Source organism: Aulonocara sp. 'chitande type north' Nkhata Bay, linkage group LG16 (assembly GCF_057382095.1).
Source record: "Aulonocara sp. 'chitande type north' Nkhata Bay isolate Kocher_YH1m ecotype deep benthic linkage group LG16, A_spYH_male_GT1.1, whole genome shotgun sequence".
Taxonomy (NCBI): Eukaryota; Metazoa; Chordata; class Actinopteri; order Cichliformes; family Cichlidae; genus Aulonocara; species Aulonocara sp. 'chitande type north' Nkhata Bay.
The window spans coordinates 38,434,120-38,539,063 of NC_141359.1; the positions used below are offsets into that span (position 1 = coordinate 38,434,120).

A 104,944-nucleotide genomic window follows, 5' to 3' on the forward strand; every position below is an offset into this window, starting at 1 on the left:
AGTAGAGCAGAAGAGCAGGGAGACCCAAAAAATCACAGAGGAAAACAGTCAAATACATTAAGCACATGTACAGACAAGAATTAAAAGAATCCTTTCAAGTAAATCTTTAAGACCTTCTGCAAGAGCAGGGGAGGCACAAGCACAATAAATACTCTAGTTTTTGTGTCCAGTGACTGCATCTAATGCTGACAAACATGCAATGCATGCACAAAGAAGACACAAAACAGTTAAGCTGCCACCAAATTTAGGACATTGGTTGATTGTCCAAAAAAATATAAGTTTTTAATGTTGCATCAATTTCTGATTTGCCCTAAAAATCTGTCTGTGCTACTGGCTTTGTTTTTACAAATGGTAAACATATGCACAGAAATGTTCTATGCATGTATAATCAATAGTGAAAATCTGAGTTCAACTTAAGTTTAAAGACACAAAAATAATTCTGAATATATTCAGTTTCGCTCAACGGTAAGTTTGTTTTCACAAAATACATCACTTTTCTTTTTTTTATAAGGGGGCAGACTGCACAAGAGCACACATTATAGCAATTCACCAATGAGCAGCTCGTGCACATCACAATTCATCCTCCTCTTATACGATGTCATCTTCTGGAAGTAGAAATGAGCCAACAGCAGGTTAGAAACTCCTGTGAATGGTGACATTGGGCTCTATTGTCCTGAAACACAGTGAGAATGCAAATGGAAGCAAAATCTCTTTGTGCAAACATGACAGCGTGATGAGCAAATGTTTGCAGTTTTGAGACGACATTCACTAGCCAAGCACAGCGAGGTACAGTCTAATGCAGGGGTCGGCAACCCTAGGCACGCGTGCCACAGTTGGCACGTGAAGGGTTAAGTGATGGCACGACCATAGCTGGACTGGCCATCGGGGATTTGGTCGGTGGTCCGATGATTTTTTCTTTGTAACGGTATAAACAATGGAAGGTGGTGGATTGGCCAGATGCTGGTCGGTGTGTAAAAATAACTCAGTTGTTTGGTGGTGGCTGTGGCGGTGCTTCCACAGATTCAGTAACATTAGCAAGTGGTGGAGGCCAGCAGGTGGATGAGAGAAAGGGGAGGCAGGAGGAGAGACCCGAGGCGGCCGCTGGTCCGAGTGTCAGGTGAACTGAACTTCAGGTAAGAAGTTATGACCTGCAGTCTATCTGGGTCAGATATAAACCAAGTTTAGGTGGAGTTTATTTTCGTTGTGCTGACTTTTTACAGTCAGTTACAATAACTCGTACTGCTACTAGCATGACGGAGTTTCTATACAGCTGGGTGGGTGCTTTGATGTTGCTGATAGTGAACTTTACTAACTAACCTTATGAATAAAATAGAGTTGCCAACCATCCTGTAAAAAGGCAGAATCGTCCCGCATTCAGAAAAAATATTACGCATTTGGTGTTGAGCTGAGAAGAGACGCAGTTTGCCCCGGACTTCAGCTAGAATGGAAAAAGACACAAAAGTGGATTTATTCTGTTACACTGCACAGCTGCCTCTTCTTCTCTCATTCTCTCCCCTCTCTCTCCTGTTTCTACTTCAATCATGAAACTGATCAATGATCAGCTGATCGGCTTTTCTCTGTTGTTTGTTTATCGCCCATTTTGTGCCAGAAAGAGGAAACCAGCGGATGTCGCGCTAAACAAGAGCAGCACGTTTAAGCTTGATCAGCTGTTGTTAGAATTTATTTAATATTTCTTTCTATGATGTTTGCTGATGTTAGCTGATGTTTGCTGGAGCCACAGCTGTAAAGCTGCTGGTCATGATGTCGGTTTGGATATGTGGTGAGAGGGAAACATGAAGATGAAACCAGGAGATGTCCTTACTGAATCATCAGAGCTGTGATGGAGAAACAGGTTTACCTTTTAGGTGACATGAATGAGTTGAAGGGTTGGGTTGAATAATAACAAACATGCCATATTGGCCCAGTTTATTTCTCTTATCATTGTTGTGAGGAGACCATAAATAGCAGTTGTATTTTCTGTTGTACAGTTCATTTGCTGTCATGGAGTTCTTGTTATGGATAAAAAGTGTCTTTTTTTTTCGCTATTCGCTGACAGCTGCCAACATCTGCGAGCAAATATAATTCTATAAAGTGGTTCTATATAGTGTGTAACTGTTCATATAGAGCGTTATTACATTTATTGCTAATGCAATCATATGGCACTCGTCATCAGAAAGGTTGCCTACCCCTGGTCTAATGCAATGAGGAGAAAAGGCTGAGTATATTATTAGCATGAGGCATTCAGCCTCTCATTTTCCAGGTGTCGCCGAGTCCCAGGATCCTTTTCTGTCAGCTGTAAGTAAAGTAAGCAGGATTTAAGTTACGAGTCATCTTCCATCCTCTAAGAGGCTTCTGAGTGAAAAGCACATGTCCATAATTCACCAATAGAGTGTACTTTTTATCGTGTGCTGCCTTCTCATGTGTGAAATTGTTTAAAAAATATGTTTTAACAGCACGTATCATTTGTTCAGGGAACACTGGATAGATCGTTGTGTCGCTGCTCATTATACGCCTCTACTTGAATGCACATGAGCTACAACTGCAAGTATTTATAAAGATAATTGGAAGTGGCAAAATGAAAAATAGCTGTAATAATCATCCTGACATAATTCAGAGTTTGTCTGCTCAGATTTGGACTCATTCATCATTCCTGCTGAATTTGATGGCTACAGGTATGTCAGAAATTACACAGAAAGTATACTGCATTTCACAGACTGTCCAAGTCTTTCCACTCAGCAGCCACAGGGCCAACACACGTGTGGGCAGTTATTTTTAATCCCCTATCTAAATGAATATGGACAGAGCCATAACCTCACATTCTTCTTTTCCTGGCCACCGGGACAAAACCCGGATCACTTCCCAATCCCGATTTGAATCTTACTTTGGCCAAAGTCAGCAAGACTTTTTTTTCACTATTTATGCTTTTATACAACTTTGCACTCACATGATCAGTCTGTCCAGTCCTTTCAAGACCAACTACATTTGGCTGCAAGCAGATTTCTGTACCGTCTGCAGGACAGACTGCTGGTGACCACTGCTCTACAGCTGGGAGCGCTCTGACACTGCTGTTACTGTGCGGCATGCTGGCTGTACAGTAGCTGACAGGGAAAACTGCAGAGGTGATGAGGTCAGCTGAAAAGACCATAGGATGTCCTTTAACCTCTTTGGATGAGACTCAAAGCTCTTGATGTCCCTCCAGAGCAAAGAGAATCATCCTGGGCACCACTTGTTCAGCCAACTGCCCTCTGGAAGGAGGAACATTAAAAGCAGAACAACATTAGGAAAGAGCTTCTTTCCATGGGCGGTAAAGACTTTAAATACACTTAAACTTAACGCTGCCAACACTGAGCTTACATCTCAGGTGTAAAAGCTGGTTTGTGAGTGATTGTAGTAACATGTTTCCTCCTTCCTCTTTTCATGATGTCTGTTTTCATCTTGTCTTTATGCACCTTCAAATGTAGTGCTCTGAAATTTCATTGTTTACTATCTGTACAATGACAGTAAAGATTAATCTTATCTACATAAATGTAAGAAAAATGGAAGTAGGCCCTGAGTTCTGTTAATGTTTCCTCATGAGCTAATCGACTCTGTCACTCACATTCACAGTGGGTAAAAAGTGACGCTGATTTTGTAAATTTTGGTGGTTTAAGGATTAGCCAGGGATTGGCTAAGAACGAGCCGATGAGCGTGCAGCCAGGCAGATCAACTCCTTCATCACATCACATCGTGTTTCAAAACAACAAGATGGTGAAAACACTGGATAACAAGACTTCACAAACCAGTGAGCGATGCCATAGCAGCTTTGTCCTTCCACCTGTTACACTGTCCATGGACACCTCACAGCTAAAACTGTGGCGGAGATGTGAGTTGGTAAAAAGCTCAGTCAAACTTACTGTATTTTGACACATCAGCATGAGGTAGATGAAAGAAAAAACGATTCAAGGTCATGTATAAGATGCATACAAGCTGACGTGTATGATACTTGAAACATACAGTTTTTGAGACTTCTACATCATCAGTGTGTTGTTGCCCCCAAAAAACTCATATATGCAAATTAGTATTCAAGCTTTTAAAAATGTGTTGATATAGCAACAAACCCAAGCTCTAAACCCAAGTAGGGTAAAATATTTGTTTTCTCAAAAAAACAAACAAAAATGAAATTATGCCAGAGATGACAAAAACGCTGTATTTAGTTATATACATTCTTTTTAAACATGCGTCAGTTTGAGGTAGAGAAAAGACTAATGCTGAACTCAGACAAGTGATTCCAAGCATAGTTATAGCTTTAGCTGGCAGGTGTGCATGTCTGTGACCTCACGCATTTCTGCAGCTGCTGTTTTTACACTTGCAGGAAAATAGAGCCCATTGTCTGTTCGATGAAGCTTGTAGCGATTTAAAGAAAACATCTACTGTATGATCAAATTGAGAGAACATGTCTGCTAGAACCAAGATTCACCAGTGCTCAGTTTGCTTTGAGATTATGGGTTTTTTATCCCTCGTTAGCTATCATGCTGCTCATGCTGTGTTTTCACCTCACCATCCAATCCGTAACGTCTATTTTTGCGTTGCTGTGCGAGTCTAGCTTGGATGTGGCACTCATGTGATATACTGTACAATCAAGGTGATGGCTGGAAAAGATGCTGAAATTTCCATAACGTCAGACGACCGCTGTTAAACATGCTACAGTGTGTTTCCAAGCTAACCTCCAGTGGCTGTGATGCAATAGAGGGCACTGTGGTGTTGCCCTCCCTGAGGAAAAAACTTGTTTTATTTTTTACTTAATTATTTTAGTCCTTTTTTAAACTAGGTGCTCAAAAGCTTTTCACCTCCTGTCATTTGGAAATGTCTGAAGGTAATAAGCCACTATCAGATAAAGGGTCTGGAGTAGCAGCAGTGTTGCCAACTTGTAGCACTTATCAGCCAGCCTGCTTACGCTCCAACAAATGATGTTCGTAAGTAAACAGTCTGCCATCAACAGCTTTTGCTGAAAGTGCCGGCTGTACTGTGATGTGTGGGGCTGTGACTCTGGCTCAGTGTTCATTTTTCACCGTGACCTGTGTGCGCTGTTAAAGGCTCTGTGTGTAGAAGTTTAAAAGTCAGCATTTTGGTGATCGTTGGCAGCAAAAACAGTATAGCAATGACAACAGTTAACATTTCTTCACAATTTACAGTACTGTATAAAAAGTTCACGTTAGTTCTTCTTCTTATGAATGTCCGGGACATTTTTTCCTCTTCTTGTCTGCAGAGTGACACTTTTGGTTTGTCTTTGCATCCCTCTTCAGAGTTTGAATAACACAGGAGTAAACGGTCTGATGTCTGCTACAGCGTTTCCTCCTCCTCATCAGCCGTTCCGCTCATATTTAGAACAGGCAGATTTTCCCTCAGTGAGATATCATCCACCCGCTTGGGACCGCTGTCCTCAGGCTCCTCGGGTATGGATGGATCCGAGTTACTGATTACGTATCCTGGCAGGGTGGCACGCATGCTGATCGCGGTTGGACCTGTGCTCCGGTAAACGCGGCTGGAAACGAGCGTGGTGGAGCGTGTGGACGGCCCAGCACCAGCCAGGTGGGACTGGCTGCTGGTGCTGTTGTTGTTCAGACCTACGACCACAGATCCATAACGGTAGCGGCCGCACACAACTGGACCCTCCCACTCAAAGGAAAGATTCCACCGTGTCCATGTTTTCTTTATCTCTGTCTGAACCTGTGGGGGTGTGGGGAAAAAAGCCAGTAAATACACAAAGCTGAGTTGTTTTTTGCAAAGATCAGAGTGCAGAAGAAATATTTTGAGGTGCAGAATACTTTTCTAACCAGTGGTTCCTTGTTCCTGTTTCATTTTGTTTAAAATATCAGAGCAGCCAGACTGCATGCACATCCCCGCTTCAGATCTTATTGTTGCTTACATCCCTGTGTGGAAATTACATATTTTACCACAGTTTTCTGCAGGTAGTCCTGCAAAGACATGCTCTTTAGTTTAACTGGTGATTGCAAATAAGGTGCAGGTGTGAGTGTCAATGTGGCAAGCTGCCTCTCTGTGACCGTCAAGCAAACTGTTGAGGAGGCAAGAGGCATCTCGCTCAGCGCCAGCTGGGATAATCTGTGCAACCCTAACCTGAACAAGCAGCTAATTTAATCATTTAATTGTGTCACTTCCTCCTATATACACCATTTGCAAACACAGAAACCGACTTTTCCCACTCATGAAGGTATTTTGAAAGGATTGATGTCCAGTAAAACTGTGTGACCCTCGCACAGTTGGCACAGGGACACACTTTGTAAAGAAAGCAAAGCCTGAAAAGACAACATTATTTTTATCTCTGATAAGGAAGTTATGTTTTTGCGAGCACTGGCAGACATGTTTTCTGTCTGTAATGATAACATTTGAACAAATTCTGATAAAACTTTGTGAGGGTGTAGACACGTGTGGTGTGTATTGTCAACATATAAAAAGCACTGTAAGAAGTTTTAAAATGTCGTGTCATATTTGACCCTTGACCTTTCCTTCAAGGCCAATAGACCATCTAAAGATCAAAGTGATATCAGTATACAGGGAATGATATATGTTGATTCTAAATATGACAATATTTCATCATGACATTTATGTGCATGCAGTAATGAGCTTTAAGCCTTTGAATACATGAACAATGCTCCTGAATAAGGTTTAATGAATGCTACACACGCACTTTAGCCATGTCAATGAAAATAATAATAATTGTGCATCAATTACATACAAAACAAAACTGACTCGCTTTGTTTTTGGGGGGGTTTGCCCTATAACAAACAAAACAAATTCTCCAATCCTAATTACGAGGAAAATAAACTTCTTCCTTGATGCATTCCTAATCGCCATGTCTAATAAGTTGTAGTACGAATGCTATGCACCAAATACAGAAGTGATGAAACAGGCGAGTGTCTGCACCCAGGCATGGCTGAGAATCGTAGTGGAAATGAAGCCCGAGCACATGTATAAAATTTCATGATGACTTCAAAAAGAGGACCCGGCGTACACGTGAGTTTATAAATCTGATGACCAGAGCGTGTATGCAGATCTCTGCCTTCCTACATGTGAATTTACTGTTTTATGGTATCAAACATTTGAGATTGTTTGCTGGACACGGCAGCCTACACTTTCCTATATGCAAGTGGATGAAAAAGATTCAACTGTGCACGCAGCGCGTGGGCTGAATGACTAAAACAGAGCATTAGGAGCAGCTTAAAGCTCCACGGAGCAGCAGAGTAGGGTGTTAATTCCTAGTGTTGGCTGAGACCCTTTTACCTTACATGAGTCATTTGGCTCAGTGTTAATAACAAAATAACAAATTGCTTTATGGCGCTTTTATTCAACAGAATACAAAAACCTTCAGTTTAATTTGGCGTTGTTTGGTTTTCGGTGACTCTGAAAGGCTCCGGAGAATAAAAAGGAGAGCTCCGCAGGATAATGAGGATCACGAAGGGAAAGTGAACGACAGCATAAAAAAAAGAGAGAAGTTTTGTGTAAAGATCAGAGTGTCAGAAATGGAAACTTTAATTCAGCGCTCAGCACTCTCCGTGCAGAATGAGATAATAAGAGTCAGATAATATGGCAGCACAGATGAAGGGAGAAAAACACGCTTCATCAGCCTGACCACAGATTACATGTACCACCGGAGTAATTAAACCCTTTGTAGGAGATATCAGCAGCTGCATCAGCGCGGCTGGAATTGTTTTCATGTTGTCAGTCTGTTTGCGTGTCTCTTAGTGTGTCATCACGGCAAAAAGTGATCCCAACACCAGCTGTGGGAGGAACTACAACAAAGGCAGCTTTGAGGACTTAGACAGGCGTACAAAAACCTGACACTCTGTGTGTGGACACAACAGTGTGTTGTGAAAGACGCAGACACACAACTCTGCAGCTGTGTTGTTGTGATCGAAATAAAAACTTCAAGTCAGACCCATTAGTACTGAGTGCCCATGTAATTATACAATGACGTAGTAAAAACTGAGTATATCTGAAGCATCAACAACATGTTGACAGGCACAGCAGCCATGCTCTCTAGTTATACTGTCAAAGCACTTCTATCAAGTGTGAATAAATCACTGCCTACTCACCTCTCCATTGCAGTAGCAATAGATAATTGACACAAAGAAGCCCTGAAAAGAAAAATTGAAATACAAGTTATGAACCGTTTCAGACATTTAGTGCGATCATCACATTCTTTACCACTTTGATCTACATGCAATACAAAGAATGGCTATTAAGATGATAGTGATGCTGCAGGTAACCAGTTAATATCACTTTGCTTTAAATACATTTAAAAAATTAAAGTTTTCCACGTAATTTTATGGGATACCTAAAGTGTAAATTGTTTAATTTAATGAAATTGTCACGATAGTGACTGCGACCCAGTGTTTTGCATGTTTTAGTTTTATTCTTTGATTATTGTTATTTTCTCAGTGTTTCCTGGTTTATTTTGAAAGAGTGTTGTGTGTCACTGTGTTTAGTTTGACTTCCCCTGTGACGTCATTGTGCTAATTCTAGTCAGCTGTTTCCTGATCACCTCCTGTGTGTATTTATCAGAATCAGAATCAGAATACTTTATTGATCCCTGGGGGAAATTATTTAAGTCCCCTGTCTTCCGTTGTTCATTGTCAGGTCGTCTGTTTTCCTTCTACGTCGCATCGTAGTCGTTTCATTCTACAGTCTTGTCACAGTTTTTTAGTTTTTCCCAGTTTAGGTTTCTGTTTAGTTGTCGCTCCTACATGTTTACCAGCCTTAATAAAGCCTCGCTTTTGGTTTAAAAATGCAGTCCCTCGCTCCAGCGTCTGCTTTTGGGTGCATTAATAAACGTCCCTGACATACTCCGCCATGACAGGAATCTGGTCACATTAAATGTACTTGAGTAATTGGGATAGATCCAGTTTACACCAAGCACTTGAATAAACAGACATTTGATTTTATATATTTCAGCTCAAAATTATGGCTTCAATTTTATCGAGGATGTAGAAGATTTTTCTTATTGTAGTGTCTAATTAAAATAAAGAAAGTGTGTCTCTGGCTCCTTCTGTTCTTGTGTTCACTGAACCAGAAAGTTTTTAACGCAGTTATGAATTATGAAGGTGTCTACAGACCATCTGTGTTTGCATGCTCATGTGTGTGTTTGTGTGCACGTTGCGATGCACAACTAGTGAGAGACATCTTGGTAGTAAATCTCTGAAAAGCCAAAACAAACCAAAGTTCTCTGGAGAGATTTTTAGTTTCTGATTTTACTAAACATTTCATCATGACAGTAACTGAAGAAGAATATACTCTGCCAAGCTGTTGAAAAACAGAAACGTTAATAATGTACAGACACCAGCGTCTCTAATTCTGATTTTGGCAGCTTGGATCTGTTCTATAAGAAAACCAGCAGCTCAGCATTGTTTCTGTCAGGTTGACAACGTCTCATTTAAGAAATATTCCCTTGTGGCTCATACTGTAGCAAATCCTCTTAATATGAAAAATTACTCATTTAATCTCTTTACACAATCATTGCCCCTAAAATCAGTATCCAAGGTTACCTATTTCACAGTCTTTGTTCATAAAAATGTTACCAAAGAGTAAAGAGATATATATTCTACAATGATGAGATTCAGGTCCTGCATTTCAAAAATAGCAGAGAAGATAATTACTTGATTTAAAAAAAAAAAAAAAGGATTCAGAGAATCAGAGACATTTATCCAATATCAAAAGAAGAAAGAAGCACGTACTTATAACAGAATGGATTGGATTTATATAGTGCTTTTCAAGGCACCCAAAGCGCTTTACAATGCCACTTTTCATTCACTCTCACATTCACACACTGGTGGAGGCAGCTACAGTTGTAGCCACAGCTGCCCTGGGGCAGACTGACAGAAGCGAGGCTGCCATATCGCACCATCGGCCCCTCTGGCCAACACCAGTAGGCAGTAGGGTAAAGTGTCTTGCCCAAGGACACAACAACCAGGACAGAGAGCCTGGGGATCGAACCGGCGACCTTCCGGTTACAGATACGCTTCCCAACCCCCTGAGCCATGGTCGCTTAATAGTTCCAGAAGTGGAAATATTAAGCCAGAAAATAATATAGTGCAGCTAATAGTGTTACTACACTGCACTGCAAGACCCTGACACAACAATGAGTGAGAGCATCTGCTATTTCAGTGTAAAATCTGCTGTGCTGACATACAAATGCAGGAATAACTTGGAGGAATGGGAATAAAGTTTCCATAGGTGCCCAGTTTGAATCGACTGACTGGCTGAGGCTTGTGTAGTCTCCTCCCACACTCCAGAGACATGCATGTTAGGTTAATTGGTGATTGTAAATCAGGCTTAGGTGTGAACGGTCATCTGTCTGTCTGACAGACGGTCCATGATGTTCCCTATGACAACCCAAACGGATGGATGGATGTCCATCTACTGTTTTTTTTGTTTGTTTTTTTGCAGGTGTGTACTGCCCATAAGTTTTACATGTACTTAACGTAATATTAAGGAAATGTGACGCTACAGGAGATCTGTTGATGTTGTCTCAAAATGAACCTGGGGGTAATATCGATAATGTCAAGGAGAATGACTGAAGATACGTGCCTACAGGTGTGGTTGTAGGACGTTGTATCAGTTTCATAAATGCTCTTCTACCAAAACCTTCCTGACAGACTGCATGGACTAAAGCAGCGCGCCACCTATGCAATGCACTGCTACTCTGCCATAGAAGCCGATACCATGAAGCTCCTGGTGGACAGTGTTTGTGCTAATGTTAATGCCAGAGAAGGAACATTGATATTTGTAAGAGTTGTTGAAACAGTGAATGGGCTGGTAAATGGACTGGTTCTTATATAGCGCTTTTCTACTCTCACTGAGCACCCAGTGCGTTATACAACTTGTGCATTCACCCAATCACACAAGCACTTTATGTAAGGTTTTTTAGTGCTTCTATCTAATATTCACTCGCATTCATGCTCCGATGGATGCATCGGAGCGTGGGGATAATAAAGATATTTGGCATGCAGACTAGAGCAGACTGGGATCAAACCACCAACCTTCCGGTAAGTAGGTCACCCACTCTACCACCTGAGCTACAGCCAACAGCGGCATCCCATTACAGCACAGCTTCAATTCAATGAGCTCTTTAGAACAATGTTTGCAAAGGCAGACAGCATGGCTAGGTGCTTGATTTTATACACTTGTAGGAATGAGACTGAAAACACCTGAAATCAAAGATTAAGAGCTTTACTTGTAATTAAATATCTAAAAGCAGGTGGGGTGTCCTTGTTACCTTTCGTAAAGCCAGAAAGCTCAGCACTATCAGCAAACAGAGGTCATCATACTCTCCTTACTGTGACTAAACTTTTCCCAGGCCTTCTGATCCAGTGACACCTCACAAGGGCAATGGGTTAACTCCAAAAAATCCATTACACTTCAGGCCTTTATCACTACACTAATGTGCTTGAGTGCATCTTTGTAAATGCATTTTTTAAATTAATTGTCACTTGCAAAACCAATCATACCAAACCTGGAGTCTGGGAGCACTCATCCATGCAAAAGAGAATTGGAGGAACTGAGGTGAGTAAGAGCTTGGCAGATAACTTCCACCCCAGGTTAATCTAGCCCTGTGGGTTGCTTAGCACCTGTCCAGACATCACTTCCATACAAATGATACTTAGCATCTGTCCTTACATCTGCATGTAGCTTAACTTTATTTTTTATCTAAGGGTTTACTTTTTTTTTTAGAGTATTTACATGGATAAATGCAATAACAAGTAATGTTTTCGAGTGAATGTGTTTAATTTACACATTCAGAGCAATTTTTGTCTCCATGATAATATTGTGGCTTCAAATAAATGCGCTCGTGCTGCGGTGGATGCTGAGGTGGATGCTGAGGTGGATGGAGTGATGCAGCTGAGGGTTATTTGGCTCATCGGGGGGCAGTGCGTAATTTTTGTTCTCATTTTGGCAGAAAATTGTGTTTTTGTTGCATCTTTAGATCCCATCACAAATTCAAGCATGGTGTTTGTTTGTTTTTGGCTTCAGCTGGCATAGGTGCACACATCAGCCTAATTAAAAAAAAGAAATTATTAAAATGTCTTGGTTATACTGGTTGGTTGAATATGGCCCCCTACTATTTAAGGATGTAGCTGCACATTATCAAACATGGATCAGAGCTTTTGGGGTCCATTTATTAGTAAGGTAGAACAATGTTCCCACAGGCAGCTGATACAATGTTCCACACGCTTCCTTTCTCTTTACCCTTTAAAACCTGCTCTACACACATATCCTTTATTCTGTAAATTAGAAATGCCGCATTGCGTTTGAATGACTCTGCCAACCACTGAAGTTGCAGTCAAATTCAATTTTAACCATGTCATCCTGGAGGCCAAGTCAAAGTTTGTGCCAAATGCTAAGAAATTCCCCAAAGGCATTCCTGAGATATTGTATCCACAAGCCTGGGATGGGCAAACAGACGACCTGAAAGCCTATTGCGTCTAATCGCAGCCACCGCCAGCCATGAAAAGGTTACGAAACTACAAAGTAAACAAAGTTAAAGAGTCATGCTTCCTGTTTGTGAAGCCTCTGTGCTCTGAAGTTACTGTCACAGTTTTGTGAACTTGCTATATATTCCTATTTTTGAATAATGACTCTGAAACCACGATTGTTAAACTTACTCCTTGCACAGTCACGTCTACCTAAGCTTGACTTTGGCACTGAGACTGGCTCCCTTTTGCTTACCCTGCACCTACGCTGACTATGCACCTTTAAAAGACACAGAATTATTCATGAGTGTCTTCTGGGTTTATTTTTTTAATAAATATAAAACAATGTGGTGTTACGTGAAGGAAAGTACTTATTATAGGAATGACAGTATTTTGTTCTGCTGGTAAATCAGAGTAACATTAAAGCTGACATTTACATCATCTATTTAGGTTTTTTGCTTACAAATTTATTTAATTTTTCCTTTCAAGTTGTGTAAAATGTTAATAAAAAACAAAATGATTTACGTATCTTTAACCTCGATATTTAACTGTCAGGTTTTTTTTAAACTACAGGATCATTTTTAATCTGATGACAGCAACATTTCACATTAAGACGGCATCATGTTCACTCTGTCAGCTGTTATTTTCTTTCGTTCTTGTTAATTGCACATTGTGTCTGCTATATAACTTCCTGTGACACTGCTCAGCAATCAGTGGCCTCAGAGAGAAGACCGAGCACCTTTACCACAAAGACCTTTTATTACACGACTTTCAGAAGTTCTCGAGTGTTGAATGTTCATCGTATTAAATGCTTGACTGGTTAATAAAAAACTTAAGTAAATGTGCCTGAAGGTCAGTTATTATAAAATACTTAAAAGACAGTGGATAATTTGCAGAACACTTAAGTGTAAACTTAATTGAAACTGGTTCAAAGAAACTACGAATTATGAAAACGACATCATCTCAGCGCAGGCGACCAGCGAAAACCAAATGTAGGAAAATACCGTAAATTTTGTATAGTGACCTTTAAAACCATGTTTTCCTTTCTGTACTTACTTTTAGAGTACATATGACTAAAATGAACTCAGGCAGTAAAAATTACACAAGGTTTCGTGCATTTTTATTTTTTTCAATGAAAGGCCTCATTTATTCATTATTATTTATTTATTTATTTATTTATTTATTTATTAATTATGCTGAAGCATAACGTTTCAGCTTTTTCAAACAGTAGCTTACGCATGTATGGCATAAACATTTTGGTAACATGTTCGCTGATTATTCATGCCAAGCTGAAAATAAACTCTGTTCATGTATGTTAGTTAATCTAGTTCACACCCAGTACAGGGCTCAACCCCACTTACATATAATTATGGTAAATGGTAAATGGCCTGTATTTATATAGCGCTTTTCTAGTCCCTAAGGACCCCAAAGCGCTTTACACAACCTGTCATCCACCCATTCACACACACATTCACACACTGGTGATGGCAAGCTACATTGTAACCACAGCCACCCTGGGGCGCACTGACAGAGGCGAGGCTGCCGGACACTGGCGCCACCGGGCCCTCTGACCACCACCAGTAGGCAACGGGTGAAGTGTCTTGCCCAAGGACACAACGACCGAGACTGTCCAAGCCGGGGCTCGAACCGGCAGCCTTCCGATTACAAGGCGAACTCCCAACTCTTGAGCCACGATCGCCCCATATAACTGCTCATTTAAATTTAGGCAGCACTCAGAGTCATTATGAAGGCACTTCACTGACAGTCACCCAGAGGCATTTAGAGAAGATAATTGTGGGCCATCCCAATCCATGACATGAAAAATGTAATAATTGAGCTGACTAGTTGACGTGTAAGTGATAAAATATCCACGACTCAGTCACTTTCAGAAAAGTAACTGAAGGATGCAAGAATGCATCTAAAAGCTGCAGGACGGAAGCTCTCGAGGACTGGGATCGGGCACCCCTGATCTAGAAGATGCTCAGTAAGTTATTGTTACTCAGATTACATCCAAGACATGAACACGGCAGTTCGATTACACTTTATTTACACTAGCAGAGGCAAATAAGATGAATTCCCTTTTGAATATTCTTTGGCGTGTCAGCAAGCTTAAAGAAATCTACTCTTCTGTGTGTGTGTAACAGTGCTTATTTTTATTTGGCCGGAGAAAAATCTATAATGATCTGCTTTTAAATGCTACTACAGTGCGACAGCAGTAATTAAAGGCTTTTCTAAATGCTAAATCTTTAGAGCTGCTGTGGCCGTACAAGCCTCTTGGTTCAGGGAGCACTGTAAAATCTCTACAATCCCTGTCACTCACATCGTTACTGCCGAGACACGTCTAACAGTACTGTAATTAAAAATGCAGGAGCACTGGTGTTACTGTTAATTGATTGGTTTCTATGGATTTGTGGCGAGTCGTTTGAAATGGTCAGTACCCAAGACACCTGCTGATTTGGCTTGGAAAGAGTGGAATCATTATTAAAAGCTGCCAAACTGGATAAGCTCATGAGTAAAGTCGCTTGCTTGATGCTTTCACTACTCGCTGTGCAATTGTGGTTTTACACGTGTTTATTTAGGCAGCAGATGGAACAGATGCCTGTGACCTTGGAATAGATATAAAGAGCTTGTGTGTACCAGTGTAAATAAACGATGTTCATTGTAGGCCCCCTCTAGCTGTCGGCAACTGCACAGTTTTAAATAGTCTCTCATTAACTTGCCAAATAATGCTTGGACTGACCGGCTGAAAGTTTCCACAAACAAAAGAAAAGTGCAAAAGTTAGGAAAACAAAATGTTTTTGTTTTTTAGTTAAAGTGGCCAAAATATTATGGAGCAGGTCCAATGCTAAGCAAGTCCAAGCGACCAGGAAAAATGCATTTGCTCTGTGCACCAAAATTGCATTCCCTTCATGGATCGCCAAAGGTCTGAGCAAAATGACCTGGTGCAGGTGTGTTTGCTGCTCGGTGCATTTTTCACAGGAAGAAGCGGATGCGAAGCGCTCATAACATGTTGTGTAACACAGAAAGTACCTGAAATGAGTTGAAAAACAGCTCACAGTACATTCGGATTTCCCAGCTTGGTCCCTGATATGTATGAGGCATCCCAACGAAGATGATGTAGTGGATGCCGAACACCAGCACGAGCACAAGAGTGGACTTTGCCAGTTTCCTGCGAGGACACACACAAGACAGAGGTTCTAGTTTTCATATCGAAGTGACTGAAAGCAGCCATCGTTACAGTGTACGGCTTAACTAGCGGCAAATTAGTTTGATGTTTGCCAGGTTAATACTTTCTCTGGATGCAGAATTGGCAGTGATTTTTTTTTAAATTGCCAAGCATCTATTCTTCACACAAGCTAAGCTAATTCTCCTGGCTCGAATACAAAAGTACAGGACAGGTTTTCAAACTTGTTGCTCGGGGAATGTTAATTAAGCAAGGTAACTAGACTGCAGAACTAAAGTATACTTTTTCAGTTTATCATTTAGGCTCAGTCTTGGGAGAACGTGCAAAATAAATGATTTTAAGCAAACTCTGGGACTCCGTTTCCCAGAGCATATAACAAGCTTCAGTCTCCACTTCTGGCTTCAGTGAGAATCCCGTTAGTTACCGTTCGTCTAAATCAAAAAGTGACAGATGTTTGAATGCATCAGATAAAATTACTTCTGTTCTGTTGGGTTTATTTCCTGGTGGGCATGTATTTGACCTGTTGTTTTTGAGCTCACTGACTAGAAATCAAACTGACAGCTTTATGAATGCTTTATAAAAGCGGGAAGTACCTCATAGTCTTAGCAATATGAACAAATACACGTTCCAGTCACTGCAGACGGCTAACTGCAGTCCATCATCAGCTCATCAACAACGGCACTGAAGTGTGCACAGTTTCACTCTCAAGCATTTAATAAAGTAAATGAACATCAAAACAAATACTGTGTTAAAGTTGACTTATGCCAGCAAGCTGAAACACATGTGCACACACAAATGTAGTGCCAGTGCACACGCTCATTAAACAGTACAGACCTCCAAGGAATATACTGCTCAGGGATCAGTTCCATGCTTTTAATTTATGAGACCATCTGACTTGTTTTGGATTGTACTGCCTTTGGTCTGAAAAACACACTGAAATGTCTAAACTGCCTTTAAGCTCAGATGAGAACTTCATGTAATGACTCATCCTGGAAAGTGAGGAGCAAGTTTGCAGCCTATTAGATTTCTGTTGTCCCTTGTACACCCCCGGGGGAAAATGGGCACAACAACTCCAGCAAAAGATTGCTACAGTCTGCAACAGAGGAGCAGTTTGAACGTCACAGTAAATTAGATCATGCGATGAATTTAAAACTTTCTGACAAGATGCATAAAAGGCTGGAAATACAGGAGAAATCCTTGAGCTTTGAGGATTTCTCCTAATGTGCTGTAGTGTGTTGGTGTGGCTCGTGCCAGGATCTGTGACAGAAATATTATGCAGTAGTCGAAGTTGTCACATGCACATCATTTTGAATTTCCTGTACGAAAAAACAACAACAAAACAAAAAGCAAAAGCTAGCAAGCTAAGAGCAGCTAACATCCCTGCAGAACGAAAGTGGGTGTTCCCATATTATCCTGTAATTAATGGGGCTTAGAGGTGGTTTTTAAAATATGTTCCTGTTTCTTAATTCCAAGCATAAGGTTGTGTTTTCAGGATAACATTGGCTGTTAAAAGCCAGAGTTCAAAAGCACTCCAACGACTGTTTTCACATGACTTACACGGTGAACGTTTGCTTTGCACTTCGTGTGCATGCATCATAACAGCAGACAGTCGTTTCCTTTAATGTGACCAAAGAATAGAAATGGTTGGACCAAATGTAATTACTAAAGAGCTGAATGAATACTGATGCTCCGTCTCTGAAGAACGTTTTACTGTGAATGTTTTAAAATTACCCTTTAAAAATCAACTTGTTAGTGTTTCTTAAATTTCCAATTTCGCTGCATAAATTGAAATCAAAACTTTAATTTGACTAAGGCACAAGGCTAAACATGCGTATGCATTTAAATCAAATGAAAAACAAATCTCACAATATTCTGCATGAAAACATCGATGCACCGGACATGTGAAAACAAAGAATGAACCTTCATTCATGGAGGTAAAAAGGCAGATTTGGCGTGATCAAAGACATCATCTGCAGCCAGTTTAATGTTTTTTTAGCAACAACTTTGTGACCTTAGAGAAAAAAAATGAAACAGATTTTTTTTTTTTTCATGTTTCATCTCATTAGTCCACCCACAGCATTCACAGGAAGACACTGCAGGCTTTTGCTCAAAATTCATCAGCACATATTTGGCATGGTTTGTTCCAGTCAAATAAACTGATTCATTCCACGTGCAGCCTCATAGCCATCCTTTGAAGTTCTGCAATTATGGTCACCAAACGTATTTATTCAACCTTATAATCTACAGTTAGACTGCACTAACACAGATACAGACAGATGGAACTGTTTCACTCGCCTTGTCAGTTCCTCAGATCTCGTCTGTATGAATAACTGAAGGGACTGTGCATTACCATGGGGGCACATACGACCCTGGCTGTGGTATGTGTTCACTGACTGATGTAAAGTGCCTTTCAGAGCCATCAGTTACATCAGAGTTGTACCAACCTAAACAACTGATGATCAGATCATGTTTCTGGTCTGCTGAGCCAGTCTTTAGTGATACTGCCACAGCAGAGTGTGGAAATAAAGAAAAAAAACCTTGATTTTCCACAGATTATGTTGCTGTGACGAGAGCGCTGAGCCTGAACGCAAAGGTGTTAATTTACTGGTCGATATAGACTCTGTTCCTGTTCTCAACTGCGGTCATGAGAATCACATCGCGGATACAAGCACTGGAAAAGGGCTTCCTCTGAAGGGTGCCTCGACTAAACTTTGGAGTGAGCGTTGCTGCTACTCCACACTGAAAGGAGCCATTTGAGGCGGTCTGGGCATCTGACTTGAATTCCTCCTGGACCCCTCCTACATGACGTGTTTCAGGCACTTTCTACTGAGAGGAGGCGTCGTGATGGATCCAGGACCTGCTGGAGAGATTATATCTCTCAGTTGGATTGGGAATACCTCGCTGTCCTGGACAAGCAGAGGGAGGCATGGAAAAATTAGCTCACTTAATTTAAAGCAGAGGAAACCAGTGCACAGCTTGGTTCTAATTAGTTATAATGTTACTGTTGATCTCAGTATGTGAATCTCTCATCAGATCCCTTTTGCATTTCCATTTTCGTAACTGCTGGAACAGATTAGCAGAAAGATGACTAAGACAAAGTTTAATGGACGTGTTTGTGTCAAAATCTAAGAATCAAATCAGTTTTTTACTTGATTCTTCGATTTTGGCCGTGTGGGTTCTCATCTCCTCTTTTTTTGGAGCTGGAAAAATAAGGTGTAAACAATTTTTCCTGCTGAAAGATGAACTCCTTGTGGTCCATTAGCTTTTTTTTTATCTCAGTGATTTTGTCTGAGTGTGTAAATGGTCTGATTCCGAGAAATAAGCTAATTGAAAGAAATCTACCAAAAGGATTAAAAAGGGAAAATTAATGGGAAAAGGGAAGAAACGGGGAAACTTAGAGAAAATAGCGAGAATGAAACAAAGATAAAGGTGAGGAGGACGAGAGAAAATGGAAACCGGAAGATGGAAGGGTAATTTGATTGCTTTATAGCACAGAAAGTAAGGAAAACATTTCTTCAGTTGAGAGTAATTGACTTTTTGATTAGTTTGTTTTTTGTCAAAACTCAAGAAGTGGTACATTTTAGATTGTGTTTTGCTTGTGTTTTCTTTCACAACATTAGAAGTGATTTTAATTTTTTTCTGCAGGTTTTTTTGTTTTGTTTTTTTACCTTTTTGGTGACTGGGATACAATGATAAGGAAAACATAAAATACAAAAGGAAAACTACAAACATAAACTGACTGGAACCTAAAGTGGCAAAAATACTGAGGCCGGAAAACACTGAGAAACACGAAGGGAACTTCAATAACTTCAGGTTCCAACAAGGGACAAAGGGAGAATGAGACAATATGGGAAGGTGATTAGGACAAGTGGAGACAGCTGGAGACACAGCAGAGACAAATCAGGAGTAACGAGACAGGGGAAGCAAAACAAAATCAAAATAAACACTGAGACAAAAACACACAAACTTCACTAAGACAAAAAGGTAAACAAACAGAGACATGGCTGACTTCACAAGACAAGACAAAACCCGTGGAAGAGACAAAGGGAACAGGATAGGCAATAACTAAATGGAAAGATAACAAACAAACACATGAATAGACTAAATACAAGGATCTGACAGAGGAGGAAGGAGACACGGTGAAATTTTAAACTCAACACACAGAAAGGGAAACAACAACACAAAGACAAAACTGACTTCAAAAAGGTGGGACGCTACACAGAGACAGAGTGGACATGAAAGGGAATCAAATTACTGAGAACTGAGAAATATGAATAAACTAGCAAACAGCGGAAATACTAAACTAGGAGACTAAACATTAAAAAGTAGACTATAACTATAATAATGACTCAGATCTAGATAAACTAGATAAGAAACTCTGAATGGAGGAAAAACACTTGACCACAGGATGTAAGGGAGTTGTTTTAATGTTGATTTGTGTTCTCATGTTTGCATTGTTCAGTTTAAAAGTTTTAAAAACTCAAATAAAACAAATGTGTATGACGTGTATTCAGCTTCCAGTTTACTGGATCATTATCATCTTTTCTGACAAATCGTCTGTTCATCTACACAGAACGACCTCGCCAGCGGCATTCAGAGCTACGCTCCTGTCAGATAATACACTGTAATTATACGGTTTTTATCTGACACATTGACGCCAGCACCAGCAGGGGGGGAAATGGTGATAATTGCAAATGTGGAAGAGTGTGTGTGTGTGTGTGTGTGTGTGTGTGTGTGTGTGTGTGTGTGTGTGTGTGTGTGTGTATAATTTTGTGGAGACACTTCAGTTCTCACAACCCGAATAATTATATTCCAGTATCACATCTTTGCTAAAGGTTAAGGTGGGGGCTTGCGTTGGGCATATAGTGCTTATGTTAGTGTGTTTACTTATCTGAGCCTGAGACAGACCAATCCCTTTGTGGACACGGGAGTACCCCAACCCCATCTATAACAGCCCCTGGCCCCACATTAAGCACTATCGCCTTCTTTTCCATGAAGATCAGCAGCCAAGGCAGTCCCCACGTTTTTATGGTTTCGGGATCAATTTTTATTGCACTGTAATTATATCTTCATTGCAAGAATAGTTTTTTTCTGGTAAGCGGTTGCCGCGTTATTGCAGACCCACGCTTATCAAGCTAAGTGAGCTTGTGTTTGTTTAGCTGTTTGCTAGTGGTTGAAGCTGAGCATTGGTGGTTATCAGAGGAACAGTAAGGTTAGGAACACCAAGTCTAGCCCTTACCCAGCTGCTAATGGATTGACCGTGTTGGAGAAAAGTGGTCAAACTTTGTTAAACACGAGTGTTGGAATCCCCCTGACAGCCACCAGGATGAGGAGTACAGCTGATGGCTAGAATCAAGTTACTGTTACATATTTTGCACAGAAATCTTACAATTTCTGTCACTTTTCTCCACATTTCCTCGTCGCTTTATAAAAAATTAATTTGAACCAAACAGCTCCAGCTGTCTTCACAACAGCATCTGTTACTTCCTGTGAGGCTGTGGGAGTGTGTGGGCGTGGTGTTGTCCTCTCCTCCTCCTTCTTTATTGCCCCTCCCCTGTCTCTCTCTGCCCCTGCCTTCTCCTTTTAGGACACACCTGCTGCTCATCTGCCCTCGTTTACCACCAATTATAAGCTGGTGATATAAGCTGGAGAAGAGCAGTGTGGCTGTGGGAGAGGCTTTTGGTGGAGTTCCTCTGTGCTGGCCAGTGTGTGAGGCTGGTCTAGGTGTGGAAAAGGCCTGCTGTGTGTGACCAGCCCCACCGTGTGTGGCTCTTTGAGTAGTTCTTAACTGAGCAGTGGTTTTCCTTAAGGGACGGTGGCCTCCATTATTTTGTGTGGCCTGCCTGGTTATTGTTAATAGCAGCGTTGCTGTCTTTTTCTGTTGGAGCCTTATAGTTGTTTTCTTTGTTTAAGTGGTCGCCATCTCTTTGGGTTGACCTGTCTGATCTACCATTAGAGCAGCGGTGCTGTGTCCTTCTGTTGTTACTATTTATGTGATTGAGTTAATTGATTATAATAAAGATATTTTGTGTTAACTACCTCTGCCTGGTGTTCTTTTCATTTCAACCCGGATCCAACTGTTACTGTCCCCCACCCTCTTCGCCTAGCTTTCATGTGGGGACGTAACAGCATCAATAAGCTTGTTGATTTTTGTCTTTATTTACATCACATGGTGTGAATTTCTGTGAGTTCACCTCATTTCATAGACTTTGTACATAATTCTGCGAACCCACTATTAAAATAATCGAGATGATAGCGCATTAAAGTGAGAACTAAATCTAAATGTTTTTGGTTAACAGAAGTTTTTTTTGGGGGTTTGTTTGCAGTTTTTTTAGATGAAAGAAATAAAACCAAATGAGCTTAAGGATGTGAGGTTCAAAATTCAAAGATTTTAGCAGATGACTTGATATTGTCAAGGAGAGACCAGTTTGACGTCTTTAGTCAAACTTTTTACGGGACTGAGAGGCAGGAAATTCAGGGTAATACTAATGAAATATTCACTGAGGTAAGGGAGATTTTTGAAGTTATTAGGTCTAAACAGAAAAGCACAGCTGCATGTATAACCGTATAAAAATGTCATTATTCATTTTCACTACTGCTCTGGTCTTGATGGAAACCAAACTGGAACTTGTCAGATATTCTTGTCAACTGGCTGGCGAGCCTGATGAGAAATGGTTTCCTCAAGAATTTCAGAAATGAAGGGAAGTTTGAACATGCACTGTAATTATGTAAAACAGCCGTATCTGTGAGAGGGAGGACACTAGCTGTCTTGAAGCAATCATTTAATGCACCTGGATAAAAGAGACAGATCGCTAACTGAGAGCAGCATGGGGGGGAAAGTGACAGGCAGAACTTTTATATGAAATTTGTCAGGATTCATTTTAGTTAGAGAAGAGACAGATGAGAAACTATGTCCAGGAGATCAGAGAAAACTCAGATGATAAAGACTTGAATTTTGATCTGAAAGAATTGAGCTTGCCAGCAAAGATATTTAGAACTTTTTTTACAGCCATCAGTAGAAAAGATTCTATAAGTTGATCAGCTGTGGGTCAAAGCATAGACTAGAACTTCTTCTAAATAGAAGGTTTGTGGTCTGAACCACCCTTACTTCAGCCTCGAGTCTGTTAGAAAGCTACTGAACAATGCATTTCCCCTAATGTAGATAAAGCATCATATTCATTCATTCATTCATTCATTCATTCATTCATTCATTCACAGAGCGCTCTATACAACCCATCTGTCTCATACCTGTGGCCAATCATCATAAACTAATGTGCTCATCTTTGGTCTGTGGGAGTCTGTAATATTTTGGCACACTGAGAATTAAACTCAGTAAATAGTTGATGCTGCATCAGTGGATCCTTCACTTGTTGCTCTGTTGAGCTGGGGTTAAGAGTTGTGCTCAGATTCACATCATTATAAGAGAATCTAGTTCCGTAGAGACCTAACATTATGCACTCCACACTGTATATAAATGCCACTTGTTTTGCACATATTCAACTCTGTATATTTTTTTATTATTATTATTATTATTATTATTATTATTATTATTATTATTATTATATTTTATTTTTTTACTATTTAATTTGTAAAAATGTGTACACACACACACACACACACACACACACACACACACACACACACACAGGAAAATATTTAGTATACACATCCAGAAATGCATACACTATTATATATTGTACATATATTTATTAGTTTCAGGTTGGCCATTCTTGTATTTTGCTCGTTTGTGTTGTTGTGTTTGCACATCTCTGTTGCTTGTGGGGCTCGCACACAAGAATTTCACTCGCATGTGCTGTGCCAGTGTGCCTGCACATGTGATGTGACAATAAAAAGTGATTTGATTTGATTTGATACTGCAAATCAGTAAATATTGTCTGTCTGCAAAATTTTCAAAGCTTTCATCCTCACGTCCTAAGAGCTGCAATCAGAAGGCTATCAAAAAAGAAAAAAGGCATTTTTTTTCCCCATTTAATTTCATGTCATACACACTGTAGTCTTACACTAGAGTAGTCCAGCCCTTGTATCTGACCATTTTCTAATATATTTCTAACTCTGGGGATGAACCAGTGGACCAGTGTTGTGTCGACACACAGCAGGCAACTTGGAGCCACTTGTAAATTGTACATTTAGGCTCTTTGTCACTAGCAGCCTGTTGCAAAGATGCATAAATTGTTTGCATTTCTTTAGCTGATTCCATGAGAAATACAAAAGATAACACAGTTTGACAGCCGTAAAATTATATCTTTGACCAATTAAGTGATTTCCAAAGAGCTAGTAACTGAGAACTCCGTTATATCCATATCTCACCATGGTGTGCAGTTTCCTTAAAAGAAATGAGAAAACTGGACAAATGGAGGACAAATGAAAAAGTGGCAGGCCTAAAGTAATAACAATCTAAAGCAAACTGACAGTATCTGAACCTTATGTCCTTAAGAAACAAGACAGAAGCCTGACACAGCACCTGACTGATGCATCTGGGGAGTGAAACGGTGAGTTATCAGCACATCAGCATTCACGAGTAGTGACATACAGAGGCATTTAGAGCAAACTGCAACCCTGAGCACAGGATGAATGAGTGGCGTTACAGAAAAAGTCATTTCAAACCTGTACTGTTTCCTGGTGTCGTATCGCCCTGCGTTCGTCTCTCGTATTTTAGTGGCCAGAACTCGCACGATGTTCACAAACAAAATAAAGTTGAGCTGGAACAGAAGAAAAGCAAAGACTCTTCATATTTTGACATGCTGAAACTGTATCATATACATAAAATAAATGAAACCTTTTACAGTGGTGATTAATTCTGATCAGGACACAAAGACTTGACGGCCGTGTGGGCTGGACGTGCAGAACGTCAGCCAGAATCACGATTTGATTCGCTGTCTTTCGGTACACTGCACGAGTGTGTTTCTAATAATCCTTGTTCACCTGTACACTTGTTACAGAACTTGATTTTGTATATCATAAGGTACGGTGTGGAAGCAGGTCTATTAATCATAGCAAAATACCTTTTAGAGGCTTACTAACTTCTCCTTTGGAACTTTTGTCATTTCCTCTACGAGACTTTAATGAGACTTGAGCAAAGTAATTTAAAACATGCAAATTGAGGCTTATGTTTTATGCCACCAATGACTTAGTAATACTTTCAGTCTGACACTATGCACCACCTGAATGAGCCTGAATAAGCTTCAGAATCCATATAAAACACTTTGAGACCAGCATCGCTGCACACGTAGACATAATCCAGACATTAAACAGTGAGCCAAAGCACTTTACTTAAACCCACACCTCCTGTGAGTTCATACATTTTACAGTGTTTGTGTTCACTCTTTATCTTCTGCATATTTCCTTTTTAGTATCATAAACACATTACACAGACAAACTGATACAAATGTGACTGTGCTAATTGTAATTGTTGAACATGTGCCAAGGTTTAACCCAGAAAATGAGACCATGTGATGAATTTCAGCTCTAAAACAACAAACAGCCATATTATCACATTTCCAGAAACAGTCAAAGGAGCTTGCAAAGAAAAGCGTCTGGACTTTAAGTTACTTGAAGACGTTTCACCTTTCATCCGAGAAGGTGGAGGGAACTCAAAACTGGATTAGAAGAGCCACCTCCACAGGACAAGACTCAGCTGTCCATCTTAAGGTCAAAGGTCACTCTTTCGAGGATGCCAATGTTCACATTTTGGACAGAGAGGACAGATGGTTTGAAAGAGGAGTGAAAGAAGCATCTATGTCCACTGTGAGCGACCATCTTTGAACAGAGGCGGGGGTTTACGACACCAACTCTCTGCCATCTATAATCCAGTTTTGAGATCCTTCCCAGACGCCTTAACGCCCACTCACATCCTGGCCCATCTGATCTCAGGAATTCACATGATAAGGTGGGGCCAGGTTTCACAATGAGCTCACCCGAAACTCTGGCTGATTGGGACCCACACCCAGTTTCACACCTTGGCTCAGGCGATTAGAGGATCATCAGGGGGTCCTTTTGTCCCTCTGTGGGGGGAAACTCCCACTAGGTTTAAATCTGGGACTCCCCCCCCATTTGACTTTAGAACTGAAGAAGCTTCTTGGATGAGAGGTGAAACGTCTTCAAGCAACTTAAAGAAGTCCAGACGCTTTTCTTTGCAAGCTCCTTTGACTACGATGACCTGGATGACTGAGAACCTTCACAGACATTTCCAGAAATACTGATTGACTGTGCTAACTATGAATGCTATCATCTGTGCACTATAAGCAATGAAAAACACTGAGATGAGATGTCTCTTCTCTTTGTGCTGGGTGTCCTTTTTACACCAACTGTATGCAATCTACTATAACTGCCTGTGTGTGTCTGTAAGCATACTCGTTTACTTATAAACTTACCAAAAAACATAAAAAATAATGTTGTATATCAATTATGTGTCCAACATTTTCAGTAAATAATTAGCTGACTGTATCATTGCAAGCTGTGTAAATATGAGGCTGCATTTTAACAGCACAGTAGTCCTGCAGACACTAGACTCATTTTCTGTTCTGCCAGTTCAGATATGAACGTTTGTGTTTAGCAGCTCATTAAACAGAGGAATTAAACGTTTTTGTTGTAACCAGAGAAAAAGCATAGTTGAAATTAGAGACCATTTTGTTATGCAGTCGTAGTGTTCAAAAGTAACCCAGTGTCGAACAAGCACAGATCTGTAAAATTTTGTAACTATAGTTTCCACTGACATAACCAGCAGGTACTATAATAATCAAATCTGTGTGCAGACAGACAGACAATACTCAAAATCCCCAAAGTACCAAACATTGTTGGCTGAGCTGTTAGTAACAATCAGACTTTTACCATTAATCACTTAATATAACAACATGGCCTCAACTCTGTAAACACACAATGGACATTTCATTAGGTACACCTGTGCAGCCAACTGCTAACACAAACATCCAATCACATGGAAGCTGGCAACAGTGATTCAAAAAAAAAAAAAAACAATCATTACAACCAGTTTGCAGAAGAGCATCTCTGAACCTTGAAGCAGATGGTCTGCAGCAGCAGACCACACCAGGTGTCAGCTGAGAACAGGAAACTGAAGCTACAGTTCATGTGGATCACCCTAAGTGGACAACAGAAGATTGAACAAACACTTCCAGGTCTGATGAGTTTCTGTTCCTGCTGTGTCATTCAGAAGGCAGTGTCAGAACGTGAAAGCGTAGATTTATCCTGCTCTGTATCAGCCATTCAGGCTGCAGGTGGCCTGAATATTCTGAGGAATGTTTCCAGCACTTTGCTGAATCTGTGCCACAAAGAATTAGGGAAAGAAAAGTTGGTCCAACAAATGTACACACATTAAGTCTTCATTCAGTAATTTTCTATAACCAGCAGTGAATTTGTCCTGATGAAACAACGCTGCCTCTGATTAGAGTCTGTAGGTGATTTTACCAGTGGGAGCCTGGTGTAAACTCACAGCACGCACAGACAGACACAACTCGGAAGATGTCTTTGAACAAACGTGCAGTTTTAAGTAGCTTGTTCATTAATTCAGAGGTTTTGCATAAGTGCCACTCACAGAAAAACACTGCATGAATAGACTCACTCTTCTTTTTGTTAAATTGTGATGTTAAAGCAAGTTTGATATTAAAAAGCCCTCAGTCCAGAGGAGTGATATTCCACGAAATTGATATTCAGTTTTCTATTGGAGAACTATAATCCTGTCATGAATCGCTGTGCGGCAGGCAGGAGTTGGACCCAAAATGCAGGACTCACAGACTCAGGGAGGTGAACTCAAAACTCAGCTTTATTTGCTGGCAGGGAAAAAACATACAAACTAATCTAAACTGGGAACTTAGAAAACTCACAGAGAGACACAGGTAGATCCACACAGCATGAGGGACGACGCGACACTGACTCAGAGAAACACAGGGTTTAAATACACTGGGAAGTAACGAGGGGAATGAGACAGAGAAGGAGGGCACAGCTGGGAGAAATCAGGACTGACGAGACAAGCAAAGCAGGACGCATTCACATGAGACACGGACCATCAAAGTAAAACAGGAAGTATCACACAGAGACGCGAACTTGACACAGTGGAGACAGCAACTAAGAAATACAGAGACATAAACCATAAGGCAGAGGTCTAAGAACCAAAATACACAGGGAAATACTCAGCTGGGAACACAAGAGACTAGACTAGAGAGAGTAACAAAAGACCAACCATGAGAACATAATGCACAATGCAGAGTGACAGAAAACAAGAAACTCAAACATGCAAAGACACAGACTTACACAGAACAGAGGGGACACAGAGAGACATGACGGGCAAGGGATCAAAACTAGAAGCCATAGAATAAATCACACACAAGTACAATAATACAAAAATCACAAAGAACTAAAAACGCTGGGTCAGGAGACCCAGGACCGTGACAAATCCAAAAGTAATTCCAAGTATTTACTACTAAATATTGAATACAGGGTGCGTGTATTACCTGCACATGTAGTTTATGTGAAACATGGAGCACTACATCATTACCAGTGTGAGACGGGGAAAGTTGGAGCCTTTTTAATGATTTGTAGACCTTGGCCTTCTCAGTGCCTTTATAAAAATATCACAGCTCTGATTATCTATGCAGGTTTTTCTTTTTAGAAACACGGAGAGTTCATTAAAACCGTCCTGAGGTCATTTTCTCTTGGGGTTAATTGTGCTCAGATGTATCTGCCTGAGATTCTTATGCCCTGAGAAATTCATGCACACACACACCTACGTGCGCATGTGCGGCATAGTTTTATCTCCTGTGGAATCTATTATTTGTACATCAGCGGTATCATCGTTGTAAGAAGTTTCCTATTCGGTGATCTAAATTTGAGGGATGGTCAGCCCGTTCTCATCAGTGCATCGGTTAGAAAAACGACCCAACGTTGCTTTTTCTCTCTACAGCATTTTAAAGGACACGAGGAACCAGAGGATACCAAGAACACCTGTTCTTCATCCGAACAAACAGTCTGTACAGCAGTCAGTTTCACGCACGAGTATTTAAAGGAACAAACACAACCTGATTTCACTGGATTGTAGGATGAGCATGTAACAAATGTGGGGCTGTTCTCATCCAGTGATTTATTCATTTATCAGTGACCAAAATATTTCCCCCCTTTATTTTAATTTAGCATTTTAGCCCCTAGTAAGGTCTTTAGTGTACAGTGTAAACTAGCTCGCTGCACGCTGGCCTTACATGTAACCCCAGAAAACTTTCTCACTGCAGTGTTTTGAGCTTTTCATAGCCTTACATCACAATCATAACCCACCACATGTTAAAATAATGAAAAGGGGATTGTGTTACTTTGATGTCCAAATATAGAAACTATTTGTCACAGTCGTGGGTCTGTGGCCCAGTGTGTTGAGTAGTTTATTATTTATTTGTTGCATTATTGCTGTCTGTGTTTTGGTCCCCTTGCCCCTCGTGTTACTCTGTGCTCCCTCTGTTTCTGTGTCATCCCTGCCTGTGTGTTCCCTCTGTTCTAGGTTAGTCAGGTCTCTGCATCTGTGCCTTTGCATGTGTGTTGAGTTTCCTGTCTTATTGTGAAGGTCCGTGTCTTATGTCAGTGTATTCAGTTTGCATCCTCCCTGTCTCGTCATGTCGATTAGCTTCAGCCACGTCTCCCTCCTGTGTGCAGTTTCCTCATTTCCCTATGTGTATTTATAGTGTTTGTTCTCTTGTACTCGTCACTGGTCCGTCTGTGTTACCTCCCTGTGTTATTCTGTCTCACCCTAGCATTATCCTGAACATCATCCCGCGAGTCATGCTTTCAGGTTTCTTTAGTTAGTTCCTCCCAGTTTGGTTATTTCTCAGTTCCTGTCCTCACCACCTCTGTGTCACTCTGTATTTCAGAACTTATATTCAGAACTCTGCTGCTCGAGTCCTCACTAAGACCAAAAAGGTGGACCACATCAGTCCAGCTCTGAGGTCTTTACACTGGCTGCCTGTCCGTCAGAGGATAGACTTTAAAGTTCTGATGCTGGACTATAAAGCTCTGAATGGTTTAGGACCAAAATACATCAGTGACCTCCTGACCCAGTATGAACCTTCCAGATCCCTCAGGTCATCTGGATCCGGTCTTTTATCAGTTCCCAGAGTCAGAACCAGACACGGAGAAGCTGCATTCAGCTTTTATGCTCCTTATATCTGGAACAAACTCCCAGAAAGCCTCAGATCAGCTGAAACACTCAGTTTATTTAAATCCAGGTTGAAGACTCACCTGTTCTCAGCTGCATTTGAATAAAGCACCAAATCCACACTTTTAAGCTTAAATTTCAAAACTAACATTTTAACTACTGATTTTATCTGTTTTGATTTTATATACTGTTTTGTTTGTTTGTTTGCTTGTTTTAATCAATTTTAAATCTTGTTTTTGTTTCTAATGTCTCTGTAAAGCACTTTGAATCACCTTGTTGTTGAATTGTGCTATACAAATAAACTTGCCTTGCCTATTTTCACCCCATGTCAATAAAGATCACTCTTCTCATCTAAGTCATTGCCTGCATCTTTGGGTCCTTCTCTTACTCCACACGGCTTGTCTTGTTAGCCGTGATACTATTACAGAAGTTCAGAATTACACAAAAGGGGATTGATGCAAGGAACACCTAAAACCTTAGTTAAGCTTTGTATTTAACCTCTCAGGAAACAGATGTAGCTGTCCATTTGTTTTGACTTCTTTTAAAATTGCTCAGTAGATGCACATTTACACAGGCTGGTTATGGGGTGCTGGCACAGATGCGCTCAGTCAGACGGAACAACTTTCACATTTGTTCACAAGAGCCAGCTCACTGTAATCCACTAGAAAACAAAGGAATCTGCTTTTGGAATGACCTACAGCATAGAGACAGTGTGGAATAACAAGTTTAAACTCCTTCACCTCTATCCATTACATCCAAACAGTACCCACTGTTAGGGTAATCACATGAGACACGCTATTCCTCTTACAGATAATTCTTTTGGGAGAGAGAGAAGAATAATTGCTATTTCTTACCAAGGAGGACAAAGACGACTAAACCTATTGACCAGAAGCACAGTGAGCCAGCTCTCAAGTCTTTTTTTAGCACCCTTGACTTTTCCTTTGAGATAACGGGAATACACCGAGGTCTTGTACTGCCTCCCTAATTAGATAATAAGCTTCCAGGATGGCCTTGAGGCCCTGAGGAAACACCAGGGGCCCGTTCTTCGTACGTCGCTTACTACATCCAAGATCAAATGACACATCCAAGATCAAATCATCGCGCTAACCGTGAGCTCGCTAATCCGGTTCCCCGAACACACCTGCTGTTGACGATTACTACAGCTGGACGCAGTAATGTGACATCACTGGGTGTCGTAAAAGGGGCTACGCATCGATAGTAGAAACATTGATCGGCAACCCCCTGATTGGTCGGCGAAAATGTCGACGGAGCGCGCTCGGCTCGGTATTTTTCGGCAGCAGAGCAAGAACTCTTGAGTGAGGGATTTCAGGAGTTTCAGAGTTTAATCAGAACGCAAGGGAACACTGCAAAGGCTGCAAAAGCAAGGAGCGAGGGCTGGCAGGAAGTTGCTGACAAATTAAACTCGTAAGTAATTTAATAATAACAATAATAATGGAGTGGATTGATATAGCGCTTTTCAAGGCACCCAAAGCACTGTACAATGCCACTATTCAGTCACTCTCACATTCACACACTGGGGGAGGCAGCTACAGTTGTAGCCACAGCTGCCCTGGGGCAGACTGACAGAAGCCAGGCTGCCATATTGCGCCATCGGCCCCTCTGGCCAACACCAGTAGGCGGTAGGGTAGATTTATTATATTACACTATATTATCCAATATTATATTACATTATATTATAATATGTTATATTTTATCCTCTGTCACATTAGAGCCACGACAGGACCCACTAGAACATGGGAACAGGTAAAAGTGAAATATAAGAATATTCTACAGAATGGTAATATTTATCACTTATATTGCTTTTAGTCTCTTGAACAGAGACCCTGTAATAATCTGTTTGTTTATAACAGCAACCAAGAAAAGGGCAGAGCAACAAAAGACAGGTGGTGGTCCTGCACCCCCTCGTCAACAAGTTGGTTAAGTAAATAATACCCTCACGGGAATATCGATATCTCTCTATGAGCACACTGTCGCGCTGAGCTAAAGGATCCTGTCTGTCCCGCAATATACGCTGAATTCTGAAAACTCTCCTTATCAATCTTGCACCTTCCGCAATGGGTTGCTCGCGTATACGGACAGGACATGGCTGCGACAGGCTTCCCAAATCCACCTTCGCTTTTATAGCCGTGGTCTCTCATCTTGATTACACGAAGTAATTTACAATTGCTACTCTGAAATATGAATTAAATCTGTAATAATCACATACATGTAATAGAATGTTAATAGTACATTTCCCTTTTTTAGGAAATGACCTGTGTGAAATCAATAAATGGATCAGGTGCTGCATTGTCTTTAGTTACATTGATGTTATTTATTTATGGTGAAACAGTGGTGGAATATCGCTGTTGCTTTCGTATGAATGACGCGGACATACCTGCGTGGCCGCGATCTAATCCTGTTTACATAAAGTAAGCCTGCTCCCGAGCAGGTTTACGCTTACGGCTCTGTTGCTATGACAGCAAGTCCCGGATGAGCTTCGGGGAACCGACTGATCCAGGATCACGCGAAATCGTCAACAATCTAATCCGGCTAACCTACTTAGCGAGGTACGAAGAACGGGCCCCAGGTAGGAGGCATAGGAGCAAAGATTTAAGATCACCCACAGAGTCAGAAAGGTTTGTGTATGACCTCTGGAGACCTGTCCATGAAGAAATGCTTCATGGCCGCACGGAAGAGAACGGAAAATCCTTTCCTATTTCCTTCAGTAGTGCATTTTTTATATTTTATAAATAAGACCAGTTGTTTTGTTTGTTTGTTTTGCTTCCTCTCGTGGGTACGGCTGAGCTGAAGCAGTTCAGAGGAAAATAAATAAGTAAATCAAACTTCCTGCTGAGCGCTGCGCTGCGTTGCAGCTACCAGGTGCACCTGTTTGAGGTTATTGCTGCCAGGCACCACTTACTAAATCCAAGGATTTACTTATTTTCCCCCCCAGCACACGTTTTCTTTTACATGTTCAACAAAAACTGAAAATATTCTATTTACACATTGCTAATTTAATTTAACATTCTGACCATTATTATCTTAACTGGCTCATTACGCCTAACCAGGCTTTTACCTGCTGTAACAATTTGCCATGCTGATAAATCATAATGACTCCAAATTATATAATGTGTCTCTGCTGGGATAATAACAATAACAATTGCTTAATAATTAGAATTAGATGGAAGATATTTTATTTATTATTCTATTTAAAATAAATAAATAAATAAATAAATATTGGAATTACAAAAACGGCCCACATACTCTATTCTTCTTTGTTTCACAGAGAGCAGCCCACCAGCCCACGGATACTTCACCACCTCCAACCCATCGACTTACACCAGCCCTCAGGACCACCACTTGTAAGTATAATGAATCGATACTCAGCTGCTGTACAACTAATGCTGAGCTATTTTAAAAGCAAGTGAAAGATTTGTCACCAGCGAGCCCCCGCTGTGAGGATACCCCGACAGATTCAGACCACAATGGAGTGCTGTCAGCGCTTCATGATGGATTTCTAACTCAATCTGATTGTATGAGCAGATTCCGCCTGCTTTAATTACAGTAAACCCTTGTTTTTCTTCTAGTTGAGGTTAATAAATACCTGGCAGCAATTTAAGGAAATATGGCACACACGAGCCAGGCATCGGTGCTTGGATGTCTCTCCTGGCTGCAGCCCATTAAGTGTAACCTGGCACGTATTTGTGAGAAAAATGTAGACTAAGCATCTGATCTCACTGGCAGTGTTTTAACTTTGTGCTGGCAGAGTCTGCTTTCTATACAGATCCTATGGCAATCACCACTGACAGCCTGACAAGTCGCTGAGCACAAAAACGCCCCGAGCACGCACAGAGTGAGGTCACAGGTGCCGACCGGGCAAAAAAAAGAGCTGTCTGTGGACACAGATAAGAAGAAGCTTCTTCCAGGTGCTCCCTCATTCATCAGAGGTTAGCTTCGCTCGTGGTTCTGCATACTCGATTCAGCAGATTCTTGCGCCGGATGACCTTCCTGTTGCAATCCCAGAGGAATTTATGTCTCCTCCTGGTCTCAAACCTTCAAGTGTTCAGTGATTGTGCAAACCACTGCATCACGGAGCCACACTGTCTGTGGACAAAGGTCCTCAACCTTATCCCACACAGTGACTCATTCTTCTCTGTGCCTCACTGAAACTCACTAGCTCTGCATGTAACTAAAATGATAAACAGACTGCCTGATATGGTGTTTTTTGTAGTCTGAGGACTCAAAGCTTTTTGCACTGCAGGCCACATTCACACACTCATTTATACAAATTTCACTCGATTATTTTTAAAAGTTTCTGACCTATCACAAACAATCCTGTATTTGTGATGGGGGCAATTTGGGATTCAGGGTCTTTGACATGCAGAGTGGACCAGTCAGGGACTGAAAATGAGTGTTGGTTTTGGATATTAGCAGACAGTTTAGTTTGAATAATGCTCTGATCAGACGAAAACTAAAGAAGCCACCCTCACTATGCGTCACATTTTTTTGATCGGTAGTACCCGCTGTTACAGGTGCATCGCCTAAAGTAATTATTTAAAATGCACAAGTCACCCTTTGCTCATTTTTACACCTAGTTATTTGCTTTCTGTTCCAGTTTCGATGTGCCGATGAGCTTATTGTGTGATAACTTTAATCAAAGGAGAACGACAGGATTGCAACAACTCAGTGTGCAGCGTGATCTGGATAATTGCTGCTCTTCCTTTGTGTTATTTTGCCTCTTCGTGCTCCCCATTGTTTTGGTTAGCCTTGTGGTTTAGCTGCTTGACTTGTCGTCTTTGTGCCTGCATCGTTAAGTCAACCGAGTTGTTTGTTTGTTTGTTTGTTTGGTGTACAATTCCCAGGAGGCTTTGGTATCTTTTCCTAATTCTTCCTTTAACTCTTTCATTCCTGCATCATAATTGATATGTAAGTTTTTCAGGCTTGTGCATATTTTTTTACCCCTGAATAAACCTAAATAGATCACCAAACATTTTAAGTGATATAATAAAAATTAAAGTTCATAAAAAATATTTAATATTTAATTCATGATCAGAAGGTTCAGTAAACATTTTCAAAAATGTGAATATTTTGGTAATTTTTTCATGGTTCAGGCATTAAAAGGTTAAAAGCAGGACGTGTCATGATCCTGGGCTCCAGCGTTTTCTGGGACTCTGTTTTCTGTTTGATAGTTTCCGCTTAACTTTGTTGCACTTTTCAGTTTAGTTATAACCTTTGCTTTGGTTAAGTTTGTATTCTGATTTTGTGTTCATCATTTTCTCTGTTATTCTCAGGTTTTTCCGGCTCTTCTATGTTCCCCACGTCTAGTATCTGTTTCCATCATATTTTCTGTTGTTAGGCAGTTTTGTCTTTGTTTACATCATTCTGTCAATTTCATGTGTTTTAGTCTCAGTCAGGTTATTTTTGTGATAGTCTCTTCAGTTCAGTTTGCTTCCCTCGTGCTCGTTAACTGATTCGGTTCACCTGAGCCTTGTTGTCCTCAGCTGTGTCGCTTTCCCTGATTATCTCATGTCTATTTAAGTCCTCAGTTTCTCTCTGTTCTTTATCATGTCGTTGCCCCTCCCTCCTCAATTGTGCCCAGTTTGTTCTGTTATGAAATAAGTTCTAGTTTTTTGTTTCGGTCGCGTTTCTTGTTGTTTTCCATTTTGTTTCCCGGGCTGCAACAATAAAGCTGTTTAAGTTCTGTTTAGCCCGTCTGACAAGCCCTCTCTCTGCCTACCACACAAACAGCACACAACATTGCATGCACTTTACTACATCGCATTCATATGGTATAAAGGTAGTAAATGGCTTTTCCAGCCTGAGACCAATTTTCTGTGAACAACTGGTAAAAGAACAAATCCTTCTGAGTGAACTCTATTTAAATTCCATAGGTGGTGTTTGGCTTCCCGACACATGAGGGGAATAAGTGTGGAAATTGTAAGCAAAAACAAGTTAGCATTGTCCAAATGAAAGAGGATTGCTGTACACCTTCAGCCTGTTTTCCAGCTGTGGTTGGTGAGCATGCCTGTGTGCTCCTTCAGATTTATTCCTTAGATTCAACATGTTTCAGATCCAACATATCTCCCATCAGCCACCACCGCTCCGTCTGTCCAATAACAAACACGCACCACTAAAAGTTAAGTGCAAGTGCGAAACCACAACATAAACAGTCAGAGTCACAAGTCAGAGCTGCATGATTGTTAAATATGAAGCACAGAGAAGGTGTTAGAGTGAAGGACACGCGGTGGATCCACCAATCAGAAGGTCACAGGTTGAGTTCTTCATGTGCCAGAACGGTGTGTTTGATATTATTCATGTGTGAATGGGTGAAACTGGCTCATGAAAGCACTTCAGTGGTTGATAAAACTCAACTTAAAGTATTGCAATATCACTCTATTTACTGTTTTTCATACTCCGGCACACTGAAGCCTCGAGAGAGAATAAAACGCTGCTTGCAGTTTGTATTTTTAGATTGCTCCCTGCCAAACTTTCAATCAAATCTTTATTTATTTCTGATCTGTAAAGGATACTGAGTGCACACTGCTGCTGAACTGGTTACCAGCAAGATCTTAACGTGAATAGGGAACAGAGATTTTGAAAGATTTAGTTAATATTTATAATATTATTTCTCTTATGTTACAAAACTGCTAATTTTATTGGCTTTAATTGGAGAATTTCATCTTGTAGTAACAGCATCCAAAGCATAAAATCATAACTCGCGTTTAATAACTTTAAATAACCAAATATTAGAAATTCAGAGGTTATGAGAGAAAACTCTGCATTTCAGAAGACAGTCATATAGAATGAGCCACCGATGCTTCATCGTGCTCAGCAACAAGTTGTTTGTGTTCATGGAAGGAAACTTCAAACCTTTCAGGTTACAAGCAAGAAATTCAAAAGCCTGAAGTGAAATTATAGAGGACTGCCCCTTTTTACAAAAGTGTATCCTTGTGAATTTTCAAGCTGCATTTATAGGCAGCAACAAATGTAGCACTCTTACCCCAATCGCTGTCAAGATGGGAACCTGGTAGATCCATTTGATGTTCCCAGCGCTCAACTCCCAGCACCTGCAGGTGACACAGATGCAGAGGAAGGAAGAAGATTCTCAGTGAGAGAGGCAGAAGCAAAAGGTGATGGTGTCATTCAGAAAAGCAGACTGAGTAGAGAAGTGGAACTGTGTAGAGAAACTCTGAAATGCTCGAGACTGCAGTGATGGTGTGATGATCCTAGTGTTTCTATTATTTTTTCCTGTGACAATAACTGAATATGAGCTTCTTTTGGAGGTTTTCACATCTTTAAGTTATATTTTCTGGATTTAAGATGGCACTGATTTATTTTCTGTGCCATCTTTGAGTTAATGTAGGAATGAATTTCAATTATTGTTTGTCTTTGTTTCATATAACAGTAGCCTGAGGTCCCTCAGTGCTATTGCATCTGTTCCTCTCTTTAAGTATTCGCATCCTCTATTGTTCCCTGTTTTCTTGTTTCGTGCGTCCTTCAGGTTAGCTTTGGTTTTACTTCCTGTCTCCGTCTTCCCCTGGCTCTTCTAACCTGTTCCGACCTGTCTCTTGTTGTCTAATCAGCCCTTTGTGTATAAATAGTCCTGTCTCCCTTTTGTGCTTTGTCGAAGCATCTGTTTCCCTGTGTGGTGCTCTCAGTGGTCTCCTGTGACTTCTCTTGGTTTCTAGACTTTATTTATGGCCTAAATGCAGGTTTCTGTTATTTAACTCTGCCTCTGGTTTCCTACATTTGGGTCCAAAGCTCTACGCTCAATGCTTTTAGACACACAGAGCAAATAAAAAGGTGTATGAATAAAGTCAGAAACAGGCAGAGGTGTGACCTACTTTAGATACTGCTAAAGAAGAACAGCAAAGGAAAATTAGATATTTTCCATTTAACTTGTTAATACATTTTAAATTCAAAGGAGAATGTTAGTTTTTTCATTTTTGATTATAATTTTTTTTAATTTACTGTTTGTTTGTTTTTTTAATCTGGGGTTGTTTTTATTATTTTGGGTTTAATTTAATTTCCCAATTCTAGTTTAGGTCATATCACATTATCTAAATATTTTGATTAAGGATTTTAAAATGCCAAAACGTCAGCTTGTATTTCTTGCAGTAGTTTGTGGTGAATATTGTCATGTTGCACAAACCAGGATATTGACCGACTGCCTGCATTTGTTGTTCCCGTTTTGACTTATAATTCCTGTGGTCTCTCATGTTTAACTCTCTAACAACTCTTTTCATTATCCAGATTTTGCCTTGTGTACTTCAAACATTGGCAACGTCTGAAGGTGCTTGATTTGGTATCAAGCACTCCAAATCAAGCATTCTTTGCATATCAAATCCTGTATTTCACTGATTCAAATGTCACCACAATTAAGCAGTGATTACAACGTCCCGCCTCTCTTCTTATTCATTTTGAAGGACGTCTTACACCTCGCAGGGATAATCTCGTTAGAGTCTGAGTCCTCTCTCTCTTACCTTGCATCTGCCACTGTTGCCCTGACGATCGCCCACACTGCCACAAAAACAGCTGGAACACCTGAAATTAGACATAATGCAAAATGAGATGTTTTGCAGGTGATGTCATATGTGCTGTTTACCTGATTTATTTCCCAGACTGCACTTCACATTGTTTGTCGCTGTATCTCTGACACATCACAATACAGAAGGAGAACCAAGCTGAGGTGATCGTTACAATTTAAAAGCAGCCTGTTTGCTTTATTGACAAAAGTGTAAAACTGTTATTTTAAAATAATATTCAGTCACGACAGAGTGGATCCTGGTGAAAGGTGTTGTATTGGTGTTGTAAAAGGTCACATTACTCAAAGGTCACAAAGTAGGAGAAATAAAACCCGACACGGGCATGTTAGCTAATGCAGGCATCACACACAGAACATGACGTGAATGTAAACATCAGAGTAATCCCACATGCTGGTGACATACAGACACACTTAATTACACATTCATACTTCATGATATAACGCCCTCCGACCCAGCAGCTTTGATTCATGGCGAGTCTCAGAGCAGCACATTCAGCCTCTCCTGTCAGGCGTAATTCTTCTGTCTCTAAAGAGCTTTTGTGTGTTTTCTTATGTGTACACAAACACACATACAGGGACTTCCTAAAGAAACTTCCAACTGCACTGTTACTTTGTTCAAACTGTGTGGGTTGTTATTGATTTCCCTTCCACTCCACAGTTTCTAAACCATTTAAAAACACTTAAATGTACCAGTGTAAAAACAAGAGTAAATGCATTAACTATTCGACTAAGATTTGGTACCTTTGGGGAGTAATATGTTTAAACCTAAAGAGTGGTTTTGTAGATTAAGTTACACCACATTCTCATTCCCAGAGTGTTAAAGTCAGTTGTTTAGTCATAAATCCACAAGGACTCCTTTTGACTTCAGTGACTACAAGGTTTAAAGTTTCATCCTCCCGTGAATCTCTGGAGCACTTTAAGCTCAGCTGTTACTTCAAGATCGCTCCTTAAAATGCTTGCAGAGGGCAATTTTACCACGGCCTTCGACTTGGACAGAGTAAACATCAGCTTCTTTCAAACCTTCAGATGAAGTATCATGGTGGTTATTGTGCAGCTGGTGCTGAGAACTGGGTCTCCATCTATGGCTTAGTAGTTTTAAACTAGAAGTATGCTTGTTGTTCATTTCAACATTCCCAGGGCAGTGCACCATTTATGTCAACTGGAGTCAAACCGTACCATGGCGAGGTGGCTGAGAGGGAATATTCAGTAACATAACCGGAACCATGGCCAAACTTCACAGTAGTGTTCTTGTGCATCTGAATGGGTGCTACTTCAAAATCACTCCCTTTAAGCATGTTTGCAAGTCTGCAGTTTCACTACTGTCCTCAAACTTGTTTCAGTCTTGTATGTTGACTGTCATAGTTGGAGCCTGAGCACTAAAAGTCCAAATGCTCTATTGCACAGGTGTCCAAGTCCAGGCCTCGAGGGCTGGTGTCCTGCAGGTTTTAGATGTGTCCTTGATCTAACACAGCTGATTTAAATGGCTAAATTACCTCCTCAACATGTCTTGAAGTTCTCCAGAGGCTGGTAATGAACTGATCACTTGATTCAGGTGTGTTGACCCAGGGTGAGATCTAAAACCTGCAGGACACCGGCCCTCGAGGCCTGGAGTTCGACACCCCTGCTCTATTGTATCTGCTCTGTTTACTAATTCGTCAAATGAATTAGCTTTTTGGAGGCCTTAACATGCAACAGCTAAATCACAGAATTTAGCACACACATCAGGTCTGGTAAACATAATTTCCTTAGAGATTAATAAAGTATTCTGATTCCAATTCTGGAAGAAAAAAAATTACATGTTTATTGGTTTGGGGTTTTCAAAATGCCACCTTTGCAGGTTATAAATAAGTATTATGGACACACAGTTTGAGGTACATGAATGAAATTTGGTACATATGTGTAACATGCAAAGACGGACAACAAAGTCTATGGCCTCCCTGACCCAACAGGAAGTCTGCCATATTGAACTGAAAATGGCTTTTTCAAACTCCACGTAGAGATTTTATCGAATAAAACTCATATTCAGTCAGTTTAAACTACAGACTTGGGCAATATTAAACTGCTGAACTTGCATTACACGCACATTGTCTAATCTCGACCCAACTTTTCAGGTATGATAAGGATTTACCCCTGAACACATTTTAATTGTAATACTTAATAGCTGTCATAGTGCCAGGAACAGGACATGCAATGATTTCTGCTCCCAGGTTGACCAAATCCATCTCAAAAGTGGTCAGAATCAACATCAGATAGTGATGATGCTTCAGTGTGAAACTGTAAGCAAAAAAATAGTGCGCTTGATATACGAGTCTCAAATTTGGCAGCCTTACGTAATACCTCAAGATGTAGAGAAAAATCTCTTGGAGCCATGTCCCAAAGCCAGCAGGAAGTCAGCCATACTGAATTTAAGAATTTATTGATATGTACTTTAACAAACCCCACCAAAACATTTCGTCAGATCAACATGAACAATGGTGATCTGACAAAGTGCAAACTGAATTCCTTGGTGATATTAAACTGCGAAGATTTTGAGTTTTCATGAAAGGTCATGGTGGCATGACAGAGTTCAATTATTCATCACAGGACGCACCTTGTCCAGTCTGTCCCTAACTTCACGTGCTGGATAGGACACGCCTACGTGCTAATATTAGGTCACACAGTAGGTAATAATCATCATTTAATCTACCGTGGCTCAGGGAGTTGGGAATCGCATCTGTCACCGGAAGGTCGCCGGTTCAATCCCCGGGCTCTCTGTCCTGGTCGTTGTGTCCTTGAGCAAGACACTTTACCCTACTTGCCTACTGGTGTTGGCCAGAGGGCCCAATGGCAGCCTTGCTTCTGTCAGCCTGCCCCAGGGCAGCTGTGGCTACAACCGTAGCTTGCCTCCACCAGTGTGTGAATGTGAGAGTGAATGAATAGTGGTATTGTAAAGCGCTTTGGGTGCCTTGAAAAGCGCTATATAAATCCAATCCATTATTATTATTACGTGAAATTTAAATTGTTTGTTCCACACCTGATCTACATTAGTGTGATATACGGTTAGACAACTGACAAACAGTGGGCACAGAAGGTGTTCAGTAAGTAAGTGACGCAGCACCCAATTAGCTTCCTAAACTGAAAACAGCCACATGTCCGTGTGAGTCTAGTCAACCGCAGCATGCCCGAGATGTAGCTCAGCTCGACCTCAGCACGGGTCGGCTGAAGCTGGCCTGGACGTGTGGCAGGGTGCGAGGGCCCTCTCGTCGCTTTTTGCAGCTTTAATTGGTCATTAAATCTGAGTCTCCATGTATGTCTGATTCTGAATTTTTAGCAAGTTTCAATTAAAGAGTCCAGTTTCCAACCCAGAAAGCAATGAACTGGGTCAGAAATGCAATCAGCAGCATACGTGTCCTGTTTATTCCCACATTCAGAGTTTTCCACTGCGAATTAATCCAAACGCTATCCCCGATGCCTGAGAAAGCACATGTGGGGTAAAAGATTTCAACTCTGGTTTCTGCCATCAACCCACAGTGCTGTCATTCTGCACGCACAAAACGGGGATTTCATTTTTTCTGATGGTTTGCAACTTTTTGCACTTTCACACAGTGAAAAAGGTGTTGAATGATTGCTGTGCTGACACACTAGCAGAGATCCAGTGAACATCGCAGGGGCACCTGTGCAATTTGACAAAATGGGACTTCCAGTGAGCCACTAAAAACAGCCAGACTGGAAGCCATTTGAACATGACCTTAAAGGACCCCTCTGATTCATTAGATAAGCATCAGGGTTCCCAACCCTACCCATAATTCTGGTGCCTAAGCTAACCAGAGTGAATGCTGATGTAAAAAGCCAATGTTGCTTTTCTTCTCAAAACCTTGAGCCACTGCATCAAGGCGCCAACGTCAAATGTGTGACAGAATTTCACTTTTTGATGCTGTGGCGATGATAATATTTTAAATTGCTCCACCAGAGACCATAACTATCTGAGAAGCACAGATACTAGCAAATATTACTCTGAGGCAGGAAAGGAAACAACCCACACTGTCACTGTGTGAGAAGCTAAGACGACGATGTGAGATCCACTTTTGCAAAAAGAGAAATTAAATGTGACAGAACCATTTTTTCTTCCTCTGACATCATTAACAGCAGCATTTATAATGCACGTATTCTATTGCCACTGCCACTTAACTCATTAAGCAACTCCTCAAATCTGTCACACGCTCTAAATTGTATTTGGATGCATGTGGAATTACTGATGGTGTCTCCTGTTCATGCGGCTTCACAAACAGACGTGATAAGATTGTGACTGTCGTTGGCCGAGATCAGCTCCTCATACCTCTTCCCTCTATCATCACTATAAACCCCTTCTCTAAATGCAACAGCTTCAATATTGTTAGCATAATTAATCACTGGAACTTTAATCGGGTGATAAGTGGTCCCCGTCCTTCAGTATGTATATTCTGCAGACCAGACATTTGAAATGAATTCTGTATCTTATCTGCAGCTCCAAAGACAAAATGAAGAAAGAGAGAGAGAGGTTGGCAGAGCTTAAAGGGAGTGTGGGAGCAGAGAAAAGAGCAGGGATGTAATCATGATCTTGTGTTAGTCACCGAGTTTCTTCACTGGGAAAGCTAATGGCTTATAGATATTTTGCAGCGAGTGCTTGACGATAACTGCAGATGGAAACAAAACACCGTGTTGTTAAAGGAACCGTTGGGCTTTCATCTAAAACATGACAAATTAAAAATGTGCTAAAAGTGTGTGTTTAGGGCAACTTTACCAATAAGACAACTTAAAAATGGTTGATAGTGAACTCTAACAGATATATCTGCAAAGTGTTTTACCCTGCTGGGGAATGCTTCCCCCTCTTATCTCTTGCTGGTGTCATGCTGTCGAGCCAAAGCAGCTCAAAAATGTGTGCTGAAAAAATAATTAGTTCAAAAGAAGGCAGGGAGTGGCGGCATCATTATGTGGATTCATCCCCTCCTGTGAATGAACACATGGATTCATAAAAGACAAACCACAAGCCAAAGAATGGCTGTAAATTATGCAAATATACAAATCAGCTTAAGAAAATGCATCGCATTCCCTTTATATTCCTCAGTCATAAATTTTAATAGTATTATTTGGTATATGGAGGAATTTTACAGTAACTTTTTGAGAATGTTTTAACATGTCTGTAAAGCAAATTTCAGTTAATGAATCAGGCGACCCCAAAGACTTGAGCAGAAAGGCTATTTATTTTACAGAAATAGTGCTTTAATGATTTAAAAAGTAAATGAAATTATTGCTGTTTTAGAGCAGCGGTGCTTCAAAGGATAGCTGCAGATTTCTGTCAGAATCTGCAGATTATACAGTACAAAGAAAATGTTCACGTTGTCTTCCCAACAGTTTCACACACTTGCAAGTAATCAATTAAGTGCATCTGATTAGCAGCACCTGGCTGCTGCACAACCTCTTAATTCCTATAGAACCAGTAATGGTGCACATAGTTTTCACAGGACTGCATTTGATCACATTTGAACTTTCAACGCAGTTTGATGGAGGAGTCAATAAAAGGTCTATTATTATTTTATATTTTAGTATTTTATTACAGCTGATGTAATCCAACATTAGTGACTTAAAGTAACTACAAGTAAAGAAAACCAGAGGAGACGGAAAAGTAATGTGAATGCTCTTTGCTCTTTGCTTGTTCATGCGGCTTCAAAGAAACAAACGAAAAATACGTTGTGGGGAAAAAACCCTTTCATCTACTTTTCTTAAAAATGTGACACACTCCTTTGCAAGGACAGAACAAAAACTTGAACAAAAACACAAGACAAATCTGTTCTGTTTCAGATGAAACAACATAATTTTATTCCAAAAGTCTTTTTTGCTGCTTTTGATGTGATGAATTACACAACTGCCATCAAAACAACAATAAACTGCAGATATAAAACTGACTTCTGTTAATCACTCACTTAACTCTGCTCGAAAGGTTTGGAAATTCCCCTACACAGCAGACATAAACTATATTAATGAGTCTCTTCTCTGAAGCATGTTGGAAAACATTAAGCGCTGTTTTACATATGGTGTCATATTGTAGTTGCAATGAAGCCATAAACTTCAGAACTGATGCTTTCGTCACGTTTTGTCCTCCTTCATAACTGCGTTATGTGTAATGTAATCTTTTAGTGCTTACCCCATCCGATGAGTATCAAACCCCAGAGGTATTTGGAATCTGATCGGAAGGCCATGAAGATGAGACTGTGGAGGTAAAGGCCTTCTACCAGAATCCAGTAGTAATTGGTAGCCAGAAAGTAGATGAAGAGCAGCACAGTCACCTTGCAGCCAATCTGAAAGCATTAACAGTTTTATCAGATCCTATTTGAAACTAGTATTATGCAGCTTATTATGCTGTTATTTTGCATGTCTGTGTGTTGACACACGCGATGATCACAGTACTTCAAAGTATTCAAACACCACAGGTGATGATAAGAGAGGAAATGATCTCATTACAATCAGAAGCAGCTTGCTGTATAAATTTGCACAAAGATGTTATTAACTAGAACATAAACACAGAGTAAAGCAGCTTCTGCTAACTATGTCATTGTTTGTGTATGATTCCAAGATTAGTGACATGTACAGGCTATGCCCACTAAATTTTATACTGTAAAGGTTTCAGACGTAACCTGGATTGTTTTCTTTGTCATTTTTCATCTCTGAAAATCAAAATCGTATGATAGAAGTCTGCTAAACTCACTACTCAGTTGTTACAATAGAACTGACACTATATACAGTGGGGCAAAAAAGTATTTAGTCAGCCACCGATTGTGCAAGTTCCCCCACCTAAAATGATGACAGAGGTCAGTAATTTGCACCAGAGGTACACTTCAACTGTGAGAGACAGAATGTGAAAAAAAATCCATGAATCCACATGGTAGGATTTGTAAAGAATTTATTTGTAAATCAGGGTGGAAAATAAGTATTTGGTCAATAACAAAAATACAACTCAATACTTTGTAACATAACCTTTGTTGGCAATAACAGAGGTCAAACGTTTACTATAGGTCTTTACCAGGTTTGCACACACAGTAGCTGGTATTTTGGCCCATTCCTCCATGCAGATCTTCTCGAGAGCAGTGATGTTTTGGGGCTGTCGCCGAGCAACACGGACTTTCAACTCCCGCCACAGATTTTCTATGGGGTTGAGGTCTGGAGACTGGCTAGGCCACTCCAGGACTTTCAAATGCTTCTTACGGAGCCACTCCTTTGTTGCCCGGGCGGTGTGTTTTGGATCATTGTCATGTTGGAAGACCCAGCCTCGTTTCATCTTCAAAGTTCTCACTGATGGAAGGAGGTTTTGGCTCAAAATCTCACGATACATGGCCCCATTCATTCTGTCCTTAACACGGATCAGTCGTCCTGTCCCCTTGGCAGAAAAACAGCTCCATAGCATGATGTTTCCACCCCCATGCTTCACAGTAGGTATGGTGTTCTTGGGATGCAACTCAGTATTCTTCTTCCTCCAAACACGACGAGTTGAGTTTATACCAAAAAGTTCTACTTTGGTTTCATCTGACCACATGACATTCTCCCAATCCTCTGCTGTATCATCCATGTGCTCTCTGGCAAACTTCAGACGGGCCTGGACATGCACTGGCTTCAGCAGCGGAACACGTCTGGCACTGCGGGATTTGATTCCCTGCCGTTGTAGTGTGTTACTGATGGTGACCTTTGTTACTTTGGTCCCAGCTCTCTGCAGGTCATTCACCAGGTCCCCCCGTGTGGTTCTGGGATCTTTGCTCACCGTTCTCATGATCATTTTGACCCCACGGGATGAGATCTTGCGTGGAGCCCCAGATCGAGGGAGATTATCAGTGGTCTTGTATGTCTTCCATTTTCTGATGATTGCGCCCACAGTTGATTTTTTCACACCAAGCTGCTTGCCTATTGTAGATTCACTCTTCCCAGTCTGGTGCAGGTCTACAATACTTTTCCTGGTGTCCTTCGAAAGCTCTTTGGTCTTGGCCATGGCGGAGTTTGGAGTCTGACTGTTTGAGGCTGTGGACAGGTGTCTTTTATACAGATGATGAGTTCAAACAGGTGCCATTTGTTAGATTTGTATTGTTGATTGTAGAGGAAGAACATTATATATATATATATATATATATATATATATATAATATATATATACACACACACACTGGGTGAATGTGCAGTAGTAGCAGCTAGCAGGTGAATTCTGTACATTAATATGAATAGACATCTGACTATTTTACAGGATAGACAATATAAACATATTTAAAGTTAAAGGAATTGAAATGTACATTGTGCCTTGGTTTAGTGTCTGGAAGAGTCCTGTCTCAGTCAATTATAGATGATGTGAGCGGGCAGGTGTGTGTGTTTAGGGCACGGGTGGCTTGGGGATAGAAGCTCCTCTTGAGTCTTTCTGTCCTTGCCCGGAAGATGCGGAACCTTCTACCAGATTGCAGAAGTTGGAACAGTTTGTTGCCAGGATGGGACGGGTCCTTCAGTATCTGCGCTGCTCTAGTCCGGCATCTCCTGGTGTAGGTGTCCTGAAGCGGGGGGAGAGCAATCCTGCAGCAGCGTTCTGCTGTACGGATCACTCTCTGGAGAGCTTTTTGGTCCTTCACACAGCTGTTCCCAAACCACGATGTCATGTTCTGTGTGAGGATGCTCTCCACAGCGCCTGTATAGAAAATCCTGAGGATCTTTGGAGAGACCCTGAACTTCCTCAGTTGTCGTAGGTGATACAGGCGCTGCCTAGCCTTTTGGTCTGGACCTGAATGTGGGCAGCCCATGTCAGGTCTGAGGAGATGTGAACACCAAGATACTTGAAGGACTGCACCCTCTCCACTGGAGCTCCATTGATGATAATGGGCTTGTAGTCTCTGTGCTGACCCCTTCTGAAGTCCACCACCAGCTCCTTGGTCTTGCTGACGTTCAGCTGGAGGTGGTTGTCCTGGCACCACGATGCCAGATTCTTCACTCAGTCCTGCTACAGTCCAGCCTGTGCATTCACTCGGGGACCAAACAACTCCTAAGTGTGCCACATATATGATTTGTTTACCTCCACTGTGTGGAGAATAGTTTGACGCTAGAAGTCTGCTCTCACATTCAGTGGGGAAACCTTCTCACAGGGAAGAGTCACACACTGAATTAATGTTTAAAGGAAAAAGCAGTGAGACTTCTCCTGCAATGCAGTCATTGCAGGAGAAGTCTCACTTAAAACGTTACTGCCTCTTATTTTCAGTCTGGGATGTGAAAATAGGACATTTTCTGTGGAAGTGTCCTGCCAAAGGTGAGAATGTGTTTCCACCCATTTCCATATATATACACAATCTTGCAGAACTCATGCAAGTAGATGCTTTATTATACATCACAGGCAGTATGTGATGGTATAGGTTGTGGCTCCGACTGTCTCAGACTCAAAGGCTGAGTCATTCAAGTATTCAAGTGATTATCTCAGTTTCCTGGAGCAAATATGCTCCAGCTACAGGTAAGTGGACTCTAAACGAAAGGTTTCACCTTCAAACATGTTGCTCATCAATGAATATTCATTGTATTTCCTTCTGGAACTTTACGTTTTCTTACCAGATCACCTTATTTAATCATTTAAATTAACAATAACTGATAATTTATGGGACAGGGGTGGGATTAAATAAGTGTATACTTCTTCCCACTCCCTTTCAACATGTAAATTAATCAGAATGTTTTTTTGTATGTAATTTGTATAGTATATTTTTTTTCTCTCATTTCTTTTCTAAATGTACTTGTATATTGTTCACATGTTGAAATAAATTACCAATCAATCAAAAAAAAAAAAAAAACAAGCTTATGAGGGTGGAATTGCTCCTCTGAATAATATGAATACATTTAAATAACTAAATCAGCTGGTACAGTAAGTGCAAACCGAATAACTAATACTAACAATGCTGCTTACAAGACTCTAAGCTTTAAACAGGAAAAACAAGCTCTGCTCTTGTTTGCTACAGCAAGACAAATGAAATTTAAATACCAAATACAAGGGGTCTGTAGCTGGGATAATAATGTAGTCTAAAACTGGTGACTTACACAAATTAAATACACACAAATGGAAGAAAACCCAGAATAAACAAACAAATCTAAAGTGAATGCCATTTCTCGTTGCTTATGTGTTCATGTGGCTTCAAAGAAAGGAAGAAAAAAAATCGGGACAAAAACCTTTCATCTGCTCACTTTAACAATGTCTCATCCTTCTTTTCAAGGACAGAAAAACCTGTAACACAGCCAGCAGTTCTGTTTCATGTCATCATGTTATCGGTACACATAAACACCCAAGTCACCTGTTATTAACATCATAATTAGGACTAATAGAGCTGTTTACAACATTCAAATTAACCTACGAGGGATCAACCAAAAAAAAATGGATAAATAAATAGAATTGTTAACCCATCCTCTGAACGTCACACAGGTTGAATGCATCTGCAGTACGGTCAAACCATTAGAAGTTTTGGCGTCACTGTCTACGTCAAGCTGCTCGGGGTTATAACTGAATCAGACTCCATTTTATTAGACATTTCTCTCTGTTTTTGTTTCATAGAAAATTCTCTAAAAACATCCCATCGTTGTGTTCACTGTGTACTGTTCCGCTTCTTCATATTCAGATCCACATCTCCTGCGACATTCAGTTCATGATTATTTTGTGGGGATTTTTCATTAACGTTTTTGTTGTTATGGTGTCCACCTGTGCTCTGTGGTGCTCTCTGTCGTGTTTTATTTTGAAAGTGTCTTGTTCTGCTTCCTTTGTCTGGTTGGTTCAGTCTCAAACATCAACCCAGTGATCCAAAAAAACACAAAACCCTTGCTGACTTCAGTGACATCACCTGATTGGTCAGCAGCAGAGCTTTGACGTCAACATGTTTAAAGACTTCCTGTCTGATGTTAAGGACCTCACTTTGAATCGTGGGACTTTTGCTCAATGTTTTGGGTTTTTTGGTCTCGAGTTCTGTTTGTTTCTTTGTTTCATCTTTGTGTTTTTCTTCTTAGTTTGTTCTTATTTTATTCTCAGTTGTGATTCGGGGGGGGGGGGTTAGCTTAATCTTGTCTTGGGTCTAAATCCTGGCTGCTGCACAGCCGTGACATTGACATTGTCAAATAACCTGTTACTCATTTTTTTAATTCTTCTGATTTTATTTAAAGTTTGGGGTGGTTGCTTTGCCCAAAGATTTTCTGTTCTTAACTTTTTTTTCTGTACTGGATTTCTTCTGAGGCAACCCATGTTTAATGTCCCAGCACTGTATTGTGTGAGTAATTCCCTCAGGCCACTCTGCAGACGTTTGGACTTGGAGAAAGTTTGTACGAAGGCTCAAAATATCCACCAAAGGGTCCTCGCGCACTTGACAAATTGACCGTGGGACACCCCTAAGCCCTCACAGACTTAGCTGGATGATGCTTCAAGTGTGTGAGGGTGGACACTGAGATTAGGTCTGATCCTCATCAGCCAATCAGCCCTGTGTGCATATTTATTCATGTGTTGCCGTCTGTTTTTGTTAGCTTGTTTGTTTACGAGCGCTTCAGCAGTTCTCACTGCTTTCCTTCCTTTGGCACGCTTTCTGATGTTTGAGTTTGTCATTTCTCTTGGATTCATTTTACCCTACTGTGCTTTTTTTGAGGATTTTTATAATTCAATCAATACTGTTTTTTTATTTGCATCTGAAAAATCAGGTTCAATTCAAAAAATAAATGCTGCAAATTCATCCTGTGAAATTATATGGTTGGTGTGAACGGCTGCATTAAGATCTGAAGTATATTAATGTGCAAAATATTTGCATGAATTTTATATGTCCAGTGAGTAAAATCTATTATTCTTAGAAATACACAGAAACAAAATCTGGCTTTGTTGTGTAATGACACCTGATGATCCTGATTAAAGTCACTCATTCCAACAAACACTGTACCACATCTCTAATTTGGATCTTATTTAATGTGCATGGTACTTACATACTGCGACTTGTCCAGTGATGCTATGCTAACAGTTTTTAAGCTGTCGAGCAGAGCAGAGTCCAAGTCCTGCAATCCCGCCCTGGAATACACAACTTTGTCCTTCACGAAGATGCTGACTGCTCGTAGCATGAAGGAAACAAAGAGGTGCATGTGGATGTAGTTTCTGGTGCAGTGAAGACGCCTGCCACACAAGCAAAGACAAAGTTATAAAAACTGCAAAGCATTTCTCATAAATGATGAAATGAGTCCAAGGCTACCCTTGTGGCACTGTTGAGCAGAAATGCAAAAAAGTATAAAAACATGATCTCATGACCACAAACACCAGTAAAGCCGGAGAGTTTAAACGATCTTCTTCCCTCCTGTGTCATCTCTGTAATGTCAGCTATAGGAGTTGAATGTGTATATGTGTGTTCCATTTAACAGAAAATAATCCACCAGTTTTATGCAACATTCAGCCTCAACAGGAAGAGGAGCTGGTGAATAGTAGATAAACAGAGCTGACAGAGGGGACGAATCCTCAGCGATCCTGTCTATTTCTGTCAGAGGAGTGAAACTGTCGATGCAGCACATGCCTGCCCTGTAAATCATCGACGTACAGAGCACCGTGACACACAGGTGTACTGAGTTTTTCCACCGTATGGCCGGTAAAGAAACTGTCAAGGATTTTCAAACTGTCTCATTGTAAGCACGGGTCTCTGGCTATATAACTGTGCAAGGATAAGAGTACGCCTCTGTTAAAGCCAGCGCAGCACTTCTATATCTCTGTTCTGTTTTGCTGCAGTAAACACAGAGAGCATTAAAAACTGTAAAGCCTTGCAAACAAATATTCACTATTTAAGTATTAGTGTTGCTGTCACTGCTCCTGTTGTTCCTGCATATAATTACCATGAGCAGTACAGGAACATGAGGCAGAGAGAGGGGGGGGGGAACAAATCCTTGCAAACTCCTGTTAAACGAGTGGCCAAGTCATTGTCTTCAGGGTTGAAGATGATGCAACTGTTTGGTGTATTTTACTCAACAGTTGGGGTTTGTTCAAACGTGTGACTGAAGCTCAGCTTATGTGTTTTATTCTTCCTTAATTGGATTTTAAGAAGTGGTAAACTGTGGTAGAGAACACCGAGGCAGCTGCGCTCCGACGGACCTTTCAAACATGTGTAGTGTTTATATTTCATGCCTTCACAGTATGATGAATTCATAATGTCTCCACCTAATTTTCAACTGCAAATGTATAAAGTAAGTTTAAATAACCAGATGTTTTTTCCATAATTTATTTTCAAGACAGCAGGGAGGAGGTTGTTGTTGTTGTTGTTGTTGTGTTTGTGTTTTGTTTTGTTGTTTGTTTGTTTGTTTGTTTTGGGGGGGGGGGGATTAAGACACTTTTTGATGACCATTATCTTGTCCTGTTTTACCCAAATATGACAACACAACAGCCATACAAACATTATTTATTATTTATTTTAATGAAAGTGTAAATGACAATTTATATAACCATGTTTAACCCTTACATCAGTTAAACACTGTCCTCACTCCTATATACTGCCATCTATAATTGGCAGTATTATTTCATCATCATCACTCAGACCACAAAACGTTAAAAATAATGACTGCAGACTCGTCTCTGCATTCAAACTGCTGTCAAACATCAAAACTGACTTGAAGTTTCTGATACTTCAAAACAATTAATCCCTGTGTGTTTTTGTTTTTTCCTACTCTGGAAAACACTGCACTGCTCAGCACAGCTGACTGTGGCTTGCATAGGGTTAATGTACTGCAGCTCTTTAAAGGGCGCTTTACATTTTCTAACACACATTGTGTACATTATCACTAGAGACAAAAACTGAGGCAGACAGCAGCGGGAGCTTTGAGGGCTGATAAAGAATCAGAATCAGAGATTTGTCGGCACTTTAAGAAGTCAGAAACACTGGATTTAAGGCCTGTATTTGTCAAACGGAGCCTTGATGGCTCTTTGAAATTTCAGCTGCAAATGATCCAGAAAATGTGCTCTGTTTGAAGTTTCCCTTTTTAAACATGCATCTCTGATCACCTCGGGCACGTTAGCATCTGAAGAGTAAGAGGATGTTTACTCAACTTTCAGCTTCCATCTCTCGCAATCAAATCCAGCAACCCAGTCAAAACTTGGTGTTAAAATCAGGAGGAAGTTTACCTACACACAGGATACCCATCAGTGGTGGCACAGAGCTCATTGTTCTGGATTATTTTTATGCAGAAGGCAGGAGAGGTGCTTCTAAATGGGAACGTGTAACACTGGTGTTGCATAAATGACCAGTTCTTACACTCAGGTTTTAAATCTTAAGAAATGCCGTCTTCAGTTACCGGTAAGTGGGTTTTTGTGTGATATACAATTTCAGGTGGGCAGGGATTTCGAAAAGGTTTTTGAAGTGTTGATGGGATTATTACACCTACCGTAACACGCCATAATAAATCTGGAGAGCCCTGCCAGTGGAACTGCAAAATCAAAGGCAGTTTGAAATGATCGCCTCCTGTTTACTTGCATCTCTCTCAGGTCCATGTGAAACGAGGTTTTCATCTACATCAAAGCTTTTATTTTCATAATTTAAAATATTTCTTTACACTTGTTTGAATCCTCTTATGTAAGGAAGCAAGCTGTTACAGTAAGTCACATAATTTGCAGAGTCTTTTTCAGATGAATGTGGTTGGCTGCTCCGTCTCCAGTTACCGGATCATTAGAGGTATCTTCCTGTTGCTTGGATATAACCTGCCTTCAAAAATACTAAAAATAACTGAGCCCATGATTCTGCAGTTTCCTTTTCAAGGTTACTTAAAATAACATCATTCAGAAGCTGTTATTCGTTAGAACTAATCAATTTAAATCGAACCAGTTAAGAAATTAATTTACCCTAATCAGTGATGGACATTGATAACTTTGATGGCCATTGATGGTGATTTTGAAGATCAGATTCTGTATCCATTCCTTTACTGGTTTCCACAGATGTTCAGCAAACCACTTTTATTCCCAGAGTGCAGAAGCACAGCAGGAAAAAGTCCTTCATGTGGTCCAGGTGAAAAGCTCCACTGGCACCACTTTCAACATTAATAGTGTGAATACCGTGACTGAGATCCTGTTTCTCTGTAAACTTTAATCTTCTACTTTATTCTAGTTGCTCCGTTTCTTTGCCGCTTAACTACTCCCTCAGTTTTCATTCGATTTTCACCATTCAAATTTTAAGCTCTTCTGCTCATTCTGCTAATGCCAGCTATATCTTTTGGTGCTGATAACTTTTATACTTTTTGAAATATTAAGCTTTCTATGTCATTTTTGACTCATTTGAATGAATGGGACCACATTAGCAGTGTGATCACCAGGTTAGCTTGCCGGGCTGAGCTGTGTTTTAGCTCAGTGAGATGAGCAGCCGTTTTCAGAGCAGGAGGGTTCGAATCCCGCAACATTTTTTTCAGTAAACACTTTAACTTTTTTAACACTTTTCAGAACAAATTTCAGCTTCTACACCCTTTTCAGCAGAAATTTTAGCTTTTTCACCTCTTTTCAGCACAAATTCCAGGTTGTTCAGTGGTTTTCTTCACCTATTTTCAGCAGAAACTTCAAGTTCCGCTCTTTTCAATTTCAATTCAATTTCAGCCTCTTCTGCTCTTTCAGCAGAATTTCAGCCTTTTTGCCTGTTTTGAGTATACAGTTCTGCTTCTTCACCTCTTTTCAGCACGATTCAGCTTCTTCGGGACCCTGCACATTTTTTCTCTCACCATATCTGTCTTTGGGACAAGAACTAGTTTGGCTCAGTGAGATGAGCAGCTGCCGTGAGACCTGGTGGTGCAGGTTCAAATCCTACCTGTGGCTGTTGTCACACGTCTTCTCTGCTTGCACTCAGTGTGCTTTATTGATATTGTTCAGTGTACCCTTTCAAATACAACGGTTTTCAGCAAAGACTTCAGTTTCTACAAAGTATTTTCAGCAGATAGTTCTCCTTCTGCTGTTTTCAGATTCCACTACACGGCATTCACACTGCATTTTCGCAGGAAATGCAACTTTTTCTAGATTAATTTCTTAATTTAAAAAAAGAAGAAGCTTGGAAACATATCCAAATAAAAACTACTACAAAACCACTATTTACAATTTCTTTTGGATGACATCTTTCTTATGTATTTGTGTTTTATCTACAAGGCCGTTTATTTTTCTTTATTTGGATCACAAATGTAAAAACCTGTAGCAGTCATGGATAAATGCCGGGGTTCTGGTCAGAGTCAGTCTGACACATATTTTGTTAAAGCTAGCCATCGGTCCGATCCCTTTTTCAAGAAGAAGGCACAAGTCGATGTTTACAGTGTATTTACAACTTCAACAGTACACCGTATCAACAGAGAGATTGCCCCTTTCACACTCAGTCCCACCAAAATCTAATTCTCAGTCTTTCCAGCCAGGCTGTTTGCAACAGTTGGCATGGTATTGACTGCTTACCAGGATCCAAGCTCTGTGCAGATGGCGATGCAGGGAATGACGAACTGGAGGGGAAGTGTGCACGACTTTGTTTTGAATTCTTGGATCTGGTAATTAGGGATGTGTTTGCATGACACTACACAGGATGTGACTTGTATGCTAACCTTATAGCCAGATAAGAATGGCTCCCTGTGTCCTTGTGTATATTGTTTAGTATGTTCTCATATTTCTGGTATTTTCTGATTGATTTCTTAATGTTCTTAGTTTGTTTATGATTGTCCAGTTTTTTATTCCTGGTTTATAATAAGTGTCAGTTCCTATTTTGAGTTTTTCTTGCACCGTTCCTGTTGAGGAACACAGGATGTCTTTGTGAGTTTCATTTACCTTTGCAAAGGGGTCAAACAACATGCCAGTAGCCTGCATTTTGACCAAGAGGGACTGCAAGCCTAGAATATTTATACAGACAAGCTATCTTTCTGCCATGGTCCGAGCGCTGTGTAATAAAAGATAACTCGTACATCAACACGTGGTATTTCTGAAAGATTACATGGAGACAGAATATGACAGCATGTCAGAGCCTTTCATTCGGCACGGTCAGCTTGACCCGGAGAAGCAGGGGTCTTAAATTTTCCATTATGTTCCTTCAATCTTTCGTTCTTTGTCGTTTGTCCCTCTCATTTCCCAACGCTTATACATTTGCCCTCTCTGTTCGCCCGTGCCTCTTAATGTTTCAGTATCTGTGTCTAGTAGTTTTCTATTTCCTCTTTTATTTTCCAGCCTGATTTCCCTTCATGGCATTGATTAGTTTTACTTCCACTTTGTGTTTATCATGATTGAGCTCACCTGTGTAATCCCCCTCACCTGTTCCTTGTGTGTATTTATAGTATTTGTCTTCTTGCAGCCTCCCTGCATGTTTCCCTCTCTGCTCTTCTTGGCTTTAGTTACTTTGCATTTTGGACTCTGTTCTCTTTTGGATTTGTTATTTTTGGGCTTTGATGAGACACGGCTCACATTTTTGTTCTGTCCATTCTGCCTCTGAAAGCTGCGTTCTGGGTACTCATATCTACGCTCCAATACGACAGGACAAAGTAAAAAATTTACATCAACTGTCGAAACTTTCAAAAATGTGGCTGTGGTTCTAAAATAATTGCTAAGGGAAAATCTTGGCTCCTGAAGGTCAGTTTTGCTACATCTACTGCTGCACTGCCGCTGAACGTCAACACTGCACATAAAATGATCTCTACTTGTCTCATGTGGACATACAGATGAGTCATTATTTATTCTGCTAATCTCTAACATGTCCAGTAGAGTGGATGTGTTTTAGTTTAGATCTGTAATGAGCACATCTTACATTTCCATATGCAGATGTGTGAGACGGCAGCGTCCCCATCACCACACTCTAAATTAGACTAATTAGCATTCTGCCATTTGAAGTATACTCAACTCTGCATCCTCTAGATGTGGTTCGAAACGGTACATGAGGCAACAGGACACAAATATTCCAGCTGACAAGGGAGCTGACAGAGGCATCACAAGAATATAAATATCCCGGCTGCTGGGGAATTTTCATAACCTGTAAAGTTCAAGTCAGTAAGGCATTAAATGTTGCTGTTATTTTTAAGTTCCTGCCACCGCTGATTTTCAGAATCCAAAGCAGGATGTGCAGCAGGAGTCCGGCTCCCACTGATGTGTTTTCTATCTGCAGAAGCTCAGATTTGACAAACTGCAGTTTATGATTTAAGCAAAAACAAAAACTGCTCTCTTACCGGAAGTATCCAATGATCATGATGGCCACTAGCAGAGAGCTGAAGGACACGGCATAGCCAATGGTATACATGACGTACAGCCGCTCAAAGAAGTCTTGCTGTGACAAGAAAGAGAGACATTTCCTATTTAGTCAACTTCTGAACAAGACTGGTACAATTTACACAATCATGACTCACAATGGTATGGTGGAAAAAACGGGGCTGCAATGAGAACATGGAAGCCCAGCACGAATGGAGTTTAATTAAAACAGAAAAATGAGTCAGCATTACATCCCTAATCTTTGATAGAGTAGAAATTACTTCAGGAGTTTTAGCAGCAAATGTAATCTCTACGAGGAGTGGTTAGGCTCAAAGCAGCCAGAAGATCCAGCTGATACCAAAAACAAAAGATGGCTATAAGTCTCTCTTCCTGGTAATGTTTTATTTTCAGAGCAGATGACATCCCCAGGGTAGTGTGGTTGCTTAGATGAATAGGTTGAATATGAAAAGCTGTGTGGAGTGAAATTAAAAGGCTAATTTTATAAGAGAATTATTAATTTTCTTGACAAGATTTTAATTCTTTGTAAAGAAAAATGATGATGGAGGGAAATTAAGGCTGAGCTGATCCATCATTTATAAAGCGACAGACCTGGAAGTCTTTTTGTTAAACACGCTTCAAACTAAATTTGAGATATTAAGCACATGTTAGGCTTATCGTTAAAAAGCTGTACCAGTCGCTCAAAGTCAGTTGTGATTTCACAAAAGCTGCAATCGAGCCAAGTTGGATGAAGGACTCGGAGGCTTGTAGATTTGATTCTTCTATCTAAAGCAAGTTTGTGGAGAGCTTTTAGCAGGTTGGAGAGGAAAACTTTTTTATTTATAAAGTTACTTTTTTTTTTTGTTTTCATGGAAACAGCCCAACTTTCTATAATTCAACACTGAATGGAAGCTTGTTATCTGTTATCACTCGGCTGCAATTTGTCACTCCTCCAAACTCAAGTGTCTCAGTAAAGCAAAGTCTCTGCAGCAGCACGTCGACTACTTTTTGTTTCCTACTACAGTACACCCACTCCTGACATGAGGCATCCAAAGCTGGCAATTAGCCGGTGAACACAGCAGCAGTTAGCAGCTAAAAAGTCAAAATATTTCCCCCTGGAGCTGTTAGAGACGCACACAAAAGACCTAAGAAAACACATGGTAACGAGTCCAAATACTAATGATGCTCCATTTATCTGTCTGCTGTGTGAATATGTGTGTGAATACACTTACAAATGCTGCTTTAAAAGGTGACGTGAAGACATATTAATGTCACTAATGTAGTGTCAGGTTGGATAATCCATTTATTATTCATCTCTGTCTCTCTTCCACAGCATGTTTTTATCCTGTCTTCCTTCTCTCACCCCACCCAGTCGCAGCAGATGGCCCCGCCCCTCCCTGAGCCTGGTTCTGTTGGAGGTTTCTTCCTGTTAAAAGGGAGTTTTTCCTTCCCACTGTCGCCAAAGTGCTTATTCATAGGGGGTCATATGATTGTTGGGTTTGTCTCTGTATGTATTATTGTAGGGTCTGCCTTACAATATAAAGTGCCTTGAGGCGACTGTTGCTGTGATTTCGCGCTGTATAAATAAAATTGAATTGATTAACATCTTATATGTGTAGCAGGCAAAACAAGGAAAGGGGAAAAGTAACTGAAAGTAACTTTTAGATGAAATATGAGAATTTAAATGGCTGTAAACAGACGGATGGCGAGATGAAAACTTCTCCAATTATTGAGATTTTGTATCCTTTTCTGCCTTCAAATGGCTAAAATATCAAAATCTGCAGTTAAAATTGATATTTTCAGAATGAATCATACCAAACAGCACACTAATCACTATGGCGGATGCTAGGCTTTATTGATTAATATGTTTGAGCTTCAAGAGATGCAGACTGTCTGAATGATTACATGTTTTTAAATTTTATTTATTTTTTGGTTGCTTGGAGCACAGTGTCCTCATTTGTCCTGAAATAATTCTGCTATATGATTAGTCACCAGCTTCTGAGAACACTTTGTTTGGTTTCCTTATCAAATGTCTGCTTTGTATTTTATTGGGGGGGCATATCTGGGCGGACGGTACCGTAGAGGATGTAAGAAATGCTTTTTGGAGCTGATTACTGAGTAGAAAATAAGACTGTCATAATCCTGCTGTACAAAAGTTAGCAGTATTTCAGATTTCCTTTAATCATTTTTCTTCTACAACCTGAGAAGGAACACATAATGAACAGCTAACAACTCATAAATATGCAGCCTGTGATGAGCGCCTGAAAGCTGTGTTAAAGGATAACAAGTAAAAAGGGTGAGAACGTGAGCTTCGGAGGATGAGGAGCTGTTTGGTTGTTAGACACTCGAGGTAAGAATATGAAGCTCTGCACCACAAAACAGATGTTTGTGTAAGATGGAGCAGACGGGGCAGCAGATGTTTCAGAGAACATCCAGGCTTATTCACAGAGGTCTGCTCTATGTATGTTTATTGACCTGTGTGCAACACTGCGCGAGGCTTGATTCACCCCTCGTTTATTTACATTCAGATGGGAAAATGGAAGATATGGCAGCAATTTATCGAAACATGGAAACAGTATGTGAGGTGAAAGCACAGTTTGTACATTTTGAAAGAGCTTAAAAGTCAAAGAAATTGTATGGCTGCTTTTTTCTTCAGCACAGCCTGAATGCTGAAATCAGATGCTTTCCAGATAGGATTACACTGTAGATCTAAATCTAATGGTACTTTTCTGCGTTCATATTTTCAGTCGTTTTAACAAGCTCTCCAGCAACACTGGCTGAAATCCAGCTCCAACCCATCACAGAGTGTTACAGGCAAGTGTAGATACTCAGTGTACCTCCCCAGACCTCCTACAGACAAACCGATGAAGATCTGAACCAAATATTTTCAAATTTAGATTCATCACTCCACTGACTTCCAGCCCAGTTGTCTCTTGTCTAAAGCACACATCAGGCGTTCCTCCCGCTTCCCTTCTCTAAAAATGACTTCTTGACAGCCACCCTTCCATTTCTGATGAGGCTTCGGTGAACAGCGGGTGGATCAGCTGAAGGTTCAGGTGCATCTCTCAGCTCCTGCGTCGGGTCTGTGTGGCTCTCAGACACTGTTCATCTGCAGTGGATCGTTTTTAGGCCTGTCACTTCTTTTGTTCTCCACTTGTCTAGTGTCCTTAAAATTTTTAAGAGGCAACAATGCCAAGTTTTCAGCTTATAGCAGCGTGTTGGTGTAAAAATACTATTTCATGCCTGACAAACTGTGTTATCTTTGGCATTTTTCATGGTTTCAGCTGAAGAAACAGGAAGAAATGTGTCTTTGCAACAGGCTGCTTGTAATAAAGTGCCAAAAGATACAATTTAAATTTGGTTCTTTGTTGTCTCTTGTCTGTTTTAGACACATCTAGTTGCTTCATCTCTTGATTTAGGACCTTTTTTTGTTTTGTTTGAATGATTCAAAGCCAGTGTTGAGTTCCTTAATAATAGGGAAAAGGGTGGTGCAGTGGTGTGATCGTGCAGTATGCACCCGGGAAAGGTCGTCAGGCTTAAGTTAAGAGAAAGTCTGGCTGCTTGGAAGCAAAATGTACAGAATGAGGGGTAGCTGGAGACTTTTACTGTATACTCACAATGGAAAACATTTCACACATACAGCTGCAACTTTAATATTTTATAGCGATACTTACTCTCCCATCTTCGTCACTGAAGGGCTGGAGAAAGCGTAAACACTCTGAGTAATTGGTCCATGTTTTGTTCCACTGCTCCACAAAGACCCAGGAACCGTTGATGTCACACTTCCTGTAAGCATGTCCTACAAAATGCCCATTTTAAAAATAAAAAATAATTTCACTCAAACAAAAACACCTTTAAAAAGGTTTAAGTAACTAATGCATAAATGGCCCAAACACATCTATTCTTACACAGGTGATCTGAAATTATTAATCACAATGAATAATAAAAACTACACCTTAGTTCTGTGTCGTGTATAAAAGGGAAAAAAATCATTTTTAATGCCTTTAAAAACCTTTTTACCTTCAATTCATTGTGACTTTCACATCAGGGAAAGAACGGATGTAAATCAAACTATTAATGACTGAATTTAAAACATTAATGTTGACGCTCGATGTGATGGACAGAGTTCGATCCACTTTAATTCTTTAATTTTTTTTCTTTGTGGCCTGAATATGAAGCTGAAATTATTCAAGAATCCTGCTGTAAGGACCAAAAAGTTTCACTAATTATCCACCAAATATGATGTTCCACTTTTCTGTGAAGAACACATCAGAGCAAAATTTCTCAAAAAGCAAACTTTCATCTTGTCCAAGACCTTCAAAATCCTCAAAACTCTTTTTCGGATTGTACGCGCTACCTGAGAATATAACGAGTCATGCTGAAAATGCTTGTATTAGATGTTCGCTGAACAGTTTGAGTTTTTCTTTGCATGTTAAGCTCTAATTCGGTGCTGGAAAAGAAAAGTGTTAACCTTGGTGATTGAAGTCATAGATGTACGATGGGCAGGGGACCTTGGTGATGAGCCCGGGGGAGCCGTGGGGCCAACAAATCAGACCGTCCCAGTCTGGAGGGCACACCTCATCTGCAGTGAGAAGATGAAGAAGTCAACACGTCATCGATATGATACCCTCTGTTTTTCCTATGTGTGCTTGTTTGTTTTACATGCCAAGAATATGGACTTCTATCATATATATCCATTCACATTGTGATGCGAATAGGCTTGTACGCTCACAGGCCACTTTGTTAGGTGCACCTGTTCAACTGCTCATTAATGTCAGCTCGGCACATCATTTAGCCATGTAGACATGGTCACAACAACCTGCTGTTCAAAGTGAACATGAAAGTAGCAAAGAAAGGGGATTTAAGTGACTTTGAATGTGGCATGATTGTTGGTTCAAGAGAGGCTGGTTGGAGTATTTCAGAAACTGTAAATCCTTGAGATGCTTTTCTCAGAAAATGCCAGCAGATCAACAAAGGTCTGTCATCCAGTGAGCGGCAGTTCCTTTGCACAAATGTCTCGCAGATGTCAGGAGAATGGCCAAACTGCTTTAAGCTGACAGGAAGGCAACAGGAACTCAAATAGCCCCTATTCACACCTGAGGTATGCAGAAAAGCGTCTCTGAATATAATACACCGAACCTTGAAGCAGAAAACCACACCGGGGCCGCTCCTGACAGCTAAGAACAGGAAACGGGTTATAATTTGGTGTCGCCACAACAAGACAATAAAAGATTGGAAAACTGTCTCGATTTCTGCTGCGATATTCAGATTCAGAATTTAATTTAAAAACAAACAAGTGTGGCTCCATCCCAGGTCACCGGCTCAGGCTGGTGGTGAAACGATGTGGCGAATGTTTATTTGGACCCACTGTTTGAATCCCACAGCCTACCTGAGCGTTGTTGCTGAGCAGGTCCGTCCATTTACATCCACAGCGTTTCCATCACCTGATGGCTGGGTAACGCTCCGTGTCACAAAGATGAAATCATCTCAAACTGGTTTATGAAACATGAAAATTAGCTCTCCCCAGTTGGTCTCAGAGCTTTTATTATTGATCTCCTTTTTAGTTTTCAGAGCAGAGATTACTGCTGTGCCTTTAATCTCCTAAAACCCGAATTCTTTCATGGTGTGCACTTTTAATTTCTCTTTGTTATTTGGGCTGATTGGGACCTGATGAATGTTTTTACCTGATTTTTGTTTGAGAAAAATGAGATCCACATATGAGGACATTTGTTTTAAATTTCAATAGAACAGTGGCAGTATAATGTCCTCATAAGTGGATATCAGGCCATTGTAGAGCAAAATTTTGTATTTTGGTCTAGACAACCTAAAATGTGATGTCCACATATGTGGATGCCAGGTCCTAGGAGGTTAAAACAGCAGTTTTAAAGGCCCGACTCTTTGTGGTGTCGGGCCTTTGCGGTGGTGACGACTTGGACACTCCAGAATGAGTTTCCTCATTGACCTAAGCTTTTTGTTATGAATTCAGAATTTTAATCCACACCTCAAAGGGTTGATGATTTCAGCTTCCACTGACTGCTTCCCCTGTTACCCAACCGGGTTACAGAAGCCAGAGGGTGTGCTTTAAATCCTGGGTTTAGGTTGTAAGAATCACTTTTAGATACTCGTCAATTTTTTGCTTGCAAAAGTGGAAGCTCCATATACAAATACGACTCCCTCCTTTCTGCTCTCTGAGCACTGAGCATCCTTAATTGAGATAAGGAGTGCAGAAGAGTTTGTGGTCACATCAAATATTGATTTCCTTTTGTTTTAATTTTCCCTGTTTACTGACAGTTGGGAAAAGATGTTTAATCAAAAGTATTGATTCCATTATTTTTGGAATCGTCCTAATTTTTCCCCCATCATACAATTTAAAGTGTTGATGTTTCAGCTAAGCTCAAATGAGTTGAGTGTTGTTTTGCAGCGACTGTATCTGCGTGTATGGTTTGTACCTGTGGTTCCTGGTTCAGTGTTGGAGAGATTCTGGTAGCACTGCATTTTGATTTCATACAGGATGTACATCTGCTCCTGTGCAGAGAGCGGCCCATCAAACCCCATCTGTGGAGCACAGCAAACACGATCAGATCTTTGACCCTGTGCATACATGACTGTAAGTCACCATTTCCTGAAATTTCAACAACACTGGGAACATCTTCCTGCGTGCTGTGGGCCAGACCTGCTCTGCCCCAGGTCTTTGATTTTAATCTTGAACTGAGCATATATAAAAAATTATGTGAATTTTAAAATTAGAAACTCTTTGATGCATGTAAAGCGACTTCTTTATAGGTATTGTACAGGGTGGGCCATTTATATGGATACACCGTAATAACATGGGAATGGTTGGTGATATTAAAGTCCTGTTTGTGGCACATTAGTATATGTGAGGGGGCAAACTCCTCCAGATGGGCGGTGACCATGGTGGCCATTTAGAAGTCGGCCATCTTGGATACAACTTTTGTTTTTTCAATAGGAAGAGGGCCATGTGACACATCAAACTTATTGGTAATGTCACAAGAAAAACAATGGTGTGCTTGGTTTCAGCGTAACTTTATTCTTTCATGAGTTATTTACAAGTTTCTCTTTGTTCACAGCCATTGACATGTCAAAGAGGTTAACACGTGAGGAGCGAAATTGTGTTGATATCTGGTGAACGCAGTAACCAGGTCATTGCAGCAGATTTCAATGCAAGACCCCCTACGAGACCACCCATCTCCCATGCTACAGTCAGCAAACTGCTTGCTAAGTTTCGTGAAACTGGTTCAGTGTTGGATTTGCCAAAATGTGGACGCAAGAAAACTGTCACTAATGAAGAAACATCAGTGGCTGTCCTAGCTTCATTCAGCAAGAGCCCACAGCGTAGCACTCGCCGCATGTCACTGGAGAGTGGCATTAGTCGAACATCCCTTCGGCAGATATTAGCTACTCACAGATGGCACCCTTACAAACTCCAGCTACTGCAGCATCTCAACGAGGACGACCCAAATCGGCGCACAGAATTTGCAGAATGGGCAAAACAAAAATTGGCACAGGATCCTCAGTTCACGCAGAAGATTTTGTTCAGTGATGAGGCAAACTTTTATGTGAATGGTGAAGTTAACAAACAAAACCACCGCTATTGGTCTGACACTAACCCACATTGGATGGATCCTCCAAGACTGTTGGAACAACAAAAGTGATGGTTTGGTGTGGTATATGGGGTACAACGATAGTGGGTCCATTCTTCATCAATGGAAACCTCAAGGCCTCTGGATATTTGAAATGGCTACATGATGATGTGTTTCCCTCTTTATGCACTGAAGCTGGCACGTTCCCTGAGTTTTTCCAGCAAGATGGTGCACCACCACATTATGGGTGCCATAGATGAACAGTTTCCTGGAAAGTGGATTGGTCGTCGTGGGCCAGTTGAATGGCCCCCAAGGTCTCCCGATCTGACCCCGTTAGACTTTTATCTTTGGGGTCATCTGAAGGCAATTGTCTATGGGGTGAAGATACGAGACGTGCAGCACCTGAAACTACGGATACTGGATGCCTGTGCTGGCCTATCATGTGATTTGCTGAGGTCAAATGGCCCAGGATGCGAGTGGGCATTAAGGCATCTGGGAAGGATCTCAGATTATGGCTTTCAGGCCATCCAGCTCTTAATGTTCTTAATTAATAGTTAATGAATAACTAATAGATTTAAACCACATCGATTTTATGGCAATAAAAATAAATTATATTTTCATTATTATTAAGTTAAAGAAAATTATGAGTAAACCAAACTTTAATTTTAACTAAACAATCAGAAAGAGACGTGGAGGGAGAATAGCAGTGGGTTTGGAAGATAAACAGAAATGAGTGTTATATCACCTGAAAATATTGCAGAGAGGTAGAAGATAAATATTGAAGAGCAAAGCCCCCGGGACAGAGCCTCGAGGCACACCACAATAATCTGAATTATACTGATATATATATATATATTTATTTGCACAAACTGAACAGCCGGAGAGGTACGAGAAAACCATGCGAGTGACTGTTTATGCCATTAGAGACTAATCTATAGTGGACGGTGTGGTGGGAGAATGTATCAAAAGCTGCAATAAGATCAATGAGATGAGATCCAACCTTGCAAAGCTAGTGTGGGGAGAATTTTGGGTGACATCTCTTCTCATGGAGAGTCCTCGATTCAATTTTTGCCTCACTTTCATCAATCAATGCAGAATTTAAAGCAGATTTTTTGTGGTGCATAAATTCTTGGAGACGAGCAATAATATAGATTCATTCTTCAGCTACTCACACGTTGCCAAAAGTTTAGGCCTTGCATATTTATACATTTAACACTTGGCATGAATGAAAATGAAAAATATATAAAGAATGTGCTGGTGAGATTATTACACTTATGACTTATGAAAAGATGATTCGCCCAAAAACTTAAATCGCCCTTTCTTAACACTGCTTTTCCTAATTTATTTAAATGATTTCTTTCTGTAGAAGTGAAAATGACTGAGATAACAAATGTATTAGAGTTTTTTAATGTAAAACATTTGCATTCCTTTTTCTTTTGCTCTCTCTTTCTGCCACAGCCTTTTTCTTTATGTAAGTCCAACATGCTTTCCATTTTGAGGCTGATACAGAAAATATACAAGTGACCTGGTAAGATTGCTGTCACGATTCTTCCCCAAACGTGACCAGGATTGTTATTCAGACATCATACTCACATGTCAAACTGCTATCAGATTTGCATAACAGGGTGCATGTCTGGAAGTCGATCCAGTCGAGACTGTTTTGTTATAGTTTGGACCAAAGTGAAGAAGTGACCAAAGAGAGAGAGAGCTCTCTCTGAAGTGATGCTTCTGACATGACTAAAACAGGCATATCACTCACACATATTTCCTAAAAGCTTCTTTTAAAACCCCGACATCAGTTTTGATTGACTTCTTATACGAGTCTAAACAAAAAGAAAAATCGATTTTTGCCTTTATTTACTTTTATATTAACAGTATGCTTGCTTTATTCCTCAAAACGTAAGAAAAGGTCCAGAATCAGTGGATTCCAGTCATTCTTTCAGTGATTTTCAATCTTTTTTTGTTTGTTTCTTCTTTTCACATTGATTTCCATATACTTCACTTCCAGTTAATGTCTCATTCCCTCTGACTCCGTACCAGTGCTGAGAGCTCGTCGATTTTAATTGCCAACTATCGTGATGGGAAATGTGCGATCGTTGGCAATTAAAATCGACGAGCTCTCAGCACTGGTACGGAGTCAGAGGGAATACCGAGAGTGTAGCCTGATGTGTTTCACCGAATCATGGCTGCACCAGGACATTCCCGATGAGAATGCTTCCGTGGAAGGCTTCCACACTGTTCGGGCGGACAGGGACAGCATCGCTAGCGGTAAGCGGAAAGGAGGTGGGCTTGCTGTTTTAGTTAACAACCGGTGGTGTAACCCTGCCAACATAACAGTCAAAGAAAGGACTTGTTGCCCGGACACTGAACTGTGTGCTGTTGGACTCAGGCCGTATTATTTACCCAGGGAATTCTCTCACGTCATCTTGGTGGCTGTTTATGTACCCCCCTCTGCTAACCCCACAGCTGCATGTGACACTATCCACTCTGCCATAGCTCGGCTACAGACTCAGCACCCGAGTGCCTTTATTGTGATCTCGGGTCACTTCAACCATGTATCACTGGACAATACACTACCAACATTCAAACAATATGTGGACTGTCCCACCAGGGGAGAGAAAACTTTAGACTTACTGTATGCTAACGTCAAGGATGCATACAGCTCCTCCTCCCTCCCCCCACTTGGTAGGTCAGATCATAACCTGATTCACCTCACCCCCCGCTATGTGCCAGTTGTGAGGAGGGAACCTGTGACCACCAGGACTGTTAGGAGGTGGTCAGAGGAGGCAATAGCGGAACTACAGGGCTGTTTCGAGGTGACCGACTGGGAAACACTCTGTGAGCCTCACGCCGAGGACATCAATGGGCTTACTGAGTGTATCACAGACTACATAACTTTCTGCACCGACTCCATTGTTCCAGCTCAGACTGTTCATTGTTACCCAAATAACAAGCCATGGGTGACTAAGGACATCAAAGCCCTCCTCAACAACAAGAAGAGGGCTTTCAGAGGGGGCAACAAAGAGGAGGTGAGGAAGGTCCAGGTGTTACTAAAGGACAAGATCAGAGAGGCTAAGGACAATTACAGGAGGAAGCTGGAGTGGAAACTCCAGCAGAACAGCATGAGAGAGGTGTGGAGGGGCATGAAGACCATCACTGGATTCAGGCCAACCAACAGCAGGGGAGCTGAGGGAGGTGAGAATAGAGCCGACGAGTTGAATCTGTTTTTCAATAGATTCGACACCACAGTGTCTGCTCCCACCCCCACAACCTCACCTGCAGTCAGCCTGGAATCCAGAGCCACACCACTGTGCCAGCCTCTCTCTTCACATGTTGCCTCCTGTGAGATTCCTGACACCCCTCCCCCACCCATCACCTTCACTCAATACCAGGTTGAGATGCAAATGAGGAGACTTCACTCAGGCAAGTCTGCTGGACCAGACGGAGTGAGTCCCCTTGTCCTCAAGGCCTGTGCCCCCCAGCTGTGTGGAGTCTTTCATAAACTGTTTATGCTGAGTCTGAGTCTGCAGAGGGTCCCGGTGATGTGGAAGACATCATGCCTCGTCCCTGTACCAAAGACGCCTCGTCCCAGTGGCCCCCAGGATTACAGGCACTGACCTCCCACATCATGAAGACCCTGGAAAGGCTCATCCTGGACCAGCTGCGACCCATAGTAAGACCACATCTGGATCCCCTTCAGTTCGCTTATCAGCCTCGTCTCGGAACAGAGGACGCCATCATCTACCTGCTCAATCGTGTCTACACCCATCTGGACCAGCCGGCGAGCACTGTGAGGGTAATGTTTTTTTACTTTTCCAGTGCTTTCAACACCATCAGGCCGACCCTCCTGGGTGATAAGTTAGCAGCGATGCAGGTGGATGCTTCTCTGGTGTCCTGGATTGTTGATTATCTGACAGGAAGACCACAATATGTACGTCTCCCACAGTGTGTGTCTGACAAGGTGATCAGCAACACAGGGGCACCACAGGGGACTGTCCTCTCCCCCTTCCTCTTCACCCTCTACACCACAGACTTCAGCCACTGCACAGAGACATGCCATCTTCAGAAGTTTTCTGATGACTCTGCGGTGGTTGGATGCATCAGCAGGGATGATGAGACAGAGTACCGGGCTGTGGTCGACTCCTTTGTCACGTGGTGTGAGCAGAATCATCTGCAGCTCAATGTGGCAAAGACCAAGGAACTGATCGTGGACTTCAGGAAGACCAGGAAACACTTGACCCCTGTTTCAATCCAGGGGGTCAGTGTTGACATTGTGGAGGACTATAAATACCTTGGAGTTCACATTGACAATAAACTGGACTGGGCTAAAAACACCACAGCACTTTACAGGAAGGGCCAGAGTCGTCTCTATTTTTTGAGGCGACTGAGGTCCTTCAACATCTGCCAGAAAATGCTGAGGATTTTCTATGAGTCTGTGGTGGCCAGTGCGATCCTCTATGCTGTTGCATGCTGGGGGAGCAGGCTGAGGGTCGCAGATGCCAACAGACTTAATAAACTGATCCGTAAGGCCAGCAATGTTGTGGGGATGGAGCTGGACTCCCTCAAGGTGGTGTCGGAGAGGCGGATGCTGTCCAAGATAAAGACAATGTTGGATAACACCTCCCGCCCACTCCATGACATGCTGGTCAGTCACAGGAGCTCGTTCAGTGAGAGACTGAGATTACCGAAAAGCACCACTGAACGACACAGGAAATCATTCCTGCCTGTGGCCATCTCCCTGTACAACGCATCCACTTAACACACTGGTTACTGCTACAACTACACATGTTTCTTTTCCAACTATTTATTTATAAGTGACTTATGTATGTATGTATGTATGTATATATATGTATATATTGTACTATTCTTAGTTAGTGTATTGTCTGTCTTGTCTTAATGTTGGTTTAAAATGGAGCACTGTAACAAAAAATAATTTCCCCCAGGGATCAATAAAGTATTCTGATTCTGATTCTGATTTCTACGGAGCCCCGCAGGCGACATGGGAGAAAAAAAAATTAAGACGGACTTTTGCGAGCTCTCACAAAACAAACTCGGGATCTCGCAAAACGAACTCGAGATCTCGCAAAAGTTTTAGCCGCAATCTTCGGATGCCGGCTTGAAGCCAACCGGGAGGTCGAGGCACGATGTGCCGGGAAAGCGGTGCTCCTCCCGGCTGTAGTAGGTCTCGACCTCCCGTTAGCTCGAAGCTAACGGGAGGTCGAAGGCCGAAGAATGCGGCTAAAACTTTTGCGAGATCTCGCAAAAGTCCATCTTAAGTTTTTTTCTCCCATGTCCCCTGCAGGCTCCGTACATTTCCACTCTCATAATTTGCTTCACTTCTTACAGAAATCTAAGACCTCTCAGATGTACTCCTCAAACTTTTAACATCCTTTTATGTGATTATTCCAGTTTTCCAAACCCAAGCCTGACATTCACTGAAAATCTAAAAAAAAGACGTCATTACAGCTTTAAGCCATCTCACAGCCTCTCCAGGAAAATAACAGTGTGGTTATTGTACCATGGCAAGCTTACAAACCCATGTACGATCATATATCCAACAGCCCATTAAGCAGAAGAATCAAACACGGTTAATATTCTTTGCAGATCATGTTTAAGATGTCTGTGTTTCAGATTTGAAGCCTTAACATTTCCCAGTAGAGTTAATTATAGTTAACATACTTTCAGAAATATGTTAAAGCTCCATCTGGAGTGTGGTAGGAAACTTGGACTTACTCTTAATTTATGCATGTCTACTGGTGCAACTAAAACTGAGCCAATCATGTTGAACTATATCCAGCAACAGTTACTTTTACTTAAAGGCTGGAAAAGGAAGAAATTACAAGCAGCTACATGGGGAGGTCAATACAGCATAGTATTGCAATATTTTGTGCGCCAATATTGTATTGATACAGGAACATGAAATATTCAAATTTAATTAAAAAAACTGAAATACTTGAACCATGAATACCATGAACAAGAGAGCTCATGTTGCCTGATCGGAGGCAACCGAAACAGGTCTCTCGTATAAATAACACATTAAGTCATAGTGGGATTACTTTTATCAAGGTAAATTTACATAAATAAAGGTTGAATTAAAAAACATTCTGCAGGTTTGGACTGAATGCAGTCCCTCTAAGAGAGGTTGGTGAAGGTTTGCAAATAATTGCTATCTAATTTATAAATCCAGAAAGATTCAGTCTGAGTCTTTCTCAATGAGCACAACTGGAGGGGATTCAACACAGCTGGCTGCCAGTCAAACAGGAAGGTTGCTGTAGACAGAAACATGTGATTTACAATGATTTATCTCAGTTAACTGCTGTATTTTCAGAAAAATATTGCATTTAATTGCTAACTTGATCCCATTCAGATGCAGAAAGACTCCAACTTACAGCAGCATTTGTGGCATTTTCACCACATTTTTTCATTTTGCAGCAAAAAAAATAACTGTAGAGACAAAACTTACAGATTTTACTGGATAAAACAGATACTGAAAAAGTTTAACTTTGAGTTCATAATTTGGTGATAAGTCACATATATATATATATATATACATATATATATATATATGGTCCCCGTGGTAATCAGAGCACTAGGTGCGGTGACTCCCAAGCTAGGCGAGTGGCTCCAGCAGATCCTGGGAATAACATCGGAGATCTCTGTCCAGAAGAGCGCAGTCCTGGGAACAGCTAAGATACTGCAGGACCCTCAAGCTCCCAGGCCTCTGGTAGAGGACCCGAGCTTGAAGGATAAACCGCAGGCAGGGGCGTGCTGGGTGTTTGTTTTTTATATTATTTTTTATTGCAACACTCGGCATATCGTAAAATTATTAGCTGTTAGCTGTTTTGCTGTTGCACATGCTGTCCACCAGAGGGCACACCTATTTTGAACCACAAAATGATAAGGACATGTGTGTTACATCTGTTAGAAAGGGAAAATTTGTTTTTAACATCAGCAGATATCAGTATTTTATGTCATCAGACTCTACGGTCAGGGTGGGTGTTTAGCTTTCCCTTCTGGGTGCGGCCCTCCACGGCTGTCGCAGTTTCTAATGCAGCACCTTGGGGAAAATTAATTGTCTGCTCTGCCGGATATAAACAGCGCTACAAATAAAGCTTGAGTCATAGGTGTAGATAATCCCAGTATGAATGAATAACTGGTTGAAACTCTTCTAGCAGCGATAACCTCAAAAAAAGCACTTCCTGTTGTAGCAGCTTATACCTTCAAAACCTTTTAGAGCCATTTTGGACCATAATTGCTTCAACAGAGCTCAGGTGGGGATTTTTGACGTCATTTCACAGTATCTCTACATCTATTCTATTTCTTGTACAAGCAGCTCTCCTGATACTTAAAGCCCTTACCCAACCCTTCTTTTTTCACCTTGGAGAATAATATGTCCTGTGTTACAGTTGAATCATCATAACTGGGCCCCAGCTTTGTCAAAGGTAGCCACAGTACTAAATCAGCTCCCATTCATAGACAGATTTTCTAAATAGAAGGTGTCTGTGTCCCACACCTGAAGGCTTGTTCCATTAATTGGACTCCAGATTTACACCTTCCTGAGCCAAACAACCCAGCCTAAGCCCAGCCATCTCACTGAGGGTGGTTAGCTGGTACACAGCAGATGTTTGACTTTCAGTCTTGGGATAAATAATTATAGTGCCAGGCATCAGAATCAGTTCATTAAGTACATTTAAACCCCTGAAACTTCCTTCGTGGATCCTTTGTTAGATGCAGAAAGGAGCTCTCTTCTTTATTTCATACCCTAAAACTTCCCAGCGGGTCAGTGTGTTATTTTTAAAACTAAGGTAAACTGAAGCTGCTGTTTAATATGTGCACGCTTTATTTGATGTTGCAAATCAGGCTGACGTGTTCATCACTGACTCAGAGTTCAGCCAGTGAGCCTTGGTAGGCTTTACCTAATCTGACTCCAGACTCTGAATTAATCCCCACAATTTGTCCAACAATACAAACAGATCTGACGTTGAACCCACTGATGAAACAGTTGAAGTAAAGGTTAATCTGTGGGATTAAGAGTGAAAGGTGTTATCGTCACACATCTTTGTCTTAGCCAGCTAAATATCTCTCTTCATGGAAAAAATGCATGTAAACCTGATGGCAGACATGGATGAAATTAAAGCAGCTGTACAGGAAGAAGATTGCACTTCACTTGCAAACTGAAGCAAAGACTTGAGTCTGATTAGCAGGCAACAGCCTGGAAAATGTATTTAAAAAAACACCTTTTTTTAAATACAATACTGACAAATTAAAGGAGGAGTAGCATCTGTCAGTGAAGCAAAAACCAAACAATCCCAACTTTCAATGACTCAACATTTGAATCTATATGGCCGGCACTATTCATTATTCCATTATTGCTATTTGATATTCATATTATGAAATGATGCCTTGGCATCAGAAATGTTATTTTCTAGTTTTTATGTACACTCAGATCCTTCATCATCACAGAGGATCCAGTGCTGAAGCCGCTGTCCGTGGTGCTGTTAATGCAGGAACACTCTCCTGCCCTCGACAAGCTTATGCTTCACTATAAACAACTGGGACTCATCAGTGACTAATAGTGTACTATTAGTCACTGATGAGTCCCAGTCCCATCAAGTCTGGTGATTCATGTGTCAATTTTTTAGTCAGCCCAGCTTCGGGTTACATGCAAAATACTATATTCACATGCATCATCTTATTTAAAAAAAACAACAACAACAATTTAAGACAAATAATCTAAACTCAAACATACTGGTCTTGTTCCTAGGAGGCATTCAGTTTGGTTTTGCTTCATTACTTAAAAAAGTGAGGCTTAACAAACCCATCACAATGTGATCTGAAAGGCAGCTGATGGTTATTTTAGAACACAAAACTTATCAGATGTGGAACAAACTGCTCCTAGCAAGTTAAGCTCATAACAAATGCATCGCCTCCATCTGCTGTGCTGATATTGATATTGATTTTATGATGAAATGTGGAGTGTGCGTGCGTGCGTGCCTGTGTGGTCGCAAAAATCTACAGCACAAAATAACAAAATAAATGACTTATACACTTATACTGTTATATCTATCTATCGCTCGTTGTTGACTCCTATCGTACACACACACACACACACACACACACATTCATTCATATATATATATAGGGGAGACCGGGGATAGTTGTAACGTGGGTCAGTTGTAACACTTCCAATTTCTCCAATCAGGGCTACGTTTCAAATGATGTGACTCATCCTGTGCATGCCCAATTCAGTTCTGCTATCACATGTGAAAAATCAGCACATTTTGTCAAACACAGACAATTTAACATGAAAAAAAAGTAATTTGTATGCCAAAAAGTAAGTTTTTCTACTTTATTTCAATTTCTAATAGCATTATCTGCTTTGCAGTTAAACTCATCAAACTTAAATTATGTTATTTGTATGTCTATGGGGATATATTCTGTGTAGGTCTTTAGTGCTAATGTTTTAGCCGTTGGCTGTAATGTTAGCTAGTTCATGGCTATAGGAGTCTGGGTCAGTTGTAACAGCAACAGTCTGGGTTAGTTGTAACAATAATGCAGATGTTACAACTTACCACACTATTACTTTAACTTATATTAAACAAGTTTGTGAACGACATCAGCAGAGAGAGGTTCACTGGTCACTTTTGTATATGCGGTTAATGCCATTGGCAACACAATTTTCTTCACTGTTTGTGTTCCAACACATACATTATGCAGACCTCTGTGTCAGAGATGGACCAGTAGGAAGTACTGGTAGTGGAAATAAATCAGGATGGATGCAAGAAACAGATTTCCTCATCTTTCTGAAGCACTTTGCAAACCACACCAAGGTAAGCCATGATAAAAAGTAATGGAATTGCGATGCTGGTGAACAACTACATTTTTTCAGCTTCATTGTTATGTTCAAAATTGGTGCAAGAGTTGTCGGTTATAATGCCCACTGAGCCAATGAGGCCAAACTCAAGGAAGACCAACCAAAATTAATGAAATATTCAGTTGCAGAAAATTCCATAATTTGTCTTTTTTGGGGGGTTGGAATATGTTCAAAAGCTAGATTTCTGCATTCTGTCACACACACACACACACACACACACACACACAGCTACATAAATGGCTCTAAGTGCATTCATGTGTTGAATAAACAGAGATTACATGTTAATGTTTTGTTAGTACCCTTATTTCATTGTGTTACATTTCACCCCAGGATATGTTACAACTAACCCAGACTATGGGGTTAATTGTAACATTTCACTCTTTGTGTTTGAGGCCATACCATGCAATGGGTAATTGTGCTGCAGAGAAAATAGCTGCACTATTTAATAGCAGAGACATGTAAATACTTTGCATTACATTTTGAATCCACTACCTTAAACGAGCTCCAATTTACAGACAGAAATGTCAAAAATGTTACAACTATCCCCGGTCTCCCCTATAACAGAAAAATGCGCACATGCACTATACTTGCATACATGGCTGGTGTTCTTTAGATTGCCTGCTGTGTCTGCACACAGGGGAAACGATGCATGGTGCTGGTCTAACATTATATAATGACAGTTTATATTCTCATGTTTCTGTCGAGCCTCTTTGGGCTCAATGGGGGAAACAATTGCTCAAAAATATGACTTTAGCAGCACAAACATGCCGCGTGCTGTGGCGCGTGCCCAGCATAACGTTTCTTACCTGTGCGTCAACCACAAGCCAACACAGGAAAAAGTTTGGGACTAATATCCATAAGAGAAAATTCATAGTTCGTCGATCTGCCTTCATCCCCGGCAGTGTGAAGAGAACACCAGGTTAAATAGTTAATTGTAAATCCGGCTTTCTTTCTTCACACCGGAGTATTTCGGGAAAGTTTAACCCAAGTTGTGGTCAAAACCTGAGCCGTCCGCGCAGTGGAAACGACAGCGGTAGTGGACAAAATCCCACGTTTCCCCCACTCGGGAAATCCTGTCGTGCACCCATGAATGTTTCCAAAAAGGACTCAGAAATCACCACGGAGTCATCCCGGGCATAATCCTGGAGGAGCGGTGCAGACACCCGAGATTCCCGTTAAGTCTGTGATGTGACGCTCAAGCACAGCACGCAGCGCCCGACGTGTGAGCCGGGGGGGGGGGGAGACGTGGGGTTCAAGTGGTGTCATTCTGAAACATCCTCTGTCGTAAACACGCACAGCAAGGAGATGTTTTCCTTCTCCTCGCGCACTGATTCAGTGCCCTGGGTAGGAGCAGTGCCGCTGATTGCTTACAAGGGCGTGGGTTTGGTGTCAACACTGGAGGGCATTCATTAGGCGGGCAAACTTCAGATCCTTCCCCAGGAAACACCGAGCATTAAACGGGGAATGCTCTGCGTCACTTTGTGCCAGATTTTGGTGAAAAAGCTTAAATTCTGTAAAAATACAGAAATATGGAAAACTGTTCTAATTCAATATAACTTACTGCTATCATACAAAATCATCGTAACGCGTTTTTGGCTCGTTATTTATATTACAGATGCGCGCGCATACCAAATCCAAAAAATGTGTAAAATGTAAATAAAACATTTGCAAATATTATATCCACATTTTATTCACATTAGAACACAAAAAACAATACCAATATTGGAAGAAGAAATTTTACTGTTTCGTGAAAAATATGAGTTCAATTTCAGTTTCACGCCAGCATTACATCTCAAGCAATGTAATGCTGGCTCCAGGAAAGGCTGGAAAATAAAGTGTTGCTAGAAAGAAGCGGCTAGGTTAATCGGCAGCTACTAAATTATGAAAGAATTTCAAAATAATGTTCACGGTGTAAAAATGTTAATAATGTGTGTAATATCAGAAAATCTGGAGAAATCTCTGTGCAAAGCCACGACTGATGAATCTTTCATTAGCCTGAACCTTGACCTTAAAAAACCACATTTTCTCAGTTTAAATTTGATGTGTTTGTCATTTTCCACTGTGAAAATCATTCTTTAAATTATTTAAATTTTACACATCATGCCAACTTTTTTGGAATTAGTACTAGACTGACCCCCTATGATAACTGCAGGGGTTCGGTGTGACAGGCCTTGTGTGTTCAACATAAATCATGACTGTGGGGAGGAAACAAACTAAAAACTTAATTGTATTGTTTTGCATTTATAATTAGATTGCATCATATTTTAGAGCAGAGCTACAGATTAAAAATGCCCAAGGCGAAGCAGTCAAAGTCTGGCTGTACTTCACAGCAAAAGATGCAAACTCAGCAGCAACAAGTGCTTTAAGCTGATACTGTGATACTGTCAAAGGAGCTAACACCTCGAATCCGATGAAACACCTGGCGACGCATAGCGTTTTTTAAAAGCCGAGAAATGCACCGTATTTGATTTCTTGCTGCGAGACCTCACACCGTGCACATCTACTGCGGGTGTGGTGCCTGTTATCGGACCGGAGTTAGCAACATCCCCCAAGAATCTGAAGAGGAGAGTCCTGGCCCCTAGCCCTGCCAGTGTAGCAGAAATGATGAGGATGATGATGCAGCAGCAGCCGTTCTTCTCTGCGTGAGTAGCTAATTTACGTTGAGTAGGCTAACCACGTTATTACATTAATGCATGTAAGGTGAACTAGCAAACATCATCATAGCTACATGCGGCTGTCTTCTTGTTTGATGGCAGATACTCCCTTCACCCTGGCCAAAAAGGCTAAAATGACCAAAGAAAAAGTGGAAAACAGTTAAACATGAGAGGTTTTTGGACAAAATTGGTGTTTTTTCCATTGTTTAAGCTTCCAGCCAAGAGTGATACCATATATGCCCCATAGCTGCAGAAAAGGCTAACATTGTTATCTTTTTACAAAAAAACAGCTAAACATGAGAGGTTTTTGGACAAAGTGTGTGTTCTCCATTCTTTAAGCACCAGTTCGAGCTCCGCTTAAGCACCGGCACCGTTTCAAAAGTACCAGTTTGGTACTGGTATTGGATAAAACCTAAACGATACCCATCCCTAGTCAGGGCTGAGATCAGGTTCAAAGAGTAAGTAAATATTATATTTAACTGGCAGCAACACTTCTTTTAAAGAAACTTATTTGGATTTGAAAGGGGGAAAGAAATGCCTTTAGAGTGTGTGTGTGTGTGCGTGCGTGCGTGCACCTTCCTCACTAACTGCTGATGAACTATGACAATATGCACTCAGTTCTGAAATGAGCTTCCACGGTTGCTTCTTCTGAGAGGTAAAAAGTGGTAATGTTTGCCTTTGTACAGGGAGGGGAGGCTGTCACAGAGGTCACCGGGCTGGCCTCAGCGGAGCAGGTATGAAAAGTGAGGCACGTCAGTTTTGCTTGAAATAACAAAATGATAATATATTTGAATATGAAGGCTCCTTACAGAACACATTTGTCCTTGAACAGTATTTGGGACGTTTGACATTAAAATATCTGCCTGTTGTTGTTCTTACTGGTATTTTTAAAAGAGAAAATCTTTGCAAAGAGGATGGACAACAGAATTTTAGAGCTGTAAGAGATTTTTCTGCTCAGAGCCGGCTCTCAAGGTCTCTGTCAGGAGTCTGTCTACTTTTAGGAAGACAGACACTGGCCTTGCTTACACAACATTCCTCCTCTTTCTAATAGATTAAAGGTGAAGGAGCTGTGTTAGCCCTCTGTGAAATGATGAGAAGACGAGAATAAAATGTAGACGCGCACTCCAGTACACGACCTTCACAGCTAGTAGCCGCACATAATACGAACACATGGGGTCATCTCTGTTCTCCTCGATGATGAGCTTTCTGCAGACCTGAATCTGCCGGGTGCCGTCAGACTTCAGGAGTGAATCCAGGCTGTGCAGGATGTCTTTCTGTTATCTGGATTCACTTAGTAGCAGAGCGTTAAAGAGCTGTATGGATGTTGTTCAGCAAGACTGGAAACAACACTCTGCATTGTTAACATTTAGCTGATTTGCAGCCAGGAAAGAAAGCTGGAAGAAATGCTGACTCTAGAAGTTAGAAGTTACCAGTGAGACACAGGAGAACCTGATGGATTGTAACTGTGACTCCATTACAATGATTCTAACATAGTTAAAGGATACGGTCTCTGTAGTTTGGATAAGTTCAAGCCCTGCTCCCGTCTCCAGCCTCTGATCTGACAACATTTCTGCAACACTGAGTGTTGCACAACCAAGTGTCTGGAGATTTTTTAAGAAGTCTGTGCAACAATTTCTGTTTCATCACTTTCTAGCTCACGTTGAGCCGTGTCTGTCTTTCTGTCATAAGTTGGCTGTGTGAGCTGCTTATTATGGACCCAAATGCAAAGCACAGGAGGCAGGAGTCACATTCAATATGAGCGTTTAATGCTGATTAGTCCAAAAACACAGGAACAAACAGGAAATAGAGCAAAGAAATACTAAACACTGGAAATCCCCAGGGAATACAGATTCACCGGAAAACTTAGAGCAAGGAAACACAGAGCTTTATGAGGGACGATGTAACAATGAGCTCGGGGAGACAGAGACAGCATATACCGGGGGTGTCGAACCTCAGTCCTTGAGTGCCCTGAAACTTTTCCATGTGTCCCTGCTGCAAGGCACTTGAATAAAATTTGTAAGTCATTAGCAAGACTTGACTGCATGCCGAGGTGGCAACCCCTAACCCCTAACAACCCCTAACCCTACTCACATAAATGCAAATAAAAGCGTACGTTTAAAAACAAAAAAGTACTTCTAAAACTACTTTTTTTGTGCCACGCTCATTCACTCTTGAGCTGCTGTAACATGAATCAAATAGCTGAATTGCCACCTCAGCATGTCTTGCTAATGACCTACTGAACTTGATTCAGGTGTGTTGCAGCAGGCACACATGGAAAAGTTTCAGGACACCGGCCCTCGAGGACTGGAGTTTGACACCCGTGGCATATACACTCACAGCAGAACAAGGGGTGAGATACCAGGCGGTTGCACAAGTGGAGACAACAGACATAATGGCAGGGAGAAATAAACTCAAAACAGGAAGACACAACCGAACAGGAAACTAAGAATCAACTCGACACAGAGGAGGACAAAGGACGAGCAGAGATGGGACAGAAGAGAAGGAAATGCAAAAGAGTATCAGGGGCTGAGTCTGTGACCCAGCATTTTCAGTTTGTTTTGATCTATTTGTGATATTTTGAAGATGACGTCAAGTTTTAGGATTATTATTAGTTTGCCTCAAGTTTTAGTCTCGGTTATGTTTCGCCCAGGCCTTCTGTGTTGTCATTTCTACGTCTCTCCATGTTTCCTGTTTTATTTATTTTGAAAGTCTTGTGTTTCTTTGTTCAGTGTGTTTAGTTTTACTCTTCCCCGTTATGTCCATTTGTGTCAGCTGTTTCCCCTGATCACCTGCTGTGTGTATGTAGTCTCTGTGTTTTCAGTCTTAGTCAGGTCGTCTGTTTTCCTCCCTTCATGTCACGTCTAACGTTCAGGTACTTCATGTTCTTGTTCATGTGTTTTCCCATAGTTTCCCGCATGCTCCTGCTCTGAATAATGTTCATGTCTTTTACATAGTCATCAGTCTAGTTTTTCCCAGTTTAGGTTTTAGTTTTAGTCGTTGCCATTGTTCAATGTTGCCTTATTTTGTATTCATGTTTTCCGGCCCAAATAAACAGCTCGCTTTTTGTTATACTCTGTTTTTCTCCCGTGTCCGACTTCAAACACACCTGCCCGTCCAAACCAAGACAAAAAGATCTAAACGTGAACTGAAACTAACAGTAACTGAGGACTCGAAGTACGGTGGAATATCCAATTGAAGACTTACTGGATATTTATCCTCCGCCGGGAAATTTACACCGTAGTTAAGTCATGACCATAAACCTCTCTGAAACCATACGGCGGGACCTGGCGTGCACCTCTCTGGAAATGTAACTACACTTTAACTCAACGCAGCCCAAAACTATTGTGGTTAGCCCACCAACTTTTTTTTGCCACAGTTTTTGACTGAACATATCAGATAAAAGGAAACTAAACACTGGGTATCTATGAAATACAGAAACCCAACCCAAGAACAAGCCAAAATAATGAAACATGAACATAAATCACTTCTCCAAACCCAAAAGGAATAATCCACCAACAGAAACTCGCCACACTCATATTTTAGCGTTGTGCTGACAGCGCAGGAAGGCGGCGTCCCCATTCACACCGTGGAACATGAATTTGAGAGACAGCTTGACAGCTTTTTCTATTTCTGTGCCATTACGTCTGCACTCTAATCAGATTGTGAATTAAGAGGGGATGAGAGTGGATGGCACCTGTTTTATCTGCACAAATTGTCTTGCTCTGCCAGAAGCAATTTTGTGTGAAAACCCAAGCCTGTTCACCTGCTCTTTAAAAGGTCTACGACTGTTAATAAAGCACTTCGTTCTCAAATCAAAAGTGAGGGAACAATGCACACGTGGGCAGAGCCTGCCTGGTGACTCATTAATGAGCTGATGCATTTAGCGCATACTCCAGGACATCACACTGTGAACGGCATCCTGTTCAGATGGTAACTGCTGATGGCGTGCAGCTGTCAAATTGACATTTGTTGGCCAGCATTAACCTAAACTGAAATGTCTGTAAAATAAACCACTTTACAACCTTGTGCTAGCAGTGTAACCACAGAGAGGAGGGACGGGGAGAGGCAGAGAGGGAATTAGTGTGTCATTCAAACATTTTCTGAATGTATTTTCACAGAAATAGAAATATCCTGTGTGCACTCAGTGTGTCCTCTCTGATAAACTGTTATAATAGGCTGTGATTACAGGGTGATTTTACATTGAAGCACTGATTGTTTGGGGATTTTTTTTTGTTTTCTCTGCTCAATAAGTGGAAAAGGTCGTCTTTAGCCATCCTTGAAGGGGTGCTTTGACGGTGCTGGTGTCATATCCTTGTCACGACCCTTGCTGACACCTAAAGTGTCTAAATAACTCCTAGAAAACCTAAGATCTAAAGTCACTCTATGCTTTTTTCATTTTTAAAACACAGCGAGCTGTAAAAACTTATATTTGGACATTTCAGGCAAAGCTCAGTGAAGTGCTGCAACTTTTAAAAAATATTTGGAATTGATTTTTGTGCCTTAAAACTGTCAAAAATGACTTTAAATTTACAGTCAAAGCCAGTCGCTGTGTCTGAGATCACTCACTATGTATTCAAAGGTACAGCAACACTTCTGTTTCTGTTTGGTGGAGACATTTCATCCGAGAGGCTCCAAGCTGTGCAGAGTCCCAGGTATTAAACCACTCAGACCTACTGTGAAGGGAACCGTAGGTGGCAGATCTGTTAAGTAGGTCGTTCACAGGAGAGACTGATGACCTCTTTTACTCTTTCAACATCCTTGACAGAGTGATCTGTAAACCAAACGATACTTTACACGGGAGGATAAATAAAAGTACTTGAAGGCTGTGAGGAAAATTATGTTTTCAGTATCTTTGTTTTCCTGTTTCTGTTGCAGACGACATATTAAGCTAGTTAAATAAGCATTGAACTTTTTTCCAGTAGCTGTTCACGGCGTTCTCAGTTTTCCTAACAAGTGAAGAATCTCTGATTTGATCCTGGGATAGATTCAAATTCTTTTGTGGGGTGTTGGTGGTGTCAAGAAGAGCATGTGGTGTAAAAATCTGCCAAATCAACCATGTGGAGCTCCCTGCTGTGCTGACCTTTTATGAATAATCAAACTTAACTTGTACCAGGATGGTGGGAAGAAAAAGAAAATTGAGAAGCAAAGGAACAGCTCAGCATACGACATTATGTGCAACATTATGTAGTGGAGGGAGTGCTGTGGCATACACGTATGACTGCCAGTGGAACAGCTTCACTGTTGTTTATTGATGATGTGACTGATGGAAGCAGCAGGATGTACTCTGAGGTGCACATGGCTGTACTCTGCTCAGATTTCAGACAAATGCTGAGAAGATGCTGCTTCACAGTGCAAGATGTCAAGGACCCAAAGCAAACTGCAAACACTGCCTGGCAGAGCATCTTAAGGGAGGAAATGGTGCACTTCAAGTGTTAAAAACAGGGTTTCCACCTTAAATGATGCTAGTTTGTTTAGCTAATAATATAGCTATATGATAGATCCAAGAATTGATTCATGAATCTGGTGAGCAGGGTCAACTATCCCAGCTGTCATGGGGCGAGAGGCGGGGTACACCCTGACAGGTCGGCAGTCTGTTGCAAGTCTAACGCAGAGACAGACAACCATTCACACTCACATTCACACCTATGGGCAATTCAGACTCACCAGTCACCCTAACCCCACTAACTGCACGTCTTTGGACTCTGGGAGGAAGCCAAAGAAGCTGGAGAGAACTCACACAGAGGGGAGAACACGTAACGCTAAAGTCTTGAAGCTCTGCACTTCTCGTCTTTGTTCAGAAACCGATGGACCCAACCATGGATCAGCACTTTGCTCTACATGGGATGAAACATCCATGACTACCAGCAGCTCTTGACAGCTCTGATGCTTTGATGTCAAGGGGTCAGGATTCAGGAGACAACTTGACTTCCTTTAATGATGACTTCCCCTCCTCCCCTAAGAGGATCGCAGCCTTCATCCATACTCGTGCATTGTTTTTTCTAATGGTGACTTGTGCAGTGATCCTTTGTGTTGCTGGAGCTTTAATAAATTAATATATAACCTTTGCGCAGACTGTTTTTCACTTGCTGGTTTAGTCGTGTCACCTCCCACTCCAGCTTCAATCAAATGCATTTACGTTATTGTTCGTTTCAAAGGCCTGTCTGGCTCAAAGGATGCTGCTTCTCTAATGCTAATTTTGGACTTTGCTTTCATATTGGAGAGCACAGCGCTGATTGATTGACTCTCCAAAAAAGGACACACATGACTCAGGATGTGAGTCATTTTGAAATGTGGGGAAGTGTAAGGTGCCTTTTAATGTGAGTATTTTGTTTCTAAAATAATAACATAAAGTTCTCCTGGTATTTGGTTCAACACAGGAACACATTCTTGACTTGTGTGGTTTGTTTTGCACTCTCACTGATATGTATTTTTTCTTTCTGTCTTTTTCCATTTCCAGCTCTAACTGCTGTTGAGGACAATGTAATTTTACAGTGACTCGCTGAGCTGCTCTGAAAGGGAGAAATACATTTGAGGCTCTTAGCTCACCTTCAATTTAAGGCTGCTGCTTCTGATCTGAGGAACGATGGAACATTTGAGACCAACAGAAGCATTTTAAAACATACACTCACATGAATTATATTTTTAAAGTAAAAGCTTGCTCACAGTGAAGATTTTTTCCTCTTTGTTTGTTTGCAGAGATCGTTTTATTCTGAGGAAACTAAGTTTAAGATGCTCTCTTTGGGCCTTAGTTTATTATTAACCTTGATTTTTCTATATTGTTAGTCGTTACTTCAAAGTTCCAGTTTTTCTTTTGACTCTGTGTTTCCTGTCTCATTTTCTTGCGTCAGCTCCTGTATGTTAAATTCATTCATGCGTTTTAGTTACAGTTCTCACTTCCTGTTTAATTTTAGCAGCATTCAGTTTTGCATCCCTCTCCTGCCTCATTGTCTTTGATTATTTTCAGCTGCATCTTGTTGCCCTGCTGTGTCCAATTTCATGATTACCCTTTTAAATACTGAGGCTTCAAAGACACACGACCGCTGACTGTGCTATAACTCGTGTGCCATTTTGGAAGTGTGAGGATTTGGTGGCAGCGAAGGATCAGCTAAATCAATCTTTATTTATAAAGCACTTTTCATACAAAAAATGTAGCACAAAGTGCTTTACATAGTTAAAAGCAGCCCACCCCACCCTCCAACTCACTCCCCACACTCTCATTAACATAAATGATGTGAATACACACATATCCCCCCCCCCCCCCCCCCCCACACACACACACGCACACTTAAAGAGTAAAAATTGGGCTGGGTTCGCATGAGCCAAGTGAGGAAACACTATAACAGGGAGCCGTCTGCACCGGGAGCCGGTCACAGACCGCAGCCTCCAGGCTGGGCACACAGCAGGAGGGAGGCAAAGGAGCCCCCCAGCCAGGCTGAGAGGACCCCCAGAGACCCAGCAGCCACGGTCGATCACAACCCCGGTGCAGAGAGCGCCCTCCGAGGAAACACTGGAGATATAAGTATAAATATAAATATAAATAGAGTAAGAAGATTAAAAAATGAATAAGAATAAAATCAAAAAATATTAGGTAAAACCTAAATTAATAATAGAATAACAGGATAGAATAAATAAGCATAAAATAAATAAACGCTAAGTAAAAGCTAAATTAAAAAGGTGGGTCTTGAGCCTGTTCTTAAAAACATGTACGTTCTCTGCGGCCCTGAGCTCCTCCGGCAGGCTGTTCCACAGACGAGGACCATACCACTGAAACGCTGCCTCTCCGTGAGTATGTGTCCTGACTTTAGGGACAATCAAAAGGCCAGTACCAGAGGACCTCAGGGTCCGCGGGGGTTCGTATGGTAAAAGCAGATCTGAGAGATAAGAAGGCCCAAGACCATTAAGACATTTAAAAACCAATAAAAGAACTTTAAAATCGATCCTGAAACACACGGGGAGCCAGTGCAGCGATTCTAAAACCGGTGTAATGTGGGCCCGCCCTCTGGTCTTCGTCAGCACACGAGCTGCCGAGTTTTGCAAAAGTTGTAAAGGTGAAATATTCTTCTTAGGAAGACCAGAGAGCAGGGCAGTAATCAATGCGACTGGTAATAAAAGCATGCATCAGCATCTCCGTGTTGGCCCGAGAGAGAATAGGGCGGACTCTGGCTATATTTTTTAGATGATAAAATCCAATTTTGGTTACATGTTTAATATGTGGGATAAAACCAAGCTCAGAGTCAAAAATAACACCCAGGTTTTTCACTTGTAGCAAAGGACATAGTGAAAATGCCTCTAATTTAGACAAGAGTTTCTCTCTCTGAGCCTCGGGACCGACGATTAAAACATCAGTTTTGTCCTGGTTAAGCTGTAAAAAGTTTTCTGCCATCCAAGATTTTATATCTAGAATACAGTTAAAAAGGGCATCCATTTGTCTGGTGTCATCAGGAGACACGGAGATGTACAGCTGCGTGTCATCCGCGTTAACTGTGAAAGTTCACTCCATGCCTCCTGATGACACCGCCGAGAGGGAGCATATACAAATTAAAAAGTACAGGGCCTAGAACCGACCCTTGAGGCACACCACATGTCATTCTATGGATCTTAGAGGAGCATGTATCCATACTCACCATAAAAGTTCTGTCAGAGAGATAGGAAGTGAACCAGTTGTGTACAGCACCAGAGAGGCCCACCATGTATTTCAGTCTGTTTAAAAGAATAGCGTGGTCTACTGTATCAAAGGCTGCGCTTAGATCCAGTAGCACCAGGACAGAGCTTTTGGGCGTCCCAGTTATATCTAAGATCATTTAAAACCTTTAGGAGAGCCGTCTCTGTGCTGTGGTTCACCCTAAATCCAGACTGGAATATCTCCAGGATCTGTCTATCATTCAGAAAATCAGTAATCTGAGTAAAAACAAGTTTTTCTAAGATTTTACTTAAAAATGGTGAGTTGGATACAGGTCTGTGGTTATTAAAATCATTACAATCCAAACTGCTCTTCTTCAGAAGGGGCCTCACCACCGCCGCAGGCAGCAGGGAAGACACCCAACTGAAGAGAGCAATTCATCATATATAAAAGCTCAGCTTCAAAGAATCCATAAAGTGTTTTAAAGAGTAAAGAAGGGATTGGATCTAAAAGACATGTGGTGGGTCTCACTGTGGAGAAAACTTTCTGAAGGTTCTCAGCATTAACCAGGACAAAGCTGTCCAGTGTCTCCTCAGGTACAATCGAGCCCTCAGATGTGTTTACAAACATATGGCGATTAGATAAAACATCAGATCTGATGGCGCTGATTTTTCCCCTGAAGTGGTCTGCAAACTGCTCACAGAGCGAGTCTGTGGGCTTCTTTGGGAGCTGTTAAAATCAGGGTTAAATAAATGATCTATGGTGGAAAAGAGGACCTTGGGATTATTTTTGTTATTACTGATTATTTTGGCGAAGTATGAATTTCTTGAGTTCCTTAGTGTATTATTGTACATTTTAAGTTGCTCGCAAAATATTTGATGGTTGATAGTATTTTTATTTTTCCTCCATCTCCTTTCTGCTGCCCTGCAATTTCTTTTGAGTGTTTTGACTTCTTCGTTTCTCCAGGGTGATGCATGTTTTACGTTAATCTTTTTGGTGGTGAGTGGAGCAACGGAGTCAAGGCTTTTCTTCAGTTTGCTGTTGAAATGATTAAAAATCAAATCGCAGGGTGCAGGTAAAATCACAGGGGGGCATTCGTCTAAAACCCTGGTAAAATTTGCAGCCACTTCAGAGGTTAGATAGCGCCTCCTCACAGTTCGCACCGAGGTCTCTGAATAAAAATATCAATGTGTCCCATTCGAGGTTGGAATTTTAAACTGGAACTCTCATTCAAGTTAGACTTCCAACTTGTCAAGTCAGAGCAGCCTGGACCAACCCCAGCAGAACAATCCAATGGCAGCTATACACATAAACAGCCACTGTTGAGTATTTGTTACTCACTGAATAAGCAATATAGATTTACAGTATAGAGAAACATTGTATTTGTGTTACTGTTTTAGCCTAGCTTACCACTTCCATTTGTGGATGCTTGCGTTTGGTAAGACATGTTAAAAACTAAAGCTGTGAACTATCTTCCCAGTACAGTCCAGTACATTAAGTACAGGTCCTGCTTAATATAAACTGGCTAATGTCACACTAGTACAAACCACTACAGATGAAAATCTTACTGCCGTGTTTGTTGTACAGAAAACTGTCAAACAGCAAAGCCGAACAAAGTATGCAGATGAAAAGAGGTGTATCGTTAAAAAGTTCTCCAGCAAACACGTTTTCCATCTCATGAATAAGCCCTCAAACCTGACAGGCACCAGGAGAGCAAGGCTGGTCGGCTTTTCTTTACACTGCTGAGTGCCTGAGAGGAGCGAAGAGCTGATTGAGGAAAAGTGCAACAGGTCCTAGAAGCACCGAATTTAGGTTATGATGGCATAAATTAGCCACTTGTCAGCCTGCCTGGTTCTTGAACAGTGTCTGCCTCATTCTGACACGTGTGAATTGTCCATTGAATGAACCACTTTGAACCAAAAAATAATGTATTCTAGAATTTCACCTGCTTTTTTTCACCTGGAAAAAAAGATGATGGGATGGGGGGAGTGGGGGCACATGAGCTCATCATAGCTGAAACAACCTTGGCTGTGAAAATTTTGGTAATGGAGAAGTGTTTACAGCACTGTTACGCTCCAGCCTAGGGGTACCGGTACGCAACATAAGAGTTCAAATGCAGAAAAACCCATTTCTTAGTGAACAGTGGTTTATTGGTTTATTTTAACTGAAGCGTGACTCCAGGGTGAACAAAGGCCAAAATAACAAACAAAACCAGCTTAATCAGTCAAGGAGGTGCTACCTAAACCCTACCCTAAACCTATAAACAGGAGGAAACAATACAGAAAACAACAAGGCAGCTCACCCCTTCGGCTTCAGTGACTATTTACAAGGTGCTATTTACAAGAGGAAGCTAATTTACACACTATATACTAGGTTACAGAGTTTGGAGGCCAGGGTCAGGTCTGCTGCTGCTGTCAGTTGCTGCCCCAGGACAACTGCTGGTGAGGGATTTTGAAAGCGACCACGTGATCAGGGGACCAATCAGCAGCCGTCAGCTTATCCAATCAGGGACCTGCAGAGACTTAAAGAAACAGCCACCAAAACACATTACGGCCAGGGCCGTAACACCCCCGCCCCCCCTCGCCCTTCCCAAGACCAAACATCTCCCCTATAGGTGTTTGGCACTTAGGAGTTCAGAAAACCACGCGACGGCGCATCTGCCATTACATTCTCGGTTCCTTTTTTGTGATGGATCTCCAGATTGAAATCCTTCCATCTCATGAGCCTCTGGTTAGAATTTTGCATCCTAGTCAAAAACACGAGGGGGTTGTGATCGGTGTAAACTAGAGATGGCACGATACCACTTTTTTATGTCCGATACCGATACCGATATCATAAATTTGGATATCTGCCGATACCGATATGAATCCGATATAGTGTTTTTTAATCAACAAAACTGTTTTTTTAAATATCTTGCTGCATTTTGTATAAGTTCATATTCAAGTTTAAAACAACAACTACACTAAAGCTATTCTGTTATACCTATATGCAAAAAAAAATATTTCATAGTTCAGCAATACTGATCAATCTAATAAACTTAAACCTGCACCATCCTCCCTATTCTGGTATTTTAAAGAGTACTTAGCGTAAATATTAAGCAACCTAACTAATAGGGTTCCAACTCCCAGCAACAACAAAAATAAATAAATAAAAAATAGGGAACCACCCCTCACGCTCCACCTCATGATGCTTAATCAACATAATCAACCTTAATTTGACACAGTGTGGAAAAAAAAATGCACAGAAATCAATTATTTTTCAAGAAATATTAAATAGATTCAACATCTTTCTTCAACAAAATTGCAGACTGCACAGATGGTACCTTCCCAAAGTAAAAAGTACTATAGCTTACTAGGGTATATATATTAGACTTAATAGTCACTATATACAGTAATACAGTAAAAGGATGCTGGGCATCCTCTGCACACGGCCATTAACAACCAGAAGAGTCTGTTCAGTGACAGGTTGCTTCTCCCCAAGACAAGAACTAACAGACTTAAAAACTCCTTTGTCCCACACGCCATCAGACTGTTTAACTCCTCTCTGGAGGGGAGAGGGAGGGGAAACAGGAGGACAAAGGAGGGGGGAACAACTAAGCTGTAGTGCCTCTTCACCTCACTGTGCAATACCTTTTGTGCAATACTTTTGTAAATAGTCAACAGTGCAATAGACCTCAATACTTGAAATGTGCAATTCACTTGTATTTTTATTTTTTATTCCTATTTATTCTATTTATCCCCTTCGTATATTTTATTTATATTGTCTCTGTATTTATATATATGTGTGTGTGTGTGTGTGTGTGTGTGTGTGTGTGTATATATATATATAATATTCTGTAACTCTGTAACTTCTGTCGGTGCTGTGCTTTTTTGGAAATCGAATTTCCCAGAGGAACCCACCCGAGGGATTAATAAAGTTCTATCTTATCTTATCTTAATTGTATTCATTTTACATCAAATTAAAACTTTGGGTGTCAGATAATTATTTATTAAAAGCTCGACATTTTAAATGAGAATAAGAAAGAAAAGTATGTCTTTGTGCCCCCTTTTCCCTGTTAATGCCCTATCGGCCCCCCTGGCTAAACTTTGCTAGATCCGCCCCTGCACAGTTACAGCCGTCAGCTACGTAGAAAAAGATCCTCGAGTAGAAAGTAATATTAAATACATTCTAACAACAGCTTATCAAGCTTAAACGTGCTGCTGTTGTTCAGCCGCTGGTTTCCTCTTTCTGGTGCAAAGTGGGCCAAAAACAAACAACAGAGAGGGACTCGCAACAGAAAAGCCGATCAGCTGATCATTAAGCAGTTTCATGATTGAAGTAGCAGCAAGAAGAGGCAGTCGCTCCATATATCGCTTGTTAAGCTTAACGCAGGAATGCTTTACAAACATTCAGAGATGGACTTACACACTTGCTTTACTTCTCTCGGGGATAACTTTGTCGGAGATGAAATGCCGGGTTGCTAGCGAAGCTCCAAAGCATGCCACAGCCGCTCTATCACGTGATGCATACTGCTCCGTGCTAACATTCTGAGGTGAGTTACGGCGTGTTGCAAGTTTTGTGAGGTGCTTTCGTGATATTTAATGGATCGGATTAAATTTTTTATTTTTCTCCGATATCCGATCCAGTAATTTAGGTCAGTATCGGACCGATACCGATACGTAATATCGGATCGGTCCATCTCTAGTGTAAACAATGACAGGTGATGAACTAGAGCCGACATAGACTTCAAAATGCTGTAGAGCAAGCAACAGAGAAAGAGCTTCTTTTTCAAAAAAAAGCATGACTTGACAGCAAGTAAACAAGTAGGTTTTGAGTTGTGATTTAAATAAGGGAATCTATATTTCTTAAGATGAAGGAAGTGAGTTCCAGAGCCGAGGAGCAGAGCGACTGAGAGCTCTGTGCCCCATAGTGGTAAGACGAGCAGAAGGAACAACAAGATGAAGATCTGAGAGAGCGGGAAACTGCGGTGATATGAGGCAGATCACAGAGATAAGAAGGGGCAAGGTTATGAATACACTTAAACGTGAGAACTGATTTTAAAGTTTATCCTGGCTTCTAGGGGCAACCAGTGAAGCTGTTGAAGAATTGGGGTGACATGGTCTCTAATGGGAGTACGAGTTATGACCCGAGCTCCAGAATTCTGAAGAAGTTGAAGTTTATGGAAGGACTTACTGGGGAGACCAAATAGGAGGGAGTTGCACTATGGACAAGGATGTCAGCAGCATGGAGAGGGACGAAGTCGGTTAATGTTACACAAGTGAAGGTATGCAGACCGGGCTTTGTAAAAAATGTGTGACATTGAAATGAGAGAGTAGTGTTGAGTATGACACCCAAACTCTTTACCTGCAGGAAAGGAAGGATCAGGGAATTTTCAATATTAATGGAGAAACTGTGAGATTTGGTTAAGGTAGAGGCCGTGCCAATGAGTAAAATTTCTGTTTTATTACTGTTTAGTTTGACAAAATTGGAGGAGAACCAAGATCTGATCTCCATAAGACAGTTCGAGAGGGAGGGAGGTGGAAGGGATGAATTAGGTTTGGTCAATGGTAACTTTATTGTCGCTAACGGGAAATTGATTTGCAGTATGTCTGTACAAACAAACAGACAACCAACACATCACATACACTCACCAAAATAATATAATATAAGCCTGATAAAACAACCTAGATTTTTCATCAAAAAAGTGCAGTGTGCAATGGCCACAACACTCATGGTTTAGTGTTATTAACTATGATAATAGCACTAGGTACAAAAGACAATCTATGTCTCTTTGTCTTCACTGCAGGCACTTTATAACGACAACCTGATGGAAGCAGTTGAAAATCATTAAAGAGAGGATGATCTGAACACAACAGGACAGAGGTTGCCTTCCTCAGCACCTGCCTGTTATAAAAGTCCACAAGCTGGACCTGAGACCTCCCTGAAATCTTGCCAGCCACTTTAACCAGGTTGTTAAGTCTGGTCCTATTATTCAGGGACATATTACCGTACCAAGCAATGATACAGAAAGTTAAAACAGATTCAGCTGTTTGGAAAAACAACCGTTTACTCTCACACACTGAGATCTGTCAGTTAAAAAGTCTAAATTCCAACCAACACGATTAAAATCAAGTTTAAACTGGTTAAGAAGCTTATCAACTAAAAGATGTGGCTGGATAGAATTAAAAGCTGAAGAAAAATCAATAAATAAGAGCCGAGCATGAGCTTTGGCGCCATCAAGATGGCGATAAAGGAAGTTCAACAGAGTGACCACTGCATCATCCACACCTCTGCGAGGCCTGTATGCAAATTGTAGTGGATCTATCAGCTTCTCTACTTGCTGCAGGATCTCCTTCCTGACAAGTTTTTCAAAGGACTTCATCACTAAAGATGTAAGAGCAACAGGCCTAAAATCATTTAATGATGTAGGTTTTGTGGTCTTAGCAACCGGAGAAATAATTGATTTTTTCCATACCTCTGGAACCTTCTGTTGCTGAAGAGATAAAAGAAAGATGTAATAAAAATACTGCATAATTGCTCTGCGCATGTTCTAAGCACCTGGCCACATATATTATCAGGACCTGGACTTTTATTAGTCTTACTCATTTTAAAAAGATTTCCCACCCTTCTTTCATCAAAGAACAAAGCTGGGGGGCCTCTTTTGCTCTCTATTAAGAAATCAAGCGTATTCCTTGGATTATAATTATCATTAAATCTCAAATAAAATCTATTCAGCTCACTGGCTGAGAGTCTGAACTAAAACCAGGGAGACTTATCTTATTACAGTCACTGTAACAGTGACCAGTCATGTGTTTCATGCCTGCCCAGGCCACCCTTAAGTTATTGCTACCCATCTCCGCCTCTACCTTATCCTTGTATTTTATTTAGGCTTTTTTAATTTCTGATCTAATCTCCTTCCTAATTTCTCTAACTTTCAAGATATTCCCTTCAATAAAAGCTTTTTTCCTTTCATGAATCAGCCTCATAAGAGCTATTGAAGACCATGGTTTGTAATTAGGGAAAAAATGCACAACCTTTGAGGGGATAATCATGTCTCTGCAAAAGGATATATAGCTGCAGACAACGTCAGTGAGTTCATTAATGTCTCTACATGATTCTATAAACACCGACCAGTCTGTACAGTCAAAGCAGCCCTGCAGGGCTAAAGAGGCGTCGTCACTCCAAACCTTTATGCGGTGTTTCCTCACTTTCTCTCTTCTCAGTACAGTCTTGTAAACTGGCAGAAGATGCACCATGTTGTGATCCGAGGATCCGAGGGCGGGGCCAGCCACAGATGTATACGCGCCTTTTATGGAACCGTAACATAGATCCAGAGTCTTATTGAAGCGTGTGGGACAGTTCACATACTGATAAAAACTGCTCAGTGTTTTCTTCAAGTCGCAGCGATTAAAGTCCCCAAGAACAATATTAGGGGCTTCAGGAGAGAGAGATTGTAGTGAGTGGATGACGTTGGAGATGGTGACAGTCGCATTCTTAGGATTCGCTTTAGGGTGGATGTAAACGACGGTGACGTTGATCTGTGGGCATTCCCTCGGCAGATAAAACGGCCTCAAAGACACAGAGAGGAGCTCAATGTCAGGCAGACACACTTGTCTACGAATGGTCACGTTTTTACACCATTTCTGATTTATATACAAACACACCCCTCCTCCTTGAGATTTCTGGGTAGCTCCGGGGTCTCGATCCAAACGTATGGGAAACCCGAAGCCATTTAGTTCCAGAGAACAATCAGGGTCAGAATCCTTGAGCCAAGTCTCTGTGAATGCCATAAGACATGTATCCCTGTAGTCACGTAAATGTGCGACATTCAAATGCAGTTCATCCAATTTACTCCTCAGAGACTGCACATTAGCCAGGATTATTGATGGTAAAGGAATACGATTGTATCGTATTTGCTTCCGCAATCGCTGACGTAGGCCTCCCTTCTTACCCCGCTTCCTTGCTTTGACTCTGTTAAAAACAAAAGTGCCCCTGTGGTTACTGGATAACCCAGAGCTGGAAAACACTGGAGGGTGAAAAGAGTCCAGAGACGGGCCTTTCCACCGAAGATCCAGAAGAAACTCCCGTGAGTATGTAATTGTTTGAGAGTAGCACTGACTCCAAACAACCGTCAGGATTGCTAATAAAATAAAAAACCCATCTTCATTAAAAGAAGTTCCACAAAGCACAAGCCGATGCTATAGGATTTCCTATGAATTAGGTTTGGAGGAGATGTAGAGCTGGGTGTCATCAGCATAACAATGAAAATTGTATTATATTTTCAGAATATTTGGCCGAGAGGGAGCATGTCGATAATGAATAACAGAGGGCCTAAGACTGAACCCTGGGGCACACCAGCAGGAAACACAATAGAGACTTGAAGAGTGTGATTTAAGTTGGATAAACTGAGTGCGGTCTGAGAGATATGAGGTGAACCAGGCAAGGGGGGTGTGACTAATGCCAGTGGATGCTAATCTGCTCAGGAGGATATTATGAGAAATTGTATCAAATGCGCACTAAGATCGAGAAGGATGAGAATGGTTAAAAGACCAGAATCAGCTGCCATCAGAAGCTCATTAGTGATCCTTAACAAAGCAGTTTTTGTACTATGATTGGTGCGGAAACCAGACTGAAATTGTTCGTAGAGATTATGGTCACTGAGGTATGAGTGAAGCTGGGAGGCAACAACTTTAATACAGTGGGAAGAGGGTCAAGATGACAAGTGGATGATTTTGATTTTTGAATAAGATTTGATATATCAGCTATGGAGGGAAGAGTAAAACATGAAAATGACTGGGAGGAAGACGGTGAGGAAAACAGAAAGTATACTTCACAGATTTTATGAGCGAGAAAAGATATAAGAGAGTTGCAAAAGTCAGCAGAGTCCATATGAGAGGGGAATGAGTCGGGAGGTTTTGTAATTTTACTAAACAATGAAAAGAGAGACCTGGAGTTACCTTCACTAGAACTGATTAAACCTGAATAGTATGCAGATTTGGCTGAGGCAATGCAGTCCTTATACAACAAGAGATGATCGTTATACATTTCTTTGTGTATAGTAAGTCCGGTTTTCTTGAACAGACATTCGAGTTCATATGACTTAAGAGAAAAGGAGCGTTTGACTCACACTGGACTCCTCCAGCATGGTAACACTCATCCAGTTCAGGGTGTCTTAATAATAATAATAATAATAAACTTTATTTATAAAGCACACTTAAAAACCAAGGGTATGCCAAGGTGCTTAACAAGTAAAATAGAGTATAGGAGGAGGATAATAGAAATAGGACCAAAGCAAGTACTAAATATGCAAGCAGATAACTGTCACTAATACATAGGAAAGCAACAGGTACAGAGCAAACAAGAATTTAAATGAGCATAAAAGTGCATGATATAAAATCATAAAAGAAATATTAACTAGAGGGAAAGGCAAGATTGAATAAGTGGGTTTTTAATCGTGATTTGAACAGTGCAATGGAATCAGATGCGCGGAGGTCGAGAGGAAGGGTATTCCACAGTACCGGGGCAGCCAGAGCAAACGCACGGTCACCCCGGGACTTCAGTCGAGATCTGGGTTGGGTCAGAAGTAGTTGAGTGGCAGATCTGAGTGTTCTAGCAGGAGTATGTGGTTTGAGAAGTTCACTAAGATAACTTGGCGCTAATTTATTAATAGTTTTGAAAGTAAGGAGTAATATTTTAAATTGAATACGGTACTTTATGGGCAGCCAATGCAGGCTAGCTAGGACAGGGGTAATATGGCAAAATTTCCTGGTACCAGTCAAAAGGCGGGCTGCTGCATTTTGGACTGTTTGCAGTTTAAGAAGAAGAGAAGAGGGAAGACCATAGTACAAGGAGTTACAATAATCCAACCTGGAGGTCACAAAAGCGTGAATAAGCTTCTCCAGGTCCTCATGCGGAATATAATGCCTAGCCTTAGAGATAAGGCGCAGTTGGTGGAAGCTAGATCTCACTACAGCAGACACTTGCTTATCGAGTTTGAGCGAGCTATCCAGCAGTACACCCAAGTTACTGACATAGTCACAAGAAAAACTAGCAAAGGAACCCAGGGCAGCACAGAGTTGGGCACGAGGGATTTTACTGTTGAACACCACAATCTCAGTCTTCTTATCATTTAAAACGAGGGAATTACTCAGGAACCAGTCTTGACATAAACTGCAAAGCAACACCTCTCTAAGAAGATTTTATTAGAGCAGCCTGGTCTTCACATTTCACATCAAATTAAAATCACTTAGCAAGTTACTGCATGAAGTGGAAAACACACTATTAATTAACATTTACTTTGTCAGTTTTAATGATGGCGTGCCGCCGTGAATCATGGGATGGCACTGCCTCCTTTCCTTTCATAAAGGGTGACTCAGTGTATCCTCTGCTAATAAAGGAAGCCCTCAAAGCCTTTCCTTAGTTTTCAGATCATTTGACAGGCTCTGAATGTGGCCGAAGATACTTCCAGGTTACATCACACGCACACATGGGTATTTTTCTGTCCACATGGAAACATCAAATAAATAATATCCATCACTATAAAATGCCATGTTAAAGCAGTCAGGGGAGATAAAACCCTAACCTCAAATATCTCTAAATGTTGGCCAATCGGAAGCATAGCCTGAAGATACGATGATGCGCACTCTGATATCATGAAAGGAGTTTTTAAAAAGTTTATTTTTCAGTAGCCTAAAGGTGTGAACAAGAGGACAAAATGCACAGGAAAAGCCATGTTTACCAAAATAAAATGTACAGGTGGACAGGGCCTCGGTTAGGAAGCTTGACTGCACTTACCTGCGTCTTGTTCCCGCCTGTGTCCAACTATCAGTGACCCCTGTGTGTATCCACAGTCCCATCTCTTTGCCTTTGACAGTTTCATGCTCTTCACGCCAGTTTTTTCTGCTCTTGTGCTTTGTGCTCACTTTCACACTTTGTATCAGCCAAAATAAAAGCCCAGTTTTTATTTTACTGTCTGCCTCTTTGTCCAGTATTTGGATCCTCTCCTCCTTCCTGACGATGCATACTGAGATGCTGATTTGCCTCCAGCCATGCGGCCTGTCTGGCTCGACTAGTTTATCCTCCTACAAATGATATAAGTGTAACGCACAAGCACGCATAAGAAATTCACATTCAGTGCCAACTATTTAATGCCAATGTAGGAAAAAGTCCAAGAAGCCAACTTCAGCCTGCAGCCACGTTTTTAACCAAGATTATTGTAAACTAATGCCTTGGTTTCTGAAAAATTAAAATCAATTTGTCATTTTTAAGACTGCTAGGGTGAGCAATTGTCCTAAACTCAAAGTAAATAAACTTACCATAAACTCAAAGGAAAGTAAACACTGAAGCCCGCTGTATAAATAGTTATTAGAAAAAGTAATCTCATGTGTTTACTTTAATGAAAAATGAACGAAACCCTGCTGCGATTCTTTCTGGCTTTCCACTTACCAAACTCCTCAACACTCAGTGTGAGTGCAGAAGTGAAAGCGCAGTATTATCAGGTCAGACTGAAAGATACCGTATAATCACTCAAGTGGTAATTACAAAAATGTGTGGAATATTTGAGGCATGATTTCCCGATGCCGACGCGTCTGTGAGAGTCGCACCTGTGCAGAAACCAGCTGCGGCTGAAAACACTGTGAACAAACATTTTATCTGCCACTCACCCCACCGTATATAATCAAATCAAGTGAAGGTGGAGAGAAGGGAGGCAATCATTTACTAATCGTTAGAAAGGAGGAATGTTTGTACGAGAGAGCGAAGTAATGAAATGTTGTTTTGCAGGTACTGAGAATTAAAAGGTTCAATTGGCTGTGATTTCCAAGCTTTGCTGGATATTTCATACGTGTGATAAAATGCAAACTGCAGGGAAGTGAACGTATTTTTATTTATTCTTCTCTGGCATTCTCAATTGAACCGAAACATTTTTATTCCAATGGTGGCGGTATTTTTTATTCAGTTCATTTCAAAATAAATTATAGTTGTTGTTGTTTTTTTGTTGTTCAGTTCATTTTTATTTCAAACATATACATTCACCAACATTTCATAAAATCTTTCCATGCAGTTGTTTGAAAAGGAGTAGGCAGAAGTCTATACTTATTTAGCCCTACCCCCTCAGGTTTACATCCTCATCATCTAAATTTGAACAACAAAAACGTATACAATGCCTTCAACTTAGAACATAACATCACAAAAAATATTTTCTCATGTTCAACTAAAACTATATTTAGATTTGCTAATTTACAGAAGAAAATTAACATCGCTTTGATTGCTTTCTTGGGTTAATTGCATTTTCTTCTCTCATTCTTATACTTAAACTGGTTAATATCACTACTGACCTTTATTTCTTCTTTTAACTCATTCCAGAATTTAACTCCCGCCATTGAAATAGACATCCTTTTCAATGTTGTTCTTACTCTTTGTAATTTTAAATTCCACTTCCCTCTAAAATTGTACTTCCCTTCTCTTTCTAAGATTTCGATTGGGAGCATCCCTTTCCTTGCCTTATATACAGTATTATTTGCACTGTTTTAAACTTCACCAGATCCTGGAATTTTATAGCTTGCGTCTTAATACTGTTTGTGTGAGCCCTATACCCCTCCTGATTTATTAGTCTAATAGCCCATTTCTGCATTATGATTATAGTCTGAATATTACTTATATATGTATTTCCTATTATGTATGGTAATAGTAAAGCACAATATAACATGTACAGTGTTTTCCTATCCAGAAATTGTTTTACTTTCCCCAAGACAGCAATGCCCTGAGCTAACTTTCCCCTCACATAACATAATTATTTATTTATTTATTTATTTATTTATTTATTTATTTGTTGTTGGTATTGTATTTTTAAACTGTGACATCTGATTTTACATGCAAAACATAACAGTTATAAAGCGACGTGTGAAATGGAAATGAAGCCTGAATGTAATGATGTGTAGTTCTTTTCTAACCCACATTTAACTGAAAATAGAACAAAGATATGAAAAAAAAATACATTTTCTGTTTGCCTTCGATGTCTTTAGCATGTTGTGAAATTTTCCACACAGTATTAGTATTTCTTTTATCAGCTCTCTGTAAGGGTTTGAGGGACTCAAAATGATTTTCACGTCTTGCTTGTAAATATCAGCGTCTGAGCAGTTTGAGGCCTCCTTTGTGGTATTTTTCACTTCCATGACTTCCTAAAGGTTTCAGTAGGGGGCAGGTCTGGATTCCAGCCAGGCAAGTTTTGGGTCAGTACAGAGTGTGCTGTTGTAATCAGAAGCAACAGTGGGGCAAACCCTGAGAGTCAGTGAAGCCGTGCTGTGAGGACAAATGACTCACCTTTCAAAAACCAAAATGATTTCTCTTTAGAGCTCCACTAAATTTGTTTTCTTCCTGGGCCATTTTCTCTGTTGGTCCACAAAGAGGTCTGCAGTTTACTGCTCTGTGTATCTGCAGATGTTTCACGACTGTCACGCTTTCCGCTCCTTGCCTTAGTATAAAAACACGCATAGACAACCTACAATAGCTCGTATTTATTTGTCGTCAAAGTCAAGTCATAACCAGAAAACCTGAAAATACATCACAGAGCTTCCATAACTAAAGGGAATGACATAATGTGACCAAGTTTGGATCCATGAATGAATGAAACTTCTTATTGTAGCTCAAAGAATCATAACCATTCTTACCATAATCTCTGAATCTACCCCTCCTTCATCTGTCATACATGGAACATTTCACATTAGCATTAATAATGCATCCATGTAGTTTCTTCCTCTTGTCCAGCTTAGGGTCACATGGTGGTCTGGAGCCTATCCTGGCTGCCATAGGCTGAGAGGCAGGACCTTGGCGACCTATGACAGGGCTTGGCGTTAATAATGTTAACTGGGAAATGCAGCCAGGTAACCTCACTACACCTAGTTGGAAAATGGTGATAAAATGATATCACTTTACTTCAGAAAATTATGCCAAGGGTGTCATGATTGATCAGGTGATCCTGATCAATCACTAATATGAATCAATTAGGTAATATTTCATTAACCATTGGTTGTATTATATGCAGAATTTGTTCTTGGTGAAATAGGACTTTATTATAAAGGTTGTTAAGATCAGTGTTGGGAAGGTTACTTTTATAATGTATTCCACTACAGATTACAGATTACATGCCCCAAAATGTATTTTGTAACGTATTCCGTTACGTTACTCAATGAGAGTAACGTACTAATACTTTGGATTACTTAATATATTATCATGCTTTTTGCAACTACATGAACTGAAGGCTACTCTCCATACCAACACCAACTAGATGTTTAGATCTTAATATGAATGAGTAACAGTAGGTGGACATTAGGTAGGGCTGCACTTTTTGCAGCGATCTCGTACAGAAAACTATTCCGAATGAGGCTACATTCTTTAGGGCGACGCCTGTAACACTCTGCCTGTTGCCTTCATATTAAATCATTTTTGTGAATCTTTTTTTTTTTTAATTTCTTCACGTCATTATGCGGGCTGCAAGTAGAGGTGACATGGGCCGCGAGATTGACACACAGACATGAGAGCCTCTTAATGCGTGTTTTGTTTGGGTTTCCACCGGCGTGGAAACCAAAAATATAGAGTTCATAGCCTTATGAAACAGGAAATACCGCATGTAATCCATTCATTTCAACAAAGTAACTGTATTCTGAATACCACCTTTTAAAACGGAATGTAACGGAATACAGTTACTCATATTTTGTATTTTAAATACGTAACGCCGGTACATGTATTCCGTTACTCCCGAACACTGGTTAAGTTCCAGAATCACGTCTGCTGTTTCTTGATTGGCTCCTCCCAGCACAGTGAATGTGGACGTGTGCTTTTCTCTCTGCTCTGTCCAAGGTGTGTATTGGCTGAAACAGGTGACTGCTGAGTGGCTGCTGTCAGTGGGCTTCCTGCATCTCGATTGTTGCCCTGTATCCTCCCAACTAACGGCCAGATCTTTAATAATTCTGTGTATTTGTGTAAGAACTGATCTAAGAGTCTGTCTGTGAAAAGTGTGGTTCACTAGTGTGCTTTTTATTACTGCACCTGTTTTCTAGTTTATTTTTGGTTGTTTTGGGGGTTTTGTAAATCTACTGTGTATATTAAGATATAGGAGTGAGAAGTCGTTTCTGTTGAATCCTCTTTCCTTTGGTTATGATTTCAGGCTAGAGATTTGTGTTTTGCTTGCTTTTATTTTCAGTTTGAGAACACTGGGGAACATTAAAGGCTTTGGTTATTGATTGGGCATCGCGATGAAGCAAATAAACTGCCACGTAACATTTTCAGTTGTTGTTGGCCTTTTCCTGGGTGTGGTTGGAGTTGTGGCTCATGTTACATACAGGTTTTTGTGTCGTTTTTGTGCTGATGTTGATGTAAGAGGAGGTTTAGAAGTCTCCAGTTACTGAGTCAGCAGAGTCAGGTGCACTATACCTTGAACTAGAAAGACTTTGATAAGACCACAGAACAGCTTTTCCACCGCGGCCCATCTTAAGCGATCGCTGGGCCACAGAGCATGGTCGCTGTGTGGAATCCTGTTTAATCTTTGCACTGCAGAGTTTAATTTGATTTTTGGAAGAATTCTGCATCCCAATCAGTGATTTCCTACAACATAGTCGCGCTCTCTGTGGGTGACTCTTTGACGTACCGAGTCTTAAATTAAATTAAAAGTCTGTGGGATGTTCCACTGGGTGTTTCTTTATGTAAATCAATGCATTCTATACAGTTCTCAAACTGTTTCAGTGGGTTTGTATGAAATGTCCACTGTCATTGAATAAACCACTCAACAGTGGCTAAAATTAGCTCCCCTCACCGCCATGTGACTGATCTCTAGCCGAGCATGTCATCATGAAGAAAATGTGATGTCGAGTCTCTTTGTGGGATTTAATAACAGGTTTTAACAGAGTCATGTTCGAATGAATGTATGGCTCGCTGAACATTTCATACAACTAAATGCAATGACGCTGCTAAAATAATGGAATCAATGCAGGCCTGTGTGCCAAAGTGTTTCCATGACTACAGAAAGTGTGCAGTCCCATATATGCCACAAAATCTGGAAAGTGTTAATTGCAAGTTTCTAATGCTTTTAATCAAAAATAAAGTGAATAAAAAGAGGAGGCGAGGGTGAAGACGTCAGTCAACAACATCTGTGTAGTTTGCATTTATAAGAATAGCTAATACAGTCCCGATCAAAAGTTTAAGACCAGCTGAAAATGGCCAAAAATCATATTTTGCATGGTTGGATCTTAACAAGGTTCCAAGCTTCAACATGCAACAAGAAGAAATGTTAGTGAGACAAAACATTTTTTAACATGGAATTTATTAAAAACAACACTTAAATTGAAACAGGCTGTTTTACAGCTGATCAAAAGTTTAGATCAGGTAGTCACACTGTCAGGATGGCAAAAAACGTTACCTTTTTGAACGTGGTCAGGTTGTTGAACTGTGTGAGCAGGGTCTCTCGCAGAACGCCATCGCTGCTGAGGTGGGACGCAGTCAGAAAACTTTTGTAAATGATCCTGAAGGTTATGGAACAGAAAAGTAAAGTGGAAGACCCCAAAAAATGTCACCAGCACTAGGGATGGGTATCATTTAGGTTTTGTCCGATACCGGTGCCAAACTGGTACTTTTGAAACGGTGCCGGTGCTTAAACGGTGCTCGAACCGGTGCTTAAAGAATGGAGAACACAAAATTGGTCCAAAACTGTTTTCCACTTTTTCTTTGGTCATTTTAGCCTTTTTGGCCAGGGTGAAGGGAGTATCTGCCATCAAACAAGAAGACAGCCGCATGTAGCTATGATGATGTTTGCTAGTTCACCTTACATGCATTAATGTAATAACGTGGTTAGCCTACTCAACGTAAATTACACACGGACAACATTAAGCTACTCACGCAGAGAAGAACGGCTGCTGCTGCATCATCATCATCATCATTCCTGCTACACTGGCAGGGCTAGGGGCCAGGACTCTCCTCTTCGGGTTTTTGGGGGATGTTGCTAACTCCGCGTCCGATAACAGGCACCACACCCGCAGTAGATGTGCTCGGTGTGAGGTCTCGCAGCAAGCTATCAAATACGGCGCATTTCTCGGCTTTAAAAAAAACGCTATGCGTCGCCAGGTGTTTCATCGGATTCGAGGTGTTACCTCCTTTGACAGTATCACAGTATCAGCTTAAAGCACTTGTTGCTGCTGAGTTTGCATCTTTTGCTGTGAAGTACAGCCAGACTTATGACCACTTCGCCTTGGGCGTTTTTAATCTGTAGCTCTGCTCTAACAGAACGTACCTACCTGGCCCCGCCCACTGTCCTCGGAAACGTAAAATGATTGGCTAGAATCGAAAGCGTATCACAGCTCAGGAAAAAAAAGCACCGAAATAAAGCACCGAAATGTGCGCTGCTTTTCGGTCTGGTTACTACCGTTTATGTCAGAACCGGTGCCATGATACCGGTACCCATCCCTAACCAGCACTGAGCCAGTTGGCTGTCCGTCACCTTGTTAAGATCCAACCATGCAAATAAGATTTTTGGCCATTTTCAACTGCTCTTAAACTTTTGATCAGGACTGTAGTATCTACCAAATCTGACAGAGTGCTGTTCATGGATTAGTGCAAGTCTCCACCACTGCACTGATTAAGCGTCTTCACAAGAACACTTAGTTGTGATTAGAGATATACAGAGATATATGTCCTTTACTGTCTTCTGGGGGGGGGGAATCAATATTTAATCAGTGCTGTACAAAAGCAAGACAAGGATATTCACTTTTCTTTGAGCACTATAGAGGATCTTCCCATAGAGGTGAGTGCAGATCGATCTTTATGCACCCTGCAACTATAGCAAACAAGCCATATTTATGGCGAGACACTGAAAGCGCGGCGATAAGCCAACAGCGTGTAGCTCTAAAATATTTACAATGCATTTGAAGCAGAAAAAAAAAGCTCTGCTTAAAATGTTGACAAGCACAGTAACATTTCCAGGGTGCTGTGGAAGAACGATGGGGCACAAAGAAAAGACAAAATAAAATCTCTGACTTGTAACTGTCAGTGAAAAAAAGTCATGGTTGTAACTTGCACACAATGAAATATAAAAATCTGCAGTCGGTACAACAAACCACCTGGAGATTAGCTGAACATTTTGTCATCATTGTGCCACACTATGCAACACCTGGGACAATCATAACAACTCTTTAAATCATTATTTTAAGGTTAATATTCAGGTGGCAGCATGCCAATCTCAACACTGCTGCAATTATAGGGCTGCTGCATTATTAGCTGATACTTTTGCATCTTCCAAAGACAGTTGTGCTTTATCCAGTTACCACGAGCCAACTAGTCTCGGGAGCTTTGGGAATATATAATTTAGCTACATTACCTCAGGTGTCACCTGTGCTTATTATACCTGACAGGTGTCTGGAGGCAAGAAGGTGGAAGCACAAAGACCTGCAGAGGGAGCAGCAGGAGGTCAGCGTGCTTCTGACATCTCATTAAAGTTCGCCGAGATTTGAGAAAACATTTAAAAGAGCCAAACTTGTCTGTCACGGTAGGAATCCCCAGACATTAGCAAAAAGGAAGAGCAGATGCTACAGTGGGGCAAAAAAGTATTTAGTCAGCCACCGATTGTGCAAGTTCCCCCACTTAAAATGATGACAGAGGTCAGTAATTTGCACCAGAGGTACACTTCAACTGTGAGAGACAGAATGTGAAAAAAAAATCCATGAATTCACATGGTAGGATTTGTAAAGAATTTATTCGTAAATCAGGGTGGAAAATAAGTATTTGGTCACCTCAAACAAGGAAAATCTCTGGCTCTCACAGACCTGTAACGTCTTCTGTAAGAAGCTTTTCTGTCCCCCACTCGTTACCTGTATGAATGGCACCTGTTTGAACTCATCTGTATAAAAGACACCTGTCCACAGCCTCAAACAGTCAGACTCCAAACTCCGCCATGGCCAAGACCAAAGAGCTTTCGAAGGACACCAGGAAAAGTATTGTAGACCTGCACCAGACTGGGAAGAGTGAATCTACAATAGGCAAGCAGCTTGGTGTGAAAAAATCAACTGTGGGAGCAATCATCAGAAAATGGAAGACATACAAGACCACTGATAATCTCCCTCGATCTGGGGCTCCACGCAAGATCTCATCCCGTGGGGTCAAAATGATCATGAGAACGGTGAGCAAAGATCCCAGAACCACACGGGGGGACCTGGTGAATGACCTGCAGAGAGCTGGGACCAAAGTAACAAAGGTCACCATCAGTAACACACTACAACGGCAGGGAATCAAATCCCGCAGTGCCAGACGTGTTCCGCTGCTGAAGCCAGTGCATGTCCAGGCCCGTCTGAAGTTTGCCAGAGAGCACATGGATGATACAGCAGAGGATTGGGAGAATGTCATGTGGTCAGATGAAACCAAAGTAGAACTTTTTGGTATAAACTCAACTCGTCGTGTTTGGAGGAAGAAGAATACTGAGTTGCATCCCAAGAACACCATACCTACTGTGAAGCATGGGGGTGGAAACATCATGCTATGGGGCTGTTTTTCTGCCAAGGGGACAGGACGACTGATCCGTGTTAAGGACAGAATGAATGGGGCCATGTATCGTGAGATTTTGAGCCAAAACCTCCTTCCATCAGTGAGAACTTTGAAGATGAAACGAGGCTGGGTCTTCCAACATGACAATGATCCA

At 41.0% G+C, this 104,944-nt stretch overlaps 1 protein-coding gene across 2 annotated transcripts; it reads right to left on the bottom strand.

Moving 5' to 3' along the window:
* Positions 1 to 4,160: 4,160 nt before the first annotated feature.
* Positions 4,161 to 75,156, bottom strand: pth2ra (parathyroid hormone 2 receptor a). 2 transcript variants are annotated; one of them, XM_086267022.1, is made up of 13 exons: positions 74,823 to 75,156; positions 62,991 to 63,096; positions 61,013 to 61,123; positions 60,216 to 60,340; positions 56,526 to 56,623; positions 50,325 to 50,508; positions 44,521 to 44,674; positions 38,299 to 38,359; positions 36,816 to 36,882; positions 24,274 to 24,368; positions 15,495 to 15,633; positions 8,091 to 8,132; positions 4,161 to 5,706 (listed from the first exon to the last, which is right to left on the bottom strand). In XM_086267022.1, the coding sequence occupies exons 1-13, from the start codon at positions 74,907 to 74,909 to the stop codon at positions 5,320 to 5,322; spliced, it is 1,656 nt and encodes a 551-aa protein (XP_086123148.1). In that variant the 5' UTR covers positions 74,910 to 75,156; the 3' UTR covers positions 4,161 to 5,319. The 2 variants fall into 2 exon arrangements, with proteins under 2 accessions (XP_086123148.1, XP_086123149.1); XM_086267023.1 differs by lacking the exon at positions 8,091 to 8,132.
* Positions 75,157 to 104,944: the final 29,788 nt, after the last annotated feature.

Excerpts from the sequence above, each read along its gene's own strand:
- pth2ra (XM_086267022.1), bottom strand. The coding sequence starts at position 74,909 with ATGAAGGCAGATCGACGAACTATGAATTTTCTCTTATGGATATTAGTC. Across the intron at positions 56,624-60,215 it reads TCAGTGACGAAGATGGGAGA|CAAGACTTCTTTGAGCGGCT; the intron begins GTAAGTATCGCT and ends TTCTTGTCACAG. Across the intron at positions 38,360-44,520 it reads TTTGATACTCATCGGATGGG|GTGTTCCAGCTGTTTTTGTG; the intron begins GTAAGCACTAAA and ends GTCTAATTTCAG.